The sequence below is a fragment of the Rissa tridactyla genome, chromosome 2 (genome assembly GCF_028500815.1).
Source record: "Rissa tridactyla isolate bRisTri1 chromosome 2, bRisTri1.patW.cur.20221130, whole genome shotgun sequence".
NCBI lineage: Eukaryota > Metazoa > Chordata > Aves > Charadriiformes > Laridae > Rissa > Rissa tridactyla.
Genome location: NC_071467.1, coordinates 56,097,903 through 56,213,198, shown reverse-complemented (window position 1 = coordinate 56,213,198; position 115,296 = coordinate 56,097,903). Strand labels below are relative to the sequence as shown.

The window sequence follows — 115,296 nt, the reverse complement described above, 5'->3', positions numbered from 1 at the left end:
CCTTTAATAGGATTCACATTACATAGCCTGGCAGCACTCTTCCCTTTTAGTGCAGTATCCGCTTACATTGCTCAGCCAGGATTGTTGCCACAGGAGACGTATAAAACTCGATATCCAAACTAGCTTCTCCCTTCTTCTCATTCAGCTATCCGTCTACGTGCAGCTGTCAAGTACACTGGTTTTTTACATTTTTTTTTTCTGTGACCTTCTCTCCTCAGATCTCAGTCCGTCACCTTGGGCAAGACTAACCCAGGCACTTGAGTGCCCTGTCCGCAGCGGGGGAGCTTTTCTGCCACCCACCTCTTGACCTCCTGCAGCTCTAACCTGCAACTGATGGCTGGCAAACCAAGGACTTCACTGCCAAACCCAGGACTTCTGAGGATCTGTGCAGTCCCAGCCCCACCTTTGCCTCCAAACAGTTACTCCGTAGGGAGCACCACCTTTCTTCAGGCCGGCTCCAGGATGAGAGGCTGCACTGAGCAGCCCACTGAGTCTTCCCTCACCTGCAAAATCCTGCCCAGACCACCAAGTGCTCTCAGGATTTCTCACATTTTTTTCAGAGGATGCACAGATTGGCCTCCAGAAGGTGTTTGTAAACCAAAGAAGAAGAATGAATGATGAGAGAAAAAGACCCAAATCTGCTCTGCTAGAAAAAAAAAAGGTGTTTTTCAGCAAGAGACGCTAGTTTTTTATTCTAGAGACATCTATAGCAGGGCAGTAATCTCTCTCACCCAAACCTGAAGGCAGAATGTCTCATGCTCCTGCAAGATGGATAAGAAGATAATAAACAGGGAAGGGAAGCAGACTTTGCTTAAAGCCATTAAGCCTCTCCAGAAAGCAGGCTGGGCTATGTGGAGACTGAAGACATTAGCTGTCATTTCATATGAAAATTATATGTACTCAGCAGCTTAATAATACTCTAGCAGGTTGCAGTGATTTCCATAAAAGCGAGTCAAAACAGGGGAAGAGGGAGCGAGCAAGAGATGTGGTACCTCCAAAGAGAGGATGGGGGAGCCTGATGGCTCAGGGAAGGAAGTGGGAGAGGGGAAGATGCGTGTCTTGGGGTACTCTATGTGCGCGGAGATTTCCTCTGTGCAGAGGGGGACGTGAGCGGAAGGGGATGGTGGGGCAGGATGGTCCAAGCCTGGTCCTTGTCCAGGCACTGAGGCACAACACAGATGTGGCGTTGCCATGTTGTCCTGTTTTGGGTCTTTCCTTGTGGGCTTGGGTAGGTGAGCGAAGAGGCCGCACACCATTACCAGGGGTATGTGTCCATGTCTGCCTGGTGTGTAGTGGGGAGGGCAGCGTGTCAGGGACCGTCTGACTGTGGAGAGGCATAGATTCATAGAATGATAGAATTGTCTAGGTTGGAAGGGACCTTCCAGATCATCTAGTCCAACCATAAAGGTTGGACATGAAGGAATGCATGAAGGAAAGTGGGAGAAAGGGATGGCTTTTCCCCCTCATGGTGCCCACAGGGGCGCTTCAGCATTGTGGCAGGAGGGACACCCCAACACCCTGGAGTGCTGCAGCCCACCCCCCCTGCTCCCCCAACAGCTATCTGGACTGGGAGGGTTGCCACAGATCGTGGTCTTGCTCCCGATCCCCGCTGTCTTGCAGGACCAGGCGATGTCCCAAGGCCATAGTCTCACACACCACAAACCCCTGGGTGGAATCCAGCTATCTATTTCAGCCCCATCAGGCGAAGCTGTGACAGATGTATTCACATCCCCTTACACTAATTTGTGTGGCAATCTGTGAGGCTTCGCCTGCCCTGATTATTCATGAGGCAATAATTCAGATACCCCACAGACACCGAGTGAGCTGCAGACCTTCTAAAAAGGCTTTTAATTTTATCTTGGAAGCTTCTAAAATAACCTTAGATGGACTACAGTCCCGTCATTTATTTTTTGATTTATTTAAGTAATTATGGAACATGCTGAAATTAATGGCGGTGGGGGAAATCCCACAACCCCACCAGCAGGAATACTGGAAGATAAAAGCAGTGGTGTTTCTAAAGAGCCAGTAGAAACATGTGATATTTCTCGATGTCGCTGTATTTGCTAATTAGACTAGAAAGGAGCTTATATTTAATTAACGTGATTCTTTTTAAGATCGTCCGCAGAATTTCTGCTTGTGAATTTCTGCTTGTGCTTAACCTTCTCCTTGCTGTTGCTTGCTGTCTCGCTGTTGTTTCAGAGATTCCTGCTGTTCCATAAGCACTTTAACCTGTCAAGCCACAGGCAGCTGCTTATCCTCACAGACCTTCCTATTTGAGGATGGCCAGCAGCTAAATCTGCAGGCTGGTGTCTTCTTGATTTGAAAGGCAAATACCATTTCCTGGTATCAAAGCCACAAATCAGTCACTTGGATTTTCTTCTGCATCATTAAAAAAAATAAATTACAGCTGTCACAGGAAACAGAATAGCATTTTTACTTGCTGGTGGTCAACATTGCTCATTCATTTGCAACTTTAACGTACTTCATCTAGGAGAAAGAGCTTTTAAGGAAGTAGCAAGCCCTCCCCCTCTCACTGCAAAGCTGCTCCTGGTAATTAAGATTCTGAAAACAAACAAGGATCTTTCTGTTGTGGCTTAAGTCTTCTTCAATAACCATCGCGACTCCTTTTTGACCTTCTAAACACTCCTTGCATGTGCTCCCCTTCCACTCCCAAACTTAAATCATTGCAACAATTCGGCAAAGCGTTGCAGCAAGAAGATTTTCAAGCAAGTAGGGTGGCCATTGTGGACAATCTTAAGCATTCAGACTTAGGGTGGGTCAACTTAACGCTCACAAAAAATGGTAGCAACGAGGCTTTGAGACAACTGGGAAGGCAATAGGCACCTAATACTGCTGCTCAGGAGCGGCACTGGACGCCACTTGCTCTGGCTGTTACAATAGTACTTTTCAGTCACCGCCTATCTTGCTAAGTGGCGATTTTCATAATGATGACCCAGAGGTGGGCATTTTGACATCGAGTTAATAGCCATGGTCTTAACAGATGTGGGAGAAATCAGACCTCAACTGGCTGGTGTTTGGGAGCTGCCCCAACAGCTCAGGAGTTTGTTCTCATCCAGCAGCCGAATTAAACTTCCTAGAAAGCCGGCCGTGACGCAGCAGGACGGGATGCGAGGGGCTTATGGCTCAGCAGAGCTAACCAGGAAGGATTCTAGGGATCCCAGATGGTGCTCTTCAACAAACGAGCCTCGGAAAGCCTCGGCAAAGGAAATCGAACAGGAACGAGCCAGTTCAGCGACGGGATAACTAGTCAGAGCAGTTCTGGGGCTCCCAGAGAAAGCATGTGGCCAAACAGATGGTCCCAGGCAAAGTAGCTCGAGAGGCTTCCACCTCTTGGAAGCGTGCGGATTCTCGGCTGCATTTACTTCTCAGTGTTAGCCACCAGTTTTACAAAAGTCCTGGTTTTATTGGTCTTTGTGTGTAATGCAGATGAGAAATAAGCTTGGATTAACCCAGGACATGTCATATTTTTGATATTATGTTTAGCTGGCTGGTTTTCGCTCCCATGAACGACGGAAAGCAGCAAGCCAAACGGCCTAAGAGGACCTGAGAAGATGGGTGCCAGTATCTGCACGAGTGACTGTTTCGTGGAGTTCAGTGAGGGAATTTAGAAACCTTCCCATGGCCTCATCCAGTGCTCACAGGAGTCTGTGGAGCACAGCATAGTATTTGGCTTTGCCATGATTTATTTCATATAAAGAAGCATTCTTCTTCCCTTATGAATAAAGGAGGAGTTTGGGGGCTTTTTCCCACCCCCCCAGTTAACTGACCCTGGGAAGTACCATCAGAAAAAAAAATCACAAAGCACTCAAGCAGCTTGTAAATACTGAGCATTTTATTTCCACTTCACATGGTCTCCAACAGACCCTTAAACAAGACCAGTTACAATTTAGTATGCCCAGAGATCTCGGTGGTTTTCCCAAAACGAAGGAAGTTCTCGGTAAACACTGTACATAGCCAGTTGAACCGCTAACAATAATTTAAAAACTCTTTTTTTTTGTATAGTCAATGCAAGAATACCAACAATAAAAGTACAGTACAGGTAAATTCACAACAATATTACAGTGAAACAGATTGACTCACATTTATGTGATGGCAGAAGTACAGTAGCAGTATGTACATGCACTAAAGTGCGAGGACCCAGAGGCATGCAAGTCAAGTATTGTAGGTGTATTTTACAGCTAACTCCATAAGACTTTCTGAGGCATTCTTTTTTTTTTTTTACACTTTTTCTTGTGTTTACCTGTATTCCCCTCCATCTCAATTAATACAAGTCTAGTGAACTAGCTTAATGGCTTTCCTCACTACTTAAAAGGTATCGCTTCGGACAGTTGAAGCATCTTTAAGAACCTTACTTTTAAAAACCGATAACACTGACATTAAAATAGAATAAAATTAACTTAAGACCCTAGTTTTACATGAAATAATAAAAAAAACCAACAACCCAAAAAACCCAAAACCAAAATCGAAAACAGAACAGTGCAAATATAACCAAAAGGCAGTCAGTATTTGGAGAGAGCGCGAGCACGTATTCAAATTCCCTTAAAACTTAATTTACATTTTATTTTAAATCTTACTTTATATCATTTTTACCCTTTTTTTTTGTTTTTTGTTTTTTGTTTTTTGTTAATATACTGTATGTAGAAAAGATGGAGACAAAAATAGTTTTCTCAGCTATGAAAAAAATTAAGTTATTACAGGCACATTAACTGTTTCATTCTAGAAACACCTCAGTTTCCCAGGTCGGACATTCAGCAGCTGCGTCTGAGAACATTCTTTGACCTCTCCAAGCGGGACCTCTCTCCTTCGCGGCAGAGACAGCTGGCGGGCGACCTGGCGGAGGCGAGTCGCGGCCCTCCCTGTTCCCGCACAGAGTCAGGCCGGCTCGCTTCCCTGGCTGGGGGTCTCTGCCGGCGGCTCCTTGCTTCCGCTCTCCTCCGAGGAAGTCAGGTCTCCGGTGGACTGCGACTGTGAGGCAGTAGGGGAATGTGAAGCCCATCGCGACGGTGGGCGCCGGTTCGCTGGTCTCTCTGGCCGGGAGAAGCAGGGTTGGAGGGACGGGGCTAGTGCAGAACAAGGTAGTTCCTTGGCAGCCAAGAGAGCAAAACAGGGGTTAGTGACTTGCATTAGCGGCCGTCTGGGTGCGCAAAGAATTAATTAACAAAAAAATTGAAACTTAAAGCTAAGCATCTGTCATGTCGCAGGACAAAAGCAAGCAGCGGACCTCTGGCTGTGTGTGGGCTCCAGGCATCTGCATGTATGCCCACGATTTATGGAACAGGTAAGGAGAGAATGAGAGAAAAAGGTTTGGCATGAGCTGGAGTAGCTGACAAACTTCCATTTGCTAATTCTCCTTGTGCTAGAAAGAGAAGAGCTGAAAAGTACATTTGCATGATAATTCAGGAAAATCCACTATTCATCACGTTCCTTTAAGTGCTGACCTGGCATAAAAGGGCCAGGTTTGGCATTTGCAAGTGGGGTGAAAATCAACCACCGACTCCTTTTGTCTGCTTCAGAGTTCAGGCTGACATGCAGGCAAGACTTCTTAGCCGCAGAATAATGACTACAGGAGTAGTTATGATCTCCAGCTGGATTTAAGACGAGGCTTACCTACAGATTTCATCCTCTGGAATGTCACTCCTTACTCTGCCAGCTGCTGAAGCCTGAATGACAGGATTCAGAGGCACTGTACCTTAAAGTCGACAATCACAGTATTGAAAAAAACCTGAAACTTTATTTCTTTACCAACTTTCCACTGCTCAGGCTTGGTAGCCTGCCTTTGTGATTAGAAACAATCTGCAGTTGTGATTTTTCACCCTGGCACTAGGTTGGTAATTGCTTTAGTATTTATGGACTTTGCTGATAGCCCAGCTAGGCTTCCTGCCTTGCTCTGAACGCTCATTACATCAAGATGAGTGATAGTGGGAGCAAGTCTTATATGCCAAAGCCAAATTTCTGCATTTCATTGCATACTTTGTAATTTAGAAAAGCAAATCAGAGGAGTTTGTCAACCTATAGAAATGTGTACACTGAGGAGCGGTCACTGGAGGGGACAGGAGAGTTCAATAAAAATCAGAAAAGTCAATCTCAAAATCAGAATGCAAACTGGTGATAAATGAAGAGAGAGACCAGAAGCGATACAATGCGAAGGAAAAGCTCTGGTGTGGTAAGGCGCAGGGAAAGCAAGGCAGCAGTAGAACGATGCAGTAGGAAGCAAAGGAGAAGGAGAAAGGTGACTAGGGATGGAGAATACTGGAGTAGGTAACATGATGTGATTGGCAGTGAACAAACAAGGTGATATGCCATTGAACCTCTCCGTTGCAGTGGGAGGACCAAATGTGAATGTTACATGACAGAAAGATCAACTTCGAAGACACGGAGCTGAGGTATGGGAAATGGAGCTTGTGCAGGCGCGTGTTTTGGAGAGAGTGCATCGTCAGACTTGGGGAAGCCTCCCCAAAGGGCGAACCTCGGTGCCTTTGGGCAATATGCAGCCAACAGGGTGATCTACAGTTGCACATCACCGCTGGAGGCAGAGATGTGCTCATCTGCCCTCGGCACTCGCAGAGAGCGAGGCCAGCTAGCCATCGCAGAAGCCGGTCAGGGGGCTACGGAGCCTCCACTGCTGCCTTTCTGCATCCTCGCCCCCCACCCCATCTCTGCGCCCTAAACTTCGCAACGGCCCTTGCTAAAACAACAGTAAAGGCTGAAATATAAATCGGTGCTAACCAGAAGATTGACTCCATGTCCTTACTTCACCTTATCCCATTCTGCCTGGGGCAACATATGGTCCGTGAAAGCTGCCGCTAGACTCAGATTTGTTAAGAGAAATCCGTATGCGCAGCAACACGCACGATCAGCGCAACGCTGTGAATTGAGGCTACGAGATTTGCCGGTTTTGTCTTAGCCTCTTTCTAAACAGCGGCTTAAAAACGATATCTCTACAGCGCTGCTTGCTTCTGGCTGCTTTATCCTCGTTTCATAGCAGTAAATGAGAGTCAGCATGGTGATGGCAAAATTTATTTCCACTGCTGCCTCCCAGTTCAAAAACCTCTCTCCAGCACGCCCGCAGACGGGGGTCAGCTTTTACGGAACGGCAGGGTTAAGCTCGTCTTATCTGTGATGTACACATGCCCAGCACAAGGCAAGGCTGTGATGGCTATGGATGTTGCTCCAGGGCCAACAAGTGACTAGCAGCCTAAGCTTAATTAGTGCTGGCTGCTGAGTCAGTCACCTCCCCCCCTGCAGCGTGGCTTCCTCGGCATGTGCTAAGGAAATCCACCCGTGACAAAGAAACTGCCCGGAATGGTTTGTGAAACCTCCTCCTCACTTAGCACAGGTAGCCGGCAGAGCTAGAAATGGCTAAAAGAAATATTGATATCCTGTGGGTAGTTTAGTTTGGTGGTTGCTTGGGGGCGTGGGTGGAGGGGCAGCACTTCTTAGCCCGCACATTGAAAATGGGAAAGATGATTTCAGCTTTAGTTTCTAGCTATTTCCTAAGCCTGGCTGTCACCAGTGTGGCTATGTCTATATTACTGAATAAATAAAAGAGTTTTCTGGCTCTGAGGCGGAGTGCGTGGTCACAGCTCATGTACGCACAGCTTCCTCCCTCCTTCCGCTGCAGCAAGTCCAGCCACTGGCCAAAAGTGGGCTGGGAACAGCTTAATGAGCAAAGGTGACCATCAGCCACGGGCTGGTGCTGGAGGCCCCTCCCCAGCCCTCTCCTCCTGCTGCCATGGCCGGAGGGCAGGCACCCCGGGGCAGCCAAAAGCCCTGCGCAACGCTGTGTTTGTTAAAAAAAAAAAAAAAGAAAAAAAAAAAAGTTTGTTATAAATCTGAATCCCTCCCCAACCTTTTTGCGTAACGTTATGTCGGTCTTAAATTTTGCCATTTTTTTTTAAGTTTAACATAAAACCCCAACAGCACAAATTTTGACTGAAGTGCGACCTCTTCATAGCCCATGCTGCTGCAGGAGATGGCAGATGGGCTCCTATCCTGAGCACTTCCTGACCATCGCATACGAAGGACCCCACAGGGACGTCGGATGCGTGCCGATACCTCTGGAGCTGTGGGTCATTTATTTCCCTTCGTTAACCCACACGTTCAAAAATGACCGCTTTCGGAAAAGCTCTGGAAACAAGGTAGAAAGGACTTACAGCAGTGAGGCAGGCAGGGTTAGAGTCCCCAGGGGGCAGTTAATAAGACAGTTTGGTTCTGGACAGAACAGACAGAAAAGAAAAAGAAAGCAAGTAGGTTGGAAATAACTGTTTTAATCAATTATTTTTTTTAAAGTGAAGATTTCATGCCAGCAAGGAAGAAGTCTCCAGATGTTACTACCCATTCAGATCATGTTACCGCTGTTATCACAGGGAAACTAATAATCAAAAATAAAAGATAAGCCACTAGCAGAAAAAGATTTAGAAAGGAAGGAAGCAAACAAACCAACCTTTTACAATCCTAGCACAGTCTCAGAAGTGGACATAGCATTAAACAAACCAAACATTTCTACTCATCAGAGAAAGACATCTGTTATCCTTTGTCAACCTTGATTAGGGCTAGGGAAACACCACATTAATGTAAAAGAGAAATAAAGCTGTATTTTTTTTTCCCTTCGCTTGATTTCAAGAGAGAATTTCTGCTTAGGAAATCTTTAACAAACAAAAAAGCGACTGATATTTTGTGTTGCTCATGCTTATGTTGCTCAGGTATATCTCACCCTTCTCCCTTGTTCCTATCTAACAGCAACGCTGGATGGGAGACTCAAACTGAAGCAAAAGCCCTTTAGTTCTGACACCACCTTCCCTTCTTTTTAACCTTCCCCCTCCTGTGCTGAACGGTTCAGCAGCAAGCGTGTGGCAATTGCTCTGCCCCGGTGAGCAGAGGACGCAGAAGCTGCCCTCTCCTCCATGGATGGGTCCATGCGGATGGTGCTTTTATAGTGCCTTCTCCAGAAATGGGTCTGACCCCCAGTCCAGGACTGTTGTGTAACCTCTATGATTTACACCCTTGCTAGTTATAGAAGAAAAATGTTCATACAGCTCTTACATTGTTAGTTAGGTAATGCTAATCTGCATTCTTAATAGTAATATTTATAAATCCCATGATATGCAAGTAAGATAGTGGTTTAGTGAATTGGCAGGATAAGACACTAGCAGGCTGCACTGGGTGGATATGAATTTGCTTGTAAGCAGCTCTGGGCAAGTTAGAAAATACAAAGTTATTGCTATTCTGTATGCACATATGTACTCACATGCACACATACATATGTACATAAATATATAAATATATATATGAACTAGATTTCATATTTGCAGCAGGAATATAAAAGGAAATTACGTAACTAAACCACTCAGAAGCTCAAATTGAAGAAAAGCCACCAACAGCTGCTCCACACAAGTCTAAAAGTCATTAATATACCACGCCATGACTGCAGAAACAAGAAGGCGTTCAGTGGCAAGAAGGTCACTTGTCTTGGCCAGAAGCCAACAGGTGAGGGTGACGCACAGGAGGGATCTACGGGAGGGTGGCAGGGGCAGCGCTGGTGGGAGGCTGCCCCAAGCACAGCCGGCCTCCTCCAAGATCATCATTTGCTGCTGCGTCTGGCTTTGCACAAGGTGTGCTAAGTGGAATTTGTATGAAGTGTAATTTGTGTGGTCAGTGTAATCCATAAATAACCCAAGGCATCTGCAGACTCTAAACTTATTAGTGGTTTTGTTTTCAGCAGCAAACCCATGCTCCCTTAAGTACATCTTGTAGAGCATCATCTCACCTAGGAGAAGCTAAGCTCATCGTGTGAACACCCACCACCATCCTTTTCAATGCGCATTCCTGGGAAATGACAGGACCACCCAAAGATCGTAACCTGTGCGTCTAGACAACAGTAATAACAACCGAGTACGAGTTGCAAGGAAAAACAAGTCTTAGCTCTGAGGCTTAGTACTCAAAAAATTAGGCAAAAGATACTGAGTATTCACAAAGAGGGGCAACTTTCTGCCAGGTTGATGGTCAGTGAGTTTTCGCTACGCAGCATTGACCCAAATCTCTCTGTGCATCAAACTCAGGTACTGACGCTAGTTGTATTTTGCCACCAGCAGTTTGTGATGATGTGGGATGATATCTGTTTACTTATACTTGAAATCTGCTAAGACATTGAAAAGATGCAGAAGGAAATCAAGAGTTTCCAAGGGAGGCCTTGAAGGCAAAGCTGAGTTGAACGTATCAGACTGCAACACACTTTCTGATAAGGACCGGTTGTACCTTCCCAGTATTTCAAACTAAGGACAAAATACAGAGATAGCTGGAAAGGGTCAAATAAATGAGTCTGCTTTGCACTTTTATTCACTATGAGGTTTGTGCACAAAGCCCACTTTCATTCACTGTTATTTATAATGTGCATGTGGTTTCTTTTTTATACATACAGACTTCCCTATTTATATCTGTTTAAACTGCATATAGGGAATATATCCTCAGCTTTGGATCCTCTGTTAGGCAAAAAAAATCATGTCCTCTGAGCAATACCTACAAAAGAAGAACCGATTGTCCATGGAGAACTACCTGCTAGTGCAAGGCAAACTGCAGACCAAAAGTCTCGGCTCTCGGGTACACACAAATCCTTCAAGCAAAACATTGGCTTAAAAAATGGGGTTTCAACCTTCACTTGAGGCTATTTGAGGCAGGAGCGGTAGGAATCAGCCCAGCAAGGCCGAGGTGGGATGTCTGGGGTATGTAGGGGTCAAGCAAGAGCAGCTGCCCTGTGGCCGGGGCCCACCAAAACATCAGGATGCTAAAGGGGCAGAGAGGATGAGGGGCTGCTGCCCTGGGGAGTATCACCAACCAGCATCGCACATGCCATTTCAGTGCTGTACCAGAAAGATGACATCTGCTGGGCATAATTCAGCTTCTCCATGCCTCCTCTGGCAACACTCTCATGTGCGCGAAGGTTCACCAGAACCAGGAGGCTTGGACACTGATAACTGAAAAGCTTTTATCCATCATTACAGCCTCTTTTTTGTTGATTGCTGTAGCACATCACTGTATCTAAGAATCTGGCCCCAACTTGGGCATTACCTGCTGAGACAGATGATGACTGTTACACTGTTAACAGCAAAATATCAGTTAAGAGTTCTTAAACACTATGTACGTATGTGCTTAGACTAGTTGATTTGTCCTTTTTCTTTTTCCTTTCTCTTTTTTTTTGTGAGGCCACAACGGTCAGTACCAAATGTCACGCCATTTAATCACATTCACAGACTCAAGCCAAACTTAATCAGATACATCCAGAAAAGGTATGCTGAAGGCCCTGAAGTTTTGATTCAGGGTATTGTAGAGGCTATTTTTCACACAAACTTGCTAACACCCATTCTTGCATAGGAGAAAGAGTCTACCTTTCCACTCAGCATAAAAGAAATTTACTCGAACCTAGAGTCCCTAGACCATCTGTAACACATTGTGTGTTTTGTGACAGAAACCCCTTATCCCAGCCATTCAGGGGAGAACCATTTTTATCCTGTAAAGGCATCTTTATCCTGTAAAGGATAAAGCTCTTCTGATGCTTTCAAGCCCGATAAGCTGTCAGGATAGAAACTCAATTCTTTAATGAGTTCTTCAGTGACTAATCCAATAGTTTCATGAGTGGGACTCGCTGGTGGTACCGTGACAGGACTAGGATATTCACTGTAAATACTCACTAGGACTGCAAGAGATCTCATAACGCATTTGTTCAAAGAAGAGTGCATTTAGCTATAGGAGGAAAAACAAACAAACTCATTACCTCTATGGACCCTGGATCTACTTTGACAATTTCTCCTGTGCTGTTGTCATTGCTAAGATTTGGTGGGCTGTGTGAAGGTAGCCTTCTCTCTTCTTTTAAGGCATGCTCCAAAAGTTTCTTATTCAAGATCCTGGCAGCATTTTCTGTAAGTGTGTACCCTGGAGGAGCAGATAAGTCCTGCCTGATACTTGTCACCTCAGTCCCTTCTTCCTTTTGCGTCTCTGTCCCCAACCGGAGAGGACTGGGTGATCTGCCACGGGCATTTGTACACGGCTCCTGCACCGGACCCAGTTCTGGTCTGGGTTCTGCTGACCTGGACCGGCTGCTAGACCTGGGGCATTTTTGGAAGGTCTCATGAAAGATGGGACTATGGTCAATAATGTTGAACAAACTGGAGAGGCCATCGTTGATGGTAGTGTGGACGGGACTCTCCCTTGTAGTAGTTGATCTAGCCCAAGCGGACTCACTGAACCCTTTCTGAGGTGTGCCAGGCAAAGTCCGATTATTTGGCTGGTCTGATTTGGGAAGGATTTTTCTTTGCAACTTTGGAGAGCCATATTTGGGGGAGCAGCATGTGCGTTCAAACTTAGCCTGGACCTTTTCAATGACAGGGGTCACTTGCCTGCTTCTTAGGCTTCTGGATGGTGAAGAGACAGGCGTGGACCCCCCCTTTGGTGTCAGACACTTGTGTGGACTGCTGGTGATATTGCGCAGGGTTTCCGTCTGCAAGCCAACACTGATCGTCTGGGTGGTCTGCGTCCCTGTCGTTCTCATACCGTTGGTTTGACATGCGGTGTCCTTAAACTGAGGCTCTGTTGAATTAGAGCGTATTGCGTTTCGGACAGAGAAAGCAACCTCCTTCATATCATCACTCATGTTTTTGGACATCTCCAAGCTGTGCAAGGGTGAGGCAAAGCCCACAGTAGTGCAAATAGGACGTTCAATGGGATGAAGACCACTCTCCAGAAAATCCTTATGATGTTTGGCCAGGTCACAAGACCATCTTCCAAACATATCCGAGGAAGCACCTTTTGTCTCAGCAACATTCCCCATAGCTTTGGTCACAGAAAACAGGAAGTCCGGCTCAACCTGGTTTTTCCCTTCGCTGCCAGCTATCACTGAGTTATCAAACCTACGGACAACCGGTGGGCTGTGAAATACCCGAACTCCCATTTTTTCGGTTACACCGTGACTCCTCGTTGGCTGCTTCTGGCAGTGCTCTGGGCTGGTCATGGTGTTAGTTGTCATAGTGACACTGGTGGTGAGGTACCATGATGATGCCTGGAAGGGATCTGAAGCAGGATCATTCCCAGCCTTCCCAATTTCTGTCCTTTCTGCCCAGCCTTCTGCAGGCTTCTCGGTGGCCCCACCATGGTTCCTAGTGTTACTGTAATCCCAATTTTTGTTGAACTCCTCGATGTATTTTAGATCATCAGGAGACAGGGGAGGGGTTATGTCATCTTTGCTGCTGGATGAAGGCAAGTTTTTTTCTGGTAGAAATGGAGATATATCCATCAGGCGCTGAAATTCTGACATGGAAGAAACGGACATCGCCCTGGAGAGGGGAGCACAAAAGAGTCACTCATAGGCTTGGAAAGTCTCACAGAGCGACTTATTTTCAGCAGCAAACTAACTCAGGAAACCCAACTTTCACTATCTGATTATATATAAAACCTCTTTAGCCCTTTCTTTCATTAAAGTTCCCTTCTATTATCTTTAAAATAGTGCAACTATTTGCGCTAAATAGTGAAGGGCAAGCATTCCTTATCAATGGCTCTTAATTTACTTCTTTCTCATGGATTACTGCTTGGCAAATGTCTGAAATATGGAGCAGCAGGATGCATTTCAGAAATATGCCATTCACGGAAAATGAGTGTTTGCAACAATACGGCGCACACTTTTCAAAGCAATTGTGGAGTATTTCTGACTTGCTGGGAAGTCAGCAAGTCCACCCCTGCTCCTGAGATTGCCCAGGCTGCGCAGTTGGTGTGTAGCGATGTGGGACATCCAGCCTAGATGCTGTTACATTGAACTGGCTTGGCAAGTTGAGCTCGTGATAAAATTCAACCAAAGGGAATCACTATGTGGTAATGCTGGATTCCTGGCTTTCCTGCATTTCGACAGTTTGTACAAATCACAAGCATTCAGCCGCATTGTCCTACTGCTTCATTTTAAGAAAAAATCAAACAAAAAAAGAAGCTTTCTGAATGGGACTACTTAAAAATGCAAATGAGTATAGTTATCAGAGTCGGCTCAATGAGGTAACTCAAGCTGGGTGAGGATTCAGCAAGCTGTGTGTTTTATAGATCAGTGATCTGGAGGATACAATAAAATCACACTGTGAGTTTTTAATCAAGAGCACCAGCTGCAGTTAGGGTGCATCTATGTTAGGGAATTAGGCGAGATTAGGAGTGTGGTTTTGAAGTGGATCTCCTATTCAGATGCTCTGGTTTGCATCGATGGCAATCTCAGAGAGCACGGTCTGGGTTCCTTTGGGATGAAAATGACCCGGAAGACGCTCTCCAGAAGCACAACTAATGCACTCTAGGGTTAGGTGGGTATTCAGCCCATGGGATCAGACCAGAACTAGTCCAAAGCAAAATAATATTCCTGACATGCAGGGGCGTGCCAGATCCTCAGCACCAACTGTTTTCCTCTACATATTGATGCCTACAGGCCTGCAGTACTTGCTAAGGCAGGCGTAGCCTTCAGTGTAAGCTGCAGCTTCATGCACTTTCGTACAGTTTGATCTTTGTGCACCACAGCTGAATGTGGCCCAAGTTAATCAGAGTAGAGAAGAAGCATATTGAGACAAATTAATCCCTGGGTAAATCCATTAATCTGGCTCGCAGGCTTCTTAGGAGATGGCATGGCCGTGCCCTGGGTCTGTGGTTTGGGTGCCAGAGAGCTATAGGCTCTGGCAGCTGAATATTTGCCGGGTTTTCCCTGTAAGTTTTACTCACCTTTGAAGATTTCCTTTGTGTGTTTCTTCCTCCTTAAGAAAAACAGAAACAAAGAGGGTAAGTTATTTCTGAACCTGTTGGTGGCATTAGCTTGTGAGTATTTTGTCAGGCACTTCCCGTTAGTTGCACCAGGTATGTTTGTCTCTAAAAAGTGGCTGATTTTCCCTCTGAGAAGAATCTTAAATTGCCAGTGGGAATATTCTTCCCTTGGTACACAGGCACCACGATGGGCAATCCCATCAGGACAACAGACTGCAGAGGGAAAGCCCGTATGCCAAATCTACACCAGCCTTGAACTTTTTTAGTCCCTCGCAATCATAAATGGAAGTAAGCTGCAAATGGCTTTTTTTCCACGTGTACAATATATTGGTTCAGACCATATATTTGTGAGTGAATTGGTTCTGTGGAGGTACTCTACTTTATGCCAGCGACCTAGCTGTGCGGAAATAAGACATAAACTGGGGTCCTTTGACATAAGATTTCATTATATGTTCTCTAGGAACCAACAAATGGCACCAGTTGAAACTCATTAAGCTAGCTATATTAAATGTGTGGGAAGACTATTACTTGTTTCATAGGGGGAATACCTACAGCTTGCTAACGGCATTAAGATGTTTTTATGGCAATTACTTCCCTGTGACAATTCCTATAATGAGTTGGGTTTTTTAATAGATACTTCTGAAGCAATTGCTCTACAGTTATTATTTTAACTGTTTGCTTATATTTCTAATAAACTATAGGGAATACAAAATATGGTCAGGAAAAAAAATAGTATTAGTACCTATTACTTTTATTCGACCTCATGAAATCAAGAATATTACCAACACAGAAGTGCATTTCCAATTGCGGCTATTCAAAAAGAGGACCGCTTAACTCAGCAAAGACCTTTCTAGTATTTATCTAGAGTCAGGAGGAAAAATAGGAGTAAACCGATTGTCCTTGCATTCACTCTGGTGTAAGTCTAGAATAATGCTGGTGGCTTCAGTGGAGTTACTGCAGAGTAAATCTGATCTATCCACACTGCCAGCTGTACGTTTATGGCACTGAGGGAGGAAAATCTAACTGGAACACACAGGTACCTACAGCTACTTAAAATGTAAGGGAGGTCATATTTCTTGCCTCACTCAATCTTTTTTTCTCTTCTTCCTCTCAAAGAACTTGATTTCCAATCCATTAGCTGAGTAACAATGTTATACATCCCAAAGAAATGCTTGGGTCAAATTCTCACAGGTGCACGCGTTCAAGCCAAAGCACACCAGTGAACCTGGTCCTGCAGGGAGCTTGAGATCTCACCTGTTGACAAACTCTTTTCCATAGTGGTCAAATATTTTCAAGCTGGAGTACAAAGACACAGCTTTGACTGGGAAGCTTCTGCTTCCCTATATGCTATAAAATGTACACCCAACTGGTATTTACAGGCTCAGAGCACAAGCCGAATGTCTAACCCGTGTGCACAAATCTGAATTTTCATGCAAGAAGAAAGTACTCAAAACTTGCATGAAGCAACGCGCTGCCTGCTTGATAATTTTAACTTCCGGCAGTCTCTGCGTGCTTCTTGTTCCGAAACAGCTGCTTACATTCAAGGAACAATAGAAAATAAAGGAGATATTAGCATTTTGAAGTTGTAGTATGTTTTTAATTTCACAGGGACCATTAAAATATATAGTCGTGGTTGGTGTGAACATTCTCAGTGCCACTAATATCATATGCCAGTTCACAGGCTACTTTGTACCAGCATATGGGAACAGGGACCCTGGGTTTCATTCAGCAACAATACAAACAAAACTGTGAAGACCTGGAACTGGTGAAAGTAAGCCGGCGGTGGTGCAGATTTTAGCAGGACTACATTCACTATGGCCCAATGGCATCTCTTAGCACTGTGTTTTACATCTTTATAGCTTTATGGTGTGACCCCAGGGTAGGTACTTTGCTGATGAAAAATAACTTTATTTTTTTAACACCTCATCTTACCTACTCATGCTAATCTGTTTAGAAGGCAACCATAATGGAACGACCAGAAGTGCCTCTCTACAGCACTTACTGCTTCACTAACACAATATAGCCCATATTTCTTCATATATATGTATCTACCTATGACTGGAAGAGATTTAAGACCTTCTAAACCAATATGTTGTGTCAAATACAGTTATCATACATAATACGAATGGCTGCAAGATGAGGTAATCTTTGGGACCTTTAGGCTGGCTCTCAGTCTCTCAGGTGACTGACACTGGTCTAATGCGCTCGTAACAAGGAACAAAATCTTCTCCATACCAAATTCACTACTGGATAACTGTAAGCAGTGCCTGTGACACAATATCTCACTTCCTACAGCAGGGATGCTGTTCCAGTTCTGACAGAAGAGGCAACATGCCAGCTTGATGAAAGGTAAGAAGAGCACCTACTTCCGTTAATCCGGTCAAGAATTTCTCCCGCTCCAGCTGCCGAGACCGGTGCTCATCAGACTCATCGGGGGAATCAAGAGACAACGACTCCAGGAAGAGGTTTTCCGTGGCGCTGCACCGATCGCTCTCCTTCAGCTTAGACAGTGACCGATCGTCAAACTGAATGGCGTCTGAATCAGAGTAGGATCTTGACCCCATTGTACGAGGCACGTGAAGGTTCCCCTGGGTCGTAAATGGACGAAGGTTACTCTCCTTCTGGTCACACAGAAAACCACCTCCTCTTCGCGGGCTCACTTCTTTCTGAAGCTGGAGACAAAGCAAATTAAAAGGAACCACAATTACTTATGCAGTGTATCGCATTCTGCAGAACTCATCCTTCCCCAGGAGCGAGGCACCTGTGCCCTGGAGAGGCACCACCAGATCACCACCTGGCTCCAGGGACGTCGGCTTTGCTGTACTGGTCCTTCCTCAAAGGCAGATGCCCCTAGGACTTTGATGCTATCATGGGATTTTGAGTGATTAAATGTTTATATATATATAGTTTTGCCTGTTTTCGTATTTATGTATACACATATACACACTGTGTGTATATATACACAAAATAATGCATCTGTCTGTAATCTGATTTTTAAGGAAACAAATCAACACTGACTGTTACTTAAAAGCAATCTTGATATGAGATCCTAAAGCAATACAAGCAGAAGCTCAAAGAAGGGTGAGCGACTTACAGTCTCATCAAAACAAATACATTTTTCTTCTGGTCAGCAATACAAAGGTTGCACTTTCATGTACATCACTTGTTTCCAGAGGTAGAAAATTCCACTTAACAAAAGACAAAAGCTTTGTTTTATAGATGGTCTAGCCCTAGTACATGGCTGGAGAAATGACTGTACAGAACAGCGTTGTCAAAGGGATGAATTAGGCATGCAAAGCGTGTTTGAAGGAAATGCATATTTATAGAAGGGCCATCAGCGCTATTAATTCTACGCTTTGCAAAAGCTGGGTGAAAAGAGGGAGAACCACTGGTGAAACGGCCAATCTTAAAATTAGGTTATGATGTGATCAACTTCTCCTTTACTTGCGAATACACAACAGGAGACATGAAGTAAGTGATACTTTCAAACATGATGAATGACACCAGGAATCTGATAAGTAACTCTGATGTTTCGCTAGAGCACTGCGCTAAGATTAATAACAATAACATGCAAATACAAGTCATTCCCTAGGTCGCTGGAGACTGAGGACTTACAAAACATATTATTTTAGTCTTGTTGCATGTGTTTGGAAAAATAAATAGAAATTGTATTGCCTAATGTATATCAAAACATTTTAGGTCTCAAATGATTAAATTTGCACTTGGGCTGAAATCAGTGAGATTTTTGCTTGATGCAGGTCTACAAAAACAGGAATGCATCTTCAGCATTTTGCTTATGATACACAAAATCTGAAACAGTTTTATTAAAAGAACCTAATTCAAGGTATCCTATAAAGTAAGGGGCTGGAAGGTATATCTCAGGAGATCCTGGAGTCCATTCCCCAGCATATGGGCAAGACCCAAACCAAGGAGAAATGTTAATCACATGTTTTTTGTATACGTAGTTCCAATTGCAAGCCCTTCCAGATTTTCAGAGATCATATAAGGATAACGATCTGGGATCCTTTATGAGGAAACAGTACAGATAACGTCTCACTCTCGGAATCTCAGACAGCTGACAGGGAAATTAAAGTGAGAAATACTGGCCTAACTTTTCAAGAGTGACTAATGATTTTGAGTCCCTGTGTGTTCATACCTTTAAACACATAACTTTTCATACAGGTAATTTTGTGGGTTTAAATATTCACCAGTGCGCTCTGTGCACAATTAGCTTTAGGAGCACAGTGGAGCGAGATTTCTCTAAGAGAAAACAGTGACAGTGTACTTAAAAAGAAAAAAAACCCACAACTTTGAGCTCTGAAAAAAGTAGGTCATCATGTTTTTTATATGCGAGCAGTATTCCCATAACCATCCAGAGTAAAGTATTTTATGTATTTTATGCATTGGTGTGAGCTTCCCCCTTATCATACATGTATTATTCAGGAGCTGTGTGAAAGCAGACAAGGCATAAAGCATTAGTATGAAATTTGGCACACATGCTTCTGCTATCTCGTAGTCTCTGTTTTCCAAACATACACACTGGTGTAGTCTCCTCATCCTCTATGTATTGCCTTACATGGAATACACACAGAAAAACCCTGGGGAGAAGGACTTCAGAGATATACTAATTGTTTCCATATAAAGTCGGGCATGACTGCAATCTGAGAGGATATTCAACTAAAAGCCTGCAAATATTTGGAAGCTTCCTGTCACATAGGGAAATGTTTGATTATAAGCAAAGATGGAGTTACGAAGTTTTGCAGGCAGGTAGCCAAGATTTCAAATGCTATTTCTGATCATCTAATCCTCTGAAATTAGCTTGATATGATATTTTTTTATTTCCCCTATCTATTGCTAATTCTGTGTACAACTCTGTTGTACAGTAAATATACAGTTGAAGCCTAGCGGTTTCAGAATAGTAACAAAAGAAATCAGCTCCAGGACTAGTTAAGAGCTATTTTGTAGGCTATCCCAAGATGACACTGAGAGCTTATGTCAGGTTTAAAGAGAATTAAAAGCTAGGTAACATTAATAGGGATTTTTCTGTTGCTTCCTTCAATGTGCCCCATTCCTAGGGAATAGAAAAAAGCAGTCTTTAACCTGGTTAAGTCCCTCAAGCTATTGAGGATACAGTGAAGAGATAATATTAAAAAATACAGTTCATAGGGACGGCAGCATAACCATCCAAGGAGGTACCAGGGACTCTCTGAAGAAAAGTTTGTGTCCACAGCCTTAGTATACTGGACATTTTTCTGAGGGTTATTTAATTCCCATTGTGCATTAAGAATCCACAGGATGCAGTTCGGCCACTGAAACTCAACAGTTAGAAACCAGCCCACTCAAGCCATGGAGAACTTGGCACCTTCTGCCACTGAACCCTGGAAACCAGGTAATTTGGATGAAGAGCTCTGCTACAAGCCTTCCTTGCTCGTAGGCGTTGGTTGTTTTATCTTAGGAGACATACTATTGGGCTGCATTAGAATGGCTAGCTCAACAAGCTGCATGAAGTATATACAAAAATCCCCAGATAAATGGGAAATTAAAAAATCCAGAATATCATTTATTGATATTTTTAAATTTAGAAGCTCAAGAATCACCTTTCTTGGTCTGTAAATCCTTCATATTGATCACTGCCCAATCAGACCTACATGTTTAGCAGGGATTTTAGAAATATCCATAGCATACAGGATTTTGCTAAGTGCTTCTCGGGGGGTTTAACAGCCATAGCTTAAGCTGAGGTTTAGTCTTGCACTCGTAATATTTACAGCTTGGTGTCCTTTCTATAGCTTCTTGTTGCAGCCCAGGCATGGGAACATGAGACACAGATAACGAACCCTTTTCAAAAGGGTCATGAAGTTACACTGGGCTTTCATCCACTTAACCTGTGAAGCTACTTTGTGCTTCATTCAAGCGTAGTGCTCCCTAGAGAGCACGCACAAACCTGGTGCTGATCCACTTCTGATGTCCTAAGGACAGAAAGTATTCAGTTAACTGAGGACCCACAATTTGAGTTGTTTTTCTTACTTTTCCTGGAATGCATGACTCAGAGCTGAACAATGTTCAGTCAAAATGGTGTATTAACTCTCCCTCATTAAACTTTTTATTCTTTGTGTGGCTTCCAGGCAGATAATAAATTCATTAGGTATAATTTGTCTCTAATACTAAGCGGCTAGGCATGAAAAACAAGGGGGCAGGTATGCAGTTATCAGATTTGCAAATGATAGCAGAGGTGTGCACAAAATTCATGTGACCAAGGTCAGAAGTGTCTTCGGAATATTTAGTATTGATAGCGGTTTATCTGTTATCAGTCAGGACTCCTCATGTTAACCCCCGGTATCCTTTCCTAGAGAAAAAGAATTCAGTTGAGACTGAACAGTCGCAACAGCTGCATCTTTGGTGGCTAATTCGCAGATGAACAAACTGTTTTGGCAGGAAGCTGTATACCAAACCTTGAATAACCCTGCATGTGGGATTGAGTGTCTTAGCACGAAGAGATGCACAAAAGCTTTCAAACAGAATGAATCGATGTGACCGTGCCTGTCCAGGGTAATTGAAATGAGGCAGGAAATGGCCTTTAACCTGGCGTTGATTTCTCATAACTGGTCTTTTATAGGGATTATGAGCATTTCCTTTTACTCCCTTGTGTATGTAAATTGTTTTGTAGCATGAGAAACACTGATGTAGCCAAGGAACCAAAATTGTTCCTGTGCTGCTGCTTAATACAGTCTCTTGACCTTGGCCTGAGGGTAGTAATGGTGCAATGCCTCATGCTTGCAGCCAGCAATTGCTCATCCCAAGATGACTCCTTACCTGCTCTATCCGCCTGAGCAGCTCCTTCTTTTGACGCTCCCATTCTCGCCGGTCTCTATCAAGCCTGTCCAGGAGCTCCACCTTTTCCCGGTTCCAGTTCTTCTCGCTGTGCTGGATTTGCCAGCGGAGGTCCATCACCACACCATGACTCTCAGCCAGAAGCTTCTTGTGCTCCTCTCTTTCCCTTTTAAAAGCTCCCTTTGCATCAGACGTGAGGCCTGTTTCTCCTGAGGTGTTCTCACTCTTCCCTTCCAGCTGGCATTAAAGTAAAACGTTACTAGGACTTTAAACTTTCTGTGGTAAAAGCCTATGTCTGACAATGAATTTGAGTTAAAGACCTAACTCCACAAAGGTAATGTCAAAGTTATGGCAATTCTTAGATCTTAGGATTTCAATAAATGATCAAATATGTTCAACTTGAAAAAAGTTTTAAAATCAAGACAGTGAAAACCATAGTGAATAATTTCTCAAGCTTTACCAGCTCATGCTATTAAGGCATTAGTTACGATCCTTCTGATGGGAGTGCGGGTACCAGCAATGAAGGAAACATGGAGATAAACCTCATTATCGTCTCTGAGACAATCACCAGGACAATGCCCTCAGCCTCCGCTCTGCTTTTGTGCTCTCCCTCAGTGCACCCGAAACCTAATGAGAGATCTTCTGACTTTCCCCAGAGCAACCCTCAGCAATGGTCTTATTGTACAGCTCCTCACACCTTCCAACAAAAGAGGGTGTTAGCAGCAGGAAGAGATGTACCAACATCATCCCCCCATCTCTACATGTTCTGGTGTCTGAACTGATTTCTAGGGCAGTTAGCTGATGCCTTCTGCCCTCGCTTCTCCTTCACTTCATGCTCAGGGGTCAGCTCGATCAGAGCAGAAGAGCTGGCCCAAGGTAATAGGTTCATAGGAAAATGCAGGCTTGATGGGGTGTCAGGAGGTCTCTAGCACATCCCCCTGCTTGCAGCAGGGTTGGCTCTGAGATCACATAGGGTTGTGCAGGACTTTGTTCAGCTGGATCCTGACACAATTCCAAGGGCAGGGATTGCACAACCTCTCTGGCCAACCTGGGCCACTGCTGGACTGTTGGCAGGGTGAAAAAAGTGCTCAATGGTTTGTGTAAATTCAAGCAAGTGAAGAATTCATCCCCAAAGCCTGACCCTTTGTTGACAACTCAATAGATGTGTGAGTGACACAGAATGGGATACATCTCTGTCCCCTGGCTCTGCAGGTGAACTGGAGTGAAAAGCAGCGAAAAGTCATTTCCACCTCTGAAGTTAAAGTTGTCCTCTAAAAGGAGAGGCAGCCGGTCTGCTGGGAAACACGCTCCTTTAGCAAGAGAGAAGGACAACACCTTCACCTTGCCCTACGTGGAAAATAAGCCCAAACTTTCTGAGCAAACAGAAGTTCAGTCTGGATTCAGGAGTGAAACTTACTAGTCTCTGGAACAGCCTCCCCAAATAAATGGCCGAGAGGTCATTGCTTAAGTCATTTAAAATTGTACTGAGCTGCAGAGAACATCCTGTTACAGCCACTTGCACTGACAGGGAAATCTTAACACACCTGTGTCCTCTGCCACTAATTTCCAGAGTCCAATTGTTTTCAAATGACCAACCAACCAAAAAATCAATTATGACAAAGTAGCATCCTATTTTAACGAAGTTGACACGACGCTATTTTTCCCGCACTTACCCTGTTTGTGCAGTGTGAATTTGTGGAACCTGCAGCGATGTGTGAGAGGCTGTCCTGCACACAACTGCATGGCTTGGTGGCGGACGAGAGGTGCCCTGGGGCAGAAATGCAGAACATCCCGGGAGAGACACCTCTGTGCTGCAGATCCATGATGGGAGACACCATCCTGGGCAGCGTGGCTCCTCAAGAAGCCAAAAAGCTTTGCTGCCTTCCTACTCACTACCCCAGCATGTTCTGCCCATGTTAGTTCAGCAATATGTAAAAATATCACTGCTAGTTTCCAAACTCACCGCTAACTTCAGGTAATGGCCTCTTGCCCCTTGCTGCATCTTTCCTCTGTCCATCCACAAGTCCCCAGCTCCATTTCATGGTGCTGCAGGAGTCAAAGTTAGTGCTGCAGCCAGGGTCAGCAATGTTGGCACATGTTCTTTTAGGTATATTTGCTTTAATTTTACTATTCTGTGCCCCCTAGCTCAGGTCAGTTTTACAAGTTCCTGCTGGGTTTACTAAGTAGCTGTGTCACTAAATAATCATGAATTTCAGGAGTGTCACTGCAGAGGTCAGGTCAGTCAAAATAATAAGGGACTAATGAAGTAAACTCTGTACTGTTTCCTTACACCTAAGCCTGACAGAGGGCTATTTAGGACTTGTTCTTTGTGATATATGTGTCATCTTTCAAGGACCTTAGATGGCAAGACAGGCAGTGGTGCCCGTGAAGGGCAGGAAAGATGAGAGAAGCAGTGGGGAGTAAGAACATGCTCCAGAAGAACGATATCCCAAGAATGTATGGCTGCTGTTAGAGTGCCATGCCTAAGCTGCCAAAATACAGTAAGTCATCCTGTGTCAGACCATGGGCTCACCTAGACCAGAGCCATGGCTCTTACCCCATTAGAGAATAGTCCAGGAAGTCTATAAATACAAAGATGAGTTCAAAACCAAGACAAGTACACAGTGATACACCTTCAGAATAATTTCCTGGTGTTCAGTGATTTGGGATCTAAAACCTTCTCCAGGCAGAGGCAGTGTCTTTAGACTCAGAAGTCAGTTCTTGGTGACTCAGGGAATTTGTGGATGCCCCATCCCCGGAAGTGTTCAAGGCTAGGTTGGATAGGGCTTTGAGCAGCCTGGTCTAGTGGGAGGTGTCCCTGCCCGTGGCAGGGGGGTTGGAACCAGATGGTCTCTAAGGTCCCTTCCAACCCAAACCATTCTATGATTCTGTGATTATATGATTCTCTCCCTGGAAAGGAGGGAATCCTTCTGCCTCTGTTTTCATGAAACAGGCCCAATCATGGAGGAAAGGTCCATTGGTGGCTCCTTAGCATGAAAGTCTAGATGTGACTTTCCTAAGCCTGCTAACTGCTAAGGGTGGCCAGATGCCTCTTCATGTGCACCACAGCTTATATTGCCCCCAGGGATCCAGAATCTGGACCATTGGTCAGAGTCCTAGTGAGGGTCCGTGTCTTTACATGCAAGTTCTAAAAGCATACGCAGGGTTTGGCCCCTCATACTAACTCCCTCCTTCATCAAAACTTTTCTCAGTTCCCAGTTCCCACAATACCAGGATCTTTCACTTGCCCAGCTGGAGGCTGAGAATTACTGGGACTCCTTATTGGCTCAGCATTATCACAATTCCATACTTGGGAGCAATCTCATTATTTCTTATCTTAAAAACATTGCCTATGGACCCTCCTGCCAAATAAGATGTACACACGTTTCTGACAGCCAAGACTTTTATTTTTAATGATATATGCAGTGCTAAAGCTCCAAAGCAGCAGGCAACAGTACATTGTCACCTCTGATATGCAGTGCTTTTGTACCAAGAGAGTTTTCTTTCCTTTTTTGCCTTCTTTCCTATACAGAGGGTTGAAGCATCAAAATGCAAAACCATTGCCAGTGACTATTAATTAGGAGTTGACTCTCTTGAGGAAAATGCTCTTGTTAATCGACCTACTGCTTCACAAAAAAAAAAAGTGTGAAACAGCAGCAATGAAATCAACAGTGGAGACTAGAAAGGCCTTGATTCTCTTGGGGGCTTGTCAGGTGGTTGGCAACTCCATACAAAACCTATGGTGGGAGCACTGTCAGCGCACTGCTTCATCACTACCAATCAAAACAACAAAATGACATCATGAGAGGTCCTCCTACTCACACCAACCTGACAGGCTTGGCTATTTAGTTAAAGTTGTTGTTATGCCACATGTTGGGCCCAGAATAGCAACGGATATTAACACGACTATATCTAATGCTGGTATTTTACCTGTTGTTCACTAGCTCCTCCCATTTTGATCCTGAAATTAAACCGATAGTGAAAACACCCCGTATTTTGAATATTTAACGTTAGTTTGAGTTAAATTTACATTTATATTATTTCTATTTCAGGCTTATTATATTATTATTTTTATATTTCACTTTTTAAATTCCCTCCTTGTAATTGTGAGCACATATACTGGACCTCAGTGGGACTCTTACATTGTTTGCCCTATCCTAATTGACATTCTAATGCTTGATGTGCTGTCTTTTTGCTACTGCATTAGGGACCTGGTTTTACTGTGAAAGAGAAATGTTGTAGTTTATGTCTTAAATATTGACCAGTTTCATTCTTTTTGTTTGCTTGAAAAAATGTAAAGAGTAACACCCATGGCTCAGGAATTACCGTATGTTACTTATTATTACCAGTGAAGCAGTGGAGGTAGCAAAGAGCCTGATAAATCCCCCAGAAGGAAAGGTGCAAATCTTTTTTCTCCCTGGGCAGGACTGGCAGCACCATCCTGGTGCCAAACACCAGCCTGTGAGTTTATCGCCCATGCAAAGGCAAAGTGTGCAAGCTCTAAATTGGCAGTTCGTTGTCAGACTAAATTCCTCTAAGTTTTGCTCTTTGTTGCCATCTCAAGTTTAAGGTAAAACTGTGACTGAGGTTTTCTTTTCAGGGGAGTGAAAATGGGTATTGATTTGGTTTCCTTTTTCAAGTGATCTGTTGTCTGGAAATGTGTGTGCGCTAAGCAGCAGCTGAACTGAGGTTCCCAATCCGCTGAGAGAAAACTTGGCTAAAAGGAAAGCTTCTTCCTTCATTCTGGGAAAGCAGCCTACAGTACCTGGGCAGGAAAACCAGCACTTGCATCTCAGCTCTGTGCGTCAGAGTGAGTCTCCAATGTTCAGTAAATCCTCCTAAATGTACCACCCTCCTGGCAGCGAATATTTTTATTATATTTGTCTTCTGCAGAGAAGCTCTACAATTATGAATCTTTTTCTCAAGACCTGAATGTACTAATTCTCCCTCCCCTTCCCTCTTCAATGCGGAAAATTAGAACTTTTATGCCATCAGCTTTGGAAATGAATCCTTGTGGGGTTTCTGCTAATTTGTTTTCATATTGCTTCAGAAACAGTATATCTTCTGTGAACAGCCATACATGACACTGATGCACCTGGCACCAGTTTTTACACACATACTTCTAATGGTATCCTGTGGTGGGTAACTAGAGCTCTCTCTTCAGTGGGGTACCATCCATCACTAACCAGTAGCTTTGAATAGCTGGTTTAATATTAACATACTGATCTATCACTTCAGTATTATTAAATCACTCTTTTCTCTCCTATGCATCAAGTACCCCAATTGTTATGTGCCAAAGCACAGTGACGAGCTAACCGCGAGAACGCCAACATCAAGACATTTTTCTCTCCTATAAATGCCAATAAATACAGACACCCGCATGGCTCATTACCGCAGCTGATACATTACCAGCCAACTCCTCTGAGAAAATACAGCAAGAAGAGGTTCGGTTCTTTTGTCCTCACCTACATTACACAGTACCTACTACGTGAGCACTCGTACTGGGACAACTGGAATCCAAGAGGCAACTCAAGAGGCAAAGCTTTGCTCAGGCTTCTGGGGGCACTTTCAGGCACCAGGGTAAAATGCATAAAAATAGTCCCTTTCCTGGCTGTCACAGATTTCCCATTTCATTAAGCATCTTAGCCATTCTTTACTGGTGTTGGACGTGGAGGACGTTACCTGTTCGAGGTGACACTTCAGTTCAGTCATTTCCACCTCCCAGGCTGCCTTGTGTAGGGCGTACTGCTGCTGCAGCCCCTGCCGCTCACGCTCCTCGTCCCGCAGCTCCGAGCGGAAGTCATCCAGCAAACCCTTCAGAGCGTTCAGGAGCTTCCGATTTTCACTTGCCTGTTGCAACAAAGCAAACGAAATGCTGTCATTGGATGGCTTCAGCCTCCAGTTTAATTTTTAGGAGGAAAAATGCCTGCAACTCCACTGAATGGAAGAGAAAGTGCCTGGGCTAACTTTTGCATAAGAAAACTAAGAATAGTGATATCTTCTCTGTCTACAGCCTGCCCAGGGAAGTGGTTGAATCACCACCCCTGGAGGTATTTAAAAGACGTGTAGATGTGATGCTTAGGGACAAGGTTTAGCGGTGGAATTGGCAGTGTTAGTGTTATGGTTGCACTTGATGATCTTAAGGGTCTTTTCCAACCTAAATGATTCTATGATTCTGCGATTCTATGATTCTACTTCTTGTTAGCCCTAGTCCTGAAGCACCCATGAAAGCCAAAGAAACTTAGCTCACCCTGAAAAAGGTGCTGGATTGAGGACATCTGTAATAACTTCTTTTTTACTACTGTAAACCAAAGCTAGAGTATCATTCCTGAGGTTTGTTGGGTAGCTGGTGTCTCATACATACAGTCATTGCTCAAATCATAGAATCATAGAAACATAGGGTTGGAAGGGACCTCTGGAGATCATCTAGTCCAACCCCCCTGCCAGAGCAGGGTCACCTAGAGCAGGTTGCACAGGAACGCATCCAGGCGGGTTTTGAATGTCTCCAGAAACAGAGACTCCACCACCTCTCTGGGTAGCCTGTTCCAGTGCTCTGCCACCCTCAAAGGAAAGAAGTTCCTCCTCATGTTTAGGTGGAACTTCTTATGCTCAAGTTTGTGCCCATTACCTCTTGTCCTGTCCCCGGGCCCCACTGAAAAGAGCCTGGCCCCATCCTCCTGACACCCACCCTTTAAGTATTTATAAGTGTTGATAAGGTCCCCCCTCAGCTGTCTTTTTTCCAGACTGAAGAGACCCAAATCCCTCAGCCTTTCTTCATAAGAGAGGTGCTCCAGTCCCCTAATCGTCTTGGTAGCCCTTTGCTGCACCCTCTCCAGCAGTTCCCTGTCCTTCTTGAACCGGGGAGCCCAGAACTGGACACAGTACTCCAGGTGCGGCCTCACCAGGCCAGAGTAGAGGGGGAGGATGACCTCCCTCGACCTGCTGGCCACACTCTCTTCTTGATGCAGCCCAGGATGCCATTGGCCTTCTTGGCCATGAGAGCACATTGCTGGCTCGTGGTCATCCTGTTGTCCACCAGGACTCCCAGGTCTCTCTCCACCGAGCTGCTCTCCAGCAGGTCAGCCCCCAACCTGTACCTCCCCAGGTGCAGCACCCTACACTTGCCCTTGTTGAATTTCATAAGGTTCCTCTCATCAACTTCAAATATTTGCAAACTACATATAAAGAAAAGGGATTCATTTTCAATGCTTTTTTATTATGAGACAAAATTACTTTGGAAAAAAAAAAGTGAGGTTTTGAGCTGAGTACCTCTGCTAAGGTGTTTCACTAGTCTAAACTTCACATTTCTGCTCAGTCCCAGGCAGTTGCACACAGGTTTGCTTTGCAGCAGCACCCTGTGTGGTACCAAAGGCACGAATGCCGCGTAGGCCACTTTCCCTCTTGCAGATGGGATCAAAGAGCAAACCCCCATCCACGCCTTGTTGAGAATGTGATGGTATATCGAAAAAGTTTTCTGTGCTCTTGTGCTAGCCAGGAGCCAAGAATGGAGTTAAATTAAAAGTCTGGCCCAGAGATGACATCTGATCTTGGCAAGTACTGAAAGACAGCATGTATACTTATTCAAATCTCTAAGGTTTTTTTCTTAGTTTTGGCATTTACTTTCTGCAAATTCTCTGGAGACTTGCAAAACCTGTCATTTTAATGTAAATTATTGAAAAACATTTTTCAAAGAATCATTCTGGATCAACAAAACAAAAGGTATCCCACCATTTTTTGCAGTCATTGAATTAGAAAACAGAAACGTGGAACATGATTTATTTATCCAAAATTTAAATCAAATATTCCCAATGAGCCTCTCAAAGACCAGGGAGTAGCCAGAGATTGTATCTGACAAGTTATTCTGAACAGAAAATACTTTTAAGAAAATTACACTTGATTAGCAGACACAGCATGAGCAGAAAAATGGTAAAGTTCACTCAGCAAATTCAGCATTTAATCACCTGGTTCTCATGAATGTGTTAGCTTCCTCAGGAAGGCCTAACTGGAATTAGCTGTCTCGATTCTTGCATGATAGTCTAAGTGATATTATTTTTTATTTATTTTCCCAAGTGGAGGCTTCCTGCAATTCCTCTTATCTGGTGGTTCATGAAGTACCTACAAGGGGACTTCTTTGTAGACAAGTCAAGTAAACAGAATATGCCAAACTCTAAATAATTTTCATGTGCTTTTTTCAATGACAATACATATACAATTTTATGCAGACAACTAAGCTGATTTCATATGCTCATCAGATTTTTGGCATCACTGAACCCACCTTACCCAGTTTTGTAATCACTAATCAGACATACCACGGTGCCTTTTTTCTTTAAAAACCAAAAAAATGTGGTCTACTTTTTCCAAGCCATTTGATTCATCAGCAAAAATATGCTAGATGCAGGGAAGTGACTGCAGGTGCTCATTGACTGACCTATAATCCGTTTGGGCTAATGAAATGTGATGGTGTACAACATGGGGTTTTATAAGAAATGCACCCACAGAAGCAGAATTAATTCCATTAACATTTAATGCCAATTAGCAGTTTCCTACTATACAGCAGCAGTCTCCATCATGCATATAAGATCACCTACTTTTCAATATGTAATGAGATTTTATGTTTCCACCACTAATTTTCATTCTAATACCCAATTAAGACTAAATTCTCCAAACATCTCAAGCTCTTGTGTAGTAATCAGAATACGTGCTCTTTTGAAGATTTATCCTTAGTGTCACAACAGGAGCTGCTGGGTATTGAGCACACCAAAATCTGGCCTCATCCTCTTTGAAAACCCTGACCCCAAATGTCTATGAAGTGCCTTCATTCAAGAGCCACGTTCTGTGTTTTCTGGTATGCTGCATGAACCTTTCTCTAGCAAAGCAGTCTAAAGGTTCCACGAGGGAAATGAGGCAGAAGAAAAATAAAACCAAATAACACTAACACAAGCTACATCCCTCATTCCTGTGCATACATTTGATAGCTTTAGCGTCGTGTAGAATTAGGTTTGCAAATAAAGAAGTGATGGACTAGTAAAGAGAGGAGGCAAAAGAGCCTCATTGCAGGTTTGTAGCCTACTGAGATGAGGGCATGTCTTATTTCTAGAGGCATTACATCAACATCGCTGTTATGAGACAAGTACCCCAGGTGCCCCCTGGGATTGCTGGGTTCTTAAATAACTTGCCAATATAAATCCAATTTTGGTTACATACTTTTAATTCCTGCAGAGAAGTCTCTTTTGCATGACTTTATATTTGCAGTCTGAAGTTGGAGAGGTCTGTGAGATTATTTTTTGTTTTCTGTTTGACAAACTGGAGTGTTTTTGGAGAACAGACAAAGCACTTTGGAGACAATGTGCTCTGAAATACAACATTTACATCTAGACATGCTTTAGATTTCTGTTGGTAAAACTGCCAAACAGCTTCTGCATTAGAATAAGTCCCATAGATACATAAGGATTGTTATGGTCTTCCCCTTCCTCCCAGGGATGTTGTACAGGCAGAAGAAATGGGGCATGGCTGTGATTCTCTGGAGCTGGCTCTTGAGTACCTTACCAGTTACTGAAATTTAAAAAGCATGGAGGAATCTGACTGATTCACAACTGATCAGAAACAAGCAAATTACAAAAGCAGTTTAAAGTCTTGTTGTATCCACAGCTCAGAATTTATAGGTAAAAGAAACAACATCTGACAGTAAATAAAACCTTAATGTAGTAAACCTCAATTCCTCAAATTCCAGGACTTTGGAGTCTTTGCTAAGTTGTGTGAACCCCCGAGATGGGAGCCTCCAGCTCTAGAGAAGTTTGGGACCAGAGTAGCTGTTTGAAGCTTGGCTCTGCTTTTAATCACAATTCTTTTTTCTCTGAGAATTTCACTGAAGAATTTAGCCACAGCCTGGTATTATAAGCAGTTTATTGGAGCAGTGAATTAAAAACACAAGGTCAGGAGCCTAAACAGCGAACAAGAACTGTGCATTTTATCTGTCTAATCACAGATCTAGGCAAAAGTGAAGCTGGATCTTGGTGCAAATCATTTTAGTATATTTAGGTCTTAATTACTATTCCTTTGGGATTTTCTCTTAGCTAAGCTTTGAAAACAAATATTGTATGAGCAAATAAAGATCTAATTGGGGATTTTCTTGACACCCCTCCCAAGCAACAACGCGAGTGTATTGTTTTTTATTGCTTTTTCCATTGCACCACAGATGTGTAAACCCTTTTTTTCTTACTCCCCTGAGCTTACACCATCAAAGGCATCTCACCCTTTCTGCTCAACTGAACCAAAGCTCTTCCTTTTTGCACAAGCTATTCTCCCTGATCTCTTACTCCACACGTAGAAACGCTGACTTACAGCAAGCCCTCCTCTACTGGGCCACCAGCCCGACTTGCCTGCTTATCTCCTGCCCATGACCAGACTTCCCGCTTGGCTCTTGAGTTATGCCAGTTCCTTGCCTGACCCTTTCTGCAGTGCGCCCCAGCTACCAGCCAAGGGACAACGCCATGAAGAGAAAGATGAACTGGCCCTTCTCAGAGTCCCCATCTACTCTGCCTCTCATCAACTAACCTTTTTTCTCCCCTTTCCCCTCAGCTATGCCTTCATCCCTTCACACACCGGCCACATAAAAATCCCAGACAAGCGAGATGTGCACTTTCCACCAAGTCGAGTACCTCAAATCATAATAATATAAAATTAAAGGCTGCTTGTTGAAGTTAAGGCCTCAGGGTTCATCATTTTTCTCAAAACAATTCCACTTTCCAGGCAGGGTGAGAAAGTCAGCAGCAAGAGTGCAGGCTGAAAATACAAGCCATTAAATATTAACATTAAATGTTAAAAATAAATATGGGTTACCTCAAGTTACTGTAAGCCCTTCCTTTTTTCTGACCTAGTTATCTCAGCCACTCCTAGACTATCGCGAAATTTCCTTCCTAATGTGAAACAAGTGCTGGTGCATTTCATCTCAGAGCTTGCCAGGCAGAACCAGGAACTTAGGGCTCTCCTAGGCAGGTGTAAACCTTGGAGACTTCCAGCTTCACCACTCACCCCAAATTCCCCATGTAAACAGTGCCTTTTTCCAGCTGCGGGCTTAAGGAAGCTGCAGAAGACCCCCAAAGCCCTGGGTGTTTTTCAGCACAGCCTGACTAGTCAGTGGTATACTGGGAGGTGAGCGCTGCTGAGATACACCCCTCCAGGAAGGACGTGCTCTGGGTCTGCTGGTGGTCTCAGAGCTTTTAAACTGGGACAACACAGGCAAAGTGTCTTCTTGCTCTATTTTTGTTGAGTTAATGTGTTTGGGGATCATATATGAATTAAGTGGACGGTTATGAGTGAAAGTCTGTAATGTGTGCAGAGCAAGGACCAGGGTCTCTGAGGTTGGTGAGCACAGAGAAGGTCCTGCACGCAGGAGGTTTGCAGGGCCAAGCCATCCACTACAGTGAGATGGACAATTCAGGCCCAACTGGTACTATGTCGTGTGAGGGCAGAGCAAGGCCCTGGCAGAGCCTCGAGGGCACAGGAGGTGTGCAGGCAACTACTCCTCTGTCATGGTCTTCCAGAAGACACTTCTGATGCCCAGAATCTATGACAGCATCAGAATTAACCTTGCAATGCACACAAAAATGAATTATAAGCAATCCTACTTCCCATTTCTACCACCTTAATTGAGATTAAAGCCTCAGCAATGATTATTTCAAAGAGGACATAATTTGTTTGAATGTTCTCAGTCATTTTAAGAGATCTATATGGAAAGTTAGTACATGACAGAATTTGTACTGAGATAGCATGTTGGTTTATATTTCTGTTACTCATTCTAGATTAAATCAGTCTACAGATGAAATGCAATTACATGACGTGCTCAGGAGCATCTCTTCCATGGTCTTTTTCAGCCTCTACCAGAGAAGAGCTTGCTGAGAGGATGACAGTGATAGGTCTGGGTGAATGGCAAGGTAGAGCCTTTCCAAATGCCAAAGTGATCAAATGAATACTACCTTGGTAGCACACTTCACAGAAAATAATAGCTAGAGAATGAAGTTGTCGGCTATCACTATGAAAAAGGAAAGCAAAAGAGTCTATAAACTTAAAGCAGAATATGAAGCAGTATAAAGACCACAGCTCTCTACTATTTTTATTCTTATAGAAATTCTAACTGAAGTTACATCTTGAACTAGAGAGGTAGGTTGCAAGACAGCCTGTGCATCTGCCAGCACCAGCCTAACCTTATTATAGGATAGAGACTTACTAATACCTGCTGCGTATCTATTAGACCACATAGATAATAAGCAAACAGGTTGTATATAGTTGTGAGTCTGGGGAATTCAAGGTGAAGAACCAAAATGCAAAGACAGACGCAATCCCCAGAGCCTGCAGCGAGTCCAGTAGAGTCCTGCGGCCATACAGAGATTTGTCTGAGAGCTCTCGCCATGGAACAGGCTCACAAGTCAAGGGCTCAGATAGAGATGGGGCATAAGACTTCAAGATCTTTTTCACTGAATATATGTTTTGCACAGAATTCTTGCTCCATTCTACTTACGATTGCAAATATTTCCATGTAACAGGATGCTCTCATCTGAACATTTTCCATTTTAAAAATGTAAGAAGATGCTCCTGAAGAACTGTTGGAAGCCTTAAGTCTGTCCCATTTGAATGTTTGCCATTATTATTGTTAGGACTGCTGGTATACCAAATGCACAAAGGAAAAGGCTAGGATGTATGGCAGTGCTCTGACACACACAGGCAGGGCACAGGAGATGTCAGGGAAAAGTTAGCATGATTTGCTTTTAGGCATTTAAAAATAAGCCCAGTGACAGGAAGGAACTTTTGCATTGTTTTCCCATCATCTCTAAGGAAAACATTAAATAGATGGGCTAGTTTCTTAAATTATTTAAAGGAAATAAAATCACCTCTTCTTGCTAAAAGCTTGATAGTAGAATACAATAAAAGTGCTCAGGCAAGAGGAGCATGTAAATTCTGCAAACCATCACATACTGATAGATGTTTCTGGGCAAACAGCCACAAGAGGAAATGGGATTTTTCACTGATAGCATCTGCCAACAGAACAGTAATCACGTGGCTCCTGATTAAATATAAATATAATGGATGAAATCCACTGTAATTGCTGTGTAGCTAGAAGTATTTTTACAAGTATGATTCTAGGTGATTTAAGACAGTAGCAGAAGAAAATGAACTCCCTTGGAAAATCCAGTTTTCATGCCCAGAACATAATATACAAACGGTATAGTACCTGCTTCTGCTGCTGCAGTAATTCTGCAGTCTGAAGCTGTGGTCCATGATCAGTGCTCTCCGTAGTGGGACGCTGGGAGAAATCTGTCAATGCAAACACAACATCCTCTTCCTCCTCCTCTCGCTCTGCATCATCCGCCTTCTGCTCAGACTGAATGCCAAAATCTGGGAGGGCCTCAGGGTGCTCGATCTAAAATGCAAGAGATGGGACACATCAACACTCTTTTGCCATTTACCTCAGGGGACAGATATCTGTTGAAGGGCTAAGGAAGGGACTATCTTCCCCTGCATCTCTGTGGTGGGTTATATTGACTTCTGTAGGCTACAGGAAATGATCTTTGGGTGGTATATGACATGTTGCATATATGAACACAATACTACGCAGGCCTGCAAAACAGGTGATCTATGCAGCTGACAAGATGCTTATAATCCATCATGCATTAATGAAAAACTATACAAGACAGTGGTGTATTATCTGATGAAGATACGGAAATTGGGAAGTATCCAAACCAAGCACTTTATTCTCTCTAATGCATTAGCAAAACACATGACTCCAATAATGGCTGGAGGTGGATTGATTATCTATTAACCAGTCAAAAAATCCAAAAGCTATTTTGATAGTAGAAGATGAGCTAGTTTACATAGAAGCATATTAGTACTGCTGAAGTAAAGTAGAAGCAAATTATTTCTAAAATGCTACTCATCTCTTGTTTCTGACTCATATTACCACAGCAGATGAAGATGAAGATGTTCATCCACCTTTTATCTAAGAATAGAGAACATTGGAGTATTCAACTTAAGCATACTCCAATCACACCTGAAAGGTTTCTTGTACTGCCAAATGCAGCAAACAATGAAAAACACTAGGCACATAAGTATCAGAAATACTGAGAAAAAATTACTTAGTTGCCTTAGCAAATTGTTTCAGAATTGCACGAACCTGCAAAACAAATCTATTATTCTCAATAATTTTGTATAACATGTCAGAATGGGCAAACACTTTTTTTAACTTATTTTTTCTTTAGGTAAGATTTTCAAAGTAAACTAATTCTGGATGTGCAACTCAACACAATTTTGCAGCACCTTTCTTCACAGTGCATGTTGGGTGGCAGTCACACCCCTGCTGAGATGTGTCAGCTTGGGGATTCCAGGTTGTTATGTACGTCTGAAATTCCTGATCTTAATTTAGTTGCTACTTGGAAAATCACCATGATGACTACCGTCGTACCGCTGCTGACGGTGATAGACGTGTGTATAGAGAAGAGGAACAAACAAGAATGATTCACTGTAAGTTCCCACAAGAAGCTGTATAATTCTCCTGCCAACATGAAAACAGAGCTTCCCTCCATCTGTATTGCTGAAGACTTCGTAAGGAACACACTGTGCACACGATGAGAAAAACGACAGCACTCCACCCATCTAAACAGATTTGACTCCATCAGCTCGCTAACGTTTTTTTCTTTCCAAAAATTATTCAGGAGTCGCCTATTTGAGACCTAATTAAATTTTCATTTACTATGAGAGAGTTTTTCAGGACCAGATGTTTGTTCTAGTTAAGGGTACAGATTTAAAGATGGGTGATCTGTAAAATATCATGTAGAACATACTTTAGCACAAGCCAACTTAAGAAAAGACTTCATGTTTAATTTGAATCCCCCTTTAAATCTATGTGTAATTATAAAGTTGCTGATGCCACATCATATTTAAAGGCTACACTTAAAGAAGGGACATCCCAGTACCACACCGCTTGCAACTTTATTGGGTTAACAGGGTGGGACAGTTACCTCTAATATGTCCTCCCCTTCCTCTTCCATTCGCTTGCCTTGCCGCCAATGTTTCAGCAGCCACTTCAGTTTGACATACAGGAGAAAGGTATCCTGCTTGAAATGCCTGATTTCTTGCTGCAGCAGACTTTTCTCCTGGCTCCAGGTCTTCTCTTCCAGTTTGTTCTGCAAAGTCAAGCTCTGCACTTCCAAGTCTTTCCTCCGTAGGGTCTGCATATGCTCCTCCTCCAGCTTTAATGGAACAACAGGCAGCATGTCAATGGGGTGGTGTCCTGGGGCACCCTCCAGGACTTGTACATTGTTGGGTGAGACAAACTGAAATCTCCAATTTTCATCAGTACTGAGTAGCTACTGAGTTTGACTAAGTTCCTCAGCAGTTATGACCGTTGAGGAAATCAGAGGACAGCAGCTGATAATGCTTTGCTTAAATAACCATATCCAGGTAACCTGCTGTAGAAGCGGACATTTACTTTCAAGATGCGCAAGACCTCTCTTGCTGCTTAAGCATTTTATACCACTCATATTTTCCTCCCTCTCTTGGTTGTATACCTACAGTATGTTCCCAGCACAGCCACCACCCCACACTGCTGCACGTATCACACCTGCTAAATGCATCTGCAGGCATTCCTACAAGGTGGGACCACAGTTGCCCTTCAGACACCTGGAATATGACCCTTGCCTCTTCCCTCCCCAGCCACAGACTCATCCTTTCCTCTGTGCCTACCTCTCCCTCTGCTTCTGGAAGAGCAACGCTTCTGAAGGAATCACATCCAGTATCTCAGATACAACCACTGGTCCCCCACTTCTCACAGTTCATTCTTAGAGGCATCTGAATGACTCAGAGTAAACAGTTTCTCATTCTGATATGACTAGATCGGGGACACGCGCAGGAACAGAAGAGACAGGAATAGGCTGCAACTTGGCATTCAACATGTCTCAGTTTCAGTACTAGAAGCGCCAAGAAAAGCTCGTTCTTTGGAACACATGTATAATTACCCCTGTTTCAACACAAGGCCACCTGAAATGTTATTCTTTAAACATGACATCTCCCTCAATATGTCAAAATCAAACCATGGCATGACCTGCGCCCAACAGCACTTGTACAAGTTAGTTGTACAACATCTCATATTCTGCATGGATGAGATAGTGTTTCCACTTCAACACCAAGCTGTGGTTCATATTGATCAAGAAAAGGCAGATGGAAAATGAGTACAGAACCACTGCTTACAGATCCCAGTTTCTACTATTTTCCATTCTGCAGAACAACTGCCTCTTCTTTTTCTGACCAGCTCCATAGATGAAATCTATGAAAGGCACAGTACACTAACGACCACGATTTAAATTGTAAGAACATACCCTACAACAAACAACATTCACACAGGAATGACGAATACTTCAGAGATTCTTTTTCAGGAGCATGGACCCCCTAACAAATAATACTGCTAAGAAATATGTGCTTGATTTTCATGGCAACATTCAGATGCTTCCGACACAGACTACTGGTCCATACTAGATGGTTTACTAAGGGCGCTCCCGACGTTTAAATGATGTGCTCTGGCATAATGCAAATTTTCAGCATCTATGCTACCATGCCTTAAAAAGTTCCTGATCAAATTAAAATTATATACAGTAGTTGCTAGCTTAAATGGGTTTAAAATGTAGCTTAAAAGTAGTCTGGAACAAAATGAGCTATAATGGCCCAAGAAACATACATGGAACTCATAATAACAATCATGGAGATTGTACACTGCTAGCACACATCAATTTGATGTCATTAAACATTGCTAAAAATGCAATAGCAAAAACGGGGCTTATTTTAAATTTAATTTTTACAGGAAGAAACAAATAGATTTTGTGTTGATGCAGGTTTTTCCACCAAATGAATTTATGGTTAAATACAGCAAAGATCTGAGTCATTTCCACCAGAAATCCTGGAAGATGATAAAAAAGGAACAATATCAACAGGATGGGCATAATCTGGAAAAAATGAAGAATCCAGAAGATGCTTTTATTTTTCTATTTCTGCTGGCTGTCAACATGAATAGCTAGCTTTGATTTTGCTTCATTTTTCATTGTTTTTACAGGCTGTTATGATCTAAGTCCCCATGGTCACAAATGCTTGCAGAAGACCCTGGTGGAGGTAGCTTCATAGGGTATTATGCTTTTTCCATGGATAGCTATTGCAAAAGAAAAGAACTTTGAGAGGCAGGCATAGCTTCCAAAAAGCTTTCATGGCCAAGGCAACTAGGAAGGAAATCAATTTACTGGTTGCCTTCAAAAGCCTCCATGAGAAAGCTCCTATGGAGATCAACTGGAAATTAAAGCTACTTATGAAAAAACGGAGAGATACCACTTGGGTATAATGAGATTAGCTGGCACAAAGAAAAATGCTTTACACTATGCAACAATTATGCTGAATTTAGTCTACGAAGAAAATTTAAAAAGAAAACTTCAGTTAAGAGCCAAACAGCCTGCAGAAATTAGCAAAAGATTTTTTTTTGCTCTAGGAGCTAGAGATCACAAAAAGATTGACTAATCTGTTCCAGCCTTCAAAAGAGCAGGGGAACCCATGTAACAAAATATGATTTATTCACCAGTTATGAATAAGAGGGTTGGAAGCATGAGGTACTGAGAAATACAAAAAGTCCTGATTTGTGTCTCAGTCATGAGCATGTAACAACTCCTCCGACTTCAGAGAAGTGCTTGATTTTCTTTGGGCTAGGAGGGGTCAGAATAAGGCACAGAGCCAAACTATGCTCCTAGAGATCAAACGCACCCTTTCCCAGCTCATAGAGAGCTGAAAGGGCTGATATTGTTCCCCATGCAGTATTTCATGTCTCGACCTCGACTTCCCACACACAGGGGAGGACAAAACTTCTCTCCACCAAGCAGAGAAACCAGATTCAAAGTGTCAAAATAGGCTTGAGATTACATTTCCTCAACTTCCAGATTCTTCATTTACTCAGATGAGGCCAAACAGGCACAGCCATCAGGACACAAGTTCCCATGGTCCTGACTATCAAGGTCCACGCCACACATCATGGTCATGCGTCTCTCCCAGCAGGCGGGTTTCGTATTTACCTGGATGATCCTTTCTGTAAACTTTTCTTGCTCCTCTCGGTGAAGTCTTGTCTCCTGCTCAAGCTGAGCCTGAAGCTCCTGTATCGATACATTCTGTACAGGTAAAACATGGGAATCCCTGAGCTGATCAGCAGGACAAAGGGATAGGTTTAGCAGAAAACGTGTCTCCACGGTGTTAAAAAAAAAGGAAAAAAGAAAAGAACTGCAGGACAGACATCTGCACAACTCACGGTTATCAATAGTTAAAACCAAAGCACAGTGTGCAAATAAATAGCAATGCCCTAAATATGTGTGGGAATTTCCTGTGTGGCTTCTTCTGAAAACTAAAGCTGGGATGCTGATTTTACATGTTGGATATTCCCTTCAGGACTCTGCTCTGGGTTTGCACTTGAGTAGCTGAGACAGCGCACCGTCAATGATGTTTGCCAGATAAGCTCCTATTTACAGGATTACAAATTCGGTGGCATATTTCTTTATGATAATCAAAGCTATAAAATGTTAACATCTCTGCAGAAGATGCATCTAATGCACATATATTGAACCTAATTATTTATTCATTTGCAACACTTTTGATTAGGCAGTTAATGGGACAGCGTATATTAAACCAACTAAGCATATAAGACCCCTTTCTTCAGATACAGGACAGCTCTCTGCACAAGCTGACTTCATTCTCTGGTTTCTACTCAAAATAATTACTCCACACATGTCATGGTGATAAGCTGTGTGAGCCTGAGTTCTGAGTAAAATGCTTAAGTATCTCCCCTTTCAGGTCCAACACTATTTTAATCTTAATACTTTCAATTTTATGTTCTCATTAAGTTTGGCAACCCATCCACTTTACTTCTGAAAGTTACTCAATTCAAAAATAAAGACCCAAGAAGGCAGAGTCAGACCTCATTATTTATACTATGTTAATTAATCTTGTGGCACTTATATTTCCGATCAGAACTTTCTATGCCCTTCATTTTGTGTCTCCCACACTGGAGCTAAAACTGATTTGTCTGTACAAGGGGGATGCTCGGCCAGATGCCGTCCTCTTCCCATGTGTGACCACAGAAAAACACTATGGCACTGAACTCCTACTTCCCGGAGTAAAGATGCATTTAAAGATGGGATTGCTTCAGGCTTCAAAGTGTAATCCCAAAATCTCTGCTGGCCGACATCCAGCGTGCTCCAACCTCAGCAGCTGCAAGGACGTAATGCAGGTTGTGGGGGCTGCGTTGCTCTCGGGGGCTGTGTTGCCATTTCCCCTCCGGCATCAGCCCCAGCATCCATCTCCTCTTCCCAAGCACTCCTCCCGCTTCCCGAGGGCAAAACCAGCTGCTGCCACTGTTTGGGCTGCAGCAGCCCTTGCTGGGACATTTTGTGTTATTTGATAAGTATTTGTCACCGGAACAGATACTCCTCTCCTCCTCTAGGGAAAAAGAAGATAAGGCAGAGGGAAGTATCCCATAAACCACCCGCAGGACCATGCTCCGCTGAAAAATGAAAGTCATCCTACGTATACTTTCTGGAGCCTATCAGTTCCTTCTTTATTTGATTGACTTATTGACTTGTGCACGTCTGTTTTGTACCTGAGGAAAAGACACTTCCAGCCCTCTGAAAGGTATACGTAAAGTGACCACAGAACATTATCTGCCTTATCGATTTCATCTTACGCCTTAATGTGCCTGCAGGCATTTTGTATTTCACAAGGTCTCACAAATAATTCGGAAAGAAATGCTTGTAATGGGATTTGCCAGTTTTGCACAATAATTTGTAAATCATTGATTTAATTTTTTCATCCAATAAAGGAAAAATCACTTTCATCAGAAATTTCTGCATTCTTTTATTCTGATCAGTCTTCTTTAGGAATGTGGCAAATAAGAATCAATGTACATAGTTAATTCAGGTGTAATTTAAAAAAATATGTGTTCCTTCTTTTTATGAATGCAAAATCAGCCAAAATCATGCAAAGTACTGGGATTTGTACTGCTCAAATCAAGGGAGATAAAGCTGCTAAGTGTCTAATAGATTGCTGCTAAACATCTGGATCGTGAATGAAGAATACGTAGAAATGTATCATGTGATATTTGTATATGCAGTTCAGGCACCTGATAGTGCACTGATGGACTTCTGTATGTTTATATGTGGAAATAAGACCCCTATCATATAATCAACAGGGTGTAGTCTGTGGCACAACTGTGGTTTTGTTTTGAGAGACAACACTGCTACAAAATGGACACAAAAGTTGATAACCTGTTAACTTCCATTCTTTGTTTCCTTTGTTCTCATTAATGAACACGCTACACGAGGAACGGAGAACACCCCGAATGTGACGGCCACCACACTACAGACCGACACCACAGAAACAAACACAAACTCACTAGGAACAAGACACACAAACACACAATGACGGGAACTACGAGCTAGTGCTACTCCATCACAGCACCACAGAAGCAGCTACACTTCATCCGCAGCTCAACACTGACTGACAGTTTCCTACAAATCCCAATTATTGCATTTCCAGATCCACTTCCACCTCCGTCCTCTCGGACAGGCAGTGCCAAATCCTTCTGCTGAGTCCTTTTCTCTCACCTGGTATCACTCCAGAACAAGCTAATCCATGCCGATGTCTTTACCTCAAGAGGATATGCAGAGAAAAGTCATCCATGCTTTGGGGGCTTCACCACCGCTCCCTCATTGCACCGACCCCTCTCTGCCCCTCTCAGCATGTTGAAGGCTTTTCAGGTTACTTTCCAGCTGGCACAATCCCACATTTCTGCCATGACTTGTTTTCACATGATTACCAATGCACCATGAGACTGGGTTTTACTTCTCAGTTTTCTCCATTTTACCATAGCTAATTGCAATCTCAATTTGCCTGCAAACTTAATCGGTTTATATGCAACAACCGTGAACATCAGATTTCATGGAGACTTTCTTTTCAGCCTTTTTTTTTTTTTTTTCCAGGAGGGATGGAATAAAATAAGGCCTGAGGAGGCAGGGTAGAAAGATGTTTTCCAGAATTTGTGTGCAGTTCCAAGGAAGCCAAAAGATGAACATTTTATGCTGCTCACTTAATGCTATGCTATAATGCTTTGATATTTGGACATTACATTTGTCCATGCAGTCTAAAACGTGCTACTTTTTCCACATGTGACAGCTGACCGTTGCGTGCATACAATCAACCAGACCACAGAGGAACATCCAGTGTCTTTTGTATTACTTTTTACATGGAATACACATCTGACTGAATTATTGGAGGCTGCTTCTGAAGATGTCCACTTCTCCCCCTTAAAAATAAATGATGTATATTCCACTTGCTAGGCTACAAAAGGCAGTTGTGTGGTTATTCGTCTGTGCTTATACTGAGAGTCTCTGATTTTGGGAAAACACAGAAAACTGCTCCAAGTTTTTAAAAATCCATCTCATTGTATGGATAGTATACAAAGTCTCACCGAGTTCAGTTAGGACTGGGATATCCAGATTTACATCATAAAGGCTCTTTTAAGCCATTATATTGTCAACCCTTATAGAATCTTGCATAGCAAGAAAGACTACAATTCATCAAAGTAAATTATTCTTGCTGCCCCTAATCTTGGTGGGAAGGAATACTGTCAGTGTCAGTTTGTCTTTCTTCTTCCCACAACTTCGCATTGGAGGAACAGTGGACACTAGGAGATATAACTTTCTATGTGGTCCACAATTGTTGGGTTTTTTTCAGAAGAAAGAAAAGTCACAATGTATAAAACATTCACTGTTTCCTTCCTGGGAAAATGAAATCTTAAATCAGGGCAACAGAAAAGGATGTGCAAATTTTCAGCACATGGATGGGAGCTGCTGCAAATGCCATCCAGCTTAAAAACTCTCATGTGGGATTATGAAAATTGCACAGAAGGAGCACAGACACACCAAAACCAGCTAAAAATAGAACGTTCAAAATATAGACCGAAATTCTCCTTGTATGTCCAAAATGGATCCATTCAGCAGATTTGATTCAAAGTGACTTACCTAACTTGCACATCACTGTATCTGGTTGGTCCACACTTAACCCAGCTATTACTTTACATTAATAGAGATGTTTTGTATTTCTTATGGGCATTGTAAGTAAGAAAAATAATTAAACAGATTAAGAATGGCCTAGAAGAAATTATTCCTCAGTGGGAGCTCTTCCTACTTATTACTAGACCTTGTGAAAACTTGCTTTTTAAGACATGCTCTCACTTTCTCTAGCCTATCTGCTTTTATTTTAATTCTCTGGTGACAACTTGTTCCTTTTAAGTTAGTTCACTTCGGTGATTCTTTTTCCATAACCTGTGAGTGTCAGAGATTTTGTGGCATCTTTCTACACAGAAACAAATGTGTAAGTGTTTAAAAGCCACATATGAAAATAAAAACTAACCAAATCCGAAATGCAAAGATGAGTGTTTCTGCCTTTGGTGGTATATACTTACTCAGGTAAGGGCAGAACTGATACCTTTTGAAAGAACAATCAGAGCTACGAGATACAGCTCCATTTTAAAGCATTAGGTATCAAATATTGCAACAAACTGGATTTGGTCATTTGAAAGAGTGAATTTTTTCTTCTCCAGAATATCTTCTTGTTTCCGAATAAACAAGAGGAGACTGCTTAAGGAAGCTGCCCTTGGTTTATGGATATTCCATTGGTAAAAAGGGTAAAACTCACCACATGAAAAATTATTTACCATTTTTCCCACTGGTTTCCGTTTGTTGCCATAGTAATCCTTTGATTTGTACCAGGCGTTTTCTCCATGAAGCGTTGTGTTACCTTTTTTAGTTCCTCCCTGTCTTTTAGTCAGGGCAATTCTCACTTTTTCACTCGCTTTTTCTTTGGATGGTAAAGAATGATTTCCCCCTCCCACCATAACCCAGCTCTGCTAAAATCATGAATAATGGATCGAACATCCACCTCAATGGGCTCCAACCTCCCGCAACAGCAGCTGAATGGCTTGTTTCAGCAAGAAAACAAAGCCCTGCTCTTAAGGCAATTTCAAGATATAATTTCCCTTGGACTGTGACTCTAACCCACCTCTTTAACATGCAAATACATTCTAATAATACTGTTGCACTAATAACTGCAGTGCAAAGCCCAAACAAAGGCAGATGTTTACAGTTAGGCTACAGGGTAGTTTCAAGCACAAGTCAGTCTGCATTTATTGTATTTAATCAAACAATTAGGCTCCCATGATGTTCATATTTAAAAATAGGAGAAATGGCTAAATGGAAGCTGTTCAGCATCCCTTGGGAAAATTTTCATTTAAAATTCAGCTTGGAAAAACTGAATTTAGAAAAATGGGTTTGCTTGCTTAAAAATAAAACATTTGCCTCACTGAAGTGCAATGTGTTCTTCTTATGCTGGAAGTCCATACCCAGTAAGAAGATCATCAATCAATGTTAATGATTGATAACGGTGTATATTTTCACTTCATAAGTTGAAGCAGGTAACGGCTTCCATGCAGCCATCTCTGCTGTGGGCATTAAAAAGTTTGAGTCTCCATGTGAAATTTCTGAATTATAAAAAAAAAAAACCCTTTGGTATTTGAATAGTATTTTTTCTGCTCGTTCATCTGTCACAAAAAAGGTGTAGTTTTTGCTAGTGCAGTGTATGAAATTAAAAAGAAAAGACTAAAAATTATACCATACAAAATTATTTGGAGGAATCTTCTGCTTCACTTGGGTCTGACTATTACAGATTAAAAGATTTCAATTGGCTTGTCCACCCACTGAAAAGTTTCAGTGTAAAGCCGTGTAATATTCTTTGTTGCTTAAGTAAACTTGACTGTAACAAACACCTTATTCTTCAACATTTTCTCAGGTTGGGCCATTTGAGCCTCAGCCCTGCTCATCTTTTAGCACATCTAGACCTCAGCTGGATATTCTCTACCTTTGATTACAATTACTGGCTTGTTCCTTGTCAAGTGTTGGTGCGAAAACCATCCATCCTCTGTTTAAACACAGTTTGCTGTACACAGTTTACACACCATCCCATCCTGGGAGAGTTACAAAAGATGTGCCAAAATTACCCAAATCCCTAATCTTAAGAGGACTCACATACCCAAGAGACAGTATAATAACAAGGCCGATCTAAGGTAAGGGAATTAATAAAGATGACAGAATTTAAACAGAAATATTGTAAACATTTGCTGCAGTCATTTTCTGACCTAATCTACCATAACTATTGACCAATACAATTGCAAAAGGATCCATACTCAATGGCAAGGTTTCTCTACCTCATCATCCATTCACAGCTGAGGAAGAAAGACTTTACCTTTCAGTGAGAGACTTACGGTGTCCTGGGTTTATCAGATATCCTTCCTGAAGTTTATTAACACTGGTAAAAGTGAAAAGTTGGAAGAGAAGCTGCCGAACAAATTCATTATTCTAATACTACCAAAACTCTGCAGTGTCAGGATAGTTTAAAACAAACAAAACAAACCCAGCAAAGAATTACCTGTGTTAAGGTGAAGGCCCACTCTCTCTTTGATACTCAATACAGCATTGTGCCGATGGCTACCAGATGCCCTGAAGCTTTATCTTTCTTCCCCTGCTTTCTAGTGCTTGTGATTGCTTACTCACAAACCCAGCTGTCCCGGCCAGCATTCTCCATTTCCCAGACTTAACTAAGGGTTTCAGATATAATAAGGCCTCTGCGTGTGTCTTTAGAATTAAAAGCATATTAAAACTCATCCCTCACTGGAAGCTAATCAAGCGACCACAGTTTCAAGGTGGATTTGGCTTCCCTGTGGCCAGCAGAAAAGTTTTTCAATGCTCCAAGCTTGCCTTTTAAGAGACAGATTAGAAATTGTTTTCTTCAGGACCAGTTGTAGTGTCCGGACAACCTATGTTCATGAGAAAGCAGCTAAGGAGATGTTTACTGAGGCTGATATGGCCTCTGCATGGATGAAGATTTAAATAAAAACTGATTGATGTTTTTGACGAATGGAAAAGTACTCAACAACCCAAACAATGGAGAATTCTGCTAAAAATAAGTTTGTTTTTTTCTGGAAGCTGCAGGGTGCTGTGTTCCCTGTTAAGAATCACCACGCACACCAGCATCAAACCCTCTCCTGTGCAGACTACTGCCAGGCAAAACGCAAAGCAGTTTCTATCTGTAGACTTTCCAGATTTAAAATATCCAACAAGGTCAACCTGGAAGCATGATCTCACATCATGGATTACAACCGCTTCCAGAGATCTTTCGTTACTATACTCAATTGCAGTGGGTCCCTGAGCCATACTTTCCCACTCAGCAAAGCTACTGGGAGCAGGGTGATGAGTCCAAAGTCAGGACCAATTTGCTTCTCTGAAACTGCAAGGGGGAAAAGCGGTCAACCACAAATTTCACAACAGGGGTGCTGTGTTTGGTTCAATTTACTCCCCCAACCCCTTGCTTCTGTTACTCATCTCCTGGCTAAGGCAGCAGGAGGCAGTGAGTAAGATGGGCTGCTTTGCTGACCTCTAGACTGAAACAGCCCTTGTCTCCTGGCCTGTAGAGTTTAATGTCTCCATCAGCTCTGCGGTGTGGGTCGGTGGTGGCTCGCTGGTGGTGAATCTCTCGCTCCTCTCCACGATCTTGTTTGAGCTGCCACTCCATCTGATCCCTCAGTTTGGACTGTTAGGTGCATGGGCGGTTTATAACGAAAAAACAAAAGGACAGGAGGGAATAAAGAAAATAAAAATGGGTAAGGTAGACGACTGAAAAACTACAAGACAAAGAAAAGCGTGAACAGAAAAACCAACTTAAATACAGTGGCATAAGAAAGTGAAGAGAACAAAACCAAAATGAGGATGAGCAAAATGATGGGCTGAAACATCTGAAAAGCAAAAAAGAGAAAGAGAGGAAAAAAGAACGCAAACACTGGTTATGAGGCGCATGCAATGAGGATGCATGAGTCAAACCAACAGCAAGCATACAAGTCATGAAGGATACGGGACACAAGGCTCTTCCTTCCTTACTTGTGCTGTGCAGAAAAGCCATATCCAGTGTGGCAGTTGTGGCAGTTTAGACATGCGCCCATGGGCAACGCTTTAGGCAAGGCAGTCCTTCGCTGGCTACAGAGCTTCTCACTCGCTGCTCGGTTAGGGGAGTGAGCTGTAAGCAGGCTTTTCAAAACACATCACTTAGAAAACTGCGTTTGGTTGGGTTCTTTTGTCAAGGCTTTTGAGAACACGCCTGACCCTTTTACAAGAGAGCATAATAAAGACCTCCTCACATTTCTTAGCAAGGCTGCTAATTTACATTCATCAGAATTTTATTTTTCTTTAATTAATCTCCTCTTTCACAGGGAAACACTGCTGTTACAGACAAAAAGAAGACAGATCTCTATAGTACCAGTGGATTAGCCTTTTTGCCACGAGGAACCGCCTCTGAATAAAAGGAGTTGTGCAAACAAACAAAAGAAAATAACCTATAAAGTGTTTGTTTAACATTACACACTTTAATACATTGCGGGTCTGAAATCATAACAAAGCAGCTGTGAGGAAAATTAGCTCTAGGGTAGCGATGGCAGCAAGAAAAAGAAACAATAAACAGAAAGAAGGCAAACAAAGGGCTGGCCTACCTGGAAATCGGTGATCAACTCCTTCCCCAGGTTACCAATGGGGGAGTCTCGAGACATGGATGTCATTGTGGATAGAAAACTGGAAGACTCTGTGAGATGGGGAAGAGGGGAGAGGTCCTCCATCTGCTCCTTAAGACCCTCCCCAATGTGATCGACCTTCTCTAGGAAGGTCTGCAGCTCTTTCCGGAAAGCTTTCATCCTGGAGTTGATGGTGTCCAGAAGCTCTGGTTGGTGCTTATCTTCTCCCATTTCCTCACCACTTTTGAAATCCTGTTCAGTGGATGGGCTGCTGGTTACATGCACCTTTGCGTCATAAATCAAGCTGTCCGTATCAGTGATGAGGCGGTCCACAGTCCTTTCAAGCCGCTCAGCCTCACGTTTGATGTTAATTAAAGACTCGGTGTCCTCTTTCACTCTCATGAGCTCGGTGGAGCACAGGTCACTGACTTCTGACGGCTTCCCGCTCCCAAAACCTGACGTCTTCTCATAAACTTCTTCAGAGTCACTCTCGCCCCCAATGGGCCCCTCTCTCTTTGGCTGAGGTGGGCGACCCTCTTCGCTGTCACTCTCCTTCTTCCCAGCATCACTGTCAGCATCGCTGTCCCTTGGGCTGGAAGTGCGCAGGCCCAGGTGAGAGGCAAGATCGTAACGCTGGACATTAGACATCAGGACCCTGTTCTCATACTGGAGCTTCATCACTTTCCCGCTCAGCTCGTTGATTTGACACCTGGCTGACTTCAGCTCCTCTTGCAAGGTGCCGCCACACTTGGATGCCGCGTCATCCAACCAGCCTGGCTCCTGGCCTGGCTCAAACTTGAATTTGTTCAGCTCATTCGTTAGCTGCTTGTTGTGATCCTCGATTTCGGAGATTGAACGCCTCAGCAGTTCTGCTTCCTCTTCCACAAACTGCAAGTGCCGGCGCAGCTCCGTGGCCGACTCCACGGAGTCGCCGTAGGGCGAGGTAGGAATGCTTGAAATGTGGTCCCTGCTGAGACACTCTTTTTCATACTGGCACCTCATATCCTCCATCTCAGCTTTAATCCCCCTGTTCTCCACCTCCAGTTCCACTATTTTTCTGCCCAGAATGTTCGCTTCCTCTTCCACCAGCTTCAAACGAAGCTTCAGCTCGGCTTCCCTGGTGCTGGGTGGGCCCCCTGCCTCCCCTGTAGGCAGGGGACTGTCCACATCTCCATAGATGGACTTGTACTTCTGGAGCTCCTGCTCCAGTTCATCCTTCTCCTTCCCCAGTTTGGCCATCTTCTTACGCATCAGCGCTGCCTCCTCTTTGGCAAACTGGAGCTGGCACTTCAAATCAGCACTGTCCTCCTGCCGAGAATAATCACACACCCCCCCCAAGATTATATTAGAAGCACAATCAGTTGCTCACCTTCCAAAATCTCCACCTGCCCACCCTCTGAGCTGTATGTTAGGTATGCAGACAATACACAGACAGAGCTGCGCAAACCACACAGTTGACACATTTCACGGCTTGGTCCTGGTTAAATTGGTAAAGGAGCTTGACCAGAGTTAGAGGGGGGGGAAAAATACAAAACAGTGTGTCAGTGCAAGTGTTCAGCGATGCAAGAGTGCCAGCACAATGCTTAGTTTTTCTCAAATACTGAGCAAATTTTGTGGAAAATAAGAATGACTCAAATGAAAAGGTGCCATGATTTGTTGGCACTTTCTGTTCCATTTAGGTTTAATGATATACATTTGCTCCCTTTCAGCATTGTGAAACAAAGACTACTCAGATGAATTTGTTTATCGTAATCCCAAATCTCAGGTTTCTTCAGCTAGAAAGCATAAAGAAGTGTGCTAAAATGCACGGTTGCGTTGCAAAGTGAAGATTTTAATTACCGTATCTCAGAGAGCTGTGAACTAGCCGGGGTGCCTAACTCGCTTTCCGAATAGAAAGCACTACTGTTGTCTCTCCTGCTGTTATTATTAGGATGGACCAGATTGTGATCACGGTTTCTGGTAAGGACAACTGTTCACAAGGGAGACTGGTGAAAACTTGTGAAAAAGGAAAGAAAAATTCATTAAACCGTAGTTACATCCAAATCCATCCCATGTGAAAACCTGTTTTTCAGGAAGCAGCAGGGTATTTAATGAGAGTTTGATTTTTTTGTGTGTGTTGGGCATTTTAAAGCACTGCATCTCAACTCAAATGAAAACTCCAGTGTGTGTTGTGCTGAAATAAGAGACAAGGTTAAGTAAATTCTAAGCCGATGAACAATTTCTTTGCATGAATCACTTTCATGAATTGTCATGGAGATACAGGCACTTGGCCTCGTAAGAGACACATTTATCAGCATTAGCAGTATAATGGAAGGCAGGCTTTGAAAGATGATCTCTTGAGACAGCAGATTTCATCATTGTTGGTAGGCCATGTGGACATATGTGCAATTATCTATGGAAACTTCATTTCAGTCTCCGGAGCACTGTTATCTCTCGCAAGCACCATTTTGTTATAATTCCTTACAATGGCAACTAAATCCAGAAGAAAACATGACTGACTGTAATTGTTCACCCAGATTAGGTTATTAAAAAAATAAAAAGATTTACAAAACTAATTATGGCTCAGCAATCTGAGGAAATGATTTAATTTCTAAAGCACACATCCTTGCACATTGGTAATGGTGCCCTTTATGTTACCTAGATTAATTTCGCCCCATTCTATTTAGATATATACTAATTATGTCTTAATTTCAGCTATTAACACCTAAACAGCCACAAAAGTAATTGGTTGTATAATTCTGAACTCAGACAGCTTTCTTACTGATTCTGCTTGGCGCAGGTTGGAACTTTAAAATACTAAATAGTAAAAAAGTTATCTTAAATGTTAATAACATGATAGAGGTAAACAATAGCCAAAGTTTCTGTTAATAAGTGATTTTCAGTGATAACCATGAGTCAAACACAACTGCAATCAGTTGATCAGTTAACTGACTAAAACTCTGGTCATTGTGTTTCTGGCACCAGAAATGTGAGTTTCCTATGAATAGAACCAGGGTGCATAGAACTGATCAGAAGCAGAGCCTTGAGAAGATCGGCTTGCTTTCCCCTCTGTCATCTCCTCACATACACACACACCTCTTTTTCACACATGTATTTGCAAATTGCTTTTCTCTTTGTAACTCAAAACTGCAAATTAAGTATCAGATTTAAACCTGGCAAAACTCCATGCAGCCTCCACTGGAGTCACTCTGACTTTTGGTTGCTCTGGCTGGGTAAGGCTGTATGATTAAAGCATCACGTTTGGTCAGGGCTGCCCAATACATTACCTCTGTTTTTCCTCTCATTGAGAATCAGTTTATCCCCGCAGCTGTAGACTTTGCTTTTAGGGAAATACAAAGATCACAAGGAAGGTTACACCCAGACCACTGCCGCGCGTCTGAGCTCACAGGTGGGGTGATTACTCCAGTTTATTCATTTAGCCGTTAATAGCTTGGAAATAATCATATCTGACATTTTCCTTATTCTGTCTTTGTAAAGCAGCATTCTTCCCCGTGCTTCTTGTCTGCCTTTGGCTGCAAGAGCCCGGCCATCAGCGGCACTAGCTGGTGCCTGGCACCTCCCTGGCCACAGGCAGCTGGACCGATGCGGTGGGGAAGGGTCGGGCTGCCCACATCCCTCTTCCCTGGCTGGGAGCCCTAGGGACCAGCTCCTCCCCGGGGTCGGAGGGGGCGTTTCAAGCAATATAAATAACTGGCACTTGGGACAACGCACTCAGCATTTTGAACCCTTTGAAGAAAAGGGAAGGGCTTCGATGGGTTTGGGGTCAGGGCCCCAGTGTTTTTGCTCAGCATCACTGCACGACTCAATGCATCTGTGGAGTCAGCGCGTTATTACATACAGCAGGACAAAACCGCCGTTAACATCTTATAACGGCATTACTTTATTGCTAGGTTTTGTCTATGAAAAAAGAAAAGGATCACATTTGTAAGTTCTGTTTCTCGCAAGAGCTGAAACAAACAAGATTATTTTTTTTTTTGTTAAACAAACACAAACCCCATACAAAACAACAGAGCTGATGGACGTTAATCTCGCCTACTAAATATGGATCCCATCTGGAAAGGTGAGAAAGCTCTAGATCTTCCCTGCTTCTCTGCCAGGGAACATGACTACTGAAAATCCCATACCCCGGACGGCTTTTTTCCAAAGAAAAAGAATAGTCAGGAGAGATTTATCAGCCAGATCTGAGCATGCCAGAAGGGTAGGACTCCAACCTTCATGCACCTGTCCCTCTGAAACTTTGTGTACAGAAATATCAGTGATTTCTTGATCAGTTGAAACCGAGTAGAAAACAGCAAGAGGGTGAGACACCCACGCAGGCAAGCAGAGTTTTGACATAGAAGGCAAACTAGGGAGAGGCCATATCACCAAAATTAAGAATTGTTCATTATTAGTTAAATCACAAATAAAAGAAAGAGGGGGGAAAAAATATGAAAAAGCAATACAGTCTTTCCACTGTTTTGGAGGAACAAGAGACTTGAATCCCAGGGGATAAAAGCTGGGCTATGGCACAGCCTGACTGTACTTCACATCCAGTATGGGGGTTCTTTCCTAAAATGTGTACATAGGGCAGACTGAACAGAAAGAAAAGAGGGAACAACAACACAAAAATGTTCTCTCTTGGCGCTAGTCACGGACTTTAAGAGATCATTAATGATAAATGGGAATTAATGATTACTGATAGTGACTATTCGCATGCAATAGCATCACAGCTCCGCATGGCACTTCAGAGGGGTGTTAACAGAAAAAAAAAGCAGAAAGAAAAAACCCAGATCCCTCCCTACAGAGTTTGCAGTTTAATTTAGACAAGTGTGGAACATGGAGATAAAGAAATGAAACTTAAAGGAAAGAAATGAACTTAAATTCATTATGGAATGTAAATGATGTGAGGAGAATGAAGCGCTGATCAAAAATTCCCAAATATGATATTTCTTTTCTGGCAAGAAGACACAAAGATAGAGACCAACGCTGTGTTCTCTACCACCACCACCACCACCACCACCGGCTCAAGGGAACAGCCAGGCAGAAGATGGGTAAGCGGTTTGGGGGTTGCAAGTCTGACGACAGGGCAGTACGACCAGCACCCAAGCATCTGGCTGAGTGCCAGCACTCCTACCTTGCGCTGGAGAACCACTTTTCTTTGTGTTTTGCCTGGTGCCTGGTATTTTCCAAGAAGCTCCGTTTTGCAATTCTGCTGAATAAAAACTTTTTTTCTTCAATACTGCTAGAGGCGGGTAAGCGCTCCTATGAATTCTGCTTTTACACGACTTCGAGACAATCAGTTTCACAGGTATTATTTACTCTGTGTGCCCTGCGGTGGGAGCGATATTCCAGCTAATTTTCAGTATGAGCTCCCAGTAAGTAAAAAAAACGGTCTTCCCATATGCTATACATATCTGTAGGCATGTGGACACACAGAATCTAAGCTCGTGGTTCCTTTTCACAAAATGTGTTAATGGTTATTTGAATTTATTTTAGGTATTTAGGGTGGCTGTCCCTGGAGGGCAGTGTTTTGAACCTCCTGGGCTATGTCTGTACTAACCCCTTTGGGCCAAGCCCCAGGACCTGGTGGCTGTTTGACCAGGTCAGGCACTTGCTGTGGTGCTCTCTGGTCTCAACCATCACATACTTCTGAAGGGACACCGGGGTTCAGAGGCAGCTCCGGGTAACACCCTGAAGTTGGGAGATAGCTAGGACATGAACCTATAGGCTGGGCCATGTCAATATATAAGATTGTTTCTCAGTCTTTCCTACCCTAAAGAATTACCGAAGAAAACTGAATGGCCACCTTGCACAGTGCTGTCGCAGCGGTTTTCATTTTCAAGCCCAAATCCTTTGCTTACATGAGTTACAATGTGTGTGTAGAGCATAAAAGTGTTTTTTTTTTCCCCCTGCATTGTTTCCGGGATCACTTCCCCACGTTGCGAGTGGAGCAGAGCTGACCCAGGGTTACTTGGATAATTTTGTAAAGTCTTTTTTAAGGCTTTCCAAGGCAAACTACAGCTGCTGTTAATGCCTGGATTTGGGTGGAGGAAGCAAACACAAGGAATTCGTTCCCTCTGCACTGCTCTGTATTTCCAGGAATGAGGAAAGGAAGGACAGTGCCACCCACAAACCCCGGTGGACAAAACCCTGCCTTCACATAGCTTCATCTGTGATTTGCATGTGTGCGGGCATATATATTTTATCCATGTATTTTACAGACTTGCAGAAAAACAAACTCTCTGACCTAACTGACGACTTAAATAATTCTCCACAGCAGGCACTGCAGGCAGAAAGCCCAGTGCCCCATTTTAAGGTCTGATTAAGCCATGCTTGTATCAGCTCAACAGGGATGCTCGGTCTGCTGTGCCTTGGGAAAACAGGCTGCAGCCCGCAGCCACCACGAGCCCCCGGTCTGCCCACCCTAACCACTCAGCTGGCCACCCTACCCACTCAAGTGCAACATGATGCAATGATGGATTATGGTTATTATTACAAAACAATGGATTTTAAGATTCCATCGACTCAAAAAAAACCCGTAGGGTCTCGGTTGCATACACTGAGCCTGCTGAGGGGACAGCAGGGGAGGTGCAACCTTTCTCTAACGAAGGCACGATGTCGCTCTTGGCTCCTTTCACAGTGAGGTGAAATACTATCCCCATCTCTCTGGCTATAAACAGTAACGGTGCGGGTGCTGGGAAAAGCTTTCACTCCTGCAGTCAGCACAAAAAGCAGAGGAAACTGGGCAGACCACTTCCCTGAGAAGGATCAGCCTACAGGATTTCAATAAAACTGGTGTCCAAAGGGAGACTGAGTGGGTAGCTCAGGCTCCGTGCTGTATCTCAGCCTGGGGGAGCACAAGTTCATGTTCTGCTCCCCCCAACACCAGGGAGTGATCAAACCCGGGGCTGCCACATGAGAGCTCGCGAGGTGTCAACCACATCCCCTGCCAAGATGCTCATTAGCACAAAAGCTTTGGCATCGTGTATAAATTTAGTTAGTCCCTAAGCTGCGATCCAATTACTTTGTGAGGCAAGGTGATTTTTCTCTTCTTGTAGAAAACCTGCAGCCTGAATCTATCGATACAACCACCACGAGCCCAAGAAACTGCCTGGTTTAGAGATCACGCTTGTGTCCTAAATTGCTTCTACATTATCTCTGGGAGGTCTCAGTAGATTAAAGCTTAATTGCACTCTAGTTAATGTGCCTGATCGCCCTGTCAACACCCGTAAAAAGAAATTTGGAGTTTTATCATGTGCTTTTGCTCAAAATTGCATGTTCTTGAAAACCATACCTGGGTAAATGACTTTTTTTCTTTGTGCATTTCTCTGCTGCCTCTTCTCTTCAGGGAACTCTGCAATAGAAGCAATGCTGAGTTATTGATAAGCTAAACAGAAAGCCTGCAAATTTGGCAGAACTCACCACCATAAAACTAATAGAGGAAAAAGCAAGAAAATTCTCCTGGACAGCTGGGGATTTAATTTTTTGTATTAAACACTAAAAAACCAAGATGATCAGGGCCTTGTCAGTGAATTTTTCAATGCACAAAACTTCCCACACAAAAAAATAGGAATAAAATTAGTTAAAAGTTCACAGAAGAAAAAAAAAAATATCTCTTTTATTCTCCTCTGGACCACCGCAATTTTTGGCAAAACTTTCTTTTTGCATGGGGCAATGATTTATGTTTGATTAATCCAGGATTAATCTTAAGTCCAAGAATGTTACTCACAGTGGATGTGAAACACATTGTGGAAACCTCAGAAGAAAGCAACCCCAGAAAAAGGGAAGGACATGCATGTTTAAGCTATGTGGCGTAACATTATTGGCTAAGCCTTGCTAGCAAACGTACTGAGGAGCCCAGATAAAGACCAGGTAATTCCCCAGGTACTTCTGAATTTACTTTGTAAATTAGATTTGATTGGCTTTGCAAATCTTTATATCCCTTTATAAGCAGGTTTTTTTAAGACATGGAAATGATGTCACCACCACTGCTTGGTTTTCAGAAACCTCTCAGCACCCAAAATGGAAAAGCATAGTTTTCCTGAGAAGCGGGAGATGAGCACCATCAGGACATTACCAGTATTTGCACTCACTTGTGTCTCAGAAACAAATTCAAGCTGGTGAGGCGGGTCTCTTTAGAAAAGGCATAAATTTGACCTTTGTAGGCTGAAGTATCAGAGGGGAATGATAGATATTGGTGAAATAAGGTGGGAAACTAGAAACAACGGAGTCATTTGAATTCAAAGTGGGCCATATTGCGTTGTCTGTACCCAGAGCTTGAAGGCTGATGCTCCCCAGCAATCACCCTGACATTGCGGCCTCTTTTGTTTACTGCTTCTGTTTGTATTTGCGCTGCAAGGCACAATTTCCAGCTGAGGGGAAGCCCGGGCTGTCACAGGCTTGCCCATGGCATGCCCCTCCTCTGGCCCATGCGATGGAGCAGCATGCTCGGACCAGCACTGTCTCCTGCATCTGACGGGCTAAATCCCAGTCTCTGTGACACACACTAACCCAGCGCAGCAAACCATGGGCCCAGCGAAGAGGAAGGGAAAGGAGGGAGAGGCAATCTGTTAATTAGTTAAGTCCAGTCTCGTGCCCGGCAGTCAGCTGGCAGAAAAGGCGATGTGAGCTCAGGGACAGGCGCACACACGCCAAGCAAATCCTAACCGAAAGCTTTCCGTGGCTTTGTGGTTTCTGACTGTTAAGCTATGCAGCTACTGCAAATTACAATTATTGCACACTAAGACAAATCTCTCCTTCTGCTCTTTGTTATACACAGTTAAGTAGTTAAAACCCATTCATACGCAGCACCATATGCCCAAGACATACTACAGTTTATTTTTGCTAATCTGCTCTCTACTTTAATCCAGTGATTTCCTATAACTAATGAAGCTGAGTAAGAGAAATGTTTTTTTTTTTTTTCTGGATACTGAAACAGTTTAATGAAAAAAGACTTTAAATGCTAAAAACATCACATGAAAACCTGTTACACAAGCTTAGCCAGGATAAACAGTTACTGTTTTCTCTTTTTTTTTTGGTATGTGGTGCTATTCTGGAAACAGATAATGTAACTGAAAGCAGTCACCAGTCAGCAGCATCATGCCATGGCATGCAAGACAGGTCCCTGTGGTTGAAGAGATGTGGGGCATAGGCCTGGTCCTCACACTCACTGCTCTTCCGTATGACTTCAAGCAAGAGTAGTTTGGGCAACAGGAGGTTGTCTGGTTCCTGCCTTTAATTTGTAAGCCCTCAGAGTCAGGGATGAGTCTACCAATTTCTGTAGAGGCCTCAATGCATGATTGCAGCAAACAGCTACCAACCATGCTAGAAATGCAAAACCTCGCATCAAGTCCTAAAAAAGTCTTGCTCTTACCTATAGGCAAAACATTACACTTCAACACATCCAATTCAAGAAGCTAGGGGATATTAACACATGGGCTATGGCGCGCAAGAGAAAGTAATAGAGCCTTTGCTCTGTTGTACAGGATAATACTTGGAAAATAAGGGGAAGGGAATTAAAATTTAGGTAGGAGACATGGATCACAGGCTGAGAAGCAGGCGGGTAGTGGTCTGCCTTTGATAGCTGTGAGCTCCACTACTCACTGAAAAAACGGATCCAGACTAACAAGTTTGTAACATATTGCCCTAGATGGGGCCTCCCTTTAAGCATTTTCACACTGTCCTCTTTGGTTTGCGAAAGAACAACCTTCTGATCAGTGCTCGGCTGGGAGATTGCTTGTATTTCCATAGCGCTGAGACTCAACCTTAGGCTGAGTCTGTCCTTGGTGTAAGAAAAAGAATGGGATATGTACCTCTAGGGGTACCAGTGGATTACAGGGAGAAACCTCCCTCCCACGTATCAGTGGAGGACTAGAAACACAGGCATGGCAACAAGGGACTGCCTGACCAAAACGCCCTAAGCCCCTATGTGAGAGCAAGGAAACATCTCCATTTTTGCCACCGTGGGACCAGGCTGCAGGAGTGTACGAAACACCAATGAATATAGCTGGTATTTCATTTGGACTAAGGGCAGAGGGTGCCGCTGCAAGAATACGTAGGTGGAACATGCTACAAGCTTAAGTGATTTAAAATGTAAAATGGTGCAATAAAGGAACATTTCTCTTTGCTATACAGGAGATCGGCATCAGAAGCTGATACAAATTAACGCTAGAAGGAACATTTCTATACTACTTTTTATACTCAAGAGACCAACCAGGGTTGGCTGTCTACCAAAAAGTCTTTCAGTGATGGCTAAACAAGATTTTATTAGTCCTTTGGTTAACATAGTCTCTTAAAAAAGAGGTTTCTCACCGGACATTTTCTACCCTCACAGTTTCACTGCAAGTTGATTGGCACCACACTTCTCGGCTACCAAGGAGAGCTAATACATGGGGGTAATAAATTACCCGGTGTTTAAAAAGTTAAACTTCCCAAAAGATTATTGGATATAGCGACTACAGCATTAACAGCAGGAAGAGACACAATTATTTTCACTTCCCCTAGGATCCTAGCACAGACAGGAAGAAATAATTTGTGTCTTTTGGTGAATTTCATTTTTAACAGGTCCAAGAAGAGTCCTGCAAACTGAGCAGTAAGAGCAAGACTGCCCACGCGGGGAACAGCAAGCAGGAGTCAATGCACTGGAATGAGAGGTTAGGCAAGACATGGAAATAAAGTTTGAGTTAAGAGCAATCATACATGTAAATATATGATATGCCCCAAGTTTTCATACTGAGGCAAATGCTGAGTAGGAGGAGAACAGAGCTGCAAATAGGCGGCAGTAGAGAAGGACTTAGAAAATAAGAAGAGAGAACCAGGAGTCCCCAAAAGCTGCCAGCCTGTCACTTTATACACTGCTATTAAGAGGAGCATGTCATTTTGGGTGCAGTCTGGCATCTGCAGGCAAGCGTGGGCTTGCTATCATATGCACATCAAACTGAACCTGCAAAATCAAGTTGTCAGCCATTGAAGCGACAATGTCTGCAACTTAAAAACAGAAAGGCTGGCTTGGAAAGTCCGGCCCTGAAGGCAATTTCTATCACTGTGATGTGTGAGGAATTATGCACAAGCATCAGTGGGGCTTCTGAGCTGTATAAATAATGTTCCATGCACAACGATGGCTTGCTACCAATTGCTTTGAAATGGATAATCACAATTTTCATTTGCATTCATTAGGAACTACTGCCAGTGAGCGATCTGACAGTACTTAAAAAAAAGTAATAAATGCACAAGTGACCAAATCCAGATGCTCTAAATACATTAGTAGGCAAAGTAGACTGCTTTCAGATTACCGGTATCTGCAAGGCTAACAGCTTCAGAGTGGCACGTTGGCATTTCATAATAGGAGCTAAAGTTTTGCTAGCTGTTGAGCCTCCTCATGTTCAAGAATGAACAAAACATCTAGAGAGTCATAATCTCTGCCCCACAGTACGTGACTCATTGGGAGATCTTGCCAATGGACCAACTCCTTCATAGCAGTTACTCTCCAAGAAACACCAGTGATTTAAATGAAGGTAATTCTGCTTGGCATGAATGTGAATCAGAAGAAAACCAGATCCACTTGTAACAGATGGTCAGAAGGTGGATTTATCCCCAAGCGATGTAAATCAGCATTTGTTAACTGCGTTGCTAATCACTAGCACCCGTTTTTCCGGGCATTGTGCAAGACCGCACAGGAAGATTGTGGCAGAGGATGAAAAAAGCAGGGGATCTCTGTACACCTTCTCTGGCAAATCCTCTCCACACAAATCCAGCTCCGCTGGCCACTGTAGGCATTTTCCCTCTCAATTTTTTGCAGCTTTGGACTTGCCAGACCATGACATTGAGGGAGCGCAAGATTCCCCTTCATCTCACTGCTTCAGAGCTACCCCCACTTGCCTAGTCTGGTAGATGAAGACAAACCCTTGTGCAGAGCTCTGCCACTCTCCGATCACTAATGAATAAACTCTTTTAACAAATGCACCCCTGAAAGAACATGACCCAGACTTGTTTCTGTAGGATGGGAAAGGGATATGTATGCAGCTTCCAGCCACCACGCTGCAGCTTTCTGAAATCTCCTTCCCGGTACTGTTATCTGCCCATTCGGTGAAAAGGAAGCAATTCTCATTTCTGTAGCAACATCCCTTTTTTTAATGGTAGGATAGGGTGGCTTTCCATTGTTCCTATTCTATGCCTCTACGATTCACTTTCTTAAGGCCTGAAGTGTCTCTAAATTCCAAGTATCCAAGTGAAGTTTTGCTTTGCTGCCATCCCATCCTTCTGTATTACAATGGCTGTGCAGTCAAAGTACGGTGGCAGCCTTCTCCATGTGGACTCTCATACATATCTACGGGATGGTTAATAGAACTGGAAAATACAATGAAATTCTAATTGCTTTTCAGCTGCTGTAGGCCCTTGAAAAAGATATCTCACCAAGGCCTGATAAAGCTGGGTTTGACGCAAGCGATCTATATCTGCATTCATTCCCATGTGCGTTTCATTTACAAGAAACCTCTAAATACCGCGATATTCATCATTCACATGACCTAGCAAAGCAAGCCATGTCTGAAATATCATAAGCATTACAGTTCAGGATAAAAGCCATCCCTTGAGTAAAAAAGCACCACAGCACACTAGCTTTCAGCACCAGCTTAAATTTCCCTAACACAGCATTACTCTATTGTGCTAAGCTTATGAATAGGGGCTTTGGAGGAGACTCTTTCTTTTGCCTCTTACTACTAACACACGGCACCGGCTGTCTTTCACGGCTTCCCGGTTCCCTTTCCATGCGGACTGATACTGTTGTGATATTAGCTGGCTTGGTGTTTACAAATAATTTGGTGTGACGGGTCTGGGAGCATGCTGAGAAGCAGCAGAGTTGCACCCGCTGTCTGAAGCCCTGGAAGGTGAGACGGCAGCTCTCGGGCGGATGGGAGATAGCCGGGCAACCTCAGCATTCACCATTTCACTTAATATTTGGTCCGTGGAGGCTGACAAGGGGACTTGAGACCACTATGATAACTCTTATTAATATGATAATTGCTGTCATAATTGGTAAAAAGTTATAGCCCGGTGATGTAATAATTATTATTAATATAAAAAGGAAATCCTGCAACAGACTGCTGAGATCCTAAACTCCAACAGGTGTATCACTGCCTTATGCAGTGCTTCTGCCCAAACACTTCCCTTAATAACTTCTTAAATTCATTAAAATGTATTTTAAAAGGCCCCGTCTGTCCCATTTTGTCAAGACATAAAACATCCAAATTACATTACGTGTCACAATATATAGAGAAAATTATAACACACTGACGCCAGACTTTCCTTTTTTTTTTTTTTGAGTCCTATTTCAGGTGAAGAAAACCAGAAAGAAGCCAGGTATGTTGCTGCAGACAGCGCTGCTTCCCCCCCTCCTGCTACACCAGTGCCGGGCCTAATCCGAGCGGTATGTGCTGCGCTGACACCGCCTGAGCCCGCTAATTACCTCGTTAGTGTTATATCGTAGCAGACAGCCCGTGAAAAAATGTGCCGGGCACTATGTACACAGGGAAACAGACCTGTCCTGAAACAGCTTGCCAACGGGAATACCACTCGTCCCGGGCCACAAAACCCTACGCAATGATACACGAGAGGGGAACGGTGTCCGGCCCAGAGGTGCCGGTTGGGTCTCTCTTCTCCGCCTCTCTGGACAAAATAAGGGTTGCAAAACTCCCGGAGAAGACAAAACAACTTTATATGACTTGTGTGCAGCCTGGGCAAACTAGACAACTGCTAGGGAAAGCAAACCCTTGGAAACAGCCCCCGCCATACCCTCTCTGCCAGCCACCGGCCCCACCGCACGGCTCGGCATCGCCCACCCTCAAATGCAGACTGCCTGAGAGCAGAGGTGAACTGCCCTCCCCTTCTCCCTGAAAAGAAATGCTTTAAACCCCACATCTTTTCTGAGGGACTGCAGCAAACGTCCTGCCGTCGTGTCACAGGCCTTTCAGTTGGGAGCTGGTGGTCACCAGCCGGCTGGGGCTGGCTTTACGGAATTGGACTGCAGGCCAGAGAGTGCTCAGAGAGGGGATTATAAGGAAAGGCTGAGGGACTTAGGTCTTTTCAGTCTGGAAAAGAGAAGGCTGAGGGGGGAATCTTATCAATGCTTAAAAATACTTCAAGGGTGGGTGTCAGGAGGATGGGGCCAGTCTTTTTCAAGTGGTGCCCAGTGACAGGACAAGAGGTAATGGGCACAAATTTGAACATCAGAAGTTCCATCTCAACATGAGGAGGAACTTCTTTCCTTTGAGGGTGGCAGAGCACTGGAACAGGCTGCCCAGAGAGGTGGTGGAGTCTCCATCTCTGGAGATACTCAAAACCCACCTGGACGCGTTCCTGTGCAACCTGCTGTAGGTGACCCTGCTCTGGCAGGGGGTTGGACTAGATGATCTCCAGAGGTCCCTTCCAGCCCCGGCCATTCTGTGATTCTGTGATTAGGAGTTTACATTCCCAAAGGAAGACAATATGAGAGCATTTACCACCGATCAATGCACACCCAGCCTGGCATTTCCTGTAGCACAAGCGATCTCTTACAGACATAAATGTTTTCGGGTTTTGGTTTTTTTTTCAGAAGACGACTAAGAAGGCAGCATATGCACAGAGACAGATACCTGCTCTCCAATTGCCCGCTCATTCTCTGCCACCAAGCAGGGCTACATAGTTGGTGGTCCCAGTATAAGGACAGCACACTGGAGAAACAAACTGGAGAGTTTGACAGCAATGGAATGAAGCAGAGTTAGACATGATTTGGACAGTGCTGGTAAAGGAAAGGACGGGAACTGAGCCAAGCTCCGAGCTGATACTATGTCAGGAGGTTACGATTTTATGGCACTGGGAGAGGGAGAAAACTCTCATCTCTGCAATCTCGGTAGTGTTCAAGGTATAGGTGTAAAGTGCAAATCTCAGAATCTAAAAAAAAAAAAAAAAAAAAGAATACTTTTGGAAGTCTTTTTGCAGAGAGAGATATCCAGAGCTGCACAACATCTCCGCTTTCCACTCCAATAGATCAACAGCCACAGGATTGTTTTTTGCATTGGGGATGGAAAGAAAAATTTTCCTTGAGCAGAGAACTGGAAGTACAAGCATATTCAGTCTCTCCTGGATTAGAGTAACTTGCTGTTTCTATAAAGTATTAAATGAAATTCTAAAGAAGCAGAGAGATTAAAGGCCAAATGCAATGATCTCCAACGAACATGTCCCAGATAGTCTTTGTAATCCTCAGTTGCCCGTCTATTCTTTCACAATTTTAAGGACACTGCACTCTGAAAAAGGGGTTTATAAAAATAGAACAAAATTCACAGCAAATTCACACATCGGTAGCTGGTGACACTTTTGAACCTCAGATAGCTGCTATCTGTGACACACTTTCCTATAAGTCGTTCAACATACACAACCATTTATCAACAGGTGATGGGTCAACCGAAAAGCATCCATATTCAGCAAGCCATAGGAGTCACAGTTCAAGCACAAATAAAATTAGTTCTGCTACAATGAACAAGGCCATCAATTATAAGAATGAAATTCAAGCCAGAGTGTAGCACCTGTAATTAAGAAACAGTGGAGCCCGGGCCAGGGCAGGCTCAGGTGATGAGAAGGGGATGCAGCTCCTGTGAATACGCCAGCCCGCTGGTGAGCTGTAGCACACGATGCTCCGGGAGCAGCAGTGTGACATCCACTCGCTCTCCCAACACATTCTGTGGGGCAAGAGTTACCCCTCATGGGAGAAAAGTGCTAGGCTACCTACGAGCCAAATTGCAGGTAGAAATGGCCAGGAGGGAAAGAAGTTGTTAGGAGAGAATATAATTGCACAGGCTGCATTTCCTTAGTAAAATCAGTCTATAAAGATGTGTCAGCAGCAACCCTGTAAATACCAAATGAAAAACTCTATGTGATAGATATAGCTCCACAGAGATGCACTTGGAAAGGAGCATGACAAGCCCACGTGGGAACACAGTGCTTTAAATACTAAAATTCAAAATGCGCAGAAAAATTATAAAGGCAGCCATGAACATTAACAGCAAATTATTCCAGTGTGAAGCATATTTCTGAGAATACCCTGACCTGGGCGGGTATTTGGGTTATCCTTAACCATTTTGTCTGCTCCTGGTGCTGAGCTGTGACTGCCTGGGAACACATTCCCATTGCTTGCAGGGAGCTGGGGTGACTGTAGGTATGCAGGGGCTGTGCTACTGCTGGTTTGAAGCCTAAAGGAGCTGCCTCAGCTCCTTGCCAGGTCTTATGGTCCCTGCCTCTGGATACAGAGGATGCTCCCACCCTGAGGATGAAAGTACAAAATTAAAGGCATATTGTGCATTACTGGATCTTATGTGGGGAAGGGAGACCTGGGAGAGTATCTTCATGCTCTTAGACTTCTGAGAGCAGCTCCTAGGGAAATGGGTAAAAGCATGGGGTGAGGTAGCACTTCTTGGTCTGCTCTGTAGCTCCTGGGAAGGACAGAAGGCTTTCCGGTCCCTCCGTGCAGGAGTTGACCACCCTGAGCTTCCCTGCTGCAGTGGCTCGGTGCTTTGGGGTGCTAATCTCTGGGGAGACCTCAGCACCCACCCAAAGTAGAAATTCACGGCTTTGCCTTTGTTGGTATTGACCCCTCTCTACACGCGCCTTATTTGGGGCCTAACTGATGCTGTTTGCTTGGATACAGATTTGCTTATGAAGCACAATGTTTTATCTGTTTTCCCAAAACAGAAGAGAGAAAGGGGACACATTTACATTACATTAAAAGATGAGCTTCACCAGCCCAGACCATTCCAATAGCAATAACCCAAAGCAAAAATCTTTATTCAAGCAACGTATTGGTTTTAGCATACAAGACTAAGGGACTGGATCATAACCTCTTACGTTAAGATGTAATGTGAATTAAACATTACAAAAATGGATTAGGACATCTTTGCTCAAACATGTGCTTTTTTTTCCTGACTATGTATTATTTCCGCATTTTCATTTAGTCTAATTCGTAACTTCCAACTTTTGTCGCTCCTCTTGACAACTTAGTCTATGCTTTAAGTATTCCTGATAGGGGAGGAGCTCTCACGTTTGAGAACTTATCCCACTGTCACAGAATCATAGAATCATAGAATGGTTAGAGTTGGAAGGGACCTTAAAAATCATCTTGTTCCAACCCCCCTGCCATGGGCAGGGACACCTCCCACTAGACCTGGTTGCTCGAAGCCCCATCCAGCCTGGCCTTGAACACTTCCAGGGATGGGGCATCCACAACTTCCCTGGGCAACCCGTTCCAGTGCCTCACCACCCTCACAGTAAAGAATTCTTCCTAGTATCTAATGTAAATCTCTCTTCTTTCAGTTTAAAACTGTTACCCCTTGTCCTATAGCTACACTCCCTGATAAAGACTCTGTCCCCATCTTTCCTGTAGGTCCCCTTTAAGTACTGGAAGGCTGCTAGAAAGTCTCCCCGGAGCCTTCTCTTCTCCCGGCTGAATAACCCCAGCTCTCTCAGCCTGTCCTCATAGCATAGGCCTTCCAGCGCTCTGATCATCTTCGTGGCCCTCCTCTGGACCCATTCCAACAGGTCCATGTCCTTCTTGTGCTGAGGACTCCAAGGTTGGACACAGTACTCCAGGTGGGGTCTCACGAGAGTGGAGTAGAAGGGCAGACTCACCTCCCTGAACCTGCTGGCCATGCTGTCCCCTCTGCCTCTCTTACTAATATCTAACCAAGAACAAGAATCATAGAATCATTTAGGTTGGAAAAGACCCTTAAAATCAACGAGTCCAAATGTAAACCTAGCACTGACAATTCCACCACTAAATCATGTCCCTAAGCATCACATCTACCCATCTTTTAAATACCTCCAGGGATGGTGACCCAACCACTTCCCTGGGCAGCCTGTTCCAATGCTTGACAACCCTTTCAGTGAAGGGATTTTTCCTGATATCTAATCTAAACCTTCCCTGGTGCAACTTGAGGCCATTTCCTCTCATCCTATCACTTGTTACTTGGGAGAAGAGACTGACACCCGCCTGACTACAACATCCTTTCAGGTAGTTGTGGGTAACTGTAGAAGCCTAAAATGTCAATACAGCTGCACATTTTTTTTTTTAAAAATACAATCATTATGCTCAATAGCACCCCACATTTCCATTCCCCTGTGTGGGGTGAGCTGCAGGCACACAGCTGGGGCTGGTTTTCAGGACCTTCTTCTGCATAAAACATCTTGTACTCTCCAGTCACCACAGCCATGACTGGCCCTGAGACAAGGTAGCAAGCAGGAAGGGACCATGTCTGCACTGCATTGGGCTGCTTGGGAAACTTCTCTTCTGCTGTTTCCTAACCTTCTGAGTGATTGAATTTGTAACCCTAGTCATGTTGTACACAGTTATTTTTATTATGATAATTATTACAATAACAAATAATGACTGACAGCACTTAGTTTTGATGGCTTTCTCTCAAAGGCTATAAATTACGCCATTTTCTCTGTACTTTTACACATCTGCTGTAAAATGTAAAATCTCAGCCTTTTGCTGAACATACACAGTTCATTAATGAAGCGGCAAAATCGCACTCCAGCTATCTGGATTGTCCTGCTGTACATCCAATCTCAAATATAGAATGAAATACAAAAAGGGTGATCAGCACTGTCGACTTCAGAGATGCCAGTCAATGTGTCCTCGGTTGTAACCATGCACCAAAACTCATAAATTACAGGGAAGAGCTTACTGATCCCACTTGCACAGCTTGTTTATGCTGCTGCCTAGTAAAAGAGGTGTCTGAAGGTGATTTGAGAATCAGCTTCTGAAAAATCATTTTTAGACAGTAATTCCAAAGTCCTTCTAATCTCTGGGTACTTCTCATGCCAAAGCACCTCAGAGCAGGAACAATCCTCATGTATTGTGTACTCGATTTGCCTACTCCAAAGAACCTCTTCATATGTGGAAAGCTTTGCAAAGCACTCAGGAAGAGCAAAGCAGCGATGGCATGCTCCTGCTGGGGACTGCAAGCTAGGAAAATATTCTGGGGAAGTACCTTTTTATTATACCTCTTGACTAAAAAGAAAAGGAGGCACTTTTTTTTGAACTATAGAACAGCATATGAAGTACAGGGATTTAACCACGTACAAATGGCTAAATACGAGATACCATTGTGGAATATAATTCTGTGCCAAAATCATATCAGTCTCCACTTTTTAATGATTTTTTTCAAAAAATTTCCTCACATTTTCAGTAAGTTCAGTGAGGCTTGGACTAGGACCATAGGCAGTGTAAAGCTCTTGTTGTCTTCTCTGAAACGGAAGTTTGGAGGAGACTGGACAGCATACAGTGATTGCTGCAGAGAGGTAACTAATGGTCACTAATCTACGACTACTGTTGTTCTGCGGTGACTAAGAGTAAGGCAGCAGGGATGCCTGATGAAAGAACGTGATCAGGTCACGTCTTGAAGCCATACCAAGTCTGACAGGCAAGAACACAAATCTAGGATTATTTTGTGAAGACTGAAGAAACAGCAAGTGCAGATTTGTTAGGGCACTTGATAAACCTTTGCCTCTTTTCTCTGACTAGCAAGGCAAAACAAAAAGGGGAAAGAAAAAGGGAAAACCTCAACCATCTAGCTAAGTACTCCTTCTCTACCACTGGTTAGGACAAGGGTTCCCAAAAGGCTGTTACTCTCCTGGCAATAACAAAATGCAACTGTCTGAGCTACGTCAGTGGATGAGCTTTTGACCTGAAACATGACAACTAACAGCAGAATAGGCTTTATCCCAGCCTGGGTGCAGGAGATTAATGACTATGAATAATATGTACGCATTAGAGTGAATAATGACAGCCCAGTGGAAGGACTGCCAGAGACCTGCAATTTTTTTAGATCATTATTTCTCAGATGACAGAAACTATTACAACGACAAAATTCATGCACTTTTCATTTTTCTAATTAAAACACGAAAAACTGTTTCTCTCTACCACTTAATTCATTGCTTGCTCTTTCTTTCTGCGTCCTCAGCCACCTGGAAAAAGCAGCTCCTCACAGGTAAAGTGTGCCTTAGCTGAGGGCCCACCTCATCTCAAAGGGTGCTGCAGTGTCAATGCTTAAAGTAAGGGCACAAATAGCTGCCTTAAGGATCCCCACAGCAAAAAACCTGCGTAATTTGAATTCCCAGCGGTGCTAAAGCAGGCACGCTGCAGTCGCTACCTGGATGCAGGCTCTGCCCACTGACCCATAAAGAAGGGGAATCAAACTGCTTATGGGACTGATCTTCCAATACAGCTGCTGATTAGCGACGAAAAATTCATGCGATCACAGTTTTTATGGAGGATCTCGACAAAATATGCATTTCTACTCTGTTCTTAAAAAATCTTGGTGTGCCTTTTTTTTTTTTTTGTTTGAGAAGCCTGAAGTCCCCAGACCCTCTTGGCAGCTATTTTCTAAGATCCTGGCAGTCTTGACACCTAAAACATTAGGAGGTAGAGAGTGAATTAAACCACAGGCAATTAGCAGCCGGTCTCAACCAAGACATCACTACCAACCCTTGCTTTTCCTTTTCTTGCTGCTCTACTTTGCCAGGCACTCAGGAGCCCTGAAGGGAGCTCTGAGGCAGGCTCTGGATAAACAGAAACCGAGAAGCACCCACTTTTTCTCCCAATAAATCTCTAAAGTTTGGCAAAGCCCAGGTCTCCCTTTCCAGACACTGACTCTCCCCCACCTTTCGCAGTGTTTTGCCTCTAAATGTAAAGCAGGAGATACAGTGCCCTTGTCCTTACAACCCAAGGTGCCTCGCACATGTATATTGAGGCCTTTTTTTTTTTAGAGAGCCTCGTGGTGTGCATTTGGCACAAGTTACTACACACAGTGCATGACAGGGAGCTCAGACCCCACATACTGGGATGGGTGAGTGAGGAGTGAAAGCCCTCAGAGATGCACAGCATCTCTTTGAAAAAGACACACACACACCCCCCCCAAAGAAAAAGAAAAAAAAAAAGAAGAAAAAGAAGACGGAAAAGAAGAAAAAGAAAAAGGAAAAGAAGAAAAAAAGAAAAAGGAAAAAGGAAAAGGAAAAGAAAAAGAAAAAGGAAAAGAAAAAGAAAAAGGAAAAAAAGGCAGGAAAAAACTCAGGCAAAAGTTTGCAGGGTACACAAATAGCCTGAAACATATTGACTTTTCATCACTTGCATATCTGCAAATTCACTAGAGGGACATGAAGTTATAAAAACTCTAAAATAAAAAGGAGCTCAGTGAAACTTAGAAGCCTTTACCCCATGTGCTCATGTGCTCTCTCACACAGATGAGCACGTACACACGAGCACGCACCCTTCCATACCATTTCTCCATCGGCCAGCACCATCGCAGCCAGGCACGCAGCACTACCCCATCCCATCCACACACACACGTCCCCGTGCTACTTGGCTCACCAGTGTTCATGCCAGAAAAGCTCTTCCTGACCACCTTGTGCGACACACACTTTCCTAATCTGGCTGCGTTATTTTCTCTTTATTTTGCATATAACTGAAGCGTGAATTTCTAACGTGTTTTCATTTATATGGGAAAACTGGAGAAAGCTGTTTGTGCCCCAGAAGAAGACAAAGAAACTGGAAGCAAAGTAGATTTAGAGTTAAGCAAAATAAAACTCTAACTGAGATAATTATTTTTAATGACTTGGAAACAAAATGCATTTGGATGAATCCTCTTCAGACTTTGCCTATTCATTTCCCTAACTGTCAACATAAAAATGGCAGGTTTTAGCCAAAAAGTCTACCCTTATAACAAAAACTAAAGTGCAAGTTTGTTGCAGCCTTTAATTCTAAGAGGCATAAATCATCAGTTTTATTAGAAGACATATACTTATCTGAAATCTCCTTCCAATTTACAGATAATAAAACAACCCACACTTTAGGAATAGCAGATGATTGATTCTGACTGGTGCTTAAAGAAGATACTTCTTTCTTTTGACCTCTCTTTCTGCCACTGGGCTCCTGTACAGCATTATATACGCTCTGTATCACTTGTTGCTATGATTCCAGCAATGACTCGCAGATACTGCAAGATGAAATAAGTGGCTCTATGTTCCTTCCAAATGATTCAGCAGGGATTCTCTTTAAAAAATAAAATTTTTTGAGCACCATTCAGCACTACCGAGGCATAAAATAAAAAATTCTCTACTCCCATAAAGGCAAAAATAATAATAAAAAAAGTAAAAAAAAAAAAAAAAGACACACAACCAACAAACAAAATTCAATAACCATTTTTATTTCTACAGCGCAAAGTGACTCTGTAGTATTTGCAGCTAGTGAGGCTCCAAAGTTGTGCTGCCCGTACTGATGCGAGTGGTTCATTATTAGTCACGCAAGGCATCCCACTGACCTCACTGCAGTACGAGCTGCAGAGTCACAGCCCTATTATGGGCAGGCCCAATATTTATGCACACTTGTCAGATTTCACACGGCTCCTCTGAATGACATGCTCTCCTCTGGCCCTGCTTTTCTTCTCTTCAGGCGCTTCTTTCTTTCCTCTGCCCTCTAACTTCTATGCCCCTTTTCATAATAAGTGTGAATTCAACCAGCCAGCCTCTCTGCAAACTCACATGTAGGATGGTACAGTTCTCACAAGGAACGCTAGACATACTCATTAAGACCCCCGGGCTGAAATATTCAGTCACACAATAAACTTCCAATGGAAGGATGCTCGCTGGCCAGCGCTAAAGAGCTGAGCCCAGAGTAAGAGCTGAGGGAATGGAAGAGGCTTTTAAAACGTTGCAATTACTGGCTGCAAATAGTCTGCTGAAAATATTCCAGGGTACCAGCTGATCGTACTTCTCCTAGATGTTTTAAAAAGCAGTTTTGACAAGCTTTCCTCTGAACCAACTGCTTTTCCTCCCAAAGTTTTCTGGAAATAGTATTCTCAGTAGAAACTAGGTGACTCCGGTTTTCCTAAGAATAATGCTTTAATACCAAAAGCATTGGAGATTGGAAGCAATGCCAGGTGCTGCATGGAGGGAGAGATGTCCCCACCGCTGCCGTTGCAATAACACATTCCCAGTGCAGAACAGCACTTCTGGATATATTTCACAGCAAGAAACTACATGGGGTTTAATGCGGGAACAATCTGCAGAAACAGTATTTTCCTTTCGGCTGGATTTTAACAATGAATGCAAATGCATATAGGCTTTTATGGTCTGAATGTTTCTATTCAAGCCTTTTGATTCAAAAGCCTTTTTTTCTCAACCACTGATCATGAAAACAGAACCTAAAAACCAACCAGCCCTTTCCTGAATCAATATTCCGGGTACAACAGTGCAATAATGTCACCTAAGGGGTTACAGTTTTTAACATCATCGCTAGCTCTTACATTTTTACTGGGCTATTTGAGTCTTTTTTTAATGAAAACAGAATAACCTTAATGTAGAAAATCCTGCAGTTTTGAGGTTTTTTAGGGTACTAGCTTGGTAGTATACTGTCAGATGGCTGCTCCTGCATTAGAGATAGGCTGGTATTTTCAGCTTTTCCGGCAATGTTTTAATTTTGCGATTTTGTTTCCTTATGATCCTACTGTTGCTTTCCTATCTGTCAGTGTGTCACCACAGAGAGATTAGCTGAAATTTAGCTGAAATTGAAGCCTCTTTGTCCTCTCCCACATGATGCATTAGCTGCACATTGCAGTAGCCCAAACAAAAACGGACAACTGGCAAGAGAGTGGCCCAGTGCCCACACTGCTGATGCAAATTTCTCCAAAACATGACTTTTAAACCTCATTAGCCTTGGATGTTTGTGCATATATGCCTGGATCTTTGCGCACAGTTGTAAAATGTTGCTAAAAGAAGAAAAGAAATATCGATTTTTCTCTTCTTCCCTACAATTGGATATTTATGATGCAAACAACCCCTAAAATATGTAGACTTTCTTGCAGAGCCTCAAAGAGGCTGCACAGTCAGCAGAGTCTGAAAGTTCAGCTGCAAAGGTCAGGCAGACACATAGAAAAAGGAAGAAAAACGTCCTGAGACTACCCCCACTTTGGAGCAGAATAAACAGATTATTCTGCAAAAGAGGTCATGATTTTGATTTCTCTACAGCTCTATTTCTACCCCCCACAGACAGACAACTGAAGCAGGAGATGCAAGCAAGAATGCGGAAAAGAAGAATGCTGAGTTCCAGTTTAACACCAATTTTTCTATCACCTCATTTCTGTACTGTAGTTTGCTCGCATGTGTACCTCACAGGATTGTTGCAAGGATTAAATTGTTGCAAGGATTAATCTTTAAATGTGGGTTTTGAACAAATCCGCATTTTATATGTAGAATAATCGCTATAGTTAAGGTCACTTCATTACTCTCCAGGCAACAGAAATTAAAAGATCAGCTGATAACTATTGTGCAATTATCTTATCTTGCATTTAGAAAAACCTTCTCTGTTATCCTGGGATAAAAATCAGTGCATAATTTGGCATAACTTAAAAGCAGACAGGTATTGCAAATAAATATACCTTGGATGATTTCACAGTTACACAAATAGCAGTCATAATTTATTCTTCGATTCCCTTTGATGTTCCCCCACACTAGAAAACACATATGTCATTTCACATTATGGCACTTATCCTGGAAACGAACCAAATTCAGCATCGGTGTTAATAGGTGCAACCTGGCATAAGCCAGCCACAATACCGCTGCTGCCAACAGAGACGAAGTTGGTTCAAAGCTCTGTCAAACTGGGAATGTGCCAGTTTTACGCCTTTATGGTCAGTGTGCGCAGTTCTGCTCCCCTATGTAATTCTGTACTGCTGTCTTCTTAACTGTGAAGCGTTAAATCAAAGAGGAGAAAAAGTAAAAAACACAGTATAGATAAGCAGTTCCCCACAAAAGCCAATAGTCAGGTTTATGGCTCTGAGGAGCAACTTTTCAGCTGTGGTCCTGCAGTCAGAGCGATTTCAGAGCTCCCTGTTGTGAGCTCTGACAAAAGACAAGGACCTTCAAAAAAAGAAGTGTGTTGAGTTCAGTAGAAGAGGCTGCCGCTGCTATGAAGACTCATGCAGAGAAACAGGCATGCCATCAGGGGGGACAGGAGCATGTTCCCCCCGGGAACCCCGTGCATCCCTGGTGACCTCCACTTCTGGACATGAGACCATAAAGGCTGCTTCGGGCAGGAGAATTTTTTTTTCATGTCACTTCTATTAGTTGCTACCCGTGGCTTCACAAGAGCATGTAAGGCCTGAATCCCAGTGGGACAGGTTGCAAGGGTAAGGACACCCCCCTCGAAAAGGGTCCTTCCCTTCATCTGGAAATGGATACGTAGGGAAGGTCTAGCTCAGGAAAGAAATGGTCTAAGGCCTGGAAACCTACATTAGGGAAGGCCCCAAGAAGAGATTAGTTGTAAGGTCAACCTAGCGACAAAAGCAACAGCAACCAGAGACTTGGGTAAGTGGCAAGTGTGGCATGGCAGTGGTGAGAGCTATCTGAGAGAGAGACAATAAACACTTAAATCAGATTTATATTTGGAAGTAACACTCTGATCAACAATTAATGAGGCTACTCTAAAGTCCGCCCCAGCTGCTGCTCATCTAGTCCACAACTAAACTCGCTCTTCCATGTCCGACCAGTTCTTCCAAGCCACTTCCGGAAAAGCAAGAGAGCGTGTTATTCAGTCACATCATTTGGTAGGGAAATGCTCAGTCCCTGCTCTCTGCAAATGTCTGTAATCTCCATATCACAGGAATAGCAAAAGACTCTTCCCTCTTATCTGTGGACCAAAGTCTGACATCAGTCCCACGCTGGCCTGGACCTTGGAAGCTCTCGCTGGATTCCCAGGGGTTTTCCACCCGAGAGATGATTGATTAATCACCACCCATTGAACAGAAGGACGCCAGCGGGCTCTGTGCTCCCCTGAATACTGAGCAATCATAGGATTCAGTTTAAAGTTCCTAAAGACCAACAATCGGCTCCTCAGACACTGATCTACCAAACAGTAGGGTGCTCAGCTACAGAATAAAGGAAAAGCAGAAGAGGGCATTTCAGGAGTCTATTGCTAATGAGCGAACCATCTGTCTGTCTTCTTTGTGAAAATTGGCTATTTATTCTGACATTTCCTTTTCCCCAAACAGTTTTTCTGCTGATGACCTTATTATTTTAAAGTAACATAATCTAATTTTAATGCTAGTACTTGTCAGATTTTTTTAAAAAAAGAAATAAAGATAACTGTAGCTATCTTAGCAAATGGAAAAATAAAAATGTACCTACCATGCCCATGAGATAGAAAAGGTGTAAGCTATCCAAGCTGTGAAGTCCCACCACAAACAAGCCTAGCCGGTGATAATTACACTCATTATTAAGACAGAAAACCACAGCCACAGCTGTGAAATGAGTGACCAATACTGAATTCTTCATATGGGATCATTCTTCCATCACAAATGAAAAAAGACACTGAATACAAATTAGAAAAAACAAAGGAAAGTCTCACTATCGGCAAAGTTTATCATAAATGCATAAACTGGCATGGACTCTCCCTGGTCTGCCTTACCCAATTTACGTCTCTCAAAGGACTGGGTCCATTTCAGGACAGCAGACTGTCCTTGAGTGCCTGTAAATGTGAACACCATTTTAGCAGAAATGTAAGAAGAGGATACAGAGACTAATCAAGTTGTCCATCCATCTTCCGGTATCACATCTCTGCTGCAGACACCACCAGCTGCCTCAGAGAAATGGGTAAGAAGCCTCATGGTAAGATACTAGGGATAGTCTGCCCAGCCAGTCTACCCAAGCCCCCTCCTTATTCTTACCAGCTATAGCCTAGTTTCAGACCTCAAATATGAAGTTTTGTGGCCCTTTCAAGACTTTCCTTCAGATATTTTTATTGCCTGTTTTCAAGCAGTGCTATTACAATCCTAAATCTGAGGAGCCAGGCAATGCCTATGCACTTCTAGCAAACGAGAATATTCTAAAACGTAAAAAAACAGAGTACATACCAAATTTTAAAATCAGGTCTGAGTACACACAAGTGGTTATTTTTGGCTCCACACTCCCTTTGATCTGTTGTCTCAAATCAGCAAGTATGGGCCAACTCAGACCTCAGAACTGAAGTCAGGGAAGGCTGGTTTTTTGGATGGGAAGGTAGAACTTGATAGTATCTCTCCAGCCACCTTCTGATACTCATTTTAATCTTAGCTGAGCCTGTATTTCTTTGCACATGGTTTTATGCCAGGTAGTAAATGAAGAACGCTGCATTTGGACTCGTATTTGGACTGGTGAGGCAAGCATTTACCCCAAATGAACACTTTGCTAAGAATCTTTGTCAGCAGGAGAATTTTCTGATGCTTAAACTGAAGTTCAGCTTGCCAGACTTATGGAGTGAAAGGAAAGATTTATGGAGAAAGGACTGACACATCTTGCTGCCATGAAGGCCTCACAACAACGTGCGGCTCATAACTACGTGTGGCCCCTCTTTTCTTCAGCCTGGTGCCTTCCCCATCAGCCTTTGAGATGTCTGTGATACACAATCAAAAAAGGCATAACCTGGGGGTCCTGGCAGACAGCAAATTATCCATGAGCCAGCAGTGTGCCCTTGTCGCCAAGAAGGCCAATGGCATCCTGGGCTGCATAGGGAAAACTGTGGCCAGTAGGTCGAGGGAGGTCATTCTCCCCCTCTACTCTGCACTGGTGAGGCCACAACTGGAGTACTGTGTCCAGTTTTGGGCTCCCCAGTTCAAGAGGGACAGGGAACTACTGGAGCGAGTCCAGCGTAGGGCAACCAAGATGATTATGGGACTGGAGCACCTCCCTTATGAGGAAAGGCTGAAAGAGCTGGGACTCTTTAGCCTGGAGAAGAGAAGGTTGAGGGGGGACCTGATTAATGTTTACAAGTATCTAAAGGGTGGGTTTAAGGAGGACGGAGCCAGGCTCTTTTCAATGGTTCCCAGCAACAGGACAAGGGGCAATGGGCACAAGCTAGAACATAGGAAGTTCCGTTCAAATACACGGAAAAACTTCTTTACAGTGAGGGTGACAGAGCACTGGAACAGGCTGCCCAGGGAGGTTGTGGAGTCCCCTTCTCTGGAGATTTTCAAGACCCGCCTGGATGCAGCCCTGAGGGATGTGCTTTAGGCAATCCTGCTCTAGCAGGGGAGTTGGACTAGATGATCTCTAGAGGTCCCTTCCAACTCTGAAGATTCCGTGATTCCGTGATTCCGTGATAACGAGCATTGTGCTAGTACTAACCTAACATCTTTGGGATGCAAAGCAGCTGTCAGGGATCAACAGCAGCACCAAATAACATCAAAATGTACAAATCAAGGTGGTAAAAGAGCCACATCTCTTTTAATAGCTTATATTTAATGTGAGGAGTCCCACATACCAGGAAGCTGGATCAGATCCCCGAATTAAAAAGAAGAAGCTGGTCACCCCTGGTTTGCATAGCGTGCTACCTAGTGTGCTAAACAGTGTGCTAAAGCACTGCACAAAGTCAACAGTAACCAAAATTTTTCTATGATCAAGCAACAGAAGACATCCAAACAGGAATAGCAACCAAACTGGCACAAACTTCTCTTCTGATGGTGAGTAAAGCTTAAGTGACTCTTGCTTATCTGTTGGTTTATATAAATCACCTTGAGAATGCCCACTCGCCTCTAAAAGGCACTGTGGACAACTGCTCCAAGCAAAGCTGCTTCACTAAAAGGGGACTTCCAAAACACATGTTGTTAGCATTCATCTGTTCCTCATTACTCCAACTGAATACTATGTCTGAACAGATCTGGAAAGCTGTACTTCCTACACAGGCATTTTTTCCTCATTATTGTCTCTCTAAGTACTGAACATGCAGCTGAAGGCGTGACCAGCTGCAATGCTGGAACCTACAAATACGCTACTCGTGTAGTAGCGATGCTGGAAGAACCAGAGCATGGTGCTACACTTTTCCCAAAAGGAAGAGTTTCGAGAGTGAACTGATAGAGCAGATTTTCCTGCTCCTCTAAGAAAAGCGAATACTCCAGGGGCATGTGTTCATCGAACAACAGGACTTATATTTCTGGTTTTACAATCCAGTAGAAGAGGATAAAGGCCTAAAACCTCCACAACTACCCAAAGTATGTCTTGGCAGCTCTTCGAAGTTGTTCCTTCTGGGAACATTAAATGATGTGACAATTTAATTATTTTTTTTTCATTAAATGATGAGCCCAAGTGGTATTGATGGCAATGTGACCTGGGAGGGAGAAGGACTCAACACAGCCTGGTTACCCACTGGCATCTACTGCCAGATTGCTAATTTTATTTGGTCTGAGAGTGACTGGTACAGGAATACCAAGGCTATTGTTGTAAAAAAGCTACACTTTTAAAAATTGAAAAAATTAAAGAACAAAAAAATGAAGGTGCAAAGTTATCTGGCTAAAGGCTTTATCACAATAAGCATAAAGACTTGGAGAGGATCAGAGGGACAACGATAGGTGGAGGAACCCAAGTAAATCAGTGAAATCAGAGCACGACAAGTGCTCCATCAAAGGAGAAGACTAAGCTGTTGTCTTTGGAGTGAAACCCATGAAGACCTGAGGGAAAGAAACTTTCTTGCTGGACTGCCACGCAAAATATGGTTACTGCCTAAAGGGGCACAGGGCTTATTATGGGATGCAGGGGGAAGCAAATTTGGGGATGGTGTAAAACCTATCCAGTTGGCAGTTTGTCACTTTAAGATGATGAAATACCATATTTTGCAGATCTACCTGCTTAAAGAGGGCAGAAAAATAAGTTTAGGGAGAGAGATGGTGCCACTAGACAACCCTTACGTTTATTTTCTTTTTCTACTTGGCATTGCTTATATATCTCCATGGATGTGCCCACAAAGTCATAAAGTGCATTATGGCTGTATGTTCTACATGCCCTACATCTGCATATTTTATTTATAGGGCTGAATAAGACAGCATAGATACTTTGACTTATCCGTTACAGTCTTTACTAGCTGTGTTCAATTTCACTTAAGTATCTCATTTTGACATTAATGGGCTATACTCAGGCTCTCCTGTTCTGTGCTCACACTGAGCAAAAGACCTCATCATGTAAGTTTCCAGGAATGAAAAGTCACTCAAAGAAAAAGGATTGAGGCCACTATTGCATATGATTAATGGGAATCATACGCCTGTTTCCCAAACTGGAAATCCCATTCTGAAGTTTCTGAGTTCTGGACTGGAACCCAACACAATCTCCTAAGATTACCTCAATTTATGAACTCGGGCTTACAGAGGGACTGTGAATCAAGAATTGTTCCAGTGGGTTAAGAAGATAACACAGCTTCAAAGGACTAATTGAATCCCTCTTCACATAATTCACCGGTATGGTCAGAACATGAGGAATCACAAGGACTTTACCCATTCTGGCCTGAATTTAAGCTTTCAATACAGAGCACCCAGTGTGAATGGAGATGTAATCGAAGGAGCTTTCTCTGCCTGTGTGTACAGTGACTAAGTAATGGTGACTTACCCCTGACTGCTTCTCAGAGGCATCCCTGCTATCAAAAGGTGTCCCAAGACTAGCCATTAGCAGCACATACATCCCTCAACAGCAACATAGCCATACGTAGAACTGCAGTTACAACTTCAGACCACCCTCATTCTAAGCACTGTATCCACATAAAAAATTCAAAGCATCAAGGATCAAGAGAAGCAGACTTAAAATAACAGAGATGATGTACCAAGATATGACCGCACCTTGGTAAACCCCTGTCTGAAGTAGCTGAGAGACTTCTGGAGGCAAGTGAGAGTGTACGCCGGTCAGGAGCATATAGTGGGTCTTTCCGTCCAAGGGAGTGTGATGTGTCATGGCACATAAGGAAGGGCGGCACCGTGACGCTCCATGCTGTGTTACTCATCCAGCCAAAGCGAAAGGCACCTTCCGCTTTCACAAACACTGTACACGCTTTTGACTTGGATTTGCTTGTTTCTGTTCTTTTGGGACTCGAGGGCCTCCTTGAGACAGGTGTGCATTTTGGAAAGAGCACAAGTTATCTAAACCACAGATGCCAATCTTAATGTATTTGATATATGCACAACTTTCTGGAAAACTGCTGAACGACCCCTACCAGAGTGTAAAAGGCAACGAAATCAAAGACAGAAACCAGGTTTTTTTTTAGATCTCATCGCCACTGTGCAGGAGGTCAGCATGAAACGTCTTGGTTTACAGAGGTACTTTATCATCACTAAATTAAGAAAGAGAGTCTGTTAGGGAGAACAATGCTGCATCCATGTTACAAGAGAAAATTGGAAGAGAGAGACTGCAAACACTGCTCGCCTTTTCACAGTTGGCAATATATTCCCCTGACTCACGCGTACGTAGGAGACCTGCCCACAGTCTGAGTCTATGCAGGAGCTTTGAGTAAGACTCTCTTTCAGTGCGTACCCATAAACAAGTTTGTCTTCTTGGCATAAATCTTCTTTTACGTTGTATTTATGTTCCACTGCACGTCTCAGGAAAACACTAGAGGGTATATCATTGCTAAAATTTCAGATATACTACAGCCAATGGTTTAGAAAATTGTTTGTTATCTGTTAAAACAATTAATGTAAGCCTCACTTTTAAACTGGAGAATCTTTATGTCTTCTGCCTTTTCCATGAAGTACTTGGGATATTTTAGGGCCACATAAAGTGACAATAAATACCCTCACAATCAAGGTAGCAAAACCTAGCATTTTATAATGGGCCCTCTGATAGAAAACATGTTGCAGAAAAATTTGGGCATACCTATCTACAAATGAAAGCTTTATTTATAATCAAAAAATATTTCTACCTTGCCAGATCTTTATTTCATCCCTTTCTACTGTTAAATAGATTTTCACTTTAAATCTTACTTTCACAAGAACAAATGGATTCAAGTTGAAATCCCTTTATTCTTTGCTTTTACCCCTCCATTTAGAAAAAAATACCACGGAAATAATGCAAATACTGGCCTCCTTGCCACAGGTCAGCACCAGAAAAATCTGAAAGCCTTAACTTTTTATATAATACTCCTTCTGTCTGCTACATACGTTAATGTTTACGATGGAAAATGCTGAAGACCTCCCACCTCCAGTTGTTCAAGAATTTCTTGTTTAGCATCCACTGCATACTATAACAGATTTGCTGGAATACACAACTCTGCGTCCTCAGATGAATACTCTGTGTGTTTGCAAAGGTCTAAGGGATGGGCATGCAAGAAAGCAAAGTTTTTTAATAGCTTCAGACAGTTCTCACTGGATTTTCTGTGTGCCTCTAATACACATCTCAGTATTCACCTAGAGAAGACCACACGTAATTTCTCTGCACAGAGCTACAACCTGTGCAGCGGGTCAAAAGAGCCTTAGGGTTGATATCAGTAATTCCCTGCTATTCCATGTCCTTCAATATTGGCTCAAAGGAATAGCCTCCAAAGAAATTCAAACTTTCAGTTTTTCTGCCTTTTTCAACTTTTTGGTAAAGATCTCCCCGTATCGCCTTTTCCATCTACCACTTGAATTCCCACTGAACACAAAGAACATGGGTCAGAGGTAGACATACGAAACATACCAAATTCCTGAAGAAGAACAGAATTGCGTCTCACCACTAACCTGATGAATAAGGTTCTTTGCAAGTCAGTGATTAATCCCCCTTTGTCTACTTGAATCTAACTGATTCAAAGGGAGGGGAGTGCGATAGAAAATACATACTTTCTTCTCAGGTAGCCTTCAGCTTCCAAATCCTTCATGCCATCACCTACTCTTTCACATGTGGAAGGACTTCTGAATCAATTCTACCCACAAAAAGGGCCGTAAGACTCATTTCAAGACTGTCCTCATTTCCATGTTCCCAGCTAGTGTGGAGAAAAGTGGTTCCTGCCCGGGCTTTGGGCCTTTTTGGGTGCAAACAGCAATGCTGCTCTATTTTCCTGTGTGATAGGTGCAGGGTGAGGGAATTGGGCAGCCCTCTCCTAACAGAGCAATCCTTCAGGGAGGGCAGCATTAGGAGAAGGATGTGTTGGAATACCACCTTTGCAGGGATGGATGCATGGCTGCTTCCCAGGGCTGCCACACAGTTTGGGTTCGGCTCCAGCCCCATGGGTGGCTTTGAGTCACGGAGAGACTCCCTGTTCCCAGGGATTTACCATGCTGCAGCCCTGGCCCCAACAGCACCAACCCACCAGGCATTTGGTCTCATGCAGGCACCATCCCAGTGAGCTTTGGTGAGTGACTCCAGCACCCAGCGGGAGCAGGAGCATGTGTCCACGCACCGACAGGTGGGCAAGTAGGTCACTCGCATCTCCTGCACGCTAGCAGGATGATGTAAGTGTACATCCGCAAATGAAACAACCATAAAGGGAGCCCACGTTCCTAAGGCACGGCTTATTTGACAAGGCAGCACTCTTCAAAATTGCAGTAAAATACACAGGAGTATTTAAATTAACCACACACATTAAAATGACAGGGGATCCGAGGGACCAGCCAATGAAGTTACCTATTTCTGGGGAGAGGAGAGGAATAAGTCAGGCAAGGTGAGTCTGCAGTGAAAGTCTTGCCTGGAGACCAGCAGCTTGTGGGAAGCAGTTAAGCACTGCTCTATTGAACTCATAAAAAATCTTTTAATCCTACCTGCCCATCAGTTCTAGCCTACAGAAGATACAGAAAACCACCACTGGTCCCTTCCCCAAGTGACTCAGGACACTTTGAAATTCAGCATAATAATTAATGAAGACGTAATAAAATCCCAAAATCTTCTGAGTTGAATTTTCCTAGCAGTGCTGAGGTGGCATGGGATTAGTTCTTGTCTTCTCTCACTTCCTCAGCAGTGCCATCAACCTGTACACCCAGCAGTTGGTCTGTCTTCCCACCTTGTGAGAACAGTTCCTATGCCTTGGTCATGCTTACTACTCCTGTTTTTCCTACATTAGATCTGATAAATGTAAAAAAGGGACCAATAGATTTTATAAAAAACATGTCCAAAGGATTTAAAAACTTGGAGGACACTTTTTAAGATGTTTCAGTGATCAAGGAAAAGGACTACACGTATCTCTGGAGCTTGACCCCTTGCTAGATTTGGCTTCTCCAAATCCTGGCACAAGAAGTGGTGGCACAAAAACCCCACCGGGCTGTGCCGAGCTCTGCCGCACCATGTCACAGAATCACAGAATGATAGGGGTTGGAGGGGACCTCTGGAGATCACCTAGTCCAACCCCCCAGCTGAAGCATCCCTTCATGTCCTGGAGGAGGAGGGTGGCCTGAGCCTGGCACTGGGCGGCAGCTCTTCCCCTGCATGAACCCAGAGCCCAAATCCCCCCGTGATGCTGCAGCCCACAGGCTCGACAAGTGACTGTAGATCCGTTATGCAGCTGTTCCTCTCAGATACCTACCCACACAAATCCTGTTTACTCCAACTCTGCTGGGAAGGTACAGAGCAGCACTAAATCCTATTTTACTACAGTCAGGATTAAGCTTATACATCCATGATGACAGCCTAAACCTTGCTAAAAAGCCTTGTTAAACCCATGCACCAGCTAAAAACTGGACTCTCAGACTTCCTAGAAATTCTATAACATTATCTTTCCTTCACTGGCCACTGGGAAAAAATATTAAAAATAAAGACCTTGGTTCAGTTGAATTACTGATTAGATGTTCACCTAGCAGTTTCCATTTAAAAAAAAAAATCCAACAGTAAGCAACAAGATGATACAGCCTGCTTAAATTTAATTTATTTTGCCAGAGAAAAATTACACAAGCAACTGCATTATTAGGATGTACTATTTTTAATTAAAGTTCCCGAGGAGAAGATAAGCATCAACTAAGAAAAGCCAGCCATGTCTGGAAGCTGTACTGAGAATAAAAAAAAAAAAGAGATGCCAAAACACGTTACAGAAATGGACTTTTGACATTTGAATGAGGATTTCTAATAGCTCAGATGAAGGAAGAATATGAAACTGGAGTTTCAATCTGCGGCTGATTCAGATGTAATCCCTTCTGTTAGGGATTTGGGGCTGTGAAGCCTCTCAGCTTCAATGAGCATGTTTTTAGCAAGGTTATGCATATCAGACTGAGAGACACCTGCACATTCCCTTTGGGAAGCAAGCTGGGGATGATCACCGACAGTGCCCGAAAGAAGATGCTTCTGCAGGAAATCCCTTCAAGCTAATGGGACCCCGGGTAAATCTCCAGATGTGATGTGCACTTAAATCCTAAATCCAGTGCTGCCTTCATTCCTAACACTTTTGGTAATATTTGCACTTGTACGACAGGTCTGGTTGCTCACTTCATACAGATGCATGCCCAGTCTCCTCTGGGTCTCCCTAAATCCGTGCCCTTCAGTAATAATCATGTAGCATGAGTTTCACAGACTGCCGACTTGTTTACGCTGTCTACCCAACAAGTAATAGCTTTCTACCCTTTCTGTAATAGCTTCTGCCTCCAGCAACCCACTGTGCCAGCATAAGAGTCACTTTGTTTTGGACTGGGGGAGCAAAATAAACAGCAGCAGAACCACTTTTTCTGCAGAAAACACCAAGGAGAAACAACAGGGGTTTAAAGATTGCCGTTTAAAAGCTGTGATTTGGAGTGCAGTCAACAAAAGGGTACCCAAACTGGGTAGAAACTCTTTAGGCAGACACACATATTACAATTCTAATCTGAAAAACAAAATAAAATGTAAAGTTGCTTTCAAACATACCCCTGGACAAACTACTGTAGTTGCACTTAGAGGATAAGAATTCATTGCATAGTAGTTCAGCCGCCAAGCCCAATGGCTATCCCTAACTCAAGAGATCAGGAGGAACAACAACAACAACAAAAGTACTGTAGTATGTTTTAAATAATCCTGTGTCTCACTCTTCCTCATCAGTAAGCCTGGGGTAAATCACACAAAGAACTCCACGATGCAGTTTATTAACTTTTGTGAATTACAGTGAAGGTCTCCCACTGAGAGCATATCGATAGCCCCAAATGCAGTACTAAATGTCAGTAAACCCTCTGAAATACCTTCTCTTCATTTGTGTGAGTATGAAAGAGCTACTCATACTTTAAGTAGTTATATTGGCCAAAATATGTTTAAGATTACTGGAAATTCTTACATACAGAACAGCTCTGTCCATTCCTGATTTTTTTTCTCTGTTTTCTTTGTAGTAGCTGTAATAGTAATCAATAGTAGTTTAAATTTATTTTCAGCATGCTCCTTCTTCTTTATTGATTTACCTTTTCCCGCTACTGTTTAAATCCCCCTGTAACTCAGTGGAGACAGTCCTCAAGCTTGATGGCATTAGCAGAGGATCTGACTTGCGCCTGAAGACGAGCCTCAAGCTGACATTAGACAGGGTTCCCTGGATGCGGCTGAGCAGCAGTTTGCATGTGGCTATTCCCTACCACACCCAGATATGAAAACAAGGCACCGATCTCTGTTTATGCCATTGCAAGGAATGCTGTAAACATCATGAGATCATCACAGGAAATCCATGTCATAAAAAAGCAGGGAATGAAGGATACAAGCAGCTGAATGCTTCCAGGCAAATAAACTTCATACCAATAAAAGGGGGAAGGTGCCTTCCAACCTCTACTGCACCAAAGAAGAAATGACAATTGCAAATTAAACCCAGAGTGCTTGTATTTCATTAAGGTTGGGAAGGAAATTCTGTCTGCCCTCTGATAGCTGTCTCTGCCAGCCGAAAGTGAATTTATGGCATAATTGAAATTATATTCCTTTTCGGCTACTCACTTGCTTCTGCTGATCATCATTATGCTGATGCAATTTACCATGTTTTATATCTGAAAGAGCTGTTCTGTTTCCACGATCCCACCCTTTGTACCACCACTCTCCCAAAATCTGGGTGTTATATAATCCTCTTCCCCCTCCCGCTTCCTTTTCATGAAAACTCTGCAGAAAATTGCAAGGCAAAACACAGAGGATGCACACAATCCCAGATAACCATTCAGTCTTCTGAGAATTAAGACGTGCTTTTCACTGTCACAGGTGAATTTTCACTTTGAGCTTTTGGCTCCAGTGTCCCTCGTCTAGCAAATGCTCCAAACCCACCAAAGAGCAGAAGGCGGCAGCAGAAGAGAGGCAGCGACCTGCAGCTGATATATCTGTAAGTAGGTAAACACCATGCAATTGCCCCAGGCACCGGCTGCACAGCAGATCAGGCGACTGTTCTGCAAGAGGAGCATTTGTACATGCAGTTCCCCTGATGCTCGGCAAAGAAAGGAAAAGAGATGTATTCCTTCGTTTCTCCTGGCAGACAAATGAAGTAGCATCCGCCACCGAAGGCAGAAGCTGGTGGGTTGGCCGGTGCCCTCAGACGTGTTATTGCAAGAAGAGGCTACCTCCGCTGATCATAGCAGAGAACAATCGATCCGTGCCAAGGAATACAGTCTGTTCAGCAGACCACTTTTTTACTGTTGTTTATGAACAAACCTCATCCCATGCTGAGATTTCAGGACTAGTAATCAAAAAGTACACTAAACGGATTTACCTTGAAGGTCTGCTTGATCAAAAAACAAGCCCCAGACGCTGATTTACATACCAGTTTCAAGAACAGAAATACCCTTTTAAAGTAGCATGCTCACCTAGTCCAGATTTTAGTTTGTAATCTGTTGCTGCAGCACTGAATTGACAGTCTGGAGTTGACAAAACGGTACTGCAGATGAGGATAAGGGACTGCGTGGTTGCTGGATCCCACATTTTGTGGGTAGGAGTAGGCACTCCACCAGAAGACCCTAATCAGAGGTTTTTAAAGCCAACTATTGAGTGCATCCACAATTACAAGATACTGAAACCTTGATATTTTAATTGGCTGTAATCAAATTATTTTATCAAACCTCACCCACTTGTTTGCTCTTGAATGTCAAACCAAAATAACGGGTGCTTTGATGCACATGTATTAGGCTGAAGGATTCATTATGTCTATAAGAATAATGAACAGTTTGAGATAGAAAAAAATCTTCTGGTTGGGCAGTTTGCTTCCAGAGATTGTCACTGTTACCTGGGATGGCTTGCCTTGCCCTCTCCACATAGCCAGCTTCTCTTTAAAAACTGCAGGCAGACAGCAATCAGACCTTTGACACCTCCAGGGATCCAATTCCCCTACCTCCAATCCCTTGTAAATATATAAGTGCTGTCATCAGATTCTCCCACATTTCAAAATTCCCATGAACTGAATGCTGAAGTCCTAAAAAGCTTAACATGGACTGATTTTTCCCTGCTTGGGCAGTTATGTGATATTTCACTTTGCATTTCTTCATCACATCACTCCCCAAGGCTGCCTTTGTAATGCACACTCAGTCATGAAAAAACCTAGGTCTGCAATTACAGAAAGAAAACAAAGCAAAAAGCCAAAGAGCTATTACACCATGAGCTTAAAAAAATAAAAAGGAGAACTACAGGTAGCTATGATCATTGTGACCTCTGCTCCCTTCTGGTCAAATTCTCCATCTTCTATCAAAGAAGAAAAGATGAGTTGTCGCTGTTATGCATGCTATACAGGCAGAGTCTGACTGCCTGGCTGTAATAGCTAGGAGTGCTGTCAAAAAAACGCAACCCTAAATGCGCAGTCACTAATGATTTCATTATGGTAAATCTTTCATTTGAAAATAATAGTTGGTACTTTTATGGAGAAAATAGAAACTCAATAAATCCTTAATGATGCCTAGTCTCTTTTATGTTAGCAGTTTTACATGGTAAAAACAATTCGTCTTGTGAATGTCAACCTGCCAATCTGGTTTAAGGTTTAAAACCTTTATGAAGAATTTCAGAGGGAGAGTAGAAATATTACTGTTAATGGCTTTGTTTGAAATGTCTTGAATATGGATAATCAGCTACGAACAGTTGCAACACAAAAAGCCCCTGAAAAGAAAATTAAAGCTAAATCAGAAGTACTCCAAGGCTTTCTGTTTCTCATCTCCCATGACAAGTCTCCAAGCGGTTACTGCCACGTCCTCCTCGCCCAGCAGTTCCCACTCCTGAGACAGGAGTAAAATGAGCCTTTGGTGGTGGGCAATTTATCTGAACTATTTCCTCTCCAATTGCCCAAGCGGAAATCTCATATTCTCCCCCTTCCCCTCTTTGAGCTACCCAGTAAAACTCAACTCCAGGACCTCAGAGCAAGAGCTAGTGACTAAGTGAGGAATAAAGTCAGTTGCAGACCAGGAAAGGGATGAAAAGAAAGCTTCGATTTTAAAGACCAGATTGTAATATGATAAGAATGACAACCTTTGCATTCTAATTAGTGCTCCCATCCCCTTCAATTATGTCGGCTGATGACCTGGAATAAAGGTGCCAGGATCCAATCAACACCCACATTTAAAACCAGTTAACAAACTGTCAGGTTCAGTTGTGAAAATGCCTTTATTAGTAACTAGCCTCAGTGAATCCTGGAAAGCGCTGTCAATCTTTATATGCTGTGAATTACATGCTGGTTGGTTTAGGAAACTGAAGATAATGTATGTAAAGGCCTCCTTTTTCCCCTCTCCCTTGGTTTGTGTTCACTACAAAAAATCATGTAGTAATGTTACAGAGACCTTTCTATTAATACCAGATTCTTTGAAGAAGTGTTGTACTTCTTCTGGAGTATTATGTTATGGATTCTTGTGGACTATCACTTGTGGATACTAGTGGGGTATCACATCCACAGCCTTTTTATTGCACTTGCTTCTAAGGAAGGCATCTATGAAGACATGAGGCATGTGTGAAATGTCCGTGCCAGCAATGCTCATCCCCACAAGGCTCCTCTTCCTTCCCTTTGACTAAGAAAATTACTGACAAATTTTCTTCTAATCATCTTGTAGCAAAGAAGTAACGATGCTGAAGTTCTCCACAGTGCTTATTCATACCGACTGGGAAGGACAGCAGTTCATGCAATGTACCTGTTTCTTCCAACCATCCGATACCACAAAACCACATTCAATGAAAGGTAGCTGCAGGAGTGCCGATGCCTAATCTTCTGGTGCAGAACTGCAGAAACTACTCCTATTTTCTACATTTTTTCCCCAAATAATACCTATACTCTTGCATATGGTTGCTCTTAACAACAATTGTGGCCAAGAGAAGCAAGAATTTGTACTACCTGAATTACTATCTCCTCTATGGCTGTGTGGACTGATGGACTATCCACTCAAACAAAACCGAACAGATGCAAAACTTTACCCAAGAGTGAAATCAACACTGTAGGATCAAAACCACCCTGACTTTAATATTCACTGACACCTTGTTTTTCATTTTGTTTGGTCTTTGCACTTATTACAGTCAGGACCAGAATGGAAGTGACAAATTATCCCAACGAGGGAGCGTTCTCACAGTATTTCCAGGGAAATTGAGAGCAGGTAGAACCAGAAATAGCACAGAAAAAACTTCCTGTTTAAAAATTTTTGTGCTTGCCTGAAGCCCTGACCCAGGGGAGGAAAAACTTCTGTCAGTAGCTGTAAAGTGACTTTTCAAACAGTGTAGCTCAGTTCCCAGCGCTAGAGACTGCTGTCCCGAGGTGTGCCTGAAGTCCTGCCCATCACAGCTGCCCCTAACCTCAAGGGCTAGTTTGCATATACTGGAAAATTGTAAGTTCGACTTAGCATCCACGTCTGCAATGTGCAGAGGAAAAGCCTAAGGTGAAGAAGAGAGGCAAGGAAGAAAAGATGTGAGAATCCCACCAAGGAGGGACCAGTAGAAGGGGAGAGAGGCAAGCAGATACATTTGGCCATCTGAGGAGATGGAGGACACCAAAAGAGAGGACTGGTGTGCTGGGCATTTCAAAGATGCATTCAAATACTTTTTTTTTGTTTTACTCTTTGTTTTTTTCTTTAGGAAACTGACCTTAATTTCTTTTTCCTTTCCCTTGTGAAGGTAATCCAGAAATTATAGTCACATACCCTGACAGCTGACCACAACAGTGGAGAATTTAAGAGCTATCCTATAATTTTGACACATAATGATCAAGGTACAACAGTCACCTCCTTCCCACAAACGATTTCCATAATTTCACATCCTGATAAGTAATGCAGGGCCTACGTTTCAGTCCCTCCCCGGACTAATACGAGAACCTTCCCCTGTAACTGCCCACAGTTCGTGATACATTTTCTGGTTTGGGAATCATGAACAAATTAATAAAGTCACCATAAAAGACGCATGAGTGTGGCAATGGGAAACCAGAAGGACTCCTTTAGAGAGGAGAACGCTGGGAATTACAGAACTGTCATCCTCACCTCTGCCTGGGAAGATCATGGAACAGATCCTCCTAGAAGCTATGCTAAGGCACATGGAGGACAGGGAGGTAATTTGAGACAGCCAGCATGGCTTCACCAAGGGCAAGTCCTGCCTGACCAACCTCTTGGCCATCCTATGATGGAGAAACTACATCAGTGGACAAGGGAAGAGCTATGGATGTCATCTCTCTGGACTTCTGTACGGCCTTTGATGGTCCTCCCCAACATCCTGCTCTCTAAAGTGGAGGGATATGAATTTGATGGGTGGACTATTTGGTGGATGAGGAATTGGTTGGATGGTTGCATCCAGAGGGTAGTGGTCAATGGCTCAGTGTCCAGACAGAGATCCGTGATGAGTGGTGTCCCTCAGAGGTCCGTACTGGTACCAGTACTGTTTAATATCTTCATCAATGACATAGTGTGATCAAGTGCACCTGCAGCAAGTTTGCTGATGACACCAAGCTGGGTGGTGGGGTTGACACTCCTGAGGGACAGGATGCCATCCAGAGGGACCTGGACAAGCTCGAGAAGTGGCCCCACATGAACCTCATAAGGTTCAACAAGGCCAAGTGCAAGGTCCTGCACCTTGGTCAGGACAACCCCTGGTATCAATAAAGGCTGGGGGATGATGGGATTGAAAGCAGCCCTGTGGAGAAGAACTTGGGGGTACTGGGGGATTAAAAACTGGACATCAGCTGGCAACGTGCAGTCACAGCCCAGAAAGCCAACTGCATCTGGGGCTGCATGAAAGAAGTATGGCCAGCAGATCAAGGGAGGTGAATCTGCCCCTCTACTCTGCTCTCGTGAGACCCCACCTGGACTGTGTCTGGCTCTGTAGCCCTAAGCACAGGAAAGACATGGACCTGTTGGATCGGGTCCAGAGGAGGGCCACAAAAATGACAAGAGGGTTGGAACACCTCTCCTATGAGAACAGGCTGAGAGAGTTGGGGTTGTTCAGCCTGGAGAAGAGAAGGCTCCAGGGAGACCTTTTTGTGGCCTTCCAGTACTTAAAGGGGGCCTACAAGAAAGATGAGGATGGACTTTTTAGCAGGTCCTGTTGCAATAGGACAAGGGCTAATGGTTTTAAATTAAAAGTGGGTAGATTTAGATTGGGCATAAAGAAGAATTTTTTTATTATGAGGGTGGAGAAACACTGGAACAGGTTGCCCCAAGAGATAGTAGATGCACAATCCCTGTAAACATTCAAGGTCGGGTTGGATGGGGCTCTGAGCAACCTGATCTAGTTGAAGATGTCCCTGCTTATTGCAGGGGGGTTGGACTAGATGTCCTTTCCAACCCAAACTATTCTATGATTCTGTGAAGGACCAGACTCTTGAAAACTGAAAGGGAAGGTGAACAAACAATCCTCAATTATTCTCGATATAAAAATATATTATATATGATGAAAAACATTAAAGAGAAAAGCAATTTAAAGGCTTGCAGATTTAAATCTGCCTTAGAAATGTTTATCATGTCATTTAATGACTTTATTCCCTCCTTCATCACTTCAAAATCTACCATTTTGACACCACTGAACTCAGGGATGGGAATTTATCCTGAACTCTGCAGACGGCAATGGTCAGGAGAGCTGCCTTCACCAATCTCCGCACAAGACCCAGTTTCTGTCGGCACAGCTGACTGCAGCAAGAGCACACTGAAGAGATTGGACTGTAACTATTTTGGAATGATCCCTGAGAAAGAGGCCTTAAATAGACCAATACGTATATCTGGTAATCTCAGATGGCTCCTTCTGCCCACACAGACATTGTGTTGATGTCCCTAAATATCAACACAATTTACCTTCCCCAGCTCCAGCTACTGTCACTGGAGCAAGACCTAAAATTTTCATCTTCTGGTAAGAATACCTTGCAATGCTTATATTTATTTGGGCTCGAGCTTTCATTTTGCAACAAAATATACAGTAGAAAGAAAAGGAAACACAGAAATCAGAGGTAATGTACACACCAGGGGCAGACAGCATCATTTTTCTAGATTGAAAAAAGCACTGTTACAGGTACTAAGAGAAGCTTCAGGCTTTCTCACATCGAGGCACAAACCCAAACCCAAATCAAGCAAAGGCTTCGCTGTGCCTCCTCCCACAGAACAGAAACCGTCTCTTTCCGAGGCATCTCTCAGCAGGCTGAGTGTAGGAACAGGGTGAAAAAACATGCCAGCCTTGCAGCGAGCTCCCTGGTGATATAACTGCTGGCAAAACCCATGGCGATCTGTGGGGTGGAGGGATCACGCCTACGGGGATGAGAAAGGGGCTGAAGTACTGCACATGTCACCGCTTTGGCATGAATTAGGTTTGCAAAGAGAGCGAGATGGGTGAAAGTATCCTCGTCTGTGGCACAAAGGAAAGAGGTTATTTACAGAAAGCAGCAAAATGTGCTGATCAGAGGTTGCTTGAAGACTCCCAACAGCTCAATTCCACCTCTTTGCCACTTAAACCCTTTTCCTGACCTGCTTGCATTGACCGAGTCCATTTTTCCGTTCCAGGGGAATGGAGAACTTCTTGATGGATCCGGGTGATGCATGACGCACTGCCAAGCTGGGCTGCCTGACAGCCAGCAAGGCTTTGGGCAGCGGAGCCAGGCTTACCAGCACAGTGCCAGGTAAAGGGAAGGGGGAAAGCCCAGTGCCATTGCATGTGGCAATGCAAAACTTGCCAAGACGGTCAGATCTTTCCCCCTCATTCATCCTCTGACAGCTTGAGTAGTGCGATATTAATAATTCAGAAGTTATCTATGCAATAAGTTACATTCTCCTTTTAAAAATAGAGCTAGAGAAGCAAGTGTAAATAATTAATTTGGGAAGAGAAATAATCAATTAACCCTTTGAAAGAAGGACAAAAATCAATATCCCTGACTTTTTTTCACCTGCCTAAGCATTTCTGGACAGTGCCGGCCCCGCGGCTGCCAATACTCTGATGCGACACGTATTCCTACATGCAGCATCACCACAACAAAAAACCACAGGCAATGTGGGAAATTTGGTAGGAAACTACGCATCTCACAGAGCTCCTCTTCTCACCCTGACAGACTGTCTCTTCCTCTTTTCCATCCCGCTACCCAGAGCTCCAGATGCTGGGATGAAATTACCGGCGATGTGAAATGAAAACAGTTGGCACCTGCTGCCCGTCAGCCAGCCAAAGCGTGGCAGGAGAGCTGCGCCTCACGGGAGCGGTGGCACCGAGTTTGCCAGCGATGCCAGCTTGAAGGGTGCTTTTTTTACATGTTTATATACCCTTTCTCCTTCAGTTGAAGCTCCCTGATATGCTCAAGGCCAGATTCACTTGGGATCTGTGCTGGCTCCTCCGAGCCCTTGGAGGAGAGCAGAAAGGGCAAGGTGTGGGACACCTCTGAAACCACAGTGCCCTGAGTACCCATCTCCACCCCAAACACTGTATGACGCTTCCCACGTGAACATTTGCCAGATGGTGGCTGATCTGAATTTCACCCGAGTTTGGAGAGATAAGGGATATTCCTAATTAACTCCAGTGTACACACGGTTGTGGATATTCTGGCTTTACATCCCTGCTTCTGCTCACAGAACAGAAACACGCGGCGAAAATTTGCTTGGCCTGGGACAAGGGATTGCCCACACCTTGGCAAGGAAAGCAAAGGGATCTGTCCTCACCAAGGACTTATGCCCCAATTGAAGCATTAGTTAGAAATTGGAGATCATGCCCTCATTTTACCCCCCAGAACTGCACTTGAAGGATTTGCTACCAAATTTTACAAGGGCTTGCTGAAGAAAACCTTTAATTATGCTGTGGGTAGATTAAGGGAAAGAATAAAAAATAAGCCCATATTTTTCCCATGAAAGTTCTCTATAGATGTCACAGAGGCTACAGTTTGTTTGCAGTGTCACTGCTGAAGCCCATGTGACAGAGAGCAGGATTATTTTTGGTAACTGGGTGGAGGATGGGGAGACCAATACACAACTTGAGCTTCGTGGAGGTTATCTCCATGACAGTTTCTGTTATTGAAAGAGTCTTTTAGCTACTGAAAGACTTCTCCTATATAGCAAGAAAAATACACGACAAATGGGACATAGAGGAATTTCAGTTACTACACAAAGAAGGTTTCCTTATAATTAACCGGTACCCGGACAATTGTGCAGCTACGGTAGATGATTGTTCCTGCTGTAAATGCCATCACTTAAATGTCATTTCTCCATAGGCAAAGGCTAATTGAAGTCCACCAAAGCGTTTGGGAGTGAGGCCGCGAAGGGGGTGAGTTAGAAGAATCCCACGTCTGGGGGCAGGGGCTCTGCTCAGGTTGAGTACCAGGAGGGCAGGGTTTTTTTGCAGGATATAAAACTCTGGATCTGATCAGCAGAGTTACTACTGCTTTCTCTCAAAACCCCTCTCTGCAAGCATTATAGTAGGATTTGGAATTAGTGTCAGATGATTGCTAGCAAGCGTGGACAAATAACAAATGCCTAGAAAGTAAAAGGCTAGCCAAAGCTTGGTAGTAATTTATTTGGTAAATCACAAATTCAGATGCAGATACTGTTTGGGGCAGGGGGGTTATTTGTAAGCATAAGAGACTAACACAAACCATTAGAAAATGTTGTTTTCTTTTCTTGTTTACATATATTTTTTAAATTTCTAAAAAGAAATATGGAGAGCGCATTAGAAGATGTATAGTATCATTCTTTGGGAAAAAATAATTATGTTAATGACTTTGCTTCTTAACTGCTATACATTTTGAGTCAAGCCAGATCCCCTCCCACGCCTTCCCTCCACCCTGTTTGTTGGTATCAACACTGAACAAACTATTTCACTATCCGTACAGTTCCTGAAATGCCACAATGATTATAAGTCATTAACTGTGGTTTAGGTACCAATTCATTATTTATCACAGCGAAAAAAAAGATACCAGAGAAAAAATGGTGCTGCAGTAAAACTTTCATGCAGTTAATGGTTTTAGTTATGATTATTGCAGAAGACTTCATTACTTATAACTGTCACAAGCAGTAACTTCTAAGCAGGGTTACTGAGTCAACACTTGGGGATCTTGCTTAGCCCTTTTAATGTTATTTGAATCTATAGCTCACAGGTTTTCTCTTTGCCCTGTTTCTCAGCAAATTCCCATCACTTAAACTCACTAATAACTAAGAAAAGTCAGATACGTTACAACAATCAAAGATTTTTCACAATATAGCCCTACTTCACCCCAGTGTGTGAATTTCATTTGAGAAATGACTGAAGAACATTATGTGCTACCTTAATAAATATGTACAAAGTGCTAGCTAATGAAACGTGGGCAATATTTTCTACAAACAAGCGTGATTTCACCAAGAATAATTTCTTCACCATTTGTGTATATCTTTGCACCGTATCTACTTACTTATATCAGAGAGAAAAGAGGGAAAAGTGATTTCAGATTGGAATAATCACGCTTTACACACATGCTGCATGTATTATGCCCTACTTAAATGGTTCAAGGCAATGAAAATCAGACTGTCATGCTCAGCTCTAAGTAGTAGCCTCCAGATTTCATTTTGCTATATTATATTTATAGGGCTAAATTCTGTTATTGGCAAAATGCTCTCCACCTCTAGTGATGTTAAACAGAGTAGTACACGTGCACTTTGGAGCAAAATTTGCCTCTAAATAATATGCCCGAAATATATTCCATCTCATCTTGTATATTTCTACCATTTTTATAAGCATCTGAATGCAGCTTTTCACTCTGTTAAAAGGAGCAGATATTTTAACAGAAACATTACTTTGACTGTTAAAAGCATCAGTTCTTGAACTGTGCCTCAAAAACCAGGTGCTGCAGGGGAGGAGGGGAGGGGAAGCTCAGGCATGGCAGCATCCCCATTAGCCAGCGAGCCTTGGATGAAAGAGCCTTGAGAGAAGCCGCTGCCCTAAAAGCCCACAGGTAACCTGGGAAATCCCATTTACAGTATGTACTGGTTTTCATCTCAGTCTGTGTCCTGGAGAGATGTGTTGGAGACATTATTAACGGCTAGTGGACTTGCACTTCTCTCCTCTCATGTGGAAATGAATGGAAACAGTATTTCTTGCCTTCCCATTTTGCCTCTGCCTGCCTTTGTAAAAACACCAGCGAACACGAGCCGCAGTTGTGGTTCTCCAACAACTGGAAGTGATTTCCCGAGTGAACATGCCCGGAGAATAGCAATTGTGCCTCTAACATCCCAACAGTCTGGAGGGCTCGAAGCACAAATGATTTCAACTGAAGTAAGAAGCAGCCAAGAAAACCTCAGTATCGCAGAGGAGGTTTCCGCTTGGCCAGAGGTCCTTGCGAGAGAGAAAGCAACACCTCTGGTTGCTCTCCCTCCGGTCCTTCTGCTCTCAGCGGCAATACAGACCGTCACCTGCTCAGTACGGCCGTCCCACGAACAATAAATGCCCCTTTCTTCCCAGTTACACAATTGTCATTCATTTCTTGCTAAACCATTTCATAGCACTCACGTCAAATCTTTCGGCAGCTGCTACCCCCGTCCCTAATCCTCCTCTCTCTTTGTCTGGTCCGGCAGGGATGCCCTTCCCCAGCAGCATCAGCAATGCCACGGCCCTGACTCTTTCTCTTCCCTGGCTCACGATGCCAAACCCAGACAAAGAATGCAAGAAAATACACATTTAGCAGCTGCAAAAAAGCAACTGACTCATTCTCCCCACAGGGAACAGGAGCGGGTCCTGTGCCATCTCAGTGCATTTCTACAGTAAGTAGCAAAAATGATTTATTATTCCCTAGGTACGGAGTTTTTAGAGAGAGGATTACTCTGAGAGGTATTACTTGCAGGGGATTTAATGATCACTGTCCATAAAGGCACCCAACGGTTGCCAAGCATGACTTCATACTTGTTTAAACTTACACTAAAGATAGATCACCTAGTTGTGAAACATCCTTGCTGAGAAAATATAAGGAAGACACTCCCTAAAGATGCCCTGGTGGCTCCAAGGAAATGATGCTTGGGATGGGTTAGATGTTGAGTGGAAGACGTTCAAATCTCAAAGAAAATCCGCTTGCTGTTATCAAGCCTTTGAGAAAAGAGCTGGTTTGTTGCTGCTCAGGAAAGAATCGCTAAGGGGTTTGCGCTGGTGCAAAGAAAGGAAACTTTGGAAAGAGTTTTCTCAATGCTTGCTGGCTGACCAAGTTAAATTCTCAATATACATCAGTATCTCTCATGAGCTGAATTAGGATATTAGAAAGGGCGAAATGACAGTTGCGGGGATGTTGCTGAAGTGATGGAGTCATTTTTTTCTCTCCTGGCAGCCTATTGACTCAAACGGCAATGTTAATAACCTATACAACAAGAGAAAAAAGCAAGCAAGCCTTGGCAGTGATACGTGCACTTATGGAATCTGTGAGGGTACACTGCCTTCGCTTCTAAAGTTGTAAGGAAGAAGCAGCTTTGGTAAGTCACAGAAAATCCCAGCAAATTCCTAGAAGGGAGAGTTCTTAGAGACATCCCAGTTTTGCAAGGACGCGCTACAAAGAAGCGTTCACAGCAGTAGGCAAACTCTGAAGCTCTGATGGAGAATGCCACAAAAAAGGCATCAGAGAGAGGGTCAAAAGCAGTTGAAAAGTTCACAGTAAAAAAAAAAAAAAAAAAGGAAGAGCTGAAAAAGGGAAACTGAAAAAGTAGGTGAACGTAATTGTGGAAAAAAATTCAATGAACGACAGTGCTGCAGCAGTTAGAAAAGACTGAGGCAGAAAAACTTGGTACAGTCAGTAAATTTAAAAAATATTGAGGGAGAAAACATTATTACCTGGTAAAAGAAGTAGCTTCGAAAGAATCAGTGGAAGTACTCCAGGCAAGAGTAGCAGATTGATGAACCTACCCAGTGACAAACAAACAAAATCTGAAAAAAGATTAGGAAGCATTATGGGAAAGGAAAGCACCATATTATCTTTTGGTTAAGAGGACTGAAAAAAAGGGAAGTAGAGTGGCACGATTAAGCAAAGTGAATGCCAGGGTGCTGATGAAGACAGGCAGAGAAGAATAGTGTCTAACTGGAAGACATCAGAATCCGGTAAAATCCATGAGTATCGGTTAAAAATCCTTACCAATCCATAACTTAGCTCAAAATACATCTGTAGGAAATGCTTGAAAACTGGAGGGATGGAGCATGCTTATGGAAAAATTTAAAAAGAAAAAAGGGAAAGAGGTGGCATTATCCTAAAAACTTTTAAGTGAATCACTGATGATCTGAGAGCTCCTTATTGAAACAATCAGTGAAAAACAGAGTATTTTGATGGTGGGGAGTACCTGACAGATACCAGAACGAAACAAGAGTCTAGATGTGTTTTTTGATAGATTATGCAAAAGCTTCTGAAAGCATGTCGTGAAATGGGAATCCAGAAGCATCTGGGACTGGGGAGGAAGGTGCATTAGCTACGACACAGCAGTAGAAAAAGGGGTAAGAGCACGGTGAAGGATAGGGCAGGTGGCTTTTTGTCACCCTTCCTCTTTGTTGTAACTTTGCTTCTATTCTTTGCAAAGCTGAGACACACTGAGAAATGTTATTTAGTGACAAAACTGGAAAGGCTATCTCATGTCTGCTTTATACAACAACTTGAAATTATATGGTTTGGAGGAGGCAAAAGCAAATTTCCAAGTTAAAACTGCAAGGCTTTTTTGAAGGAAACACAAATTTTCTTTAGATAGAACAAGCCTGTAGATATTTCACACCAAAAAAATACTGTTGAAAGTACCACAGGAGATCAAAACAGGTACGGGGGTGAAAGAATATATAACAGCACTAAACATCGTAAATGTTAGGAATTTTTCAAAAGATTATTATAAAACACAAAGGTGGCTTTAAAGAAAGAGTGCTTGCAGAGATATGTACAGTGCCGAAAGATATTTTGGGATGCAAAATACATTAATCAACATATATGCCACCCCCTGCAGTGAGAAACTAGACCCGAGAGAATTGTACGGCAGGACAAAGCAGAAGTTAACACTGAATTAAGCAATGAACGTGAACATGGATGTGAGAAAACCTTTTCGTTGATCAGAGGATGATAGAGGAAAAGGCCTGAGAATAGTCAAGAATGTTACAGAAAATGAGCATATGGTGAGAGTGAGCTCTATCAGAGAGCGAATACTGTCTAACTGGGTCTCGGGCAACCCTCCAGGACTGGATAGAAAAGACGCTTCTTCTAACTGTCAGCCTTTAGATAGACAAGAGGCATAGTCAGGGTGGACTGGGAAGAAACTGCATGGCCTTTGGGTCATTTTTCTCCTGATATATAAAGCACTAGTTTTACCACTGGCATGTCTAGCACACATTCCTTTAGAGCCCTGTACACATTAAATGTCCCTGAAGAGGCATTGCTTCTGGTACTTCTGGTAGTTACTTGAACACATCTTGAGGCAAGAATTTATTTTTTTATTATTTATTTTTCAGCAATGTCAATAACATTGCAAACACATACTTATCTGGCACACGTATCAGTGTGTTTCTCCAACTTTTGCCTCATCTGTCCTTGTGTGACCTGCCGACGACCCAAAGCTCCATCTTTTCACCTGCTGTGACCTTGTGAAATTCTGACTCCCAGAGAAACCACCACTAACGGTACAAAAATAAAAAAGGACTATCTCTTCTACTATTACTACATCTTATGCTACATCTTACGCCCTGCTGTGCCTTCCAGATCAGCATGAATGCATCCCATCCACCTGCCACCTCCTCCTTTCCCTAGCTCCCCTCCAGCCTTTGCCTCTTACTTTTGCTTCCGAAGTAAGAGTGCGTTCACTTCGCCTTGCAATGCAACAGAGAGACACTTGGGTTAGCTGGGCTTCCCAGCCCTGCTAGGCTGCAGCAATATGAGAAACAGGGTAAATTTGGCCTGGTTAGAGCAAGTTTGAGACTCCAGCACCGCTGGACCAGTTTCTTTCCCACTGCTCACCCACAATTTAGTTTCTCAAGTTGTTTAATCCCAAAGACCATCAAGCAGCATCTAGTGGACCTGTGTGTTAATCAACAACAAGCAATACATTCAGTACTGTGGATGACACCGTATTTTTGCATGGAATATAGACTGCAGACCCTGTAACATGGTATCATGTCCATTAAGCACAGCACTCACAAATAACATTGAGAAAGAATAGCTAAAACATCATGCAGACTTTATCTTTCGTGTCAGGCTCCTAAGTAATCTAAGCAACACTGACATTTACCCTGGCCGATGGTCTGCCCTGTTAGGTATAAAATGCTCCAAAACTCTTGCAAGTCATAATCCACATGCACAGAGAAATTACATAGGGGTTGTCCTTATAAAACTGAGTCAGGCTTTGCGCCGGTTGACTCGCAAGCATTGTTTGAAAGATTAAAATAACACATAATCGCACCAAGCTCTCTAAATCTGAGCAGGGCTCAGAGGATAAATGCCTTACCTCATTATGTTTAAATGCTCTGTCTCAATCTGGTTGAAAACAGAGCAGAGGCTGTGAGCTGCCAATCTGCTCTACTGTTAAGAGAACAGAAATACCGCTACAGATCGGGATGTGGGCTCCGGCAAAGAGCATGCTTAGTATTTGGCTTTCATTTACTGTTCCCTGAGCCTCATCTCACTTACTTCTAAGGATTGTCACTTCACCTGGTATGACTATGTGTCAGCTCCAATTGAAATGATCCCTTTTCTCAACAGGCAGCGTTTCTGCGCCTGAAGTGCAACGTTACTTATACATTACAGACCACATTCCTGCTGCCTAGTTCATGCTGGTGGCTCCCACTGTCACCACTGAAGAGCACCAGCCAAAGCCTGTCTGAAGGATCCTCTCAGACAAGTCACGCACTCCTTATTTGACTCTTGAATAGGTGGAAGTCCCAGACTGCATAAAGGAGAGTCAGAGCCAGCTGGAGTCAAATCAAAGATAGTTTTGCTCCAGTAGGAAGAGAGGCTTTGAGGAGACAGTTTAAAATGGGACAGAAGTCCTGTGAGAAGCCCCGGACAAAAGCCCCAGCATCATTGCTCTACCTCTCTTATTGCTTCTCAATTACCAACACATTTGGGACATACACCAAAGGTGAGGAGACCTTTTAGGCAATTGTACAAACAGTATCAGTAGGCATTTCATGTCGGAGTTAGTCTAAGATGCTTGCAAGACAAATTTCCCACCTAACCCAGCAACACCGCTCTGCATGGCTTTCCTGACTATTGCTTACCTCTTTTAACTTGTCCAGCTCATTTTGCAGTGTCTGCTTGGATACTTCCACCTCAATAATTTGCTGCCGAAGGATTTCATTTTCATCTTCTGCTTTAACACGTTTCTCCTCCACGCTCTCCAGCTCATGGTGCAGTCTGACAGAAACATCTTTGGCTACCTGGTCAGAAGAGCACAAAGGCATGAAGAGGATCCATGAGGAGCAACAGCTACAGTGTGTCTCCTACAGTAGGAAGCATATTACAACTCTAGATAGCCAGCAGATTTTTAATTCAATTATGAGACTGTTGATGAAACACTCCAAGCCTTCCAAGTACCAAAATGAATATTCATTTCTAATGAAGAAATCCAAGATGAAAATAGATTTGATTACTCGTCTCCAGCTCCCTCTCCACATTATGCTAAAGCAATGTCATGAACAGCAAGAGGAAATAGGCAGATACCAAACCCACACATCAAAGTCCCAGTACATCACATCAATAAAACAAAAGATAAGGAATTGTACTGTAAAGTTGACAGGTCATCGATCAAAGCTGCATCCATGCAGCAGTCTCATCCACCCAAATTTGCTGCTGTGGCAGCAATCACAACTAGGCAAGAATGATATGAAAGCACAGAAATATATGCTAGCTTAGCTTTTCTGAGTCCAGCCTAACAAGAATAAATATTTACTCCAAAAGCATTTGGAAAGGTGATTCATCACGCAAAATGATGAATTACTGAATTACAACAAGTCAGCAAAAACAAGGCAAGCAAACTAAAAAACTCAATATCTCTTTCACTTGAATCTATGTACAAGATTTTTACTGAGTAATGTATCATTACTATTATGATAAGGTTATTGCTTGTTTTCTATCATAAAAGAGAAAATTAGGTCTGGCATTTTGAAAAGTTTGATGACTTGATATGTCACTCCCATTCCCATGGCTGGGAACCAATCATTCCAGTTGCAGAAGGTTTTATGGTTTGCATTTTTAAGTCCACAAATACTTAATAATTGTACTGGTAAGCAGTCCCTCTCTACAGAAAATATTTTCAAAGCAAGATAGCAATATTAAGAAAGACAAGTAAAGCTAGATAAGCATCATGCCTGTACAAAGCTTAGCCTTGATGGAAACATTTCTGAAAAATATAAAAACTGTTTCAGTATGAACATAATTTTTACAGGAATTTGTGTTTTTATGGGAACAGCATTTTGATTCTCGATCTGCCTTGCTAAAATATTATAACAGTCTGTTCCTGTTATGAGTAACTCATCAGGCACCAAGAAATGCAACTTTGACTAGTTTTTTTTCAGTTATTTGGCATAAGCAAGAAGAGAAAAGGAAGGAAATGGCATGAATTGGGAAAAGCATATCAGGTTTTGTTTATACAGTTTTGCAAAGCTAAGGTTTTCAGCAAAACCAGTAAAACAAAACCCTTTAAATCTTTCAAATGCACAAATGTAACTTGACTGCATTTCTTTCATTTTGAATCTAAGCATATGTTTTTTTACTCGCTAACACATCTTTTTAAGACGATAAGCTGCATATTTGTTCTCCACCGCAGAAGAAGGAAATTGGTCCTGACGTTTGGAGCACCCTTCCTTCCACCGCAGGGAGCTAAATTGCAGTCTGCCGTCTTTTGCTGTGAATACGAATCTCTCACCCACCTTTAAATCTTGTTCCAGGCTCCTAATGAGCTCTCCATCCACATGGCCTGTTTGTGCAACTTTCAAGCTTTTCTGTTCGGCTTTCCTGAGACGATATTGCAGAATGCGGCAATTCTTGTTTGCCCGGTCCAGCTCTCGCCGGAGCTCCTGCAGCTGGTAAACATCTTCCTCTAAATAACTGTCACGCATTTCTTCCATTTCAGCCCGAAGTTCATCCAGCTCATCCTGTGAGAAGTCAAAACAGTGCTCCATCATACCTCTAAATCTCACCCGTGGGAGCAAAATAGGAAACATGCTCACTAGGATACCATATTAATGAAGTGATACAGATTGCAACATGCAGCTCCAGAAGTCAGGGGAACAGAAGTTTTATCCCAACATTGACTAATTATGCTGAACTAAATTAATTAATATTTGTTATATTTCCTACAATTGCTTTATTAAAAATAGACCAGATGCTTATCTGTCTCCTGAAACTGGTAAACACCTTCATTTTACCATCCCTAATCAAAATAAAAACAGCATAATACTTTGCCACTACCTGAAGCAATTCCTTGCTTTATTCAGACTACAGTAAACCTCCTTAGCCAAGAACCTCAACAGCCCTGTGTGATGTGCCTTTTTAACAACTGGCACTTCCAAAAAATGAAATTGCCCCTTGAAAACTTTAATGCATCTTTACACCACATACCAAACTGCCCCATATGAAAATGCTGTCCCATCTGAGCCAAGGACCATGCTCATGCTTAATGACAGATGGGTTGGGTGCAGGAGGAAGTGCGTTTTGGTTGTGTGCACACACATTTCAATAACAGGACCACAGGGACAAAATAAAACCTGTGCCCATGGGAATAACCTGGTCATTATTTTCTGGGCATCGTGAACTGTCCCAATTCCACATTATGCCATGAGTGGCACATGTTCTCTAAAGTCAGATTTAAAGATTTAACGGCTGAACAGGATAAACTCTTATCATTCCCATTTGTTTAATCTGTGGATGACTGAAGCTCTAGAGCTAAAACTCTTATAAAGGTCTTCCAAGCTCAGGGGCACAGGCCATTGAACTACTTTGTGAGAGGAAAACTATGACTCTACTAACTTCGAACAAAGTTGGGGGGAAAAAAAACACAAAACAGAACAAAACAAGAAAAAGAGCCAGGAAGAGAATATTTTAAACAAACTACTAATTTTTAAATTGTTTTCCTTAGAATTGCATTTGACATTACCAAGACTAAATTTTCTGCAGAAAACATAACATAAATGAGATACACGAAGAACTTGCACTGGGGCTGGCTGCACTGTCACCTCACTTCTGAATTGTAACTGACACTCGAAATACCAAGGATGGCTGGAGAACATGTCACACTTGTATCAGGCGGAGAAGACACTGCTATGGAGTTAGGTCCCTTGACAAAGTCCCCCCCAGTGCTGGACCATTGCTGTCCAGTCCCTCCATGAATGTGTCCACCTACATCCCTCCTGGTAGTCCTCTCAACCATTCCCCCTTCCCATGGTCTAACTGGATGGACAGTCATGTTTCTCCCCATATTCATCTTGCTCCACTTGAGCTTTAGTCACAAATGAGGGACAGATCTTACCTCTGAGCACAGTCCTGACCAAAGGAAGATGGGTCAAACCTCTTTAGCATAGTTACATAGTTAACTCCTCCTAAAGAGAAGGAGGCTGAGGGGAGACCTTATCGCTCTCTACAACTACCTGAACGGAGGTTTTAGCCAGGTGGTCAGTCTCTTCTCCCAAGTAACAGGCGATAGGACAAGAGGAAATAGCCTCAAGTTACGTCAGGGAAGGTTTAGACTGGATATTTGGGAAAATTTTTACACTGAAAGGGTTATTAAGCATTGGAACAGGCTGCCCAGGGAAGTGGTTGAGGCACCATCCTTGGAGGTATTTAAAAGATGGGTAGACGTAGTGCTTAGAGATATAGTTCGGATTAGTGATGGTTTTTGTCAGAGTTACGTTGATGATTGGACTAGATGATCTGAAAGTTCCCTTCCAACCTAGGCAATTCTACGGTTCTACATTAGAATTAATAGTGTTACTCCTACTAAAATCCCATCCATGTATAAAAACTCCAGTGTTTAGACAGCGATGTTTTAACTTCAGTTAGCTGAACCAGCGTAAATCAAACTTTAGGTAAGCACAAGTCTTGCTATTTTTAAAACAACCACTCTGGGCTCAGCAGCGAGGTTCTGCTCCACCAGTACAGCCCTCCCAGGGCTCGACACAGTGCCCCTTAGATGCTCAGAAAGGACAGACGGGTTTTCTCATAATCCCACTATATCGCTATACATTCTCAATATATTCAGTTTTCTGCTATAGGGGCATCCTGCCCCACAATCTCCCTGGGACAGCTGCAGCAGTAGGATATTTGTGTGGATGGAGAAGCTCAAGGGTTACTGCTCAGTGAGCTGGATCATGCTTGAGCTATACACTGACTGAAAAGGAATGAAGTAAGCACAGTAACAGAAGTTATCCTTGCAGCAATGACACCCTCAGAAGCTGCAAATACATTAATTAACCAAAACCAGCAGACTGCGAGGAAGCAAATGAGCTCTGCAGACCAAGCCCAGCAGAATTCTTTCAAAATAATTTACGGTCCAGGCCCTATCTACCCCTCCTCAGGGTATGGCCAAATACTCAGGCCAGTTTACAGCCGACACCCTGGTGAAGTTTTGACAAATTATTGGTATTTTCACAAAGGAAAACATAACAACATATGCTTGAGTGAACTGTGGCGAAGACCTGCTTTTCTTTTTAACATACGCACTTTTTCACTATGCTTCACATTTATAGACACTTTCAAGAGGTAAAGTAAAAGTTTACCCAGTAAAGATGGAGATGCAGAAGAAAATGTCAAGGTTTTAGAAACTGGTTAGAGAGTAGCAGTGGCTTTTGAACCTAAGAAAAGGAGCATACTTTCGTGTTACCAGTATATTAACTAGGTATTTTGGCTAAGGTAATCATACCAAAAGTACAGTCTCTACTATCTGAGCTAATACAGCCCTCTGGGATGAACAGGACCACAGTTACTGCTTTGGGATGTCTGCAGACTCGGGAGTTGAATCTACCTCAATTAGATTTAAGATCAATTAACATTTTAATATCATCTTCAGAATGCTACTGTTAGATTAGATTAATAATTTGGTTGTAAAATGAGAATTTGGAAACACAAATCTGCAATAAAGGAAAACATCTGTCATCACCAAATTAATGGGATCTAGTTTATAACCCGATGTTTATACTTCAAGAACTAAGCAATGGCTTTCATGTACTAAGTAGCCTGCAAAAAGCAATTACAATGCTATTGCTCATGTCTTAAACTCCCTTCTTACCTATATCTGGTTTTAGAATTAGTAAATCTGATCAGTTTCTGGACAAACATTACACAATATTTGTCTTCAAAGTATTTATTACAACCAAATTTGGGAAGTGAAACTCGCGTCATTTTAAACAACCCAATCCCTGAAAACAATCATCCCACTGAAACTGAATATTCCCAAATCGTCTCAGTGGGCACAGGAGCTCTCCCAGCCTAAGAGTCACTCTGTCTCCCTTGGAGACTTGAATCCAATGTCATTCCTCCCACCAAAGAAGTTCCCCAAAGAGCTGCAAGCGTTGGCACGAGCTATATTTCAGTAGATAGACCTGCCTTTTAACTCCAGGAAAACTGACATTTTCTCCATCTCCCTTAACAGCACAACTCTGACATTGTAAGTCTGTGACTTTTTTTTCTTATTCTTGCCTCTGATTTCAGTTAAAAATACACAGTTTGCTTTTCTCTAGTGTAATTTTGCAGATAAACTAAAATCTAAGATACTATCAAGAAATCTGTAATTCAAACATCTCAGATTTTTTTTTTTTTACTGAATTGAGCTTCTTTTCCACGCTTAATTTTTTTCTATTCCCAAAACTTTTGCATAGGAATCAGACTGTGTTTGGACTCCTTGTACTTAGGAATACAGCATCCTTTGGATGAGCTTTAAAAGGTGGCCATATACATGCAAACACAACGCGGACACAAACAATTTTGACTGTCTAAGGAGCAGAAACATCGAGGTATGGGCGGCACGCAGCGCCAGCCCGCTTTCTGCTGTAGTACTGCAGTGCCTGGGGCTTGGACCTACATAGTCTGTCCAGCCCAGGAAGGAAAAACCCAAATGGGACAGATTAAATCTTTTTGAGTAGCAAGATGAAGTCCTATTTTTATATATTAGAAATATATATACAGGAGCACGTCACCTCTGTAACGTCAAAATATAAGAAAACGATAGGTGGTTCAGCTTTTGTATGAAAACACACAGTTATGGATGCTGGGATAACCTTTTACTAGTTATAGTAAAGACAATCTTGCTCTCGATACAGGCCACAAAACCAGTGGCGAGGGCATAGATGCTTCCAGTTCATGACAGCTTATTCTCCTCGGTAGGTACTTGTCATTCTGCTGTAGATGCTGAAACCTTGTGTTAGCGTCTCCTCAGTCAGAGCTGTTACGATTACCCCTACAAAACCAGGACAGCTTAAACTCCTCTTCCAAAGTGATGCAAGCACACAAAACGGAGGAAGCTAAGTTAAAGACCCAGGGAAGTGGAAATTACAATTGAAACTGTGATGCTCCTACAAACTAAACTGGCAGTCCTATCACTTCCAAGGAAAACATGTCAATCATTAGCGAAATCAAAGGTAAATGCAACAAAGCCAGAACCTTAAAAATCCCATACTCAGTAGTTTGCAAAAAAAGCTGTTTTGGCTGCGAGGCAGTTGGAAGTACTAGATAAACCCCATCCCTGACTTCATTAAAATGTATTGTTCTTATTACTATTATTATTGTGAGTGAGAATTAAAGCTCTTTCTCTCAGGAGGTATTCAGCTTCATACTGTGGACTTTAATATTGTAAAAGTGAAGAAAGAGAGCAGAATAGGCACTTAAAAGTAATTAAAGCCAACGAGTAAGAAAGCGGCCATCCCTCTTTGTGCATCTAAAAAAATGGAGAGCCTGTTCCCTTCCTTAATCAGGGAGGACCTGCTCCAGCATCCCAAAGGGCCAATTGAAATTGGGAGGTTAAGTGACAGCATAAGAAGCTTCACTTTGCTCTACATTCCTGTAGGGGATGAGAGCCTCCTCTTGATCCCTTTTAATTTAATGGTAATTACGTTATTATTTTCAGTAAGAACAGCACCAGGCAGAGCGTCCTGGAAGAAAGAATGTTGTTTAGAAAAAAGCTAAACTGCTTTTCTTTCCAGATGTCACCCTGGTCATCAGAAAGAACAAATGGAAGTGTGGAAAAAACCCCAGCTTTTTAAACTGGCAGCTCTTTCCAAATTTGCAGTAGAAATCCAGTTTCTCCTGCTCCTGAGTCTAACCGCTTATGGTTTCAGGTGCTCGGCCCAAATGACTTCCTAAAGGCCAGCTGTTTGGGGTCTAATAGGGATCTCTCATCTGAGACTCGTGGGGTGGCCGGACAAACAGGGCCACGCTTAAACAGCTGCTCCATTTGCAGGATTCCCCGAGACTTCGGTGCCAAAAGCAAGTGAATTAGGATCCACTGTTTGCCTGTCCGTCTAATAAGCCGAGGTGAAGTGGCTGAAAGGGGAAAGCCTGTGCACCGTTTACGTGGCTGCGTAGCCCAAATACATACTGATGGTGTCATTTCACATCTGCACTGTGCAAATTGAAGACTTGCCTGGCAGAAGAGAAGCCATTATCTCCTTAATACCTTTACTGATGTCATGCTTGTTTATTATTGATTTAATTTACAATGAAGTATAATTAAGGGTAAATTATAGGAATATGCCTTGTTTAGGATTCTTGGGTGAAAAAAAAGGAGAGAGAAAGAGAGTCAGGCCATGCAGCTATTACACTAAGAAACCCACACTCCTGACTCATTCCCACTGAAGCAACCAGGAATACTTGCGCAACTGACGGGCTGTGTCTACCCGGCCAGTCTGGTTGAGATCCGTAATGAGGTTTGAAAGTAAATTTTCCAGTCATCCCCACCAACTGCGCCCTCGTTCAGCCCGCAGAGCACAACAGAACCGGCTTTCTTCTGAAGTAAAATAAACAGAGACTTACGCTCCAAGGGCGCACCAAATGTGCTCCATTACTCTTGAGTCCTCTGGACAACTGTAAAACACATGTACAATGGGGAGGTTTCGTTCAAAGGGCCAGACTAAATACAATCCAAAGTAAGACCCTTAAACTGCATATAAAGACAGAGGTAGGGGCATCAGCACGAGCTGCATCTAGGTCAGCCAGCTGATCTACCCTCACTGAGCTGAATTACTGGCTAAAATAGAAAAAGCTCTTAACTCAGAGTGCAAATGGAGACTAAAAACTGTAACCCAACCACGAGTCAAAAAAAAAAAAAGATTTTTTTTTTTTTAAATAACTATTAGCGACAAATCACATGCAGAAAATAGCATAAAAGCCATATGGATACTGAATTCATTACTGTGCATTTACAGTTACATATATTAGCAAATTGAAAGTCATAAGGCTCCAGTGAAATAGAACTCAACAGTGTCCAGAGGTTGTATACTAACTTGGAAACATCTGCAAACTAGAAAAACAAAAAGATACAAGACCAACAAACTGTACAGTATTTAAGCAAATGCAAGTGACAGATGAAATTCAATTGTCTATGTAAAAACCTAAGTATTTATTAATTTAGCTGAAAGTAATCTTTATACAGTATGCCAATACTACTTTTTAAATAGGTTATTTAATACACATTAAATCAAATGAGGGGAGAGTGAGGAAGGGAGGAGGGGCGGAAATTACAGTGGGAGGTTGCTACTGCGCTGGAGAATCCAGAACTTCTAGAAAGTCCTTGATAAATTGAAGAATCATGAACTGTGATTTTATGTAACCTCTGTTTTCAAATTTTAAATCTCTCAAACTGTCTGTATGTAGGAGATGCTGCTGCTAAGGAATAAACACATCCCCCATATCACTTTACAGCAGTGATAACTGCAGTAGGCTGTATATGCTCTAAAAGGCTTTGATTGGGAAGAAAGCAACAACCATTATTTTTTCCTGTTGCAAAATATTTTAATGAACCTAAAGTCCCTGGGCCCTTGATATTATTGCTTAGCTCTCAAACCAAACTACAAGTCGTGCACCGATCCGACGTTGTCTGAAGGTTGTGCACAAAACAAGATGAGAACTGAAAAATCGGAGGACCGCGAGCACCCGTTGGCTTCAGGGATGGTTTAAGTTTGCAGGATCCAAGAGCGAGAGCAGCATCTGGCAGCTTTTCTGCTTCATTCAAGCATTAGCCCCAGTGTTGTTTCAACACAACCTCTCAACTGGGTGGGCGAAGCCATTTGAGCAGTCATCTGGCTGGTGCAACATTGATATCATCTATTGACAGCCACCACGGGAAGCTATTGCCCAGTGCATCACGCAACTAATCCCCTCCAGGCAGGGCAGGGGTTGATGGGGAAACAGCTGGGGCTAACAAGGCACATGGCCTCGCTCCTCTTCCCCGAAGTGACATCTCCCTCCGACAGCTGACCGTCCCTCTGGCCAGGCCCAGCCACGCAGGTTTTGTGCCCCAGGCAGGGTTATCACCTCCATTCTCTTGGGGACCACCAGTCACCAAGCGGCAAAAGCAGCATGTCAAGCAGAGATGGGGGACAAGCTTTGTTTTGCTAACCCCGGTAACTGCATCATTTTTGCTCTGCAAACGCCTTTGACATACACAACTCCTGCAGGTTAAAAAAAGAAATGGTGGTATTACTCCTCCTGAGTTCGTCTCAAGCCTACGGACTCAAAGATCTACAGTTTCAAGGGAGCTGAGAAATACGATGTAACCTCATATGACACACACTGTGATTTTAAACAAAATGAACATCCTTTAGATGCACCAGAGTGGAACAAGGGGCCTGGGGTGGCCCCTTAATTTATATCCAGCACACGTCTCAGATAAAAATTAATATAGAAAGAATAAAGACAAAGCAAAACAAACAAGACGATTATCTAATAAATCCAAGGTAGTTTAGAAGATATTTTTGTGCAAATCCACACTGTAGCAGCATTTCTGGCATGCTAAACTTACACCAACACATGCACTGGGAGATGGCCCCGTAAAGCAAAGCAGAGCAAGCACCAGTTTCATTTTAAGGGCTGTACGAAGTGTTATGCCTCATGTAGGAGGCTGCTTTTACATCGTGGCCATGAAGGACGTAAAGAGAAAAGGAGCATGTGTCACAACTAACATACCACTGCTGTTTCTGCTAGCATGTTTAATTACAACAGTCTGAATTAAACTTTGGCCAAGACAAAGCAAGAACAATTTTAATTGCTAAAATTTGTGCCCTCTTCCTTAGGATCCCTCATGCTTTAGAGGGCTTTACACCACAAAGAGCTTCTTTCAAAGTTTCCCAAGGACTTGCATGGTGCATGACACTTCTCCACGTGCTGGACACTTTAAAGTAAGCCTGAAAAACAACCACTTGTGTGGGCACTATTTTGCTATTACTAAAAGGAGTGGCTAGCAATAATTAAAACTTTACCTTTCACTACCACTGACCAATGACCTCCTGGTTCCACAGAGTCAGCCACCATGACATAATTTCTCTCCTACCCATCAACAAATAAGTGATACCTTTTAAATGCTGCTGTAGTATTACAGTCTTCCCCCAGAGGTAGCTGAAATAAGGGTACGCAAGAAATACATGATATTGAAATCAACAATGAAATTTCACAGAGGTCGTAGAAGAAAGACTTCCCAATGTAAACACTTCTCCTCAGACACTTCACCTGCAGGCTTAACTTTAGAGAGTTGGCCACTGCTGGAGCCAAAGTCTCATCCAGGGTAAAAACACAGTCCCTGGAAATACATAAGGTGGTAACTTGATACCGTGTTGAGATCTGGCTCACAGCTCATGAAGTATGAGACCTTTGCAGCACCAACAGTTTGGTCTGGAAAGGCTTCCATGGAGCATTCTGGGAGACTTTCTAGGACTTCTTGAGTAGAAATAAAAACAAACGATCATGTTTGGTTTTTTTCCTAGAAGCCCTTTAATCTCCAGTAATCTTTAGCGTGTATATATATATATACACACATATACATAGACTTAGTGCTATGTTCTACAACCTATGTTCCAGACACAGGAAAGATATGTGAAAGACCTTCCTATGTGAAAGATATATTTCCCTGAAACAAGCTTTAAAATTATGCGCACTTACTGTTGCACTCCAGCTGCAGGGAGGGATAAGGAGGAGCGAGAACTACAAAATTCAGCATATGGCCACGCTCAAGAAATTAACAGGTTTTTTTCTGGGATTTAGCTAATCATTTGTCTATTTACAGCTGACAGCTTCCCTGTTATCCCTTTACTCCCTCCAGCTAAAGGAGAAACACAGCTTGCTCCAATACCAACCAAGAGAACTGCATTGTAAAAAACATGAGGAACAGACCCACAAGTGAACAACTCAGGCAATGCTGTGGTTTTAATTTGCAGAAGGTTTTTATAGTTTCCCTAGGAAAGGAAAATTAAGTTTGGGAATTTTCCTGATAACTTTTGCACCACTAGGACGTTTCCAACTATTTTGAGAGAGGAGCAGAACGGCTAAGACTTCATGCACCCGGGTGGCCAAGGAGAGCAGACAGACCATGTACTCATTCCCCTCAGAAGGGGTGACAGGGTGAGCTTGTGGCTTTCCAGGCCCCAGGACGTGCCCATTGGAGGTCAACTGAGACACAGACCCCCAAGAAACCAGTCTGTATTACCCTACTGACCTCACAAATGCTTGTAGCCTGAAAAAGATATAGTCCAAATCAAAGAAGGATTGCGAGACAGTTGTCGCAGATGATGAAGACATCAAAGTGAAGGACACTGTTGCACAAGGTGATGAGTTTGAAATTCTGTAGCATAAAGTTCTTTACCTAGGACATCCCAATGTCAATCACCTTGTGTGATCATGAAGTCCCCCAGGTGGAACACCCTAATGGTGGTCGGTCACAGACAATTCAGACAAACCCTTTTTTTCAGTTTCCCATAGTTAAAAATGACTTTCAATATGAAAGAAGAGGCCTCGCACACTCTTCATAATGGGTTAAAGTTTAAGTACCATAATTGTGCAAATCCTGTAATGCAAAGAGATGCTCCTGGGCTTTTGGCCTCCATAACTTCTAATGGCAGTGCCAGTACCTACTCCTAAAGCAATTCCTATTACCAATTCTGATTACATCTCCTCTTGTTTCTGGGCTGTCAAGTAAAACAGAAGCTTCTGATAGAGGTTCTCTGTGCTGCTCATCATTTTATAGACTATTACTTTTCTCTAACATACTCCAGAGTTTTCCATCCAAGGAGTGCTATAAAAGCTTTGCTATGCGCCAATAATTTTTATTGGTCTAGTTCTGTATTATCCTTTTCTAGATGACCACAGTATTTCAGGTACACCCGCTGATCTGTGTAACAGCTACAGATCTATAAAACCTTTTAATATTTTCTTTGTTATTCTCTGTTCAGTTTCCACTGAAATCTAGCATAATTTTTGTCTGCAGTTTCACATTGAGCAGAAATTTTCATTGCTCCTTCTCTCATGATGCTCCTGAGTTAACACAACACATTTAAAACCCAGAAAAGTGCATACTCAGACCTTCTTCTCTCCAAGTGCTTCAAATTTTCGATATTGAGATCCATTTCCCATCCTCTGCCTTTATTTTTCATTCATTCCTCAGGGGTTAAGTCTACGATTAAGTTCTGTCTGGTCTTTGCTGGGCTTGACTTAAGATTAAAAAAAAAAAAACTTAATGTCATCTGAAAATTTTGCTGTATCATTGCTCGTTCCTTTTTCCAGTTCATTAAGCAGCACCAGACCCAGCAAAGAACCTTGCAGCACCCCTGCTGTTAACCTTTTGCTATGCTGAACATCGTTTCTTGTCCCTTAGCCAAAACCCCTTAACAAGCCCAGTCTATATCTTTACCACCCTTCTATCCCAAGGTTATACCCAACTCCGGTCCTTATCTGAGTAAAACTCCCATGGATTTTCACAGTCATTTTGCTTGACAACAGGGTGTTTTCAAAATCAGGGAACACAGATTATTCTCACATGGTACAGTAGCTGTGGTTACATGATTATCTCAGTTTATCTTATTTATAGATCTTTATGGATGGAGCCTCCTTGCTGTGCCAAAAGATCAGATTGTAAGTGCAAGTCCAACTAAAGGTTCCCGCAGGTCAACCCAGCTCAGAGCACGCCTGAATTTAGCTTTTCTGTTTCTCCGAGGATGAACGCACATAGATGTACTTTTCTGCCTATACAAGGATGCGATGACACTTTTTATTGCTGCTCTTGTTATTCTATTAGTACTTCACAACGAGCGGCTTCGCTTTCCAGTGATAAAGTAACGCAATAAACAGGCAACACGATGCTGTCATCCTTTCCGCGTCAAATGAGGGAACCGGTTCCTTTGGCTTTTCTTAACGGGTGAGACTGAGGAAAACAGTTCCTGGAAAGCAAGGTCTTGCCAACCAGGAGAGCGTTTGCGGTGCTTTAGGGAAGAGTGGGGGTCTGCTGAGCCACCACCACGCCAACCCAACGTAACGTTGCCACGGTACATGTTGCACCGGACTTAACGTTCATCCAGCCTCCGCAAATCGGGCTTTTGCGGGGAGCCGGGATCACACGTTTAAATCCCTCATCTGCCCTTAAGCCGTGCCACGGCCCCGCTTTGCCGGGGAGCGCCGAGGCTCCCGGCGGGCTCTCCCTGCCCCTATTTCTCTCCCACGGGTGAAACTGAGCATTTGGTCCGGCGAGGGGGCGGGGGGGTTGAAGGGAGGGTGTCCCACGGGAGGTGACTTCAGACCGCGCGAATCCACTGGCCGCCCCCAGCGCCCACCCCGCAGTCCCGGGCAGGAGAGGGCTGCGCCTCCCCCGCCGCCTCCCCCTCCCCTCCCCTTCCCTTCCCCGAGCCGGGGACCCGCCGAGGCCGGGCTCCGCGGGCGATGCTCACCTTGAGGTACTCGTTCTCCGAGCGCAGCTCCTCCACCTCCCGCTGCAGCTCCTCCGGGGCCGCCGCCGCCGCCGGCTCCCCGCGGCTCGGGGCTCTCCCCCCGCCCGGGGGCGCGGGCAGCGGATCCCCGCGGGGGCCGGGGGGCGGCGGGGCTCCGCGCCCGGTGCCGGTGCGGCTCTGCTCGGCGGCGGTGTGGGCGGCCGGCGGCTCCCGGTCGCTGGAGCCGGTGCCGGACTCGGCGTCGCTGCTGGCCGCCGGGGCCAGGCGCTGCTCGTCTGAGAGGGGCTCGGAGGGGCAGTCGGAGAGGTCGGAGCTGCTGTCCGTGTGGCCGACGCGGGCCAGCGCCGCCGCCGCATGGCCGCTGCCCGCCGCGGCGCCCCGCTTCCCCTTCCTGCCCTTGCCGGGTGGCGGGGCCGCCTCGCCGCCGGGCTGCTGCCGCCCCCCACCCCGGCCGCCGGGGCCCGGCTCCGGACCGCGGGCCCCTCGCTTGACGCAAGGGGCGGCCTTGACGGCCGCCCTGCCGGCGGCGCTGAGGGGGGCGGCGGCGGCCTTGCCCCCCGGGGCGGCGGGGCGGCGGGAGAGGCGGCCCGGCGCCGCCAGCAGCCCCGCGGCCGGCGGGTGGGAGCCGGGGTGCGGCGACGGGGGCGACCGGCCGGGGAGGCCGGGCGACTTGGGGGGAGCGGGCGGCGGCTTGGCGGCGGCGGCGGCGCGGGCGTGGAGGTCCTTGAGGAAGGGTCTGGCGGGCGACGGGGCGCGGTGCAGCCTCTTCTTTTCGGCGTGCGGGTGGTGGTGGCCCGGAGAAGGCGGCGGCGGCGGCCGCAGCGCGTCGCCGGGCCCCGGGCCGGGGCCGGGGCCGTTCATCGCCTCCATAACGCGGGCCGGGGGCGGCGGGGCGGCAGCGGTGGCCGCGGCGGCGCCCGGCGGCGGCAGGAGCGAGGGTCCCCGCGGGGCGCGGCAGCAGGACGGGCAGCCTCCTCCAGCCTCCTCGCTCGCTCTCTCATCACTTCTGTTTCTCCCAGTCACAGCCCTCACACTTTTCTTTCTCGATCCCCCTCTTCCTGCCCCCCCCCACCTCCTCCTCCTTCTTCTCCTCCTCCTCCTCGCCGCTCTCT

At 43.5% G+C, this 115,296-nt stretch overlaps 1 protein-coding gene across 10 annotated transcripts; it reads right to left on the bottom strand.

Annotated features, from left to right (window-relative positions):
* Window positions 1-3,843: 3,843 nt before the first annotated feature.
* MTCL1 (microtubule crosslinking factor 1) lies at window positions 3,844-114,643 on the bottom strand. Of its 10 annotated transcripts, XM_054191726.1 has the most exons (17): window positions 114,185-114,318; window positions 102,200-102,424; window positions 100,550-100,708; window positions 55,566-55,625; window positions 53,406-53,483; window positions 48,275-49,600; window positions 47,170-47,325; window positions 39,711-39,803; window positions 36,630-36,860; window positions 34,847-35,035; window positions 27,301-27,468; window positions 21,601-21,855; window positions 17,157-17,462; window positions 14,752-14,783; window positions 11,789-13,343; window positions 8,175-8,232; window positions 4,986-5,103 (listed from the first exon to the last, which is right to left on the bottom strand). In XM_054191726.1, the coding sequence occupies exons 2-16, from the start codon at window positions 102,395-102,397 to the stop codon at window positions 8,194-8,196; spliced, it is 4,845 nt and encodes a 1,614-aa protein (XP_054047701.1). In that variant the 5' UTR covers window positions 102,398-102,424; window positions 114,185-114,318; the 3' UTR covers window positions 4,986-5,103; window positions 8,175-8,193. The 10 variants fall into 10 exon arrangements, with proteins under 10 accessions (XP_054047696.1, XP_054047697.1, XP_054047702.1 ...); XM_054191721.1 differs by lacking the exon at window positions 8,175-8,232 and having other exon boundaries at window positions 3,844-5,103; window positions 114,185-114,643; XM_054191722.1 differs by lacking the exon at window positions 8,175-8,232 and having other exon boundaries at window positions 3,844-5,103; window positions 53,406-53,480.
* Between the last annotated feature and the right edge of the window lie 653 nt (window positions 114,644-115,296).

What these genes read in the sequence shown, in the direction of transcription:
- MTCL1 (XM_054191721.1), bottom strand. Translation starts at nt 102,397, where the DNA reads ATGGAAGAAATGCGTGACAGTTATTTAGAGGAAGATGTTTACCAGCTG. An exon ending in AAAAAAAGTCATTTACCCAG is followed by an intron (nt 53,484 to 55,565) that starts GTATGGTTTTCA and finishes GTTTTTATTCAG; the next exon opens with CAGAATTGCAAAACGGAGCT. An exon ending in CACAAAGGAAATCTTCAAAG is followed by an intron (nt 13,344 to 14,751) that starts GTGAGTAAAACT and finishes TCCCCTCTCCAG; the next exon opens with GGCGATGTCCGTTTCTTCCA.